Source organism: Patiria miniata, unplaced genomic scaffold (assembly GCF_015706575.1).
Source record: "Patiria miniata isolate m_02_andy unplaced genomic scaffold, ASM1570657v1 HiC_scaffold_7, whole genome shotgun sequence".
Taxonomy (NCBI): domain Eukaryota; kingdom Metazoa; phylum Echinodermata; class Asteroidea; order Valvatida; family Asterinidae; genus Patiria; species Patiria miniata.
The window spans coordinates 38,566,953-38,711,131 of record NW_024037074.1 but is presented as its reverse complement, the minus strand read 5'-3'; the positions used below and the strand labels follow the sequence as shown (position 1 = coordinate 38,711,131).

At 39.1% G+C, this 144,179-nt stretch overlaps 7 protein-coding genes across 12 annotated transcripts in view; 4 read left to right on the top strand and 3 right to left on the bottom strand.

Moving 5' to 3' along the window:
* Window positions 1–22,905, top strand: part of LOC119745468 (NAD-dependent protein deacetylase sirtuin-2-like) — a 27,434-nt gene extending 4,529 nt beyond the window's left edge. Inside the window, exons 2-14 of one of the 4 annotated variants that reach the window (XM_038221829.1) lie at window positions 9,214–9,351; window positions 10,095–10,136; window positions 11,016–11,122; window positions 12,146–12,271; window positions 12,622–12,751; window positions 13,871–13,986; window positions 15,597–15,673; window positions 16,182–16,233; window positions 16,728–16,795; window positions 17,282–17,348; window positions 19,212–19,711; window positions 19,760–20,826; window positions 21,826–22,905. In XM_038221829.1, the coding sequence (XP_038077757.1) occupies window positions 9,214–9,351; window positions 10,095–10,136; window positions 11,016–11,122; window positions 12,146–12,271; window positions 12,622–12,751; window positions 13,871–13,986; window positions 15,597–15,673; window positions 16,182–16,233; window positions 16,728–16,795; window positions 17,282–17,348; window positions 19,212–19,277 (989 nt within the window). In that variant the 3' untranslated portion in view covers window positions 19,278–19,711; window positions 19,760–20,826; window positions 21,826–22,905. Of the gene's footprint in view, window positions 1–9,213; window positions 9,352–10,094; window positions 10,137–11,015; window positions 11,123–12,145; window positions 12,272–12,621; window positions 12,752–13,870; window positions 13,987–15,596; window positions 15,674–16,181; window positions 16,234–16,727; window positions 16,796–17,281; window positions 17,349–19,211; window positions 20,827–21,825 lie in introns of all 4 variants that reach the window. The other 3 variants (XM_038221830.1, XM_038221831.1, XM_038221828.1) reach the window with 3 other exon arrangements.
* On the bottom strand, window positions 577–6,768 carry LOC119745470. Its single transcript, XM_038221832.1, has 2 exons — window positions 6,573–6,768; window positions 577–1,987 (listed from the first exon to the last, which is right to left on the bottom strand). The coding sequence occupies exon 2, from the start codon at window positions 1,984–1,986 to the stop codon at window positions 1,063–1,065; it is 924 nt and encodes a 307-aa protein (XP_038077760.1). The 5' UTR covers window position 1,987; window positions 6,573–6,768; the 3' UTR covers window positions 577–1,062.
* Window positions 22,906–23,283: 378 nt separating the features above from the next.
* Window positions 23,284–42,385, top strand: LOC119746113 (NAD-dependent protein deacetylase sirtuin-2-like). Of its 2 annotated transcripts, XM_038222907.1 has the most exons (12): window positions 23,288–23,559; window positions 26,346–26,492; window positions 27,119–27,160; window positions 27,894–28,000; window positions 28,566–28,691; window positions 34,929–35,058; window positions 36,982–37,097; window positions 37,774–37,850; window positions 39,057–39,108; window positions 40,387–40,454; window positions 41,131–41,197; window positions 41,433–42,385. In XM_038222907.1, the coding sequence occupies exons 1-12, from the start codon at window positions 23,544–23,546 to the stop codon at window positions 41,493–41,495; spliced, it is 1,011 nt and encodes a 336-aa protein (XP_038078835.1). In that variant the 5' UTR covers window positions 23,288–23,543; the 3' UTR covers window positions 41,496–42,385. The 2 variants fall into 2 exon arrangements, with proteins under 2 accessions (XP_038078836.1, XP_038078835.1); XM_038222908.1 differs by lacking the exon at window positions 40,387–40,454 and having other exon boundaries at window positions 23,284–23,559.
* Window positions 42,386–45,570: 3,185 nt separating this feature from the next.
* LOC119746089 (zinc transporter 9-like) lies at window positions 45,571–65,171 on the bottom strand. Its single transcript, XM_038222879.1, has 15 exons — window positions 64,983–65,171; window positions 63,260–63,532; window positions 61,748–61,853; window positions 61,319–61,420; window positions 60,448–60,530; window positions 59,595–59,656; window positions 58,906–58,961; window positions 57,030–57,188; window positions 55,809–55,984; window positions 53,852–53,923; window positions 52,583–52,741; window positions 51,237–51,351; window positions 50,153–50,282; window positions 47,794–47,907; window positions 45,571–46,067 (listed from the first exon to the last, which is right to left on the bottom strand). The coding sequence occupies exons 1-15, from the start codon at window positions 65,053–65,055 to the stop codon at window positions 46,023–46,025; spliced, it is 1,725 nt and encodes a 574-aa protein (XP_038078807.1). The 5' UTR covers window positions 65,056–65,171; the 3' UTR covers window positions 45,571–46,022.
* Window positions 65,172–68,652: 3,481 nt separating this feature from the next.
* On the top strand, window positions 68,653–122,684 carry LOC119745302 (protein jagged-1b-like). The gene is made up of 25 exons (XM_038221568.1): window positions 68,653–69,464; window positions 78,163–78,513; window positions 81,373–81,427; window positions 89,011–89,265; window positions 90,171–90,231; window positions 92,822–92,952; window positions 95,059–95,178; window positions 96,415–96,528; window positions 97,318–97,431; window positions 98,114–98,227; window positions 99,793–99,839; window positions 102,610–102,783; window positions 103,376–103,526; window positions 103,981–104,145; window positions 108,689–108,802; window positions 111,690–111,803; window positions 112,616–112,729; window positions 115,543–115,659; window positions 116,339–116,452; window positions 117,414–117,527; window positions 117,740–117,855; window positions 119,411–119,701; window positions 120,448–120,591; window positions 121,088–121,247; window positions 121,638–122,684. Exons 1-25 carry the CDS (start codon window positions 69,396–69,398, stop codon window positions 122,099–122,101), a joined length of 3,783 nt encoding a protein of 1,260 aa, XP_038077496.1. The 5' UTR covers window positions 68,653–69,395; the 3' UTR covers window positions 122,102–122,684.
* An 8,313-nt stretch (window positions 122,685–130,997) lies between these two features.
* LOC119745614 (leucine repeat adapter protein 25-like) lies at window positions 130,998–135,257 on the bottom strand. Of its 2 annotated transcripts, none has more exons than XM_038222100.1 (4): window positions 134,894–135,253; window positions 132,913–133,318; window positions 131,829–132,042; window positions 130,998–131,496 (listed from the first exon to the last, which is right to left on the bottom strand). In XM_038222100.1, exons 2-3 carry the CDS (start codon window positions 133,303–133,305, stop codon window positions 131,851–131,853), a joined length of 585 nt encoding a protein of 194 aa, XP_038078028.1. In that variant the 5' UTR covers window positions 133,306–133,318; window positions 134,894–135,253; the 3' UTR covers window positions 130,998–131,496; window positions 131,829–131,850. The 2 variants fall into 2 exon arrangements, with proteins under 2 accessions (XP_038078028.1, XP_038078029.1); XM_038222101.1 differs by lacking the exon at window positions 130,998–131,496 and having other exon boundaries at window positions 131,764–132,042; window positions 134,894–135,035; window positions 135,154–135,257.
* Window positions 135,258–135,328: 71 nt separating this feature from the next.
* Window positions 135,329–142,461, top strand: LOC119745615 (protein cornichon homolog 1-like). The gene is made up of 5 exons (XM_038222103.1): window positions 135,329–135,502; window positions 136,984–137,052; window positions 137,472–137,584; window positions 140,665–140,808; window positions 141,974–142,461. The coding sequence occupies exons 1-5, from the start codon at window positions 135,422–135,424 to the stop codon at window positions 142,002–142,004; spliced, it is 438 nt and encodes a 145-aa protein (XP_038078031.1). The 5' UTR covers window positions 135,329–135,421; the 3' UTR covers window positions 142,005–142,461.
* The last annotated feature ends 1,718 nt before the right edge of the window (window positions 142,462–144,179 follow it).

The window sequence follows — 144,179 nt, the reverse complement described above, 5'->3', positions numbered from 1 at the left end:
GGCTATGTGCAAGTGTCAATATGCGTATCTAAATTGATATATAATACAATGGATTGAATTTCTAAATGTAATTGTCCAGGTTGCAACAATAAGGTCTATATTGTAAAAGTACAGAATATAAAATACTTTATTCTATAAAAAAAATTATAATAAAATGCTGTACAGTAACTTGAAATGGACACGTCATAATTGGAAGAGGAAAAATATAAAATCAAATAAAAAATTACTTGAGAATGCCACAATTGCAGTACTCTTCATTTTACTTGTATGACAGCCTACATGTAATATATGTGATGCGATCCAGCTAAATGATTCGTTTGTCGACCCTGGTCGAGTGTTTTTTTTTTACAGATTTGAAAAGAGCAAAATGTCAGCATTACTGCTGTGAAACTGAAACCGCATGCTGATACCATCTTTAGTTAAAAAATTATGGAAGTCGGAACGGCAAAAGATGTAATAAAGTGATGTGATGAAGTGGCCCTATTTTGGCCTGAATCTCCAAATGAAAGTTCCTGACAAACGACTCATTTAGCTTGATCACATAACAAACATCCGTCTTTGGGAGACACGGACCAGCAGGTTAATGAGCTCGGTAAGACGAACCTGTTGCATAGGTTGTATTTCCAGAAGGTGGAGATAGGCATGGTCTTTGTCTCGCGGGTGGAGTTTCCCCACGTTGCATAGTTGTGTAACTTGAAGTGTAATCAACATGTAGCACATGCCAAGCTGAAATTGGTACTTGCCTCACGTGCGTGCCAGTCTGTTGAGGCACTGAAGGGTGAGAATAGCCTGCTGACTGAGGGAAAGCATTGATTCTATGGATGACTGGAGACGTCGGCACACGTAATTTGTTGGCATAGAAGTCTGGTGATGGAGAAGGAGTTGCGAGTTTCGTTTTGCAGGAAATAATTTGTACCTTAGGCTGGGATGAGCTGCTGGGACGATTGTCGAAGTTGCCCGGTGATGTAAACCAGACTCAATACGGTCAACCGATGAACTGAAATGTTGCGTTGGGATTTGGGTGGGTCGGTCCTGGGAAATGGTTCCTGGTTGACTAGCTGGCTAAACCGCCGACTTTTCATAAAGCTGAATCAAGACATCGCAGCTTTTCAATGGATTGTAATCTAGATCATCACGGTATTTGGCCAAAGTGCTGGAATATTGTCCAATAGATAAGGTGACTGTGTCTCGGAATTCATGCACCTTATGCAGTCCATCAACCTGAGATGCAAAGTCTTGCTCGAACTTTGTGTCGCTAACGTGTTGATTGTCAATGTACAGCACAAAGCAGCCCGGCTTTATGTCACGGAGAATCGATCGAAGGAGATCGCCACTGCCTCGGTCGTTTCGGAAGAAAGCAGACACTGCGGAGAAGAACTTCGACAAGGTTAGCATGTCAGCCTGTTTGATGAATTGACGAGTGGAAACAGTTAGGTCCTTATCTCTGACAACGTCGCATTTTTCGTATTTCACTGAAAAATCCTCGGGAATACACAATTGGTATATCTTGTCCCAAGTGTCTTTCCAGTTAGGGTACAGATCCAAGACCCGACATTCCAGACTACTTGGGAAGATTTCTTTCTTACGAAGGAAGGTAGTCAAGCCAACCAGGTCTGACCCGGGCCCGCCACCGATGCTGCAAACCTTCAAGATTTCCTTCTTGTTGCGCCAACTCCTTAAGGATTTTGATGTTTCCTGAAGCGAGAAGGACACGAGATGGCAGTGTTGCATCAAGTACAGGAAGACGTAGGCACAGCGGTTTGCTGGCACATTCCAGTTGCAACAAGACTGGCTAGAGGTGTTTGAAAGCCCCACTGTGTACCCCTTGGAGATCTTTCTCAATGCCTTCTTAACCGTTTCAATCTTGGTTAACGTGGAGCCGCCGATCTGATCCATGAGATCATCCAAGACATCTGTCAGTACACTATGATAGAAGTCTTCGGGTTCCATTTGATCAAAGACATTCATCAAAGGCTCCATGGTCATTCTGTGAAGTGATAAATTAGAATTTGAAAGGCCCATGCAATGTAATTTTTTTAATGCAGTCCTTAAAAATGCCCCTTTGTGTCCCATTTAACCTTATAAGGTGTTGGGCCTTAAGCCCAACACCTATTGTTTTTGTAAAAGTTCACTATTTTTAGGTGTTGGGCCTGAGCCCAACACCTATTGTTATTGTAAGAATTTACTATTTTTTATTTTTTTTTATTTCTCCAAGACACATTCGTTTCCAGAACCGTTTGTCAAAATGAAAACATATATGAACTTCAATTGTCAATACATGAATGCACAACCCACTGAAGATGTGCTTTTTTGCAATTACGTCATTATGACATCATGATGGGTCACGTGACGTCACTTCAAAAAATAATACATTTAATCTTTGAAAATCAATATAAAATCAACCGTGAGAGACCGGAACTTGAATTTTGCGGGAATCGACATGATAATACATGCTCTTCAATTAATCTTGTGTGCGTAAAATCACATGACCCTTCCTTCCGGTCGAAACCGGAAGTGCCTAATAATTCAAAAGTGGAAAAAGATATGAACTTGCTTTCAACGATGTTAGCCTGTGGGTGGGTTGATCTTTCAAAAAAAATTATCGGTGACGCCATCAAGTGTTCGAGCGCCCTCTAGTGGCAGGTTAAAAAATGTCCAAAACGCATTTTCAGTTGATGTCTGTGGCGAAATTTGCGGTAATCGCTTCAAAATTAATAAACATAATGACCTTAATGCAGACAAGACCTGTGCGCGAAAAAAAAATGATTACGTCATCAGACCGGAAGTTACAATGAAAAGACCTCTTTTCCTTTGAAAATTGCTAAAAAATCAACCGTCACAGATATAATCCAGTTTTGTGCTTCAAATGGCACTTAAATGATGGGTCTAAAACTTTCCAAGGTTTCGTTACAATAAATTTACTAGAAGATGCCCTGCAGCCCCCTTGAAGTTTGAAGTTAAACACGCCTACGCATTGAAACGCTCATTTAATGCCACGTCCATTGTGTGTACAGCAAATGGGGATCATTGCGTACAAAGGGAAAATCCCGAAAAATAGTGTGCTGCGATTGCGTAAAAGGAAACTTCCCCTTATATGATACTCAACCATTGGGCTGGCAAAAGCGCCCAATTGGGCGCTTTTTTAAATTGGGCGCTTTTTTTCTACAAACATGCGCATTGGGGTTAAGAGGGTATGGCGAGCAATATCTTGAATTGCGCCAATGGTGTGCGACCTTTACTTTAAGAGATATGAGCTATTTGGTGGGTTTTTGTTACAATTGTACTAGATAAGTTTACAGTACAGCACCATACGTGCGTGCAGATCCTCTGTATAATTACTCCACGCGCTATTTTTTAACTCTCAACCCTCAACATCAACATCAACAATCAACATCAACATCAACAATCAACATCAACAATCAACATCAACAATCAACAATCAACATTAACATCAACAATCAACATCAACAATCAACATCATCAATCAACAATCAACATTAACATCAACAATCAACATCAATAATCAACAGCAACATCAACAATCAACATCAGCAATCAACATTAGCATCAACAATCAACAATCAACATCAACAATCAACGATCAACACCAACAATCAACAACAAAAATCAACATCGACAACCCACATCAACAATCATCAACAATCAACTTCAATAATCGTTAATCAACAACACCTATCAACTGTCAACAATCAACAATCGACATGAACAACCACCGTCAAATTCAATCAACAATCAACATCATCAATCAACAATCAACATAAACAACCAACAATCAACATATCATCAATCAACAATCAACATAAACAACCAACAATCAACATCAACAATCAACATTAACAATCAACAACAACAATCAACATCAAACAATGTGAAAAAGCCAAACCTCTAGCCCAACACCGTGTGTTTGTCCTCAAACTCTAGTTTTTTTTTTTATTCTCCAAGACACAATGCTTCTCCGGAACTGTTTGGAAAAATGGAAACATATATGAACTTCATTTGTCAATACATGAATGCACAATCCACTGAAGATGTGCTTTTTTGTAATTACGTCATTATGACGTCATCACGGGTCACGTGACATCACTTGAAAGTTTAATAAATTTAATCTTTGAAATTCCATATAAAATCAACCATGACAGACCGGAACTTGAATTTTGCGGGAATCGACATGATAATACATGCCCTTCATTTTACCTTGTGCGCGTAAAATCACGTGACCCTTCCTTCCGGTCGAAACCGGAAGTGCCTAAAAATTTGAAAGTGGAAGAAGATATGAACTTGCTTTCAACGATAAAATGTTAGAGCGCCCTCTAGCGGCAGGTTAAAAAACGTCAAAAATGCATTTTCACTTGATGTCTGTGGCGAAATTTGCGGTAATCGCTTCAGAATTAGTGTGCATGATGACCTTAATGCAGACGAGACCTCTGCGCGAAAAAAAAAATGATTACGTCATCAGACCGAAAGTTACAATAAAAAGACTTTTAAACCTTCAAAAATTGCTAAAAAATCACCCGTGATAGATAGAATCAAGACTTGGCTATAAATAGCACAGTTAACATAGCTCTTGAACTTTTTGGTAATAACGTCACAATGACGTCATCAAGTATCATATTACAAGCAATCAAAGATTTCTAGATTTAATCTTTGAAAATCAATATAAAATCAACTGCTACAGATTTCATTTTGTTTTGTATGGCAATCGATAAAATATTGCAGGGTCTTCATTTTCGGTATTAAGAGCAAAATCATGTGACCCTTCCTTCCGGTCGAAACCGGAAGTGCCTTATTATTTGAAATGTGCAGAAGATGCAAACTTGCTTTCAACGATGTGAGTGTCTGCCTAGGCAATACTGTACAAATATTTTACAGTTGACGTCATCAAATGTTAGAGCGCCCTCTGGCGGCATGTTGAAAAAGTCAAACATGGATTTAAACATGCATTTTGAGTTGATGTGTGTGGCAAAACTTGCGGTAATCCATGGCCCAAAACCGTGTGGTTGTTCCTACAACCTCTAGTTTTCAATTTTTTTTTGCCATTTTCAAGGGTATTTTGGTGCCATTTTGGTTTTTAATGCTACTGCAAATGTCCATATTCATGAGCAAAAATATGATGTCATTCCAGGCAGAAACCTCAATGTTACAACTAGTTTCAGCAAAAAATTTGCCAGAATTTGGCTATTTCGTTGTCCAAAACATTGTTTTTAACAATGATTCGTTGTGTCAGTACTAGCTCTACTGAGTCGAGCGTTGAATTACGGGTACCCCTCCATACAAATGCTCCACCGATTCGCCATACTTTGGTAGCACCATCAGTAGCATAGTCACAAACCCACGCGAGGACAAAAAGACCCCCAAAAAACGGTAAAGAGATTTCAAATGAGAGACAGTTATCCTGGATTGATCTATACATTCTTGACATTCCATGAGACCCCTTATATTGTTCCCAAACAGCGAACATTTTGGAAAAAAACAGCAAAATAGTCTGAAAACTTACAGTTCAATGTGTTTGCATGGAGGCTCAGTTCTTGAATTAGCTTGTCAATGACGTGACGTCACCGTCGTTGCTAGATCGCGAAGAAAAACAAGTCGCGCTTTATCAACGACTGTTTCGTGTAATGATACGTGCTCCGATCCGCGCCGTACGACAGTCGTTGATAAAGCGCGACTTGTTTTTCTTCGCGATCGAGCAACGACGGTGACGTCACGTCAGACGCCCTCATTGACAAGCTAATTCAAGAACTGAGCCTCCATGCAAACACATTGAACTGTAAGTTTTCAAACTATTTTGCTGTTTTTTTTCCAAAATGTTCGCTGTTTGGGAACAATATAAGGGGTCTCATGGAATGTCAAGAATGTATAGATCAATCCAGGATAACTGTCTCTCTCATTTGTAATCTCTTTACCGTTTTTTGGGGGTCTTTTTGTCCTCGCGTGGGTTTGTGACTTTGCTACTGTGATGGTGCTACCAAAGTATGGCGAATCGGTGGAGCGTTTGTATGGAGGGGTACCCATAATTCAACGCTCCACTCAGTAGAGCTATGTCAGTACATGGCAGTAAAGCCAATGAGCAAACTTTTCTCACCAATGTTTTTTTTTTAATTTCTGGGTTCTTCAACAGAAAACACCTAAAATGAAAATTGTCTTCCTGCACTGACATCACAGCAACAGCATCCTCAGTTGTCTGGAAAAGCATGGACATTTTTTCAAAATTATATAAAGAGGAGCATTTTCAATAAAATTAACCAAACAGGAATGTCACTCAAATAGTTTTCTTACATTGAAGAGGATTAGAAAGTTGCACGAAATATGTGGGGCCTACCCGATGTTCCCCGATACCTGCATGTATGTTCATCAAGGGTTAGGGCATGGGTTAGGGTTAGGGTTAGGGTTAGGGATGGGGAACATAGGTATTGGGGAACACAGGTATATGCACCCAAATATGTTCCTAAGAAATGTTCACTTCATGGGCTCTTTAAGTACAAAACTTGACTTACCCTGCAGTGTAACACCCCATGCTAAATTTGAGAGATTAAGAGATTTATTCAACTCACCTGAAAAGTTGCACACTCTTTTTGAAATAACTTGACCAACTTTGGAATACAACATATAAACTATACTGCTTTCCAGCAGTTTCTCTAGTACCGGTACTTTTAGAAGACCACACTTTTCAGTAAAGTTTGGTATATGTGACAACTTCAGTTATTTCTCACTGCACGTTATTTCTCACTGCAGTCATTTCTCAAGCGGGGAAATCCCAAGAATAATACCACAAATGCATGTACCTGTACGGTGGCCTCGTAAAGCCAGCATTTCTCATTGGGAAATAACATTTGCCTTTCAACTCTTTTTGTATGTGCAGTATTTTGATAAGGCCAGAAAAAAAACTGCTGCTTCCGATTACATGGCATTTGAAAATAGGGTAGATAGGTAGGTTGGGCATTTTTTTTTTATTTGGGGGGGGGGGGCATTTTTGTGTGTGTACGATCATATGGAGGCATCTGCATGTATAGTCATGGAGAAAAGGTAGAAATGGATATCTTTTGGGTAATTCCCTCATTTTTTCCCAAAAAACAAAAAAGAAACCGGGTAGTGCTGTCAAAAATAGGATAGGTAGGTTACTGGGAGCAGAACTATAATTTTCTTTGGGGGGGGGGGGGCCTTACAGTAACTGACAAAGCATTACATTGTGTCATGTACATGTAAGCACACAAACTACGGTAGCCGTGTCGACCGATCACACAGGTGGAATTTCATCGAGGGAAAAATATAGAGATTTACGCTTGTTGAAATACATGTACAAATGCAGGGTGAGCGTGCAGACAATTACATCATTGGACATTGCCTGGTTAGGTTGTGAATATTGCATGTCGAAAAAAAAAAAAAAAGATCACACAGTTCAGTCTTTCCAGTGGAACCATAATTTGTTTGAATTTGAAAGAAACAGCTAGTGCCTATTGGGGTGTCATGTTTAATCATTTTGTGTATACATTTTGTGTATACATTTTGTGTATACATTTTGTGTATGCATGCATGTATTTCTGGGTTGACTGCTTCATTAGTTAAAATGTGCAAAATGTATACTGATTAAGTTTATAGAGAGGATGCGTACTTTATCATGAAGTGAACAGTATGAAAAACAGTGTTGGCCGAGCAAAGGCTTTGACCCTCAAGGCCAAGGCTTAGACCCTCAAGGCCAAGGCCAATGCCAAGGCCCTTTTATAAAATGACCACTAATATAGAACTAATTATAGTCACATGACACATCATCACGAATCACTTATTAAGAAGAACAACTTGTCTTTAATTGCAATCAAAATGCTCACATATAATGTTTTATGACTGCATTGTATCTATTAAAGTATAAGTTCAGGTCTTCATGAATATATGGTTCTACATAACTAAAACAAAATAATGATTAACTTCTATATTGACGCACAATTCTCCCGAGCGTAACAAAAGGGGGATCCAAGAAACTGATTTGGGGAATTTTTATTTGCTGGGCCAACATGGTCAGAAATATTAGCATTATACCTAATAAACAGATACATGCAAATCTTTAGCACTTATCAGGGAGATATATATATACAACCAATCAGATTGATCATCAGTTAGAAAAAAAGTAGCTCACTAAAACTTTGTGTGGCTTTACTTATAAAGTGTACAGAAAATTATTGCAGCAAATGTACTACAATGGTAACAAAATGTGCAGCTATAAAAGTGAAATCTGTTTCCCTCCTCATCATGGTAACATTATTAAAATGGTAACAGCAACATTTCAGACAGATTTATCTGGAAAATGCAAAAATCTATGGGCCTTGAAGAGCCTTGACTCAAAATTGCAAGGCACTAATCCCTCAAGGCCAAGGCCAAGGCTTTTGCCCTCAAGCCTCGAGGCCAAGGCCAAGGCCCTAAAGTCAAGCCTTAAGGGAGCCTTAAGGCCAAGGCCCAGCATCAAGGCACTACATCACTGAATTGAAAAATATCGAAATTATAATTTCAGTCTGATGACATCATGATTCTGAAACCTTGCAATGTCATTTGCGGTTGTCCAAAGATTATCTTTTGGCAATTTGGTAAAATTTGGAATACCTGATGACATCATGATGACATCCCCCACTTTTTTTCACATCTTTAGACTAGAGTTTAAGTTCATACCAGGTTTTATCGTCATCCCATAAACTGTTTGAAAGAAATTTGGGTTGGTTTTGAATTGAGGCTCATGTCTATATTTTGAATCAAACTTCTAAAGTTGACCTTCCAGAAGCCGCAGAAGTGTACATGGTTGACCATTTTAGTTGACAAAAGTGACCAACATCTTTCATTTATAATTCCTGAACAAACAAATCAATGATGTTTGTACTTTTTAATCAGATGGATCATTAATTGGTGAATTGTTTTGTCATATACGCCGTGTAAGCTGCTTGACCTTTACTTCCGGGTACGGGAAGGTCAAAATTAGATGAATTCAAAATATAGACATGAGTCTCAAATAAAACCAAACAGAAATTTCTTCCAAATGGTTTACGGGATGATGAAAAAACTTTGCGTTTGTAACTCAACAAACGCGAGTCTTTAGTTTCATTTTTAATTTTGTGGCCACCCTACCCTTGCCAGCCATGCCCATGGGATAGGTGATTTTGTTAAATAATAATTGCCTTTTGATAAACAGATCAATTCTTTGAAACTTTGCAGTGTCTGATCTCGATGAGTTAACGCAACGGTTCTCAAGTCAGTCTTCAGCTGAGAAGTTTGAGGCCGCGGACACCCCTCAACAGGTCCTGGATGAAATCAGCTTGGAGGGCGTGGCCAGATACATCCAAAGTGGCAACTGTGAGTGGAATTCACATATTTTGAAGTCTCATTGTTGTTTTTTTTCTTAAACCCGCGCTTATGACCATTTCCAATTACCCGAAAAAGTAGTCCGTTTAACCTAACTCCCTAGGCCTTTTTGCTAGGATGTAGCCTCAATCCTGCAAAATCCTCCAATCAGCCTCATGGAAAACTAGCATATAGACTCAATCCTGCAAATTCCTCCGTTGTTTCTTGAGTATGGTCCATGGAGGGGTGACCACTGCCTGAATCCTGCAAAATCCTCCGGCTATGACTGTCAATAGGCTGAGGCAGAGGCAGTGACATCCTGGAGCAATGCGGAGGATGTCAAGTATAATCAAGGACTAAATTTATGCACGGCTGAGCATAAACAACACAAGGTCCGGCCCAAGACCTTGACACAGTGCGTACTCCGAAATCAGCAACGCACTTTGGCCATGTAATCTCAATCCTGCAAATTCCTCCAATTTGCAAAAAGGATTTTGGAGGATTCAGGGCGGCTAGGGTTAACTTAACGACAGAAACAGAGAGTTTATACCTCTGGTTCTTTTCAGAACCATTCTCTTGGTTGAGAAATTATTCGAACATGGTGTTTCCGCAAACCTTTCATTATTTAGTATCTCCACCATGCAAAGCCTCAAATCTTACTGGACGGAAACCTTGCTTGAAGTAAAGACAGGACTGGTAATAAAAAAAATCTGAAATGGTTTTGATTTTTTGTTCTTTTGTGGATTGATTTTCAGGCAAAAATGTAATTTTTATGACAGGAGCTGGGATCTCAACATGTAAGTTGTTTTAATTATAGATGTTTATTTGTAGAGTATTTGTATTCTCGTTATTGCGTCACTCGGACTAGCGTACATACTGCAGAATCAGTCCCTTCCGTCCCCCACAAGGGCTTTGGCCCCTGCCCAAAAAACCCTAAAATGTACCTTTGTAGACCATCTTCTTTTTTAATCTTCATATTGCGATTTTAACAATGTTTTGGTGCAGTTTTTTTTTTGGTTGAAATAATTAATTTTCATATTCATGAACAAAACTGTGATGTCTTTCAAGGGGCAATTCCACGGTTACTGACGTTACATTTTTGATGTACTTTTGAGTTTCCTTGGGCTGTAATTACCTTACTGACAAGGATTAATAACTGTTATCCCCATGGTAGATAGAGTAGACCTAGACCTACCTAAGCACCAAAGATGACATCCAGAAAAATGTGTTATGTATGATAAACAAGACGCACAAAATCGGTTACTCACGTTTACGCAAATGTAACGTGAGTAACCGTGGAATTACCCCAAGGCAGAAACTTCAGTGTTACATCTGCTTCAGCTTGAAAATTCCCCAGAATTTGTTTTTTTTTGCTGTGATCACCTTTCTGCATGGACGATTCATTGCTGTTTTAGTAAATGACAGTTAAACAATGAGAGAACTTTATCCACAAATGTTTTCAATGAGCAAAATGTTGTGTTTCCAATTTGAAGAGACAAACTGCCAAAAGTGACATCCCAGCAACAGCGCCCTCAGTTGCCAAGAAAAGCACATATACCCGTTAAAATACATTTCAGGTGTGAGTCTTAACAACTTTGGATATCTGTCGTTGCCTGTCATGTTTTAGTTTTTCACAAAATATTTGTTTGATCGTTTAGGTTTTGTCTTTTCCTCAGCTGCAGGACTTCCAGATTTCAGGACCAAAACCACCGGCCTGTATGATCAACTGGAGGAGTATGAGCTTCCTAACCCTCAGCGCATGTTTGAGATCAGATACTTCATGGTAAGGAGCAGTAAATCAAACAAGCTCGATTGGACATATCTCGGAGGCTGCGGGTCAACGAATTCGTGTTCATGCATAAGTCACGTGATTGTGACATGTAATTTCTGGAAGGAGTAGTGTGTTGAGTAAAAAAAAATCAGGTTTTTTGACCCCAGTGACCCCATGATGACCTTTGACCCTGTTTGGTCATGTGACATGTTGGGGCTGGGCTACTGATACTTTTGATAAAGTTTGGTTGAAATCGGTCAAAATATGTAGGAGCAATAGACCATGTCAACGTTTGTTAGTAATTAACGGACTAATAATGGAGAGACATGATGATTTAGTGAGCTGCTCTCCCGCAGCTAAAAACCTTTCAGTTGATTCAACATGGAATTTCCCCTATTTTAAAAAGAAAAAAATATTTGCAAGTGATTGGCAATGTTTAAAAGAGCAGATGTTGGAACCCCTGAGAGATTTCGTGAGGATTTTTACAAAACTTCAAATGCTCCTTACTCTGTCTTGTTGGTTTCCCCATTCAGAAATTAGCTTTTTATTAAAAATAGCAACAATTTTTAAAATCATAACATATAGCAATGAAATGTCCTTTGGCCTCCTCTGAATTTGTGGTCAAGAACCATACCTGATATACAAAGAAAATCAATGTGTTTAACTAACGGTTGGTTGAGCATCTTGTTGGATGGAGTGGGGTAGCCTCAAGCAAAGATGTACTCAAGTCAAAAGAAATCCTAAAAAGTCATTCACAATTACCATCGCAAATCTAGTCATGTCTTGTGATGAACTGTCCGAATGAAGTATAACAAAGGCATTCTTTTGCCATTTTACATTCCTGTTATTTGTGACATTTTGTGCCTTTGGTTTGACCTATGATTCACTTCTTTACAACCAACCCTCAAGCAAGCAGTAATTCTTTTTTTTGCACAAGAAGAGTTCCTGTAGTTTCTTTCTTTCCTTAGTTTCTTGTGTGCTTTGCAGACAGATTTCTGTTCACTCTGTTAGAAGCTGTCTCATTTTTTGTCGCAGGAAAGACCGGAGCCTTTCTTCAAGCTAGTCAAGTCGCTCTATCCGGGAGATTACAAGCCAACACCGTGCCATTACTTCATCCGACTCATGAGCGAAAAGAACGTTGTGCTCAGGAATTACACGCAGGTAACTTACAGAAAAGATAATTCAAATGAATTATAGTAAGGTCCGTTCATCAGTCCAAACCCCCCCCCCCCCCACAGATTTGTCCTATGAAAAAATATAGGTAGATTAATGGCAGCCATTTTGAAAATTTTGAAAAGTGCTTGTTTTTCTACCTATACTTTTACAAAGATCTGTGATGGCCGTATAGCCAAATATCTAGACATACTCTGACTGTGTGCGAAATGCCATGCTTGTATCATCAAAGGCACGATTCCCCAAATATTTCCCCTATCTGCACCACTAAAAATACCCAAGAGGATTAAAGTTAAAGAAATATTCAAGATTGCTCTTTTCCTTTAATTTTCATGCAGAATATTGACACACTGGACAAGATAGCTGGAATGAAAGATGAGTTGATAGTGGAAGCTCACGGAGGATTCAGCACAGCTCACTGCATCGGGAAGGAATGTTACACAGAGTATGGCCAAAAGTGGGTCAGAGGTGAGTCAAAGGTCAAAGGACACAAAGGAAAAGACTTGACGGCAACCTTCTTCCCATGGTGACGAGCAGTATGCTCCCACTACCTGCTCTCTCACACTGGTATTGGATCATTTGGGTGTTCTAAAATCTTGTACAGTGCAAATTAGGAATAGTCTGGTGCCCGGCTGGGCTTTTAAGAGTAGAGTACATCATTGCAGCTATCCAAAAAGTAAAATGTAAAAAAGTAAAAAAATTCAAAAATGACAAACGATGTTAAGTTTTTGGAGAGCGATATCAAAGAGTCGAGTCAAAGTACCGTGCTTCTCGAGTACGAGTTCTGTGAGTCTGGGCATTCTCGAGAACTTTTTGGAATACCCTTACTAGCATTGGAGTACAAGTACATGTATTCTCAAAAAGTACTCGGATTGTACTTAAGTACAACCAAACAACTCCTTTTATAAAATCGACATACAGATCCTTGTCATTTGATTGGTGGAATTCACATCACGTGACATTCGTTATTGCTCCCATTCACGCCGAGGCTCAAAAAGTCCCATTCGCCCATGGGCAATGGGAAATACTATTGAACAGTCAGGATCATTTTTGTTCCATGACGCGGTATTCATGTGTGCAAATGCATGCTGGTGTGCGCATTCAGCGTTGTGCGTAGCGCGTATAGTTCCAAAGAGCCAGCGCTACAGCGTTGGGTTCAAACATTTTCATGCAGGGGTGGTTTGGAAGAGAGAAATACATTTTTCCACCAATTTCGTATTGAAATAAAAGTTCATATATATCAAATGACAAGGATCTATATTATGCCAGTTATGTAAAACAAATATTGAGTAGCTTTAAATTGTGAAATGGAATATTATCGCTGGACTTCTCCAGTTCACTCGGCTTCACCTCGTGAAATGGAAAAGTCCAGATTTTACCTTGCGATAATATTCCTCCCATTCCACGCTGAGCCACTCAATATTTGTATACTAATTGTGGTAAATGGATTTGGTAAATGGATTTGTCTATAAAAAAAATTAGGTTACTGTCATATCAACAGTCTGTGGCTGACGTTATGTGGCTCAACAGTTTAATGGCAAAGACTGAACATTGAAGGATTTTAAAATATTTCTCTTCCAATTTCAGATGAAATTTTTGCAGACAGGATCCCAAAGTGCAACAACTGTGGAGCTATCATCAAGCCAGACTGTGCATTCTTTGGCGAAGACATGCCCAAGGGGTTTGACAAGCTAGTGGAGGAGGTACCGTGAGATTGTTTCTCAAAATCAATTTGTCCGGTTGTTTGAAATTGATGCATTGTGATTCGTCAGTTGGTAGAAGTACTGGAATTTTTCCAAACACGATTATTGTACCCCTATCCTCGGCACCCTTAAATGTGGTAGGTTTTGGAGCTTGAGGGCAGTGTTGTAGTACTCGTACTCGTTACTCGTACTCTAGTACTACTCAAGTACTTTTTTAGAGTACTCTTATTCATACTCGAATATCAAAGTACTCATACTCGAAATGGCAGTACTGGTACTCCGGCAGCAAAGTACTTGTACTTGACATGTCAAAATTGTACTCAATCATCAAAATACTCGTACTAGAATAGCAGTACTCGGAAAAAAAAACGGTGTAGCTTGAATTATCACAGCCTCATTTCATTATTGATACTTTCAGTTGGAAGTGGTTGAGCGGCTTGCAGAGAAAACAACGTTTCCTATTTTTTTTTTCTTTGTGCACGTCCGAACAAACACGTCTAACAGCTAGCCATCAGTGGATCTGTATATTAGTCTGACTGGGCCTTGGCTGATTACGCACAATGAACCATTTGCTGTATGGCCATATTCGGAAATAGAAGTACTTGTACTCATAATACAAGTACGTACAAGTACTTGTATTACAAGTACTAGTACAAGTACTCGTACTTGGAGACCTGTACTTGTACTCAGGTACTCTTACTCGTACTCGGCAGTACTCGGTACTCGGAACAAAGTACTCGACTACAACACTGCATAAGGGAAGGTTCCATGTGTACAAAATACCTTCCCAAAATATTCCAAAATCCACAACACATATGGAACATGTACATTCATTGTGGTCCAACCAGTGGTGAGAAAAAAAAATCCAGATTTTTTAATATTAAGTGTGAATTCCACTATTCAATGTGGATTTTTTAAAACCGGATATTTGAAACCAACCCTTTAAAGAAATGGGGCCTTTCTTTTTTTGTGACACAAGCTTTTTTTGTGTCACCACATTCACTCAGTGGTCTTCTCGGTTCATGAATAGCCTGCCCATTCGACTTCCCATAAACTATTCCCAATCATTGGGAGGGCATTGTATGCTGCACCTCACTTGTCACTTTTTGTAAGCCTGACTGTGATCTGAGAGGGAGCTTTTGGTAATAACCGTTATTTGGTTTTAAAAAAAATATATAACTGGATTTGAATTATCTGATTTCTCTCACCACTTGTTCCAACATTCTGTGTGCTCTATGGATGTCATTCCCTATGTAGAATAAAAGTGGTCAGGACTTCCCTTTTAAATTCTTCAAAGTCATACGAAAGGTTTTATGGGGTTTCAAATGATCAGGGAACATAGGAGTTCAGGAAAAGATGAGCAGTTTCCCTTCGTTTGTCTTTTTTCACTTACATAACATAATTGTTCCCATTTAGTTTTTTCCAACACATATTTTTTCCTTTTTGGAGTACAGCACAGATATTATAATAAAGTAATGACATTGATGTCATTTATATTGTAGATGTAAATTTAATGTCTTAAAATTTTGTTCAGTTCTTTGGGTATTTCACGTATGAAAGGCACTATATAATTTTCATACATAATACGTTTTTTGTTTTTTTATTGGCAGGATTTCCCTAAATGTGACCTTCTGATTGTTTCTGGGACCTCATTAATGGTTCAACCGTTTGCAGCAATGATCAATAAGTAAGTTGGATGGAGACACTTCTTAGCTGTCCAGCCCATTTTCAAAGCTCTGCTTGTCATGAAATTCTATGCGGGGCAATGAATCACCTTTCTATAACAATGCTCACTAGTACTGGTACAGAAAGTCTGTGCTAAACCCTGTAAGCACTAAATCTTTAGTTTTAGGCTTTTAAAAAAAATTACTTGGATTATGGATCCGACATTGAAAAAAAAAGGAAATTGAAATATATAAAAAAAAATATTTAAAAAAAAAAAAAAAAAAAAAAAAAAAAATCGCTTTTGAAAAATTCCACATTTCAAGGCAAAAAAAAAAAAAAAATTTGAGATGTAAATTCAAAATAAGGTTCAAAATTATGAAATGGCTTCATCAGTTACGGGCGAAACCCGTTACTGAATTTATGCGAACATTTTATCAAAAATAAAGTGACCACTGGTCTAAAGTGAATTCCTGGTTGGTTGATTTACTGCTCTTGACTGTTGATTTTTGTGGTATTTCACTGTCTCACAGAGTACCAGCTACCACCCCGAGACTTTTGATCAACTACGAATTGAGCGGCAAGGTAGGCACACGATTTAAAAATCATGATTAAAGTCTGACATGTGTGCACAAAAGTCTGACATGTGCGCGAGTGCACACATACTGAAATTTGTATTCTTGTGGAGACATTTCTTTGTTCTCAGTAGTAAAGTTTTCGAGTTTGAAAGTGAAGTTTCAAAATGCTCTTATTTTAAACAGAATTAATTTCCTTGGCTGAAATTTGGACTTAATATCCCTTTTCTAAAAACTCTTCCATTTGCGACAGATCAACCCACCTTGGAAATTCCTAGTTTTTTAGTAAAATCCATATATCTATTTCGTGAAAATCTTGTGGAGACGTATTCATCCATAGAAATTGCCCTTTGGAGATGTATACAATCTTTTGTTCCCTATTGCGTGCACGTCTCCAGAGGGCACGGTGTATCAGATCATATGACGTGTGCAGTTTGAACATAGCATTGGAGAGGCTCACGTATTGTTGCCCATTAGTCTTGAAAGTTTGTGTTTGTTTTTCAGATTGACCCTTTGATGAAATTCATGGGTACGAGTGTTGGCTTCAACTTTGATTATGCAGATAATTACAGGTAATTCAAAGACATGGGTTGTTACAGAAATAAATAATAAAGAGCTTAGAGCGCTTGATCAATGCAATTCTTCTCTTTTCACCCAAACTGGAAATGGTCACAGTGATAACTTAGCAAACGTGAATGTTTGGTTGTTAGGCCAAAAAAAAAAATTCTCGGTCTCTGGTCAAACCAAAGTTCCGAAATTGATGCGGCAACACGTTTTATTTTTTTTTTTTTGATTTTTTTTTCAAGCTTGGATTGTACAGACAAGGTGGGGTACTATTTTGCATTTTTTTGGTGTCCTCATGTACATTGGTGTCCTCCATAATGGCAGCGAATGTCACAAAGTTGCATTGGTTTCACTTTCACACCTGGTATGAACTGTCAGGAAAGGTGTTTGTTACGAAGTCTGCATGCTGAGAAATGGATGTCTGCAGAGGATAAATAAAAAAAAACCTGAATGCTGAAACACTTAATTTGGTTTTTAAATTGTTTTTATTTCAGAGATGTGTTTTATCTGGGGTCTTGTGACGATGGTTTCTACAAACTAGCTGAACTTCTGGGATGGAAGGTAAATTTACTTTCTTTAACTTTTTTCATCTGCCAGTCGCTGAAAAAAAGCGAAACCTGTATTAATACATATCACCTGTGACTCAACAGGCGAAGACGTACGCGGGCGAGGCGAAGCCTCGTCTTTATTTATTAAGAAGTATTTAAGCTGCCACTCCTTCAGCATTCAGATGTTTGTATCCTCCACACTTCTCTAGTTATGAGGTTCTTGATGAATCATTTTTGTTTTGTTTTAATTTAAAAGTATCCAAATCCTTAGAAAATTGGTGATAATTTTAAAGTGAACAATTTAAAAGTTTAATTGTTAGTGTCAGTTGAATGCAAAATGGCACAAATATTTGCCAAAACTAGAATGGGCTTTCCCAGTCACCTTAGACCCAAAGGTCTCATTTTAGGACATTGTTATCAAATGACTCGGTCAGTTATTTAGCCAGTGACCCAGTCAGGGAGTGACACGGTCAGTCATAGGGGAGTCAGTCAGTGACTCACTCAGTCATAACTCAGTCAGTCAGTGACTCACTCAGTCATAACTCAGTCAGTCAGTGACTCACTCAGTCATAACTCAGTCAGTCAGTGACTCACTCAGTCATAACTCAGTCAGTCAGTGACTCACTCAGTCATAACTCAGTCAGTCAGTGACTCACTCAGTCATAACTCAGTCAGTCAGTGACTCACTCAGTCATAACTCAGTCAGTCAGTGACTCACTCACAGTCATAACTCAGTCAGTCAGTGACTCACTCAGTCATAACTCAGTCAGTCAGTGACTCACTCAGTCATAACTCAGTCAGTCAGTGACTCACTCAGTCATAACTCAGTCAGTCAGTGACTCACTCAGTCATAACTCAGTCAGTCAGTGACTCACTCAGTCATAACTCAGTCAGTCAGTGACTCATTCAGTCATAACTCATTTAGTCAGTGACTCATTCAGTCATAACTCAGTCAGTCAGTGACTCACTCAGTCATAACTCAGTCAGTCAGTGACTCACTCAGTCATAACTCAGTTAGTCAGTGACTCACTCAGTCATAACTCAGTCAGTCAGTGACTCACTCAGTCATAACTCAGTCAGTCAGTGACTCACTCAGTCATAACTCAGTCAGTCAGTGACTCACTCAGTCATAACTCAGTCAGTCAGTGACTCACTCAGTCATAACTCAGTCAGTCAGTGACTCACTCAGTCATAACTCAGTCAGTCAGTGACTCATTCAGTCATAACTCAGTCAGTCAGTGACTCACTCAGTCATAACTCAGTCAGTCAGTGACTCACTCAGTCATAACTCAGTCAGTCAGTGACTCACTCACAGTCATAACTCAGTCAGTCAGTGACTCACTCAGTCATAACTCAGTCAGTCAGTGACTCACTCAGTCATAACTCAGTCAGTCAGTGACTCACTCAGTCATAACTCAGTTAGTCAGTGACTCACTCAGTCATTGACTCAGTCAGTCAGTGACTCACTCAGTCAGGGGAGAGGGGGAGTCAGTGGGGGGGGGGGGGGGGGAGTCAGTCAGTCGGGGAGTCAGTCAGTGACTCCATGACTCAAAGACTCAGTCAGAGGACAGTATAGATGCCCTTCAGGTCCAGCAGTAACTGAATGAAGCAGCGAAAAATTGAGTGTTCAGATGCAGTTGCAGATTGATGTAATATAAAGTAAAAGAGGTTTTGCCTCGCCCATTTCTTGGGGTAACTAGCCATGCTCTTTGCCTGCCTTGCGAACTATCGCTGCTGTGCGGGTGATCAACTCATGAATGATTTTTACTTGTGTACAACTCGTGAACACAAATACACATATGCACATTAATTTCACCTTTTGCATTTTTGTTTTATTATAGCGGTGATATTTGACTCTGAGTTTATCTTTCCACAGGATGAACTGGTGCAACTTATCAAGACAGAACACCAAAAACTAGATGCTGCAGCCAGTAGTAACTGAAAAGAAAATGCACTCAACTAAGAACGGAGACGGAGTGACTACCATACAAGTGTATTTAATTAATACAAGTATATTATTTTGCACTGTGAATTTCAATTAATATACCTGTATTATTTTGTACCAGTGTATGCGGTTTTCAAAACGGGTCTACATGTATTCATAATGATATGGATGATTGATATGGGTGATATTTTTAAATTCCATGAAAATTGCCCCAAACTAAATCTCTTGTACTTAAATATTAAAGTCTTCCACCCGCCTCCCCCAAACAAAACAAACTTCCAAGTGGCCTCCATAAATATGTACATGTATTCAGTTGATATATGAATGATACGGGTGATTGAATGTCGACTTGGAGAAGACGAACAAAATATGAATATCTGAAATATATATTCCCCCAAATTGTAACACATAATATGGATTTTATATATTTTGTCTTTGTACAGTTCAAAAACTCCTCCCAAATTGCTAAAATAAAATAGATCTCATAATACAGGGAGCAGCTTGTCTGCCTTTTAGGTGAAAAAAATAACCACCAAGCAAAGAAGAAAAATCTGAAAAAGTAGATCTAATAAATACATCGAGACCAACAGTAACTTTACAGATCTTACAGAAAAATCATGATATATATTTGAAATTTACAAATGGTACAAGAGTTGCAATAAGTAAGACGTACTGTAAGCCATTTTATTTCCTCATTCCCATAATTTGAAGTAATTATGACGATGAGATTAGTGCTTTTCAGTTTTTCAAATATTATTGATAATAAGGCAGCTTTACCTTCTCATTTGTTGAGAGACCCTCGGGTCCTCGATTGTTATCTCAGGTAAATGTTTGTTCTAGGTCCTCACTCGTAAACACGAAAACTGAGGACCTGCACTTGGGTCCTCGATTGTTATCTCAGGTAAACGTTTGTTCTATGTCCTTACTCTTAAACACGAAAACTGAGGACCTGCACTCGGGTCCTTGATTGTTATCTCAGGTAAACGTAATTTGTTCTAGGTCCTCACTCGTAAACACGAAAACTGAGAACCTGCACTCGGGTCCTCAATTGTTATCTCAGGTAAACGTAATTTGTTCTAGGTCCTCACTCTTAAACACGAAAACTGAGGACCCGCACTCGGGTCCTCAATTGTTATCTCAGGTAAACGTAATTTGTTCTAGGTCCTCACTCTTAAACACGAAAACTGAGGACCCGCACTCGGGTCCTCAATTGTTATCTCAGGTAAACGTAATTTGTTCTAGGTCCTCACTCTTAAACACGAAAACTGAGGACCCGCACTCGGGTCCTCGATTGTTATCTCAGGTAAACGTAATTTGTTCTAGGTCCTCACTCGTAAACACGAAAACTGAGGACCCGCACTCGGGTCCTCGATTGTTATCTCAGGTAAACGTAATTTGTTCTAGGTCCTCACTCGTAAACACGAAAACTGAGGACCTGCACTCGGGTCCTCAATTGTTATCTCAGGTAAACGTAATTTGTTCTAGGTCCTCACTCGTAAACACGAAAACTGAGGACCTGCACTCGGGTCCTCGATTGTTATCTCAGGTAAACGTAATTTGTTTTAGGTCCTCACTCGCTAACACGAAAACTGAGGACCTGCACTCGGGTCCTCGATTGTTATCTCAGGTAAACGTAATTTGTTTTAGGTCCTCACTCGTAAACACGAAAACTGAGGACCTGCACTCGGGTCCTCAATTGTTATCTCAGGTTAACGTAATTTGTTCTAGGTCCTTACTCTTAAACACGAAAACTGAGGACCTGCACTCGGGTCCTCGATTGTTATCTCAGGTAAACGTAATTTGTTCTAGGTCCTCACTCGTAAACACGAAAACTGAGGACCTGCACTCGGGTCCTCAATTGTTATCTCAGGTAAACGTAATTTGTTCTAGGTCCTCACTCGTAAACACGAAAACTGAGGACCTGCACTCGGGTCCTCGATTGTTATCTTGGTTAACCTTTGTTCTATGTCCTTACTCTTAAACACGAAAACTGAGGACTTGCATGCGGGTCCTCGATTGTTATCTTGGGTAAACTTTTGTTCTATCTTCATTTGGAGCAAGGAGTTTTTCGTTAAATTGTAGCTAGGTACATTTCCAGGTAGGTATAGTGCTTAATTTATAAGGCGAAATTTATCCATTCACGTCCCAAATTGAAAATTCATGTTCGTCAGTTCAGTGGTTTAAAACAAGTACTGTATATGTCCCAAATTTAGCCGCTGGTTTCCTTGTTGAGTTCTCTGCAGATTCGGATTAATTAAAGTAAATGAATTTACTTTGATAATTAGAATGATGGATTGGATGAATGAATGGGAGGTTTGAGGTACCATGTGGATGATCCGCTCTTAATGATGGAATTTTACTTGACTTTATAATTACATTTGATTGTTTGGAACATTATTATCAAAGATTGCTTTTAGATGAAGTTAAGAAAGTTCGATCTCCCCAAAATTGTCATATCTGTTAAATTTGAAGTTAGGATTAGGCCTAAGTGTCTTAGTCTGACCATGGTCTGACATTGCACTCGGGTCCTCAATTGTTATCTCAGGTAAACGTAATTTGTTCTAGGTCCTCACTCGTAAACACGAAAACTGAGGACCTGCACTCGGGTCCTCGATTGTTATCTCAGGTAAACGTAATTTGTTCTAAGTCCTCACTCGTAAACACGAAAACTGAGGACCTGCACTCGGGTCCTCAATTGTTATCTCAGGTAAACGTAATTTGTTCTAGGTCCTTACTCTTAAACACGAAAACTGAGGACCTGCACTCGGGTCCTTGATTGTTATCTCAGGTAAACATAATTTGTTCTAGGTCTTCACTCGTAAACACGAAAACTGAGGACCTGCACTCGGGTCCTCGATTGTTATCTCAGGTAAACGTAATTTGTTCTAGGTCCTCACTCGTAAACACGAAAACTGAGGACCTGCACTCGGGTCCTCGATTGTTATCTTGGTAAACGTAATTTGTTCTATGTCCTTACTCTTAAACACGAAAACTGAGGACTAGCATGCGGGTCCTCGATTGTTATCTTGGGTAAACTTTTGTTCTATCTTCATTTGGAGCAAGGAGTTTTTCGTTAAATTGTAGCTAGGTACATTTCCAGGTAGGTATAGTGCTTAATTTATAAGGCGAAATTTATCCATTCACGTCCCAAATTGAAAATTCATGTTCGTCAGTTCAGTGGTTTAAAACAAGTACTATATATGTCCCAAATTTAGCCGCTGGTTTCCTTGTTGAGTTCTCTGCAGATTCGGATTAATTAAAGTAAATGAATTTACTTTGATAATTAGAATGATGGATTGGATGAATGAATGGGAGGTTTGAGGTACCATGTGGATGATCCGCTCTTAATGATGGAATTTTACTTGACTTTATAATTACATTTGATTGTTTGGAACATTATTATCAAAGATTGCTTTTAGATGAAGTTAAGAAAGTTCGATCTCCCCAAAACTGTCATATCTGTTAAATTTGAAGTTAGGATTAGGCCTAAGTGTCTTAGTCTGACCATGGTCTGACATTGCCTGATCAGATTGGTATATAATATAACAACAATTCTTTATTTTTCATTCTTGGTGTTATTTATAATAGCCATCAATAAACAGCTTCACAATATTCATTACTGTAACGATGCTTTATTCCGCTTTAATAGCGTTTTACATTCAATGAAGATAGAATTTTGAAATGCATCTAGCAAAATTCTGCGATTTTCATCTACGTCCTAGCTATGCATGCGAATGCATCTAGCAAAATTCTGCGATTTTCATCTACGCCCTAGCTACAATCCCGGCCAAAATGGTTGAGACACTTGGAAATAACCTTAGCCTTTCACGGTCACCCACTCCCCCGCTCCCCCGGTCAATGTTGTTCTCTCCAGCTGATGGAGCACACACCGCGCAATGAGAGACAACATTGACAGGGGGCCGGGGGAGGGGGGCCCAGCGAGAGGCTTGGCCAGGATTGTAGCTATGCATGCGAACGCACGACGTGGTATTAACAGCATGCATGTTAATGCCCGTTATCATATCACGCGTCCCTGGAGCTTAGACCAGTCCTTTATCCTTGTGTGTCCAGACGACAAAGCGAAACAAACAAGGCCTTTGGCCAACGTATGCCCATTGAACAGTCTGTGTCCAGTTCTATTGTCATACCAAATACTCAGACCATAATCATTTTCAATCGAATTGAGCGTAGCCCGCGTTCCGTCGCAATATCGCAAACCTAGTATATGTGGGCCGGACCGCCTTCCCTACATCATAGCCAGCTATGAGCGAGACAATTGGTAAGGCAGTAAAATAATAACTTATGGGCCTACAGTTCATTTGGACGTGAATGCGCGGGTAGGTCACTAAAAATAGTCTTCAGTGTCTAGTTTAGAGTGATTTTAGTTCATCGTTCATGTTTTTGTGTGCGTGTGTACATGTACATGCACAGAGGCGGCAATTGCAGGCCTAGCAGCCCAAGGCTATAGCCTATAATTTTATGTGGACCGAGAGTAGGGGAGGTTAATCCTATGTATTTTCTAACAGGGTCCATGACGTAATGGCTTTTTAAGGAAGCAACTCTTGAAGTGTACATTTGCTTTAAAGTTGGTGCTCATGGTTGATGGTTTTGTGCTTCGTGTTCCCTAACGTGGCGCACTTCGACGTTTACCCCGACTTTCCACATCGGTGTTGCCGAACTGCTTTGTTGACAAACTTTAAATCCATTCAGTGAAATACCTTATTAATGCTTGCTATTTTACCTCTGTGAACAATTTCGGTGTCATGAAATGTATGCTATTTTACCTCTGTGAACAATTTCGGTGTCATGAAATTTAATCCAAAATTCAAAAACGGGGAAAGATTTCCATATACGAAGTTCACTAATTTTCCTCTGTATTGACTAACAATTAAGCCCCCAGATAGCAATTTCATGTCATCAAAGTCAATTTGAGCAGTGAGAAAATACAAGCATTTTCTTAAAAAACACTTAGAATTTTTCAGTCCAATCTCATAGGGTTTGTACACAGGGTGTTGAGTGAACTTCGTATATGGAAATCTTTCCAAAAACGGTGGCGCCCGGAAATTGAGCACATATCGGCTGACGGTGTTCCCGAACGTGGCGCACTAGTTGAATAAATCTCGGAAAATTTCCAAATTAACATTTAAGAATTTCTGTAAAGTTGATAAATTCTGATAAACCATTATTATCTCTACTTTACATACCCCACTTTGTCAGAAAATTATTTTTTCATTTTTGGGGGACATTTTCAAAGGGTTCACTGTGCACTTCGAAACAAAATCGGAAAATCACGCCGAAATAAATGCTGCTTCTAAATTTGTAACGGGTAGATACACTCGATAGAACTTGATGAAATTTCACCTTTTGTGAAATTTCAGTTAAAACATTTGCTCTAGGTAGGCGATCGGGTCCAGGCGAAAATCAAAGTGCGCCACGTTAGGGGCCGCGCCACGTTAGGGTACATCAACAAAAACACTCATGAGCAAAACTTGAAAACGGTGATGTGGCAGAAACCATCTGCTTCAGCATATCATAATTAAGGGGTTACTTGTGTTAATTTTTTTTTTCTCAGTGGTTCGTTCAACTTCGTTGTTGTTTCAACAGTAAAACAATGAGAAAATTGTATGCACAAATCTTTTCAATAAGCAGAATATTGGGTTTACAAGTTGAGAGAAAACCTGAAGAGTGTGTTCTTCAAGTGACATCAAAATTCACAACATGCAACAGCGCCCTCAGTTGTCAGGAAAAGGCATGAAACATTTTAAATGTTTTTAAAATAGTGCACATTGCTGCTTCTTCTTTTTTAACCAAAAAGGGATATCTCATAGTTGTTTTTTTTTTATACATTTGAGAGGAATGGATATATGTGTGTATTTGCTACAAATATGCTCCAGTTTAAAATTCATGTCATGGACTAGTTCTTTAAAAGGTTTCCAAGTTCTCAAATTTCCTGGTTTTTTTTTCTCAAAACACTTTGTATTAATGGCTGAGAATTATCATCGGTCAAGATTTAAATATTAGAAAGAAAACTGGGATGCTGTGCAATCTTTCCTTTATAGCTTTAAAAATTATGGCAAATTTAGAATGAAAGGTATAATCTCATTTGGGGGCGTGGCAAAAGTTCAAAAATTGGTGTCAATATTTTGTTAAAGTATGAGTAGCCTGATCTATCAGTTTTTAATTTAACTACGGAGGAAAAAAAAACAAATGAAAAATTGCACAAACTGAAAAATGATTAAATGGCCTTTTGTGTCCACAACAACTAACCTTTTATTTGGGTTTTCTGAAATGTATTTCTGCAAATACAATCATGATTTTGGGGGTTTTGAGTTTTGGTATACAATAACTCTGGTATACTCAAGTGCCTAGACAATTAACAATTTGTAAATATATTCGATGTTCCTCTAAAATATATTAATAACCAAGTCGTTTTATTGGTTGTCATGGTAACCATATGCGGCATAACTGCAAGGGGCGTTTGGGAGGCATTTGTGAGGACTGGGAGGGGGAACTTCCAGGTTATCATTTTCTGGAGGGACCATCACTAAGTGGGGTTGGTAGAAGTCAAAAACAAAACAGGTCTTCTTGTTCTCAAAATTTGAAGTGGGGCTAGGGGCGGACCGGCTCCTGCCAAGAGTGGGGTGATCTCGAACACACCCTTGTGCCTCTTGGCAAAAATAGTAATGTCATTGGTCATTTCACAAAATTGACTGTCGGAGAAAAGTGACAACTCAATGTCATTCCAGCGAAACACCTTGAAATATATTTATACACATTACTTCTCTCTTTGGAATCTTAAAATAGAACTTCTACATTTTTTTAAGGGGGGGCCAAATTAAGAAGTTTTAAAATGCAAGAATGATTTTGGGGGTAATTTTTTATTCATCCATTAAAGTGGTATTAAGAATGTACAAAATCTCATATTTATTAGAATAATGTGATATTATTAAAGATGACAGAGAAAAAGCGTCAAGATTTCACATTTTACAAAGGAGCATGCCCCCAGCAACTGTACTTCCCTACCCCCCCCCCCCCGGATGATCATCAATTTAACAATTTGTACAGTGTCAGACGATCTGGAGGAGTTGACTCAACAACTGTTGGATCATCACAATGCCAAGTCCTCAACCCAGAAGGAAGGAGAGAAACCCCAACAACTTCTTGACGAAGTCAGCTTTGAGGGTGTGGCCAGGTACATCAAGAGTGGCAGATGTGAGTAGACAGCAAATATCTGAGGTCATCTCTCTCGAAAAAAAAACCCCACACACACACAAAACCCAGACACATCAGGGCAACTGGTTTAAATGTTTTGTTTTTAAGTATTGTTTCACGTATGGATCTTTACTACGAGGGTTATAATTTTGGAACTGAACTTTCCATGGCAAACTTTCACCCTATTTGAAGTTTATGATGTGACAAAGATGGATACACAAATTACCTGATGGGCTTTGTAAAATTGTTATACTTCTACTACAAATTGTCGAAAATCATCTTTAGAGGCAAACTTTTTATCTGACACATTTACAGTGAATTTTAAACCTAAATTATTTAAAATTACACAACCTGAAGAAAAAAAGAGTCAGTCTGGATTATTTTTATGAACATGTCACACATCTTCAATTGGTCAGAAAAATATTTTTAAAAAGAGGGGTGGGGATAAACACAGTTCTACACATTCACATTCAGTTTTTTTCATCAATGCATCAATTTATATCTCCATTTTTTTTGGGGGGGGGGGGGGTGGGGGATTCTCATAAAGTGGGTTTTGGCAAATCCCCCTTGCTCAAGAAAGTTTCATCTTGCATCCAATATTTATACACACTGAATTTTGTTTTCAGGTAAAAATATCATTGTGATGAGTGGTGCAGGAATCTCTACATGTAAGTGATTTGGGTTTGCTTTTTGTAGTTGTACTTGGTCCTATTTTCTTCAGATATGAATCTATCCAACCAGATATTGATATTCATTGCAGAAAACCACTAGGATTTGGGCTTCTTTGATTTATTTATTATTTGACTATATATTTTTATTTTAAATCTTTCTGATAATGGCTCCGTCATACTCCTATTTATGCTCCCTCATTCTATATTTGGTTCTTTTTTATTATTTTTTATTTTTTGCAACAATGGTCATTAGTCCTTTTGGAAGTAATGTTAGTCCTGAAAAGGACTATTTGGTTAACTTTTTAGATGTTTACTGTGCTGCTCTGTCTCTGCCCTAATTGGTAGCCTTTTTCACAAATGCAAGTTTCGGGCCGAGTTCTTATTGCGGCAGTCAAAATATCAGTTGCCGTGGACAAAATGAAAAAGCGGGACTTGTATTCAATTGGCCATAACTCAATAAATGTGTACCCAATTGAAAAAGATTTTTCCAGTGTTGAAAAGCTAATGAAATATACTCTCTAAATGTGTATCGATATTTGCGATGTATTCTTTTAAAAAGCTGTGAACAAGAGGGGGCTTTGAGGCTGGGTTTTTTTCTTCGGAGACACCCTTTATAACTGGCAGAGGTGGCACAATGCTTGAGCACTCATTCCTCTTCGACCACTAGAATTTTCATATTTCACAAGCACCGTTAAGAACGCGTGCACCTATTAATCTTGTCAACATGCAGCTGCAGGTCTCCCGGACTTTAGGAGCAAAAACACTGGTCTCTACAATTCGCTGCAGAAATACAACCTCGCCAGCCCGCATCTGATGTTTGAGATCCGTTACTTCAAGGTAAGGAGGCCCCTCAAACAATTTTTAAAACTCTAAAGAAGGCTTATTGTTTTGTGCTTTTTACATACATGGCAATTACTTTTGAGCGAGAAGTAAGGGTCAGCGTTGGTCTCAATTTTAGGTAGCCACGAGGAAGTCCTATTCCATGGTCACGCACTGGAGTCAACTCTGTGCTAAGAGCCATACGAGTGTGAGCACAAAAAGTTGGTTGGGCGCGAAAAGATCCGCTATGGCCCGAGCAAACTGGTTCCCAGTCTGTACATTATCGATATACTGATTGTTGGGTGGGAAACAGCCAACCCTGCGCAAACCAAATTATTGTCCGACAGCCAATAAAGTGAAATTGTAAAGTAATATTTCAGTAACTAAACATGGGCCAATCTTTTGGGGGGTCAATGTAATATAGGATTTGTAAAAAAAATCAAAAGACAATGTGAGAAACAAATTGCATTAAAGAAATTGCTATTTTAATAGAATTACCAAAAAAAACTGACAACTTGGATACAAGCAAATTACAAAGATTACTTAACTTAACTACAAATGAAAAAGTTGTGTGTATTCCTAGGAGAGACCGGAGCCTTTCTGTACTCTAGCGAAGGCGCTGTACCCTGGTGTGTTCAAACCTACGCCCTGTCATTACTTCATCCGTCTACTCGGCGAAAAGAATCTACTCCTAAGAGACTACACCCAAGTAAGTGACCCAGAAAATGAGAATATTTCAAACATGTATAATTTTTCCATGAGGACCATTTTTGTTCCTTTCTTTCAATGCTTTTAAAATAATCCCAAAAAACTACAACTTGACTGTATTCACTTTATACATGTACAGGGTCAGTTAAAAAAAAGTCCCTTTAGATTAGTTCTTGTCTCCCACAAAAACGGGAAAAGCTACCTGCAGGGTTAATTTCCAGCTAGCAATCGGTCTGGGTATTGACCACATTCAGTACAATTTTTACTGATATTCAGCAATGCATGAATAAGATATAGTGAGGTACATTAGTAACAAAAATGCTAAGGATCGTTACACAGTGGACAAAAGCACCATTTTTTCACCAAAGCATCTCCATGGTATACCTTTTCGAAAAAAAGACGGACGCAAAAAATTGGATGATGGAAAGGGCATGTATGACGTCATGATGACGTCATCAGCTAATTAAAAAAAAATTAAATTAATAATAATCTTCAGAACTGCAAGCATCTCAACAACAAATTTGGTATCAAATTAAAGGGGACAACAAGATCTTTCATTTGAGTGGTATGTCATTGGGATGGAATATAGTTGAGGGTGATTTTGTGGCTCAAAAAAACCTTTTTTTGTCAAAAGACCTGTTTTTTCGGCTAAAATCATGGATTTTGGGTAGTCACTTTGACACCTTGTTTTAACATGCAAAAAGTATGTGGTATTGTGAGATGTTGTTTTTAAATTAGAGAGAAAGGCTCAAATTCTATGCCAAAAGAGTTTTTGTAATTGATTATTAGTATCTTAAATGTTTAAACTTTTTCCAAAGATAAGCGGAAAAGTGAGGTACCTTAGTGATAAAATCGTGACACGGGTGGACAAAAGCACCATTTTCACACCAAAGCATCTCCATTGTTTACCTTTTCGAAAACAAGGTAGGATACAAAAATTGGATGATGGGAAGGGCCATTTATTACATCATTATGACGTCATCGGCTAATTATTACACACTTATACATTAAAATTGAGATATTAGTTAGGAATAAGCCATGGATCGTTTTTTTACATTTAATATACGTTTCTGAGGTCAAGGAAATCAGTGCAGTTGCCAATTTTGTTCTTAATTCTTAAAAGATTTAAATACAAATAGTTTGATAAAATGAGGGATGTTTTCTCATTTAATGTATTAAATTAAACATGTATGTACATGTACATTTGACCCTCGCTCCTATCCCCTGTTGTGATCAATGATTCGTTAAAATGCAATGTCTTACGTCATGATTATCTCATAAATGTTACCTCAGGAATGATGCCACGAGGCATTATTTTCCACAAAAGTTTCTACTGTCCCTTCGGCTCCGTATTCTACATCAACTGGCAATGCATTTATTGCCCTAAACCCTTCAACATTAGCCAGGAATTGAGCATATACTTCTCCGGCGTTACAATTTAAACCTTTTTGTGGACAACGTAGTTTTTCTGGTGTAGTTTGCATGCAGATAATGCAAGCAGTCCAATCCATGATGACTGTCCTGAAATACGATAGTAACAGTTCACATAAGCAATAAAAAGGTAGAATGTTCAAACCAATTATACGTTCCAATGTTGCAAAATAATACGTTTTGTGGAAGTTTGTAAACTTGCGAAGGTATATTTTACGCAAGATGTATTATATCTACAATTTCTACAAAGACTTCTGTTCATTTTTACCAAAATCTCTAATAATTAATAAACAAGACTACAGATGATCGCTTTTTTAAAGATTATGTATTTGCACGATCTCAGTCGCAATCCAGCTTTGTGGAAACAAGAAAGGATAAACTACTCACACAGTGGACCTTCAGAGATGCTCTGCTCGTGTCACACAGAAGATGATGTCTGATGGATACTTCAATAGGATACACGGTCCATCAACGACAAGGATGGTGCATTTAATCGATAAACACACTTGTGCTTGTGCATCATGGATAATTGTTTTGTCTTTTTCACGTCCCAAACTAAAAACCTTTACAAACTGCAGGCCATGACTTGCTGCACTGGTATTGTGTTTGTAATGGTTACAGCCCGATAGTACGAAGGTTCTCTAGTCCGAAGGGTCATTAGTCCAAAGGTTCGTTAGTCCGAAGGTTCACTGGTCCAAAGGTTCGTTAGTCCGAAGGTTCAATAGTCCAAATGATCGTTAGACCGAAGGTTCGATAGTCCGAAGGTCCCATTAGTCCGAAAATAGAATACGGTTAATTAATCCGAAGGTTCGATAGTCCGAATAGACGATAGGGTTCGATAGTCCGAATCGGGTCCGATAGTCCGAATTGAGAATAAGGTTCGATTGTCCGAATGGGCAATACGGTTCGTCAGTATGACTCTTCGGACTATCGGACCTTACTGTTGATTCGTACTATCGGACCTTATTGTCGATTCGGACTATCGGACCTTACTGTCGATTCGGACCATCGGACCATCATAGAGTCTGTTCGGACTATCGAACCTTATTGTCAATTCGGACTATCGAACCTTCGGACTATTGAACCTTATTTTCAAGCCCGCTGGAACAAACTTTTGCCAGGGGGTGCTGGAATTCCTAAAGGACGGACACAATTAATGCGAACGCGGAGCGCAAAGCCCTTACGGCGTAGCTTAAAGGGCCCCTAAAAGTTTTGGAATATGGATGCTCTGTGGTGCAATATGAGGCGATTCCTAGCCACTTTCATATGACTTTTTTAGCAAACGTTTTTTTGAGATTATAAAGACAATTTATTTCACTTTTTTGTTTAGAATATACTGTTGCTCTTATAACGTTTCTACTGTACTGAAAAGTCGAAAACCCTTTATTTTTTTCTCCATTCTTTGTTCCATTTAATTCTGGACAAAGAATTGTATCATTATGCATGACATCGCATGTAAATATTATTGTTGCTAGGCTGCTTTCTTACATTTAGTAAACTCCGTCGTGTATGTTTTGTTTTATTTTCCGAGCCCTTACGGCGTGGGGCCACAGGGCCAGGGTCCTGCTTTAAGGCCCCTGAAAATGTTGGATTCTGGATGCACTGTGATGAAATATACTGAAGTATATACTTAAACTTATAAAACCCGAAAGGGTGTTTTTTGGTTCAAGTTAAAACAAAATGGTTTCACTGGAAGCGGGTGAATTTCTGTTCATAAAAATATTCACATAGGCCTAAACGATGTAGCTCTTGATATATTTGCAGTGTTGTTTGTTTGTTACAGGGAATGGCAAATATAAAAGACTAACAGACCAAATGCATCTTTATGTTTATGATCGGTAGGTGGCAAGTTTGGGGCTAGGCAAGGATTTATCGGTCTACTGAGTTTTTATGAGAAAAAAAACTTGCAAAGGGTAACACATGAATAGCTTTTTTATTAAAACGAAACTACACTGGAACTAGTTTCAATGGAAGCCCGTCCCACTCCTATTAGGTTGGGATGTGTGTGAACCTTGATATTTGTTAATGTTGAGTACAGAATGCTAGCAACGTCAATGAAACTTTTAAATGAAAAGAAAAACCTTCAGGGGAAAGGTATGAACTTTGCCCCTATTGAAAGATCGAATGAAAAAAATCGTGGCAAGCATAATCAACTTTGCCACCATTGTCATTGCCGAGGTTATTTTTGTAGAAAATACCTCCTCCTGATATTTTACAGTGTTACTTTGTGCTAGACCTTCGAAGCGCCGCGCTTAGCCGCGGCAAAACTAGAAACGAACAAAACGAAGGAGATATTTTTAGAGCAAGCATAATGTATAGCGTAGCGGCGCAATTTCAACGTCGTAGAACACTGCTGGCTGGAACACATTTTTGCCCGGGATTAGGGGGTGCTGAAGCATATTTCAGCACCCCAATCCAAAAAGTTGGGGTTGCTGCAGCACCCACAGCACCCCCCGTTCCCGCGGGCTTGTTATTTTCGTTTTGGACTATTGAACCTTCGGACTGATTAACCTTATTCTAAATTCGGACTATCGAACCTTCGGAAAAATAAACCTTCAGACTGATGAACCTTCGGATTAATGAACCTTCGGACTATTGTATCAAATGTTCGGCTTAACGAACCTTATTTCATTTTCGGACTAACGAACCCCCCTTATGGAAATGTTGTGCATTTGAACTATCGAACCTTCGGACTAAAGAACCTTCGGACTATTGGACCTTCGGACTATCGGGCGGCCCCCGTTTGTAATACATTGTTAAAAGACGTACCATCACCATTTCCGGCCAATCTGTTAATCTATTTCAGGTAACCACGTTCCTTTCTGTCTGGCTCCTAACCCATACCTCATTACCCGTAATATACAACACATATAAGAATGTTACGTCTTCCAGCTATAGTAAATGGTCAAAACAAATGGATGTGGTAAAGACCAAATTCAAGGAGCCGCACAATTTCACACAATTTATTTCCTGCGTGACAAATACCGTCATTGTAGCACTTTTGTCCATAATCAGAAATGCTTAGATTTTTCAAGAAAATTTGAAAATAGTGACGTCACTGCAACAGCAAATCAGCTTATTGTTACTTAAATGTCACTGATTATATCACTCTTCAATTCCCTGACCCTCAAAATGTCAAATTAATTACTTGGAATCTCATCACAACGCTTCACGACCTTATTTTCTACAATTAATTACTGTACGAGCTCGGTAGTATATTGTGACGTCATTATTACGTCATAAAGTACCCTTCCTGTCATCTGATTTTTTGCATCCTACCCTATTTTTGATCGTAACACATTGGCAAAGCTTTGGTGAAAAAAATGGTGCTTTTAAATACCATGTAACGATCCTTAGCATTTTTGTTACTAATGTAGCTCGCTATAAGATGCCTCACTTTTCCGCTTATCTCTGGAACAAGTTTAAACATATTTATGATACTAATAATCAATTACAAAAACTCTTTTGGCATAGAATTTGAATTATTCTCTCGAACTTAAAAACAACATATCACAATACCACATACTGTTTGCATGTTTAAACAAAGTGTCAATGTGACTACCCAAAATCCATGATTTTAGCCTAAAAAAAACCATGTCTTTTGACCAAAAAAAGGTTTTATTGACCCACAAAATCACCCTTAACTATATTCCATCCCCATGACATACCACTCAAATGAAAGAGCTTGCTGTCCCCTTTAATTTGATACCACATTTGTTGCTGTAATGCTTGTAGTTCTGAAGATTATTATCAATTTATATTTTTTTCATGTAATAATTAGCTGATGACGTCATAATGACGTCATACATGCCCTTCCCATCATCCAATTTTTTGCGTCCGTCTTTTTTTTCTCGAAAAGGTATACCATGGAGATGCTTTGGTGAAAAAATTGTGCTTTTGTCCACTGTGTCACGATTTTTTCACTAAGGTACCTCACTAATACAGGATTTTCTTTGTGACTACCCAGGAACACTGCCAACACAATGTTCAGAATAGGCCTCTTGTTATCAACAAAATGGCAACAATTGGCCAAGGAAATAAGTAACAATAGAACAGGATATGAATGAAATGGAATTACATTTATTGAACTTGAATCTGAATTACCGATAAGGTTCCCATATTCACTTGCCTGCTGCTCGACCATCCAATTGTCTGCCATTCAGAGCAATGACCGAGTGTTGGCTGAAAAATAACAGTTTTTGTGGGAGGCAAGAATTAATCCGAAGGGACATTTTTTTTTACTCACCCCATACATCAATTTTACATTGTACAAAGTAATTGAGCGGAATTAGATTGCTCCTTTCCAAATCTGGTAAGGGTCATCACTTGCTTTGTTCACCCTAATTAGTGAGGTGTTTTGTTTTGGCAAACATATCAATGAAAATAATGCCAATGGCTTTATAGAGCTAAATGTAAAGCTGAATTGTAAAACCAATTTTTTTTTTTATTAAATGTCATTCTGTTCCAAAAGTTGTAAACAATTTTTTTCACTCAAAAAATAGCATAAGTTATAGTGTGTTTTTTTCGTATTTTATTTTGTTGTTGTTGTTGGTTTTGTTGGGGGGGGGGGACACAGAATGACATTAGGATGTGCAAAATGCTGATACACTTACTGTTTTTGAACAATTTAACCTAATCCCATGATTTATGTCAACTTAAAATTGAAATTTTGTTTACCCTTTCTTAAGAGGCCTAGCATTTAATAGTACTGTGCAAACATTAACTCCATAGTATAAAAGTGGCCTATAGAACCAAACAATTCTGATAACAATCTTTTTATAACAGTATTTTTATTTGCACTTAACAGAATGTTGACACGCTGGACGTGATTGCCGGAGTTCCGGAGGAATTGCTGGTGGAAATTCACGGCAGCTTCAGCACTGCACACTGCATCGACAAAAGTTGTCACAAGGAGCATTCTTCAAAGTGGGTCAAAGGTCAGTGAATAGCAATGGTCTATAAAAACAACAATGTGGTGCTTATAATTATTACCGTTTTCATGCCGTTGGCTTGACCACGTTGTACCTGCTTCCTTCGACAACACCTTTAATTTAATCTTTTCAATACAAATATCCATTTTGTGAAAGTCACTATCTAACTCGAATGTAAATGTACCCTTAGGCCAAAAAAAAAAGTCTCCGGTTTCTGGTATGCGCGCGCGTCGCCGTAGCCATGCGCGTCGGCAAAATGAAAAAGTTTTTTTTCAATACAAGATGATGTCTCAAAACCGCCAAACTCACTGGTTTGACTGGAATCCTGCTGCTGCACAATTTTAACGTGTTTTTAGATGGGTTTATGATCGAGAATAAGCTTTATGTGGCCTCTCTGGACTCATTTGCAGTCATCAGCCGACATTTGATGCCAAAAAAAAAAAAAAAAACAGGTAAAAAAAAAAAAAAAAGCCGCGTCGCCGCACCACTTTTTGGGCAAGCTCCATACCAGAAACCGGAGACTTTTTTTTTAAGGAGACACGTTTTGTCAGTGGTGTAGCTAGGAATTTTTTAGTGGGGGGGGGGGGGGTGCACGGGGGGGGGGTGCCCGGGGGGGGGGTGCCCGGGGGGTGCCGGGGGGGGGGGGTGCACGGGGGGGTGGTGCACGGGGGGGATCAGAATATCGTGGGGGCAACATATCGCAAACGTCCTCAGTACTGCAGTTTTTTTCCAGTTGGGCCCCATAATGCCTCGCTATATCCATTGACATAAGAAATTGTAAACAGTAAGCCTTTGGCTAACTGAAAAAAAATACAACTTACAAAAACCCTTTTTGGTTGGGGAAGGAAAAGGGGCATTATCAGTATTTTGGTGGGGGGCACAGAAACTTTGTGGGGGGGGGGGGGGGGGGAAACGTGCCTCTCAGGCCCCCCCCCCCAGCTGGTTTCGTCAGAAGATATACCTTAGGGAGACAATTTAGATAAAGGAGACATTTCAATATCTCCCTAATGTCACAACTCCTATTCAGAGGCAAAATGTTATCATCGCATATAGGCTGGATCGATCGCTCACAGTCCAAAACAAATGTACCCAAATTCATGGGGGTACAGGGTAAAGTAAAATGGGGGTTAGGTGACGGTTATGAAAGTTTGAAAAATTTCGACCACAATTCTATGGGAATGTCTCCCTGGTTACACACCTGTGTTCAGACACCCGTATGTTCCAACACTCCAATGTTCCGACTGCACATATTCCTATCCCTAACCCTAACCCTTACCATAACCCTAACCCTTACCGGGAGTAACACAATTTATGTGGGGGTTGTACATAGGTTCCATTTTCAGTAATAATGAAAACATGGACAATTTAAAGATGATGTGTACATGGTGAGTAAAAAAAAACCCCAAATGTTGGGACTATTGTTGTAATGAAGTTCTGTGCTTAGCACTTTCAAGATCTAAAAAAAAAAGGAAAGCCCAATTAATAAGCTTTCTTTTAATACAAGAATCATTCAAATCACTTATGAACTTTTCAAGTTACGGAATTGTAAACACAACCACCGTTTTAAGTTCTGTCCACGGATCACAAAAAAGGTGTGCGTTCTTTCAGCAAAACGAAAACAATTCACACACCTCCCAAATAGGATTTGTTATCGTTTTGCTGGAAGAGCACTCAACTTTTTTGTGATCTGTGGGCAGAAAAACGGCGGTTGTGTTTATAATTCTGTAACTTGAAAAGTACATGAGTGATTTGAATGATTCTTGTACTAAAAAAAAGCTTATGAATTGGGCTTTCATATCCTAGATTTTGAAAGTGCTACATGCAGAACTTCACTAAAACAATAGTCCCGACATTTTTTTTTTTTTTTTTACTCACCCTGTATTTAGTTTGGTTGGTATGATTTGGTTTTGTCTTTTTTTTCTCCTTCAGATGAAATTTTTGCTGATAGGATCCCAAAGTGTGATGACTGTGGGGCACTTATCAAGCCTGACATTAGTTTCTTTGGTGAAGTGCCAGTGAAAAAATGGCACGATACACCAAAAGAGGTGGGATACACTTAAACCCTGGGTAGATCATTAGTGAAAGGCATCTTTTAACCAGTTCGAGGATGTCGGAGGATAGTACGCACTGGCTGTTTTTGTACGCAGGCATGGCTGATGGGTTAAGACGTCACGATTACCTCGACTTGCCTTCGGGTGACGTCTAAACACGCTAATCCCTCGTGTCTTTTGTACACACACAAAGTCCTTGGAATCTGTGGAGTCGGACCGTGTGTTGATCTTGAATTGGCTGTTGTGCACGGCCTATTGTTGTACAATTTACGCTCCAGTGCACACCCAGAGTTTTGAAACATAATGTTTCTTCAAGAAATATCGTACAAATACTGTTGAAATGACTCTTTTGAATCAGTATTTGTGGCGTTTGGCTGTTTATCAGAAGTTGGCTGAACAATTTTGCCTTTTGCGAAACAAACGCAAAAATAATCCTGGCGCGAAGTGGTTATAAGTGGAAAAAAGAAGGAAAAAAAAACAATTAAAGAAGGTGTTCATCTTCAATTTTATTGACATTTGCTTTTTTAGAACTAGATTCCAATTCTAAGGCTTTCAAGTATTCCAACTTTTCCTAGTTTTTTTTTTGACCTTGCTCCAACTTTTTTTTTCTTGAAATTCCTACTTTTTCTGAGAGATAATTTCATGATTTTTTCTTTTTTATAACGGACAGGATTTCCCAAAATGTGATTTGCTGATCGTCATGGGAACAACTTTGATTGTGCAGCCATTTACATCACTAATAAACACGTAAGAACATCCCCCCCCCATGGCCCCCACAATAAAACAAAAATCAAAATATTCAAAGGTATCATAGATCATTTGTAATTTGTGCATTTGTTGGATTTGTTGGCAACAAAGAAAACAATATTCTAGGATCTCGATTTCAATTCAAAAGTTGACGAGTCATGTTTGGAATTGCGCCTGGAATCAGCATCTGGGACACGTTCTCATTCAGCTGATAAATAATAGCAATGAATAATAGCAACTGCGCACCGGTGTGCATCACGTCAATGCTTGCGCGCATCCGTTCATGTATTCACCCATTAATAAACTAACTACTAATGGAAATATCCAAATATGCGTCACTTGTCGCATCTTTGGAAATTGCCCTCTTTTATTGTTTTCTTCAAAATGACAGCATGTCAGAAGTAAATTTCACAGGGAGTTTTGTGCCATTACTATCTTTAAACCAAGTATGCTTATTTCAACAACAATTTCGTCAGTTACTTTTTGGAAAGCTGCAAATGATGTACGCTATCTGTAATATAAAATGTTTAAAATGGACAGCTTCAAGTTGCCCAGCTACTTCTGGTTTTCTTGGTTACACCTTTGCATTCTAAGGTCAGATACAAATTGAAATGGAATAAAATATTAGTTGTTCATCAGTCCTGCTTATATGTTATTTTACAGCACAGACGAATCCTTCAACTATAGACGAATCCGGGAGGCCCCCTTTAATGGCGATAGTATTGTTCTAGCTATTGTACAGAGCAACTGTTCAATGACCCTTATCCTTAGCAATAGCTAGCCCAATGCGTTCGCCATTGGAGGGGGCCTCCATGAAAGTGTATCGAGATGAGTCTGTAGGTGTTTGACTGAGATTTGTTATTAACACAATTCAGTCATTACTCATCTATCTATATCTTTCTGGTAATGAAACCAAGGATTCCTCAAAAGCACCCTAGGCGAGGTGGGAGAAAAACCCCAGAAGAATATTCTGGGGAAAACCCTCGATGGGGAAAGTAACCACTGTGCCAACCTGACTCGTCTCACGTGCATCAGCAATTAAAATGAACTGTTACATTCCTTTATCATTGGACATACAAGGGGATTTGACTTTTGATTGACGTGATTTGACATATGATTAGCGTGATTATTGGATTACAAGTCTGGGTTTGTCTGGGCCAAATCAGAGGAATAATGCAGTGCTCACATTACATAACAATTCCTCAGAGTTCCAGCGACAACTCCACGTCTTCTGATCAACTACGAGATGAGTGGCAAGGTAAGCCAAACCTTTCCAGTATATTTTCATTGCTTCCCATATAAGGTCTTTCATTGAAATCAAAAACGATTCATGGATCAGTAGTGTAATTTGCCGAACAAAATTAGAAGCCATTTTTTGTGGTGGTGCCATTTTGCCTGCATGCCGTACGTGTTCTTAAAGAAGATGCGCGCACGTATTTTGGTAGCCCTATAGGTCATAGGAGCCATATATATTATCTGAGCGTGGTGCCGCCACAGAAAAAGGCTGTCGTCGAATTGGTCTACAGACTGTTCTGAAATTAACCTATCGCGGCAGAATCATGTCAGTGCAACTTGTGAAATATTGTCCAATTACAAGATATACAAATGGACACAGAACGCACAATATCTGAGACAAACAAAATTTAACGTACAACTTTCCATGGGGTTGTCTAAGGGGCGTGGCTAACTCGCAAACAGCGATAGTTCAATTGGCTATAAGCTCCGCCCACCTTTGATTTGTTTACATTTCTCACAGTGCACTTGACTAAGATTGACTGAGTTACTGTGGTAAAAACTAATGGACCTTACTCACGAGGTAGCCATTTTTGTTGTGTTCCCTGAATACCTTTCATAAATTATTAACTGTTGAATGGAATGGCGCCAGACTATTTATGCAGCCTTATTGAACTTTCATTTTTTCTTTAAATCTGGCTTAAAACATTAGGATTGTTTAATTACGAAGCTTAAATTATTCATTTTTAAAGAGACTTGAATTATTTAGTAATGTACTTGCTTTCATTTCTCTTCGCAAGTTCCAAAAATGAAGATTTTACCTCATTTTCAATTCAACACGGCCGACTCGTGAATAAGGCCCATTGGTCAATGCTCACTGCCATCAGATTACAAAAGAGCCCAACTGAAAAAAGGGAAGCAACGCAATTTTCTCAAAGTGCCACTTCAAGTTGGGCTTCTTTTTGTCACACAAGGGGGTATTGGTTAAGGACCTGCCCACCGTACTGCAATAGCAGTAGACTTGATTTCAAGACTGGCGATCGGTCAAGTTTTAGGCATTCAACACCTTGCTGATGATGTGCATGTAATGCATGCCAGGGTTCACTTGTGATTCATGTGTGATTGTTGACTCCATCCAGCAGATAATAATCATACAGAAAAGCACCAAAAAATGGAAATCACCAGAAACACTGAGAGGCCAAAAAAATGACCATTTGATGTCTACCTCAAGAATGGTATTCAGTGAAGTCCAAGGCTTAATTATGGATGCGTATATGTATGTCTTGTCTTTATCTTCTTTCAGTGTGATCCTTTGATGAAATTCTCAGGCCAGCCTACAGGATTTAACTTTGGTTATGAAGATAACTACAGGTAAGTAACTATAAATTGTAATTAAAATGTCTGACTTTTACAAGAAAACTCTAGCCACACAGTTCAATTGAAAGAGGTTTTGTTGTCGCATAGTTGCTAAAATTGGAAGGGGTGATCGCATCATTGGTTTTAGATGAACCTCAAAATTTCTATCATTCATTGAATAATCGTAATAATAGTAAATATTTGGGAGGCTAATCATCCTTACTGGCAGCAGAGAAGCTGAATTGCGAAGGACGAGGCTACAACGTGGTCGAGCCACTGGCATGTAAAGGCCTCTTTGGCAGCCAGCCACATCGACCCATATATGACCACGGAGCACAGCCCAAGATCAAAAGTTTTTGATTTTTCCGGGGGGAGGAAAACCGAAGGGCCTGGAGAAAAACCCTCGTGGCACAGGAGAGAACCAATGCACAAGTCTACTCTTACATGGCATGTATGGTCCGCAACCGAGATTCGAACCAGGGCCACAGTGGTGAGAGGCGAGTGCTTTACCCACAAGCCACCCATGCACAAGCCACCAAATTTCTGAGAGAAGTGGTAGTTCACACAGTAACCCCTGATGACGATAAAAAAATTCTTTTGGCAAGGTATGATTGGTTCTGGGAAGAAACTCACTCCAAAGTATCATTGTATTGATTGTTATCTACCATGACTTTTGTTTCTTATATTTCAGAGATGTTGCGTTTCTAGGCACCTGTGATGAAGGATGTTCCAAACTAGCAGACCTCTTAGGGTGGAAGGTATGGAACACCATCAAATTGTGGTGTTTTGCTTTGAGAAAGTCAAGTAAATCACAAGTCCACAGAAGTCAGGTCATTAGTCGATTAAAAGTAAAATCACAATTCGACACGATACAGATCATGAGTGAGGTCATAGGAAAAGAGTGACCAATAGCAAAGAAATGCCACGCAGGAAATTTGAGTTTTGCTGAATTACTTTTAATTACAAATTTACAATTTTTTTTTTCTTTGGTAGGATGAGCTTGAGCAACTTATCAAGACTGAACATGAGAAGTTGGATGCTGAAAAAGGTTCTTGATAAAGAGGAAAAAACTGCAGCTTTGTATCACTAGTGTTTATTTTCAAATTCTCAACGGTATTTGAGACAGGGTATCTGCTGGACGAACTCGGGTTTAAAATCAACACAAGATCCCAAGCGACACGCGAACAACAAATGTGACCCATCACCATAAAATGAGCGTCACGTCAGACTTTTTAAGAATTGAAATATTATGACTTCTGGATTCTGCAGAGCGAGAGCTTTCTAATGGTGTATAATATTTCGGGGTACTGAGTTCACTAACGGAAATGCAGACTAAATTTAAGTTGTGAAAGTAATCTTTGAGAAAATGGCATTTAAAATCCCCAAGTTGTGTTGCAGTGAATAAAACAGGATGAAAATAGGTTTTAAAGACAGAACAAAAAAAATGGTAAAAGGAGAACAGGACTTACAAATTGAGGTTCACTGAAAACCAAAAAAACTATCACCCCGTCAAATTTTGGCTTTTCCCGATCGTGCTGCAAAATTGAAATTTCCGCCTCCATGCTAATTTCGGGATGATAGGTCTGCAATGATTGTTTGTTTTCCTGCTGAGTGAAGACTTCACATGGGGAAAATGGCTAATCAAAAAGTATTGCTAAGCCAAAATATCGAGTATTTAAGCAATCATCACTGAATAACTGTCCTATGCAGTGTATATCAGAAAACGTTTTTTTTGTCCATTACTAATTTTTAAGTATTCTTTATTTTTTTTTAAAATGTGTCGGCTTATTAACAGATAATCTTCAGTTGCGGGGTAAAATAACACTTTCGGGTTTATGTTTTTAGTATTTTCATTTCAAAAAAGCATGGTTTCCATGACAACATAAATACTTTATATTAACATTTAGACGGCTTCAAAAACAGTATTAACATTGTCAATTCTGGGAAATATATAAGACAAAAACATTGCTTTACATTTCAAATTTGTATTAGATACAACATTTATTAACATGCATGAAACAAAAGAAACTTTATATACATTCAGTATTCAAGAAGCAGATTGTTAACAACCTGTGGGAAAGACCTATATATAATTGGGTCGTTCTATAAAATTGGGGTCAACTTTTTCCTGTCCCTGTTACATCTGACATCTATGATTTTGTAACTGCTAGAACCCTACCAAACGCAGCAACATGAAACACTTGACTAGTGTAGCAAGATCCATCAGGTCAAAAGTCTCAAGGCCAAACTGCCTCAGAGTCTGTGGTCACCGAATGCAGCAGGATACAACTGTGGCATTGGTCAATGGGATTAGCTCTCATTGTCTCAGAAGAGGCCGTTTATGCACTGGTGTTGATAGCTGAATGCATCAAAGTGCACCAGACTTTTCCCCTGATGCACTGTGTTGCGTCTGGCAGGGTTAGGATTTTAATGTATTCTTCCTCCAAGAGTGATTATGTGAAGCAAGCGACTTACCCAACAAATAAAACTTAGTTCGAAGTCTTTTTTAATGACGCTTGAATGGCAAATTACCAAGGTCAGTTGTAACACGAACAGGAAAAAGGCCACATTTTGGACCCGAAAATTATTTTAAACCCTTTAACATTTTAGCTGGAGACCGGCTTCCCGAACCTTCCAAAATCTAACATTATGTATGAATCTAGTGGCTCATTTTTTGAATATTTATTTTCAGAGGAGTATCAAGCACCCATGTACATAAATAGAGACTGACCTCTACATTCTAAATCCTACCATAGCAACCAAACCATGATGGATTTTGAAGGATTTGAGAGGGTTGGAATTGATGTATTCCCATCTGTTAAGAAATTTGCATATTTGAGGTTGGTATAATGTATGTATACGCATGCACATCAAGCATGTTAAATGCAAAGAAAGAATTTATGGGCAATTAAAGAAAGAATTTGTGGCCCCCCAAAAAAGTCTCCGGTTTCTGGTATGGAGCTTGCCCAAAAAGTGGTGCGGCGACGCAGCTTTATTTTTTTTTTTTTTACCAATTTTTTTTGCTTCAAATTTCAGCTGATGACTGCAAATGGTGCCCAACTAAACTTAGTGCAAATATATGGGAATCCAGAGAGGCCACATAAAGCTTATTCTCGATCATAACCCCATCTAAAAATATGTTTAAATTGTGCAGCAGCAGGATTCCAGTCAAACCAGTGAGTTTGGCGGTTTTGAGACATCTTTTATTGAAAAAGAAACCTTTTTCATTTTGCCGACGCGCATGGCTACGGCAACGTGCGCGCATACCAGAAACCGGAGACTTTTTTTTTTTGGCCTATAGGACTCCAGTTGACTCAAGTGCAGCCTAAGCTCATTGGGGGTTGTATTTTTAAGTACAATTTGCTCATATGTTTAATAAAGGTAATCTGAAACTGAAGTTAATCCTAAATTACTTGATGTATTCTAATAAGAATTTTGGTCCCTAAAAAAATTAATGATCATGTATTTTTTTTTATACAAACAAGCGAACAATCATCATGGTTTTTAATTTGTTTTTTGTTTTATATTGGTGGTATTTCAAAGGAGTCTTCTGAGTTTTAAATAAGGCTGTCCTGAATTCACCGAATATTCGATTATCACTGAATATTCAAATAGTTTTTTGCCAGTTTAAATATTCACAGTAGTACACACACGACTGTGGTGTTATTTTAATTGTAAAGTTGTAGTGCTTTATTGTCAAAGTGGTTCATTTTTTCCATCCTTTTAGCAGGCTACAGCCCTTGACAAATAAAAAAACTGCAAAAAACTCTGGCAGTCCATGATATTGATCACCACATATAAATTTTAACCGGTGTGCTTTGCGTGCAAGTTTGGACTGATGTAGCACCACAGAGCTATAGTAAATTACTAGAGCACTAACTCGATGTACAAAGTAATGCCTGATGGGCGCATCCATGTTTGAGCACAAACCTATGGAAAACTCGAAATTTTGTACGGCTTTTGTACGGCTATTTGCATATCTGCATTTTTAATTCCATACCAGTGCGTCATCGAATCCGATACGCCCAAAACCGAAACACACAAACAGCAAATGAGCGTGTCATTTTGCTCTACGCAAACAGCGCAACATGTGCACATCCCTCCGCTGCAGATGCTTTTCGCTGTGATGCTTTTGACCGTCATGACACACTTAAGTTTTTTGCGCATCTTCTACTTGCGCGTTGCATTTAGAGTACACTTTTAAAATTCAATCCATCTATTTTGATTGTGTTCTACAAACACGCACATAAATTCAAAATTGTGTGCCCAGAGCGGCTTCAAAGCGTCTCCGCGCGCAAGAATGAAGAGTTAGCGCTCTAGTAAATTTAATATACATGTAACTCTACGTGTGTCACGCAGTTGCAGCAGGCGAATATTCGGTGAAACACAATTTTGAAAATATAAATATGAACTTCTTTGAAAAGGGACAGCATTAGTTTTAAACGGCTTGGATAACCGACCAAAAATTTTTTTGTCTTTGCAAAATAAAATGGTTTAAAGGTTAATTCATACGTGTACTTTGCATGAAAACATTCCCTGTAAAGTTTGAAGATTGATTGATTGATTGCTAGGACATCATAAATTTATGTTCACATTAACTTTTGTGCAAGGTACATGCCATCTTTAGCACGTTAAGGTTGTTCCCCTTGCTATTTTAGAGTGTCATCCCAAAAAGATGGATTCCTTTTCTACATTGCTATTTTCCTAGCAATACTCACAAAATTTACCTGTGAATGAGACATTGACTAAAAGAAAATCAACTGTTGATTTTCTTAAGATAAACATTATTGGGTCACTGCTTGGCGATATTTACCTCATTAAATTAGCAAGATTACATTTTGTGTTGAGTTAGTCTTAAGTACTTTGGAAAATGTCCAGTGCCTAACACCCCTCCCCACCAACCCCCACCCCCACCCCATCAAAAAAATCTGACTAGCTTTATGGCATAATGCCCAGCACACAGGTTACTTGGACAGATATCTAGTGTTTTACTCGGACGAGACATCATTGGAAATTATATTACATACACTGTCAGAATGCAATGGTGTGCACTTTAATGCATGCTGATTTATTTTTTAAAAATATGCACGGACTGGAAATTTCTCTAATACACTTGGAAGCATTACAAGAGTTGACATTTTCCCTCAAAGTTTTATTCAAATCGTTCATGCAAAAATCTCATCATACTCAATTGATGCGCATGTAGCCTTGAGGAATTTAATTTGCTCTGTGAAACACTGAAATTAGTGCTTATGACAACAATTCCTTGGTTACAGAAATTCTGTGCTAACCTTGTAAGCACAGAATTCTCAGTTATGGGATATACACATGCGCACCAGCCAAAATTCCTCACTATTCCATCGAATACGCCAACTCTCGGCACAGAATTTGCGCAGAATAGAATTTCGGTTAACAATAACCAGTGCCATGAATTTGGGCCCTGTTTACTTAATACACACATCTGCAATGTACATTTTACACTCACTGTACTGGTCAATGGTCCCATACCGGACACCGGTCCTTGCGTTCATGTATTGCACGTCGGTGAGATTATTTCAGAATGCCATCCCTGTTAACGACCACTCACAAGATCTCGAGATCCACGTGCCGCACGTCTGGGTTCAATTTCTGTACAAATGAAGAAATTGATAGTTTCACAAATCAGAAACAAACCTAACAAAACTTTGATTTTTTAACTGACTGTGTATTTAAACAAGAACACATATACTCGTTCCGTAGTTGTGGAGACTACACACGAGTTGTCCCATGGTACTATGGGGACCAAAGACGCTAAGGGGACAGCAGAAAGTCCCCATAACTTGGTCCTAATTACCCTAACAATAAGAAAACTTCCCCATAACGCGATGACGGCTTGACCTCATTCACCGACCGTAGTGTCATATTAATGGCGATTACTACAAAGCCAACATTGGCATATGTTTCTGTCTTTAATATAAAAGAACGCCACATTTATTTGCCATTAACAGAGTTCTTGCACCTTTAGGACAATAAAATTCCGTGACTTTTACATGACTTTTCCATTACCAAATCATGAAAATCCATGACCTGGTTCATCAAAATGCAGATCAAATATGTCAAACTTGTTCCGTGCAAAGTGCTTACGAGAAACAGAAAAACAACAAAGCAAAGCAGTAATGTCTTTCAAAATCAAAATAATAGTATCAGTGAGATTTGTCACATTTTGTCGGGTATAAAAATAAGATTTCCGACGATAAATCACAAATATAATAATTCACAAACTTTCGTGACTTTCCCATGACTTTGTAATTTTTACGAATTCCAATGACTTTTCCAGGCCTAGAAATTGAAAATAAAATTCCAAAAACTTTTCCAGGTTTTTTCCCCCCCAGGCCGCAGAAACCCTGCATTAATGTGAATAAAAAAAAAAAAAGTTGAAGAAAGTTGGGCCCGCACCAATTTTTGGCCTAATATTGCCAATCTTTTATACTAGTACAGATGATGCTTTTATAAAACCACTAAGAGGGCCTGACGTATTGATCCTATCAGGATCTTCATTTAAGGAAAAAAATGCAAAGACCCTTCTTGGATCAAAACACCAGGCCTTCTTTTGTTTCAGTTCAATCCAGTCAGTAAGCAGTTGCAGCAGTTTTGTTCACTTTTTCATTAAAAGAAATTGTATATTAACAAGACCTGTTAAAGTTACAGTCCATCATTTGCAGCTATCCAAAAAGTAACTGACATAATTATTGTTGAAAAACATACTTGGTGTGAAGATAGTAATGGGACTAAACTCCCAGTGAAATTATTCTATCTGGCAAGCTGTCATTTTGAAGGAATCAACGAAAGAAGGCTTTAAAGACACACCGTTGAAAATGTCCGTTAGTAGTTCTTTTTTTTTTTATTCGGCGAAGCGCACAAGCGTTGGCACGATGCACTCTCGGTTGCTATTATTCGTCGGATCGGTACGCGACATCGCGTAGCTGCAATCAGCTCAGTGACAACGTGTCTGAGACGCTGAATTCAGGCCCAATTCAAAACATGATTCAGCAACTTTTGATTTGAAATCGAGATCCTAGAATGCTGTTTTTCTCGGAATATACAGCTGAAACTTCATCAGGTTAGTTGTTCAGCACCCTTCTTTAGATTTTGAGCACGTTTGTTGCTTCAAACGAACAAAATGCACGAATTACAAATGATGGACTGTACCTTTAAACTATCTAATCTGACTAATTAGTAGTCAAGTGAATTTCTTGTGGTACTACTGAGAGACTTGGCAATACATTTCTGCATATCAATCTCTGAATCTACGACAGTGGTTGATTCTTAAATATTGATTTTTTTCTGGCCGATAAAAGAGTCAATGAAATGTTACCTTGATTTCCTTCTCAATCCTGTCCACCTCTGCCCCGAGTTTGTCGATAATCCTCTCTCCGTGCTTCAGCATGAATCCCTCGATCTCCTCCATGGTTGTGTATGTCTGTAACTCCTGTTAATCACAAATATGCCACACCCATTTTTACTCGACAAAGGTGGATGTTTGGAGGTTTAACAGCTGCATTGAATACAATGCCAAAGGTCAAGCCTTGCCAAGGCGGCCCGTCTTTCAACTCAACCCTACAGAGGGCACATCCGAGTTGCGGAGTAATCTGGCCTCTAGATCATGTGTCCCTGAGCAAGACACCTAACACTGAGAGCTTCTTACTCACCACCCAGGGTCAAATATTGCTGTGGCTGATAAGCCTCTAAGCATTTTTGTTCTGCTCCATGAATTTGGTGCCAGGAGTACAGTTTTAATTTTGGAGGGGGCAGGGGGGCACAAGCATTTTATTGGGGCACCAAGGGTGGATCCAGAACAAAATTTTCAATTTTTCCAAATTTTCAGGGGTCCAAGCGGCCTGCCAGCTGTTGTGCTCTTGTATGGCTTTATGATCGAGGATAGATACACAAAGGGACAACAAAAGATCTTTTCAGTCCTCGAGCGTTGGGTCTGTTGGTGAAAATGGTCTTCGATTGTGCGGTTATGTGCTTAGTCTATGGGAGAGTGTTATATTACAGGGACAAAGGGAAACACAAAGCATTGTCCTCGAGAGCACAGAAATTCACGACAGTATGTGGGCGTTTGTTTATGGTGTAAATCGAGGACACACACGTGCAACATCATCGATGAATCGAGGTCAGAAACCACATCGAGGACTCCTCGGTTAGGAAACGTGTACAAAACAAATGAGAGCTGTTGCAAAACAGTTAGAGTATAAACAAAGGAAAAGGGAAGAGGAACACAGGCCTTGAATTTGGGAATTTTTAGGGCAAGGCCACTTTGGCCTTGAATGGAGCAAAATTATAGAGGGCACCAAGGCCAGTTGGGAGGGCACCAAGGCCAAACTAATATCTGCAGAAGGGGCACAGAGGCCGGCTAAAATAAAATGCGAATTTATATCGGCGATCATGTAGTTTATGGCCCCTCTTTAGTTTCGATCAAATTTGAGTCAAAGGTGTTTTTATCATTCAAAAAATTACCTTTTCAACCTAAAGCAGACTTCTCTCAGCTTATATGGCACCTGTTTTGTAATTTTGAACACTTTTTGGGATAGAAATTACGTTTTTTGTAAGCGGTTTTATGGTTGGTGACGTGCGATCGCCATCTCTATTTTCGTGTTGCGTTTTTTCGTTGTCGTTTTCCCTCCAAATTCCCCTTAAAAATTCGAAACCCTTCCCTCTATCTATAACCTACCTGCATGTTCTTAATGTGGCTTAAAAGTTGATTTTGTTCTCTTGGGGAATCGGGCCCATGATTAATACACGATCGCCATTTACAATGTCCGCTTTTGACAATCGGAATTCGGAACACCATGTGCACGCGTGTTTTTACTATGCCCCGAGCTCGTTTGCCTCGTACATGAACATCAATGTGTTCTGTATGTACCGCGCATGCAAGCACTGAGAAAAAGAAAGTCTGTTGACTGCAGGTAAGATCTGCCGTACTTACTCCTGCTGGTATGTGTGTGTACGAATACAGACATATATTTTTACGGGGGGGGTGTCGCTACTTGAAGTATCGGCACATACAGGAACTGGAGATTCAGTTGTCAGTGTACGTGTGTGTACATCATGTACATTGTACATACAGTGGGGAATCGCCGGCGTTTGGCCGGCCGGCCACGGCCGTACTGCGCGCGTGTGATTGATTCGGCGAGATATTAAGACAACTGATCGGGCTGGCATGGCATCGAAATACATTGTCAATGTGTGGAAAAACAACTGGAATCAAGGATTGTAGTGGTTTTAATAGGCTGATAGATGTTTTTGCAAAAAGGGCACGACGGCCAAGGTAATTATGGGGCAAGGCAAAACTGGCCGTGAAGACAGGGATTTTTTGTGGGGCACCTCGGCCAGTAAGAAGGCAACGACGGCACTGGCCGTCGTGGCCGTCGTTCAATTCAAGCCCTGGGAACAATAGAAAATCCTTGATTTACACCATAAACAAACGAGGGTGAGTATGCGTACACATCGGCAATCGTGGACTAGGGACAAAAGGGTTAGGGCACAAACAAAGGGTCCACGATTGACTGATAGTCCATGATTGAAATTCATTGCAGCAATGAGCTTAACACTCTACCACAACTAAGACAGCCACAGAACGAATTCTACACTTCCAAACTGTCCAGCCAGTTGCAACAAATGGGAGACATCAAGTTTTTAAAAACTTTTTTTCGTGTGGTCATTTTCCTAACCTTGAGTAGGCTTTCCAGGTCCTGTCCGTCCAGGTAGGAACGGGTCACCTCCTTGCCGTCAAAGTCTAACTCCGCCTTGAACCGGATCGTGCCCACGCCCATGTCGGTGGCTTTCACATCATACACGCCCCTGTTGAGGAAATGAAGTTAAAATGAGGGGGCCAATTTCTCTGAATTGCTAAGCATAGATGTGTGCTAAGGAAATACACATCTGCTTAGCGGTGAACAGGTACCAGCTAAAATTCTGCGCATTGTGCATTGCTCTTGACTGGTACTCAGCTGAGCCCAATTTCACAATATTGCTTACGGTTAATAAAGAATCTTTGCTGGTTGCATGCTTATGTTGCTAGTTAGAAATTTTGGCTCATGGCCAGGGCCCAATTTTATGGCTCTGCTTACCGTTAGCCAAAAATCCCTGCTTACTGAAGCAGAAAATCCCGTGCTTAGGGTAAACGTATGTCAGGGGTTGGCAAGGAATTTTGCCTTATGCACATGCATGCATCCCATAACTGAAGATTCCGTTCCTACAGGGTTTCGTTTGGTTTGGTTTATTTGGCACTCACTCAAAAATACAAAAGAGTAGGGATACACGGAGACACATTTAAACATTTTAAGGCAGAAATTTTTCTGCTAGCATTGTTAGCACAGAACGGTGATTGTAAGCGCGGAATTACGTGGTTAGCAGAGCCATGATAGTAGGCATAGACTTACGGGGTTAGCGCAGTATTTTTATGCAAATGCTGTAAACACAAAACTGCAATCATACGCGCAGAATTCTGTGATTAGTAGAATCATGAAATTGGGCCCCGATTGTTGTCAGCACATAATCATAGAAAGCAAGAGACCAATCACTGGACATCCAAATTTTCAAGTGCTAATGCTGTGTATGCATGTAACTGTTTCTTTCTGTTTTTAAATCCTTTGTCCATCTTAATATTCTGAGCAGCATGGAACCATTTGATTGGCGAATCTGAGCTCACATTTTTATGAAGCTTGCTGCCTTGTCAGCCCATCTACCCCTTTGGTGATGTCACATGTGGCTATTGTTCACATTACATAACAAAACAACAAAAGAAACACTGACCTGACCATGACGTCATTTTCCAGCAGACTGCTTATCTTCAGTAATTCAGTCTCTGGTATGGATCGGCCCAGCAGAGCCTCCGTGTTACTGTAGATCAGGAACACAGACACGAAACCTGTGGTTTGAAAAAAAGAAAAGGTGAATATGTAGTTAAGTAAATGGTACTACAGATAACACGTGATTGGAAAAAAGGCAAATAATAGAGAAATGATACCAATAATGCCACACGCCATTGGTAAAATCAAGATTTTTCAAAGGGGGGGGGGTGTAAGCTAAGATGTTAAGTCCGGGATTTTTCAAGACATTTGATAGTGTTGTAGTTGAGTCCTTTACACATCCATTACAAGTCTAGTTATGAGTAAGTACAAGTCCATTGAAAAGTTTGGTCACAAGCAACAGGGGATGAACTAGTGGTTGGGTTAAAATCCGGATATTTTAACATTCAGCTTGAATTCCACTATTCAGTTTTCATTTTGGAAACTGGATACTCGAAAACAACCTTAAAAACCTGAGCCTTCCATTTTGTGTGACACAGGCTAAGGAAAACAACTAGAACATCCACCAGTTTGTTCCATGGTCTCTGACTGTAACTGCATTCACTTGCTAGTGGTCTTCTTGCTATATGAATGGCCTACCCATTCGTCCAATCAGAGAGTTCCCACCCATTTTTACAACATTACAGCTCTGCAGTGATTTTCGTAAAGAGCCAGTGGTCATTGAATCCCACGAACTATACTCCATCATCGTGGAAGGCAACATTCACTCGCGGCAACATGCGGCACCTCACTCGTCACTTTTTGTTGGCATGACTGTGAGCTGAATGGGAAGTTCCGATGAAATCGGATTAACGTTATTCTGTTTGAAACAAAAAAGTAGGATAAGGCCAAAAAAAATAGTAATCGGTCTCTGGTCAGACCGAAGTTCCGGAATTGTTGCGGCGACGTGTTTTTTGGTTTTTTTGGTGGCGTTTTTTTTTTTCCAAGCTCAAATTGTACAGAACAGGTGGGTACTACTTCGCTTTTGTGTGTCCTTATTATACATTGGTGTCCTCCATAATTTGCCTTGGTGCCCTTTATCATTTGCCTTGGTGCAATTTCCCCATTCCTTGGTGCTCCTTGGTACAATAATTTGAGGAGGTGCGGCAATAGAGGGCACTATTGTAGCTTCCGAGTTAATTTGAAGAAAAGAAAAAAGCTTGACGCGCATGATTAAAATCGATGCGCGCGCTGACCAGAGACCGAGTAGTTTTCTTTTTGGCCTAACCGGATTTTGAAATCTCCAATTTCTCAATTCACTAAGATGAATAATGACATTGGAATGCCTTTTTCAGTCTATTTCTGACCAACCTAAGATAGATCCAATCGCTAGAGAGCCCAGCGAGTCATACATGGGGTTGCCTGTCCATGACGTCAGCCCCATACAGCCAGCCGCTACAAGCACTCCTAAGACTGCCGCCGCATCCTCCAATAAGACCACGTTGATGCTTGGGTCTCGACTACGTAATACTGAGAGGAAAAAGACAGTCATGCTGTTAAAGGCATTTAGGATCATTTGCATTTACCCCACAAGTAACCTACCAAATTATTACCAAAAAGCTTACTTAATTAACTTAAAGATTGTACTGGTACAAAGCACGGTACACCCCATGAAGTTATTCCATTCGGCATGCTGTCAGTTTTGAAGAAATCAAATACTGTAGGTGATTACCAATGATCAGGGCCCAATTTTATAGCACTGCTTAATGGTAAGCAGAAAAGTTGTGCTTACTATAGCAAAAAATCATGCTGCTGCTTAAGCACAATTTCATGCTAACAGATGCGTGGGCATGGAGATTTCTATTGTTACGTCACTGATTTAAGCAAAGTTTTCTTCTGAGGTAAAGCCTGCTTTTGCTGTGCTTACTGCTTAACAGTCCCTATGAAATAGATGGAGGCTCTGTAAGCACAAAGTCGGCTGTTAAGCAGCGCTATGAAATAAGGCCCTGTCAATTGACTGATTTTTGGAATGAAAGGTGCTACTGACCAAATCGTGTTTCATGATCAAAAGGTTGTCTATCATTTTCACAGTTTTCAGGAAGAGTGCAATACCCACTGAGCTGAAACTTCAACAGGTTAGGTTTTGAACACTCCTCTTTAGATTTTGAGTTGTGTTATTATTGGAAACAAACAAAATGCTTGAAAAACAAATGATACTTTATGTACTTAATATTGACAAAATAAACAAGTAACCCCTCAATTGTGAATAGGAGAATAAGATGGGCCAACAAAAATTCTCTTTAACATATTCACTTTTTTTCTCTGAACAACTTTCCAATTTATAGTTTTATTTAAATGGAAAAAAGCTACTTTCTTTCCCCCTTCTATTTTGGACATTTTCAACCCTCTGAAAATACCCCTGAATTCTTGCTGGGTCACAATTAATTCAAATTTTGTAAAGTAAGTATTCAATTTTTGATGTATACTGATTTTTCTTTTAATGAAGTACATTTACGAAGGAACTTTAGAAGGGTCAGCCCTGTCTATCTTAGGTGAAACATTAATACAGTGAATACGCTTTAAAAAACAGAAATCACTTTGGTTTGGCCTGGGTGAATCCACTCAATAATCAGTTCTCACCGTATTCAGTGAAGCTTTGTTGCTTTTCCTTGGCTCCCTTCTTGATGGCATTGTAAGCAATGGAAAGAGTGGCTGAAACAAAAAACATAAAAAACACACAGTTATTGAGACTTTTCCATATTTGTAATAAATCCCCAAAATTCACTACTCAATGCTTAAGTCTGAGTTCTATATGTCTTACATACAAATCCACAAACGTACTTGCTCCGGGGCTGGAGGGACTACACATTGGTTGTAAAAAACCTAGAGTGGACACTCTAATGTCCCCACAACTTGGTCCAATCTTTGTAACCGAAAACTTCCCAACAACGTGGTCCTGGCCAGGGTATAAATTCTTTGTGTTCATTCATTGGTTACCTCCTATTATGGCTACGGCACTGCACAAGCTACGGACTCTGTGCACAAGTACTCAAGGGTTATAAAGAGAAAGTTCAGGGAGACCACTGTGAGAGACAATAGGCCTTATTCACGGGTCAGCTATATTAAATTGAAAGCGAGGTAAAATCCTCATTTTTGGAAATTGCAAATAGAAATGAAAGCAATAAAATAAAGTTAATTACAAATTAATACCAGTCTGCTCTGATGAATAATTTAAAATTTGTGATGAAAAATACCCTAATGTTTTAAGCCACATTGGAAAAGAAAGAAAGTGAGGCTTGGAACACATAAATAGTCTGGCACCATCCCATTCAACAATTTACAATTAGTAAAATACATTTAGGGAACACGACCAAATATAAGGTGTATCGGAGCATCACTAGCAGCATCTGGCATTTACGCGAAGATGCAACTGCCACTGTTTTGTGCACATTCACAATAAACTTAAGTCATACGTACTTGAAGCCATACGCGCCCACTGGAGCGCTCGGAAGTGGTAAAAAGCACTATCCACTGTGCACGGAGTTAATTTTTCCATAAGTTAACTCAAGCTTGCACTCAGATTGTTGAGCAAGAGAACGTTATTGTTTTCACCATCTAGAAAATGTGTCACTCCTTTTTTCCATACTCTCATTTTTTTTATTTCACGATATAAGCAAATACTCACATTTGAAAAACACCCACTTCTGTCCTTAAATGACTTGATATTTCCACCTGATAGTTTGAGACCCTCATTTCTTAGTACTTTTCTTGACTTATTCTCTAGCTGTACTGGACGGTCGATCACAAGTCAAATCACAAGTCAGGTCAAACGTCAAATCCCAAGTCAAATTACAAGTCAAATCACAATTCCAATCACACGTCAAATCGCAAGTCAATCACAAGTAATTCACATGTCAATCACAAGTCAAACACAAGTCAAACACGAGTCAAACACAAGTCAAATCACAATTCAAAAGTCAAATCACAAGTCAAAAGTCAAATCACAAGTCAAATCACAAGTCAATCACAAGTCAATCACAAGTCAAATCACAAGTCAAATCACAAGTCAAACCACAAGTCAATCACAAGTCAATCACAAGTCAATCACAAGTCAATCACAAGTCAATCACAAGTCAATCACAAGTAATTCACAAGTCAATTCACAAGGTAATCACAAGTCAAATCACAAGTCAAATCACAAGTCAATCACAAGTCAATCACAAGTCAATCACAAGTCAATCACAAGTCAATCACAAGGTAATCACAAGTCAATCACAAGTCAATCACAAGTCAAATCACAAGTCAAATCACAAGTCAAATCACAAGTCAAATCACAAGTCAAATCACAAGTCAATCACAAGTCAATCACAAGTCAAATCACAAGTCAATTCACAGGCCTAGTCCCAATTATCACGAAATGAACAAAGACAAAGGAATGCCTTTGTTGCAGTCCCATTTGAACATCCTGTGAACCGACTTCAGACTGGAGGATTCAAGATTGACTTCAGTGACTTGAATTAATTTGCATTGACTTGTGAGTTATGATGATTGTAACATCTTGATTATAACTTTGAGACGGACGTAAAGATCAACACACCTCCCTCTGTGAGGAGCGCACCAGCGAGAATACAGTACGACCACAGCAGCGATTCCATTGGCTCGGGATGAATCAATCCCATGATGCCGTGGTAGCAGGACAACCCGGCGCCGATGCAAAAGATGGCCACTCCACTGATGAGGGAAGACACGTAGCGAATAGTGGTGAACCCGTACCTGCAGGGAAGGTCAAGGGCAAACAAAGTATGTGTTCAAACATGACTGAAGAGAGTTTGAGGTCAGGATTTGTTATTTTTAGTTAAAAAATTTCAAATATCATTTTGTCATATCGAATTTTCAATTTGAAAAAAAAATGATATGGACGATAATATCGAATAATCAAGTAATATTGATGTTGGGCACGATTGGTGTGCGCGATTGGTCAATCAAGCTGCGCTACCGGACAATCGTGCTGCCACTGGTTGATCGCGCAACCATCAGTCAATCACCTTTTCTTTCCAATTCACACCACTGGAGGATTGTCTTGGAAAGGGAAGTTAAGTCTGATATTTCTACAGGATTGACAAATCACGCAAGTAAATTTCTGTGCAATCGAAAGATAGCGTAGATCCACCGATTGCGCCCAACATTGATATATCGATGAAGCCTCTAACAAAGTACCTTCTAATTGTTCAAAATTTGCAAATATCAAAAAATGAAATGATCAAATTATCACGAAATATCTTATTGGATTGTTACGGAATAACAGTCCAAAGCATCCTGTAAAATTGTGGCTTCTGGTGTGCTGACATTTTCAAAAAAACTTGTATTTTTCCAATGCTGGTCGGCCGACCAGCGTTGGAGAAAACTGTTTTTTTTTTTTCCCAAAAAAACTGCTCCTAATTTTTCATATTTAGTTATCCCGCATTTTCTTTGCAATTGTTTACACACCTGTGAAATGGTACAAGCCTGCTATACTGATTCTCTGACCTTACAATTCCCCAAAGGCTATAAATTGCTCCGTTTAATCTTAAGTGGGGTCAGGGAACCAGACTACAAGAACATGGTTGGTTTTCTTGGTTTTCAAGCATTTCCGAACCCAAAACGTGAAGCAAGTCAGTTTAACAATATTTGCTACAACATACTAATCCTCCAAATCCATTCATTTCTGAAAATTGCAGCAAAAGCAAATGTTGTGCATTCCCTTTAATGCAAAGAGTTCATACAAGTAGGTTCATTTCATAGATCCATGCGCTCTGTTTCAAGTACCACCAAGTCTTACGGATGATCAGGGGATGGTCCCTTGATGGACTGCCTGATGCCCAAGGCCAGGATGACCTGGTTGCACACATCGGCAGCCGAGTGGATGGCCTCTGAGAACATGCTGGAGGAACCGCTGTACATCCAGGCTACCAGCTTGAACAAGAAGTTGGCTGCATTACTGGAAACAGAACAAACCGGACGGTTGGGGGATGAATTAAAAAAAAGAGCAACTCAGAAATGTTGAGGGATTATTCATCTCTCACTTTTCATATGAAGTTATTCATTGTTCAGTAGATTTAAAGTGGTTTTGCGTCGTGAGTATCTTCTTTGGCAGACACCAGCATTTTAGAGTATTTAAAGTGGTTTTGTGTCATGAGTATCTTGGCAGACACCAGGATTTTATAGTATTCATGATTTTTTATTATATTTCCTAATTTCATTTCTCATCTACATAATTCTCCCTCCCCTTATCTCCCTCATGGTCAAGCTTTTTAATGTATTTCTGTGCATTATTTATACAAGATTGGATTGTTTTTCTTAATTAATTTATTATTTGAAGTGTATTTTATGATTTTTTTTTTACATGGAAAGCGCATTTGAACACACCTGTTTTAATCATGGAATTTGCGCAATATAAATAAATATATTATTATTATAATAATCAAGCTTAGCACTGACAGTCTTGCTTTGGGTGCTTTCTTGGAATTTGACTTTACACCATGTTTTGTTAGTGCCTTTAGTGATGTCTAATAGACAAAGACATAATGAAGGCATGCAACTGGGAATTTAGAAAAATTAAGGAAATTCCAAACCACACAAGACTTTGTACAGTGCTTTTCAATTTGTAATGGCATTCATGAGAAGTCAAAATTGAGGAATCAGCGGATCCGAGGAAAATTTGCATGCCTGATAATGACGTCCGGCTTTGTTTACAAGTGAGAATTTCTATGGGAGCCAGGCGGGGACGCCAGCCTTTCGTCTCCACCTGCTCCCATAGGAAAGCACACATGTAAACAAAGCGTGATGTCATTATGTATTAGGTCTATTGTTGTGATATAACTTGATTTCACAGCATGTGTGACCGTTAAAAATGTATGCTGTTTTGTATCTCTTTAGACATTTTGTCCATGTTCTCTCTCCCAACAAGAAACCAAGGTTTTTTTTAATGATTTAATGATTGGTTATCATTTCTATTTTGGAATTGCTTTTTTTAAAAGCTAGTATTTGTGTAAATTGTAAATCAATCATTACACGTGAGTGGTACTTTTTTTTAAAGGGAAAATACAACATTTGCAAACATCAAAAAATAAAACTACCAAATCATTTTGAAATACTTTGCTGGACTGTTAGTGAATGACAGTGTAAAGCATCCTGTAAAATCATGGCACCTGGTATACTGTCATTTTCAAGAAAAGTGGTATTTTTGTATCAATTTCCAACGCTGGTCGGCCGACCAGCGTTGGAAAAAACTGGGTTTTTTTTCAAATACTGGCCCCAATTGACCATTGCACTTGTTTGCAATTGATTACACACCTATGAACGGGTACAAGCCAGCTAGACTGGTTCCCTGACCTTACAATTCCCCAATTTATGTTAACTGCTCTGTTTCTTCTTATATGGAGTCAGGGAACCAGACTACAGGAAAATGATTGTTTTTCTTGGTTTTTATAGCATTTTCGAACCCAAAACCTCAAAAAAGTCAGTGTAACTATATTTGCTATATATTTCCAACCCCCCAATTCCATCCATTTCTGAAAAATACAGCAAAAGCAAATGATGTATATTCCCTTTAACAAGACTTCTTGGAATAAATCAAATTCCACTCGTATACCTGGCAGTTACCCGATGTTCGGGACTGACCATTTCTGAAATGAGCAAACAACGGCTGGACTCACATGATGATAGCCGACATGACAACCTTGCCTGCTCCTTCAAAAAAACTCGGCTTTGGCTGAAGAAAAGCAAACAGAGAAAGAGGAAATATAGCTATTTTCATTAAACCCTGACCCTGCCAGATGCAACACAGTGCAAAAGGTAGTAAAAGTCGGTGGGACATTGCTGCACTTAGGCCAAAAAAAATAATAGTTCTGCTTCCGGTTTCCCTACCTACCCTATTCTGACAGCCCCTACCCTAATTTTTTTATTGGAAAAATGAGGAAAAAAAACACCCAAAACCATCACTTTATACCTTTTATCCTTGACTACACGCAGACGCCTCCATATGATCGTACACAAAAAAAAATGGCAAAAAAAACAATTTCCTACCTACCTACCCTATTTTCGAATGTCATGTAATTGGAAGCAGAACTCTTTTTTTTTTTTTTTGCCTTAGCCATCAACACCAGTGCGAATTCTGAGACAATGGGAGCTAGTCAAGACATAAGTTACGCACTATTTTGTGAAATCGGCTGCTGGACTTGAAATGTTGACAGCTGGTCAGCGGTTAATGTTCAGTTTATGCAGTTTAGGGCATTATAAATACTCGGAGACTGGGTCAAAGAGTCAGTCAGTCATTCAGTCAGTGACTCAGTCAGGGCAAAATGAAGCAAGAAAGACTCTAACTCATTGGTGAGGTACCACTCACCGGTTTAGCTTCGCCAAAGTATGAGTCAAACTCCTTCATTGCTCTCTTCAGCAGGAAAACATCTGACAATATAAACATTTATAAATAAAAAATCATTCTAATGCTAATTCCAATTTCACTGCATTGAGCAATTTTCATGCAAATTAAAAAGAAACTTCAGTTCACATAAAAGTAGGAGAACATCAAACAGAATACATTGGGCTGTCAAAACTGTTGACATTGGGCTGTCAAAACTGTTGACATTGGGCTGTCAAAACTTTTGACATTGGGCCGTCAAAACTTTTGACATTGGGCCGACAAAACTTTTGACATTGGGCTGTCAAAACTTTTGACATTGGGCTGTCAAAACTTTTGACATTGGGATGTCAAAACTTTTATAAAGTTTGTCCTTAATTCATGTCAAGAATTTTTCTTAAATTTCATCGGTACCGGCCAGGATTTTGCATAGTAAAGTCAAGTCTCTTGCAAGCCAATATGGCGTATCAGGCCAGCGATTATCTCCAGGTTTCAGTGGATATGAAACAACTGAGAGTATTTCTATTCCCCCTGGATGGGATGCTGGTCCATCGCAGGTTACTCCCCAACTAATGCTAATGCTGGTACCCATTTATACTCCTGGGTGGAGAGAGGCAAGAAGGGGTGAAGTGGCTTGCCCAAGGACACAACATATTGCCAGCAGCTGGATTCGAACCCCTGACCCTCTGATCATGAGTGACGAACCCTAAACACTAAGCTGCACTCCCTCTGAGTATGTATGAACACTGTTTATCCCAAAAGGAGAATCTTCGGATCTTTTAGTGCGAATGCACAATTGGATAAGTGAAGTGGCTTATCGCCTGGCATCTACACTCACGTTCCTTGTAGATGTCTTCCCTCTGTTTTCTTCTCTTCTTTTCCAACTCCAAGGCCTCTTTACTTCCCCAAACCTCAATTGCTCTGATGGCCAAAAAGACACAAAGTGAAGATTGGACTGGTACCAAATACCATGTGAAACTATTCCGCCTAAAATGGTATCAATGGTGTCAACTGTGCCCATAAGCACAGATTTTTAAGTGCATTTAATAGCAACATAATCCAGTTAAAATCCCCCAAAATTGGGCACATACGTTTCTTTTGTTTTCTCAAAATGTATACTATCCACTGAGCTTAAAGTTCAACAAGTTAGTTGTTATGCACCCTTCTTAAGATTTTGGGCTATTTTGTTGTTTTAAACAAACAAAATGCACAAAGAGTATTTGTAAGTTTCCATACATGTACCTTTAACAATCAGTAATGCATACATGGGAATTTGGAGAAAAAAAACAAGGAAATTATAATACACACAAGACTTAGTACACTGTTTTTCAATTTGTAATGGCATTCATGAGATGTACAAAAATGAAGAAATCAGCGGATCAGTTGCATGTCTGAGCCATCTCCACTCAAACCTATGCTAGCCGACTACAGTTGGGCTAGTCTAGTAAACTATTTAGGAACAGCCTAATGAGGTCTGTCGCATTACTGCTCACAAAAACCAACAGAGCTAGGGAGCCAGGACCAAGGTGACATTTTGACCATCGTAGGACCAGAGATGATGGCAGGTTGTTTAGTAAACAAGCCTACACGTAAGTTATGTCTGACACAATTCCACCACTAGTTGACCAACGTCTATATTGTCCAACATGTTGGGACCCCGCTGTCGCATCTCTTATTTCTTACAATAATCTCACAGACTGTGGACTCACTTTGCCTCAACGTCTGATCTGAGAAACACCATCATCGCTTCTGAGTTGCCTTCTTGCTCATAGGGACTCCGCCTCGTCGTCTTGCGCAGCTGCTCTAGATCACTGATTAGAAAAAATATATAAATAAAAAACAAACTAAGAATGGAATGCATGGTTCAACGACGAAGACCTTAGACTGTCTTCTGTAGTCTTCCTCTTGTTTTAAGGGTTGGCAACATCTTTCAAGCATAATCCAGACCTATAGTTATGCATGGCTGAGCAAAAACAACTCAAGGTTTGACCCAAGACTTTGACAAAGTGCATTCTATGAAATCAGTAACGCACTTTTGCCACGTAACCTCAATCCTCCAAACTCCTCCACTCTGGCAAAGAGGATTTTGAAGGATTCAGGGCGGTTAGGGTTAAAGACAGTACAGTACTTGAACTAACCTTGACTTTAGTAAGTATTCGCTCATAGCTCGTACTGCCGTGATGGTGATGTTGTCTGTGTATTTCTTGCTGTAATCAATTCTTCTTCTCTTGTCTTTGTAGGAGACTTTTAAGGGGAAAAGAACGAGAAAAGTACTGAATGTGACTGCTGGAGTCGATTTCACGAAACTCATCTTATCTTACGACTCATCTTTGGACTTAAGACAAGTACCGATTCTAAGATCGAACCCAGCTAAGACGCGTCCTAAGACCAATTTCACTAAACGCATCTTTAAGCAAGACGCACCAACATTACCAATTTGTTTGTTTTTACCGCTCGGGGAAAAAAAGTCGTTGAAACGAAATACGCAAAACCAATTGCCCACTCGTATGCATAGATAACGAACTTTCGGCAGAAAAAAAGTTTTCTACTCATTAAATTTCACACGTAAAGAAGGTCTTCACAAGTTACGATGGTCATTAACCCTACCCGAACTCAACCCATCAAAGTTCAACAGCAGGTTTTGTTTAAATCTGTTGGGATAGGTACAGTACCCCTAAACTGATGGTCGTTTACACTGGGTTTGGCATACCTCCAGAAACTAAGTCCAACAGTGAGTGTGTACAATTTCCCATGTGGGTGTTGGAATTTGCCAGAATGGGTATGGTTCCTAGTAAATTACGCTGGGGAGTTAGGGTTAATACACTTATGGGTAAACATCTTGCTCACCAGTTCATCACTCTATTTCGAGGACCAAAGCAGGCCCTACATTTTATTATTAAAGCTGACTAGGTGCTTGCGTATAATTTAATTTTGTAAATAATTAATTTTTTTGCAAAACTATACCACATGTCAGAAATCTTTTCAAATCTGTTTTCTTCCTCGAAACTAAGGCTCTAGGCCGACACTCGTCTTAAACGAGAAGAAATTGCAATGATGTCCATAGACGATCATATAGGGCTTGTTCAATGACGGCCATCTCTGTAGGAGAACTGCAACTGCGTATTTTACGCAATCAAGCACGCATTACGCAGTGTTGAAAATGTTCCAAACACGGGCACTTGTTGTTTGAAATCTGTTCGAAATACGATGCAGCCATTGCACGTTGTGCAAGTTGACGCTCAAAATGCCGATGCACGTGGATGGTCTGTAGGAAATGACGTCATTTGAACGAGACCTAGATACAAATTAACACACTATTCATGAGATAAGAGGCTAAGACCGATCTTAAGTTAAGACAAGTTCAGCCAAACGGCTTCGCCCCAGGTGCTACATTTGTATGTGCCCCTCGTGTGTTAGAAACGCCATATCACACATCGGAGCATTAAAACAAAAATGGTTAAACATGTGACAGAGTGGCTTCATACTAAAAAGTAGATAAACTAAGTTACCATTCTTGGGTCTGTAACTTTTCGTGGGTTTTGCCGAGTAACAAACACTGAATATTCATTTCAAATAAGAATCATGCATATAATCGTCTTTTTTTTTTTCATTAAAAAAAAAAAATTTGTGCAGAAAAAAATCTGATTTACCTGTTTTAGTTTCAGTTGGCAACTTTGTACTTCTGGCCTGGGCCACATTGTTTTCGTCTTCTTTCTTTACATTCTCTGTCCCTTGTGTTGTCTGCTGTGGGGTCTGCTCTGCTGTCTGTTCACCTTTGTCACCATCCTTACCCTGTTTGTCACCGTCTTTATGAGTGCACATTGCTCGGAGTCCCCACCATGTCAGAAGCGGTGAAGTGTTCGCTCGCGAAAACCTCAAGTGATTCCGACTTGTTTTAAAGTTTGACGCAAAAATGGGCTTACCTTAATAAGAATATAATAGGAAAAAAAAACAGAATCTTAAACTGAAGATCAAATGAAACGTAAAATTTTTAACTCAGATGTCTAAAGGGACATTATGTCCACTCACCCTCTTTATATCGATATAAAAGAAGTCCCACCTTTTTCAGACGTCTATTTTTTGTGTAATTTCCAGGTTTGTTTGCACACGTTAGCGTATCTAAATTCCAACATCGAAAAGATCACACGCGTGCTGGATCGTCAGTCACGTAGACTTGAGTCAAGGCACACGTGGTATCCTGGACACGGAAAAAGACCACATGAGTGCAGTGGTGGCACACGCAGCCAAAGAGCTCCGCCACTCGCATGGTCTTTTTTTGTGTCCGGGTTGCAATGTGCGATCCGGATGATCCATCAGCACGCGCGTGATCTTTTCGATGTTGGAATTTACATAAGCAAACATGTGCAAACGAACCTGGAAATAACACTATCGCTATAATAAAGAGGGCGAGTGTGCTTCTAAAGCGTAAATAAACTACAAATATAGTTTAAATGTGAAAATCAAAATTTGTCAAGGAAAAAATTCCACACTGGATCACCACTTACCTGCGGCCAAACACATCAATTTTCACCTCACCTTATGATTTCACTGTTTCCTGAATGGCGCAGCCTGCACATATCGCATAGCCGTGTATGCGATATGTGCAGGCTACGCCGTTCAGGAAACAGTCGCCGGTGTACGCGTGCACACACGATATGCCCGACTGTGAATGCGGGTGCATCACTTGACCGGCGCGCCGTACGTCATCAGTTTGACCTCACAATTTGAATGAATCGTACGCAACAACAACATTCAAGATGGCAGTTACCGGCACGACAGCTTGGCGAGGCTCGGTTTCCGAATTGAAGGTGAAATTTCTCTTTTCTTCTCTAAGGTATGTGAACCTAACCACCACCATTTGTATTTCCAATTCCCACTGAAGCCTACAGGGCCGAGGGCGCATAAGGCAGTTTGAAGACTGTTTTTGTGGTGAAATCTGACGATTTTGATTGGGGGTACGAGTGAAAATGGTCAAAACACGTTAATGGTACCCATATACGGCCATGAACCTAGGACTCTACTATCGCCCGACCATCTCCAAATGTTAAAAAAAGCGATCCGTAGAGTCCTACTCGGACTAATTTCAAACAATGCATAAATGATTCTAGCTTGAGTAAAAACTCCAGATGACATGCTCCATATTCATTCACATGTAACGCTGGAGGCATAATCTGTTCTTTAGAATGTGGTAGCAAGAGACCCTAACAAAATGGCCTCTCAAAAATTGTTCATTTTCACCTCTAATATCCCACCCCAGAGTTCATTTACATACCTCATACATTCAGCTTACTCAAGCTAAAAATGATTCAATGCCTAAACACAAATTCAACCACAAAATCAAATTGCAATGCCACTCACTTTTCTCAAACTTACCATTGTATCTATGGAAAGCTGGTTGAAAAACCAACTGCCTAGCTATTCGGATGATAGCTGGTGAAAATGACATACTGAACCGGCAAATTTACCAGTACTTTTTAAGTGTTTTTGTGTCATCAGGACACAGTTTCGGCACACCAGCACTTTTTCATGTCTTTGGTTTGCTTTGGTATAAATGAAGGGCGCCACCAAGTGTTTTCTTAAGGAAAATTCTAGGCGCTTTTTACGGCGGAGCTTTCCAAAAAGCGATAGGAATCCCCCCACCCCCTTTAAAGACATGTATTTTTTTGTTTATCAAACCACAACGACTTATCGACAACAGACATGAGTGGCACTCCACCCCGCTTTCCTCATGTTGCAGTTGATAGCAAGTCGATTTTACACTTCTGTTTAAAAAATTAAGAGTCTACAATAAATAAAATAACACCAAAAAGTAGGATTTTTCATCAAGAATCCCTCTCCCCCAACAAAAATAAACACATAAAAACAAACAAGATCCAAACAAAAGAGATGCAAGCCATTTAAGTAATTTTACTGACTTTTTGACCAGAAGATAAGCTCATTTGATAGTCCCCTTCCTAGATTTTTTTTTTTTTTTTTTTACAAATGCTGATATGATCACGACCAGCAAAGTTTTCTGGTCCATAAAAAAAAGAAATTCTGAAAAGTGGTTAATTCTTTTCTCTCAAAAGTGTTAAAAGCGGAAAGTGAGGGTATCATATTGGCAGGGGCGGCACAACCGGGGGGGGGGGGGGAGCTAGGGGCCGGGGGGGGGGGGGGGGCTGGGGGGGGCACTTGCCCCCCCCCCCATTTTCCCAGGCCAACAAAAGTGCCCCTCTCGCGGTTATTTACTGTGCCCCCAGCCCTCGAGATGAAAACCAGGGTGACCGTTTTAGCCGATTTTCGGCTGACTTTGACGTATTTTTTATTAAAAAAACGAGTTTGAAAGAAAATTTGACAGAATGGATTTTTTTGGCAGATTTCTGGCAGAATTCTGCAAAGATGGATATTTGACAGAAAAACATAGCAATTTGAAAACAAGGTACATTTGTTAAACAAAGCTTCGATCTTTTCGAACAAACCCTTGCATCATCAAAGGACAGGTCACAGTCTGTAGGCGCTGAGGTTCACTGGGAACCGCTGACTTTGTTGTGACGCAACCCGGCCCATTTTGCCTGAAATATACGCAATTTATAACATCTTTATCTGACTCAGTGGCGTCACCAGACTTTTCAGTCTGGGGGGCACAGGGGGGGGGGGGCACCAGCATTTGATGGGGGGCACTTAGGTGGATACGGATCGCCGTCCTGGGGGAGGGGTTTAAGGGGAGGGGGTGCCCCCCTCCCCTTTGGAAAATTTTCGCATACGGAGGATGGGCTAGATGCAAAATGGTGCCACATTTGATGCTAAATTCGATCTGAAGATATCTCCAGAAATTGCTATTTAACCAACTCAGATGATGGGAGTTGAATATAACAAAATATATATATATTTTTTTACCAACCCAAATCTCAGATGGGGGGGGGGGCACTCGGGGGGGCACTAGGTTTTCCGGGGGGGGGGGGCACGTGCCCCCCCTGGCCCCCCCTTGGCGACGCCACTGATCTGACTATAACTTAATGTAATTTGAACCTCAATAAAGGCAATACTACAACATTTGCATGTGATTTTAATTGTTTATAGTGTATATCGAGTAATTCTGGGGAATTTGGCAGATTTTTGATGAATCTGACAGATTTTTGAATTGCATTGAGCAGAATTTTGCCATGACCTTACGGTCACCCTGATGAAAACAAAAGTCCCCCTCAAAACGCACACTTATGAAAGCATAATGAGCGCGCTGGAAATACAATTGTCTCCTCTCTTGTAATGGAAAACTGCCCCTCAAAACATATAAAGTGCCCCTCTCGCATTAACAAGATACCGGTAACACCTTCTCCAGATGGAAAACTACCCCTCAAAGCACAAATACCCCTCTCGCAATAATGAAATTGTGCCCCTATCGAGATGAAAAATTGGCCATCAAAAACAATAGTGCATCTCACGATAATTTCTCGAGATGGTATATTGCCCTCGAAAGCACGAGTTATTAGTGCCCCGCTCGCAACATTAAACTTGTGCCCCTCTCGTGGAAAACTGGCCTTTAAAAGTAATAGTGCTCCTCCTCACGCGAATAAAATGGTCACTGAGCTGGCAATCAAAAGCAAAATGCCCCTCTCGCGAAAAGAAAAAGTGGTCTCTCTACATAACTAGTCAATTTCATAGGCGGACTCTGAAAGGTTACTGCAGGGGCGGCGGTAGTGTGGTGTGCTGAAGGCCCAAGGGCCCAAGGGCGGATCGAAGGGGGGCAACGGGGCCACTCTCCCCCCACCCCCCCCCCCCCCCCACCCCCCCCCCCAAAAAACCACGAACCCAAATTGCTCTTTTTTTCAGTGACGTCCCAAAAAAGGCAGCGACTATACACCACCATCTTTTCACCAATATTGGTTAAAGTGGTCAGAATTTAAATCGCCTCAGATCATATAGAAAAGATCGCGCCACAGAGCATCTAAAACTCATTCCCCCCCCCCGGGCCCTTAAGCGGGCCGGGCCCCGAACCCCACGCCGTGAATTTGTGGACCCACTTTTTGGGACCACATTTGTGGGTCCCCCCCCCCAATGTAAAAATGTACTCTGGATCCACCATTGCGGAGGCCGAAAGGCTCTCACTTTCACACCGACGGAAGGTGCCCCTTTTTTCGGATAAGTGCCCCTTTTTGGTATTTCCCCCCCCCCCCCCCCCCCCCCCCCAGATTGAAAAGCGTTCCGCCGCGCCCCTGCATACTGCCACTTTTTTGTGAGATGCTAGCGATTTCTTTTTATCAATCAATCCGATGAAGACGCAGGTAATTGCATAATACAACATTTTCCCGTACTCGGAAAGTCACCTTCTCATCATTGAAACCGGGCAGGGCCGGCACTTGACTTGGGTATCACTGCTGAAACCATTTTGTGAGATGCTACACCGCTTTCCTTTCCTCAATCAACCCGGATGAAGTCGCATATTATTTCGTTACAACACTAGGGCACACTAGGGACCACGCTCCCCCCCCCCCAGCCCAGTTTGGGAAGACAAAAAAAGCTGTTTTATTCTTAAATCCTACAAAGTGAATGTAGAAAATGAGTTATGCCATCACTGAATGAATCATGTCATATCTATAGCAGGCCTATACTGTATAAAAGGTGAAATTATTATATCGCAGCTTCCTGGGGAGCACACAACTCGATGCAGCCATAAGTCGGCGCAAAACATCTAAAAGATCAACCATAACATTCTCTGCCCTCGTGTGGTGGAGAGAAGCATTGGACAGGAGATGCGTAAAGAACATTGGAGGTTTGAAAAATGTAAATTATGTGAGAGGAACTATTACGAGGACTACATCCAGGGTATTCCAGGGATATGCTATTCTTTGATAAATTACATTCCTATAGGCGATAACAATACAACCTAACAGGTGTTAAAGAGAACACAGTGTGCGCCCCGAATTGAATTCAATAAGTTGGCACTAGGTTTTGTCAAGCGATTGTGGTGTCGAGAGAAAAAAAAAGTATTCTGGGAGTAGAGTCTCAAAAGTGCAAGAAGATGCAAATGCATCAGCTATTTTGGGGGTGGGGAGCTCAGAGGGGAAGTAATGAATAAGATATATATACGAAAAATACATCGATCTGACCATGGCCAGAATTGGATTTACTAGTGTAGTGACTTTACTTCAGCAAAGTCAATTCTGAAGCTTGAAAATCGCCGGCCGGCGGGGCCCCGGCCCATCAGATATCTATAGACTACACACCGGCTTCAACAAAAGGCCCGTTCATTTTTTTGACATAGCGCCACCAATTATTTTACACATCACCGCATGTGTCATGTGTGTACTGTGTTATCGTCCCCATCCCATTCACACAATGTGTGCAAACCTGTCAATCGCGACGTTGAACGTATTACCGCACGCACGCGTACCGGTACCGTACCGTACACTGCATGTATTGCATGCTCACATCACATGGAACAAGTTTATGAACCTGTCATTCATGATTTAGATCTAATTTAGATGCTATTGCTAGGAGAAACTAAGTTCAGTCTTTAGTTTTTAAGGAGAGACTCGTCTTCAGCGTGTTACTTTGGAATATCCCCAGCACTGCAGCACTCTCGGATTTCTTTACTCAACATTTTGTGAAAGTTATGGGCCTCGGAAGTTGGGCCCCAAGTTGACTCCGCAAACCGACCAAGCAGCCAAGCGTGGGACGGGAAGACTGGGAATCTTAACCGGTTGCCGCCCCGTCGATGTCTTGCTCAGGTGCGGCGGTCGTCCAGCATGATCTCGTAGATTTGGCCAGGGCATGTACTAAGCATCGGCCGCGGTATGCTGGCGAGGCATGGTTGGCTTTCGACGTAGAGGTTTGTTTCTGCTGGTAGTCGTTGGACTACTGCTTGCGTTCAATCAGGTACGTATCCGGTAAATAAAACAAATGTAAACACTATGATAAGTATGAATAAAACATTTTTTTTAACCGGCTGTTTTGAGGTCAGCGATGGTGGAATTTTAAACTGGCAACTTTACTACGGAATTATCTGGGAAAATGTAAAAATTAAATGAAATTAAGTTGAACTTTTCAAATGAATGGTGTGACTCTGAGCATGATGAAATTAGGTATCATATTAAAATAATGACTTGGTACATCAATCATCAATAAATTGTTTATTTCTCAAGCAGCATGGTGTGAATTGGCAAATTGCCAATATTTGTTTGTAGAATCATGGAGATACAGGCATTTGTTAGGATTATATTTTGTGTAGTAATATTATATTATTTGCAAATTTACCAAGTGTTTTTAACCATTACCTTCTAATTCTTCTATGAATCAAATAAATCTTAGGTTTAAAACCTTATTAATATTACTGACCCCGGCCCAGAGATTGTAAAATTGATCGTCAAAGAAATGTGGCTCGGGTCTTTCAACTACAGAATGTGTCCTTCATCATAGTGAAGGTTTGTTCAAGGTACTACAGTGTACATAAAACTACTAGCATTTCCTGTAGAACCAGTAGAACCTACGAGGTAAGTGTACTATAAATTGGAGAGAAAAGACCAGCATACACATTGTGTAAAACAGCGTATACCAGCACGTGTACATTAATTTATTCTGGTACAATAAATACCATGCTAGTACAATAAATACCATGCTAGTAGTAGTACAATAAATACCATGCTAGTACCGGTAGTAGTACGATAAATACCATGCTAGTATTCAAAAGGTGTACGCGGTAATTATGCACACAAAAAATAACGCCAAATTATATGCCTTTCAGTTTTTTTAAGAAGTGTTTTCGAAATTTCTGTCCATTGAGTACACATTCTCATAATTTCAGAATAATATAGTGTTGTCTTTCTGTTTTCAAATAAAATTTCAGATTAAAACATTTTTATTCCATTTGTTTTTTAGTTAGACCTGCCATACAAACAAAAGGAAACGATAAATCAGGAATGTGTAATTGTTTTTTTTTTTAACAAAGTCTACTTGTATTTCAACAAAGTATTAAAATTGTAAAAGTTGACAAACTCCATGTATTTCAGATGAGATGTCTACTGAAAATTCCAACAGAATAAGATCATTCTTAAATTTGATAATTTTGCTTACAGATCTCATCATATTAAATTGTAAAAGTTGACAAACTCCACGTATTTCAGATGAGATGTCTACTGAAAATTCCAATGGAATAAGATCATTCTTAAATTTGATAATTTTGCTTACAGATCTCATCATAACACAATTTAGTTCTCATACAGACACATGATGAACTCAGTATTGGGAATTTGGACTTGCATTCCATAGCACATTATGAGCCCCAAGAGAGCGAAGAATGGGTTTAAGGAATTTGTTTTAGAAGAGTTGATGGAAAAAAATGCACTAATGCCTGAAATTGCTCAGAAAGGGAGTCTTGTCTTAAGCGCCCATGGGACTCGGGTATATCAGGAATGCCCCAAATGAAACTGCAAGTAAACCCTGAAAGAAATTGTAAAGGATACCGGTACCTTCTTGTTTGGAAGATAAAAACGATAACAATTGTGTAGAGCTTTCAAAGTGAAACTCTGACTTTGAATAATGCAGACTTGTTCAGACTAGTTCAGTGTAGGCCTACATTGAAAACACACAACTGGAAACGAAACCTAAAATTTGTTTTGGTGAGTTCATTTGAAAATTTGAATGCCAAACTTGTTGCCCGTTTTTGTTTAAAAATTGCTATCACCATAAATTTGATAATGCTCTTTTTTTTTCTGTGCTGGCACAGACTATGAGTATGAATTCACTACAACTCTTTTGGAATTTTGCCAGTCATATATTACGTACAGGTTAATACAGTACTTATAAATGGCACTGTTCCAAAATCAAAAATGTAAAAAGGAAATTATCATTTTTCAAGTAAACAGTCAGTTGGAAGAGCAGAGCAAAAGAGAAACAAGGACAGGCAATGGGAACTTGGCAGTTTCTGAGTTCCCACAATAGAAAATGCAGTTGGGAAAAAAAAGTGCACTCGCTTCATAGATTATCAACAGGAAGCAATTGAACTAATGACAATACTCGATCCTGAAGTTGCATCACCGTAACTTTACTATTCAGAAACCATTTCCACAAGCGTTAAAGCGAAACAAGTTATCTTGCGTGTAGTACATGCAGTGTGTGCATGTATAGTGATAATTGTTTTTTTCAATTCAATCTCGTACTTTAAAGGTAATTGGCAAACATCAAAATTATTATGAATTACAATTACCAAATTATTATGAAATACCTTACTTGACTGTAAGTGAATAATAGTCTCAAGCATCCTGTGAAATCGTTGCACCTGGTGTGCTGTCATTTTCAAGAAAAGCAGAATTTTTGTATCAATTACCAACGATGGTCGTCCGACCATCGTTGGGAAAACAACTGACTTTTTCAAATACTACTCCCAATTTACCAAATTTAGTCTACATTTTGTTTGCAATCAGTTACACATCCGTGAACGGGTGCAAGGCAGCTAGTGTGGTTCCCCGACCTGACAATTCCCCGACGTCTATAAATTGCTCCGTTTCGTCAGAAGTAGGGTCAGGGAACCAGACTACAAGAACAGCATTAGTTTTTGTTCTTGGCTTTTCCAGCATCTATTAACACAAAACATTCAGTGTAACATATTTGATATATAATGCTAACCACCAAATCCATCCATTTCTGAAAATTACAGCCGAAAAGCAAATGATGTCCCTTTAACATTCATGTAGGCCTATCTTTTAATTTATGCTGTAGGAGTACAGACAAGTACAAAAAATCAAAAACTGCGACAAGATTTGTTTTGTACATAGGCTCTTTTCAGGATTTTGTATGCACCTGTGATCATGCCCTTCTGGGCGTGCAACTTTTCCTCAGATCAGCTGATTTCCTCTTTTTTTTTCACTTCACACTTTATACTATTAAAAATTTAAAAACACTGTATTAAGTCTGGTAAAGCTTGGAATTTTGTCTATTCGTGGGGTTGCTTCCCAGTTGCATGCCTGTCTCCCCATTGCATGTTCTTGAAAACTAATCTGAATTCATGGATGATCCAAAATAAAAAAAAAGAACTTTTGTCTTTTGGGGGGTTTGCTTCCCAGCTGCATGCCTGTCTCCCCATTACATGTACATGTACTTGAAAACTACATGTAAGGCCAAAAAAAAAAAAATTTTTGCTTCCCGTTACCCTACCTACCCTATTTTGACAGCCCCTACCCTAATTTTTTGGGGAAAAATGAGAAAAAAACCCAGAAAACCATCAATTGCTACCTTTTACCCTTGACTACACGCAGACACCTCCATACGATGGTATAAAAAAAAAAAAAAATGCCCATAAAAAAAAAAAATCCCTACCTACCTACCCTATTTTCAAATGCCATGTAATCGGAAGCAGAACTATTTGTTTGTTTGGCCTAATCTGAATTCACGATTGATCCAAAATAAAGAAAAGAACTTGGAGGACAAGAAAAACACACGGATGAAAATTCTGATGTCTGTTAACTTCCAAAAGTCTTGTTCCAAATTCATATCATTTCAATAAAAGGCCATTAAATTTGCACACTACACTGAAGACGAAACTTGTTTTGGTTTTTAGGATTAATTAATACAGACTACAGTGCCTTCTGAAACCAACTTATTTTCCCAACGCCTTAACTCCGGGTGCCACTTTTTACTTGGTCTTGCCAAATGACTCAAATAAATCCCTGTTTATTACTCAATTGCGACTTAAAAGGTCAGAAGTTGAAGCAACAACCCAGTTTCCCACACCACCGAAACCCGAATCCATAAAGAAGTGGGAGGGAAGGTCATCGATACCCAACTAGTAAAGAAAACAAAAGGCAAATAAAAAAAATACAAATTCAGATCCAATTGTTTAAAGGCATTTAAAGAATGAACAAAACATGTAACTAAAACCAGAGAAGGGAGTTTTTATAAAAAATCCTTGAAAGGGAGGGTTCTTTAGCCTAAAGTCAGCACTATCAGTCAACAAGTCAACCCAGGTCTATGAATAGACACCTACGGAGGGGTCCAGGTATGCGCGTTTGTAGTCCGGGATTACCCGCAGTAAAGGACACCCATTGTGCTGATCGAGTGAAGAGGATCGTCAAGAGTTTTCCCACGGTCTGGCCCACAGTGCGTCACACTGTGAACAAACAACAATAGAGTCTATGACACCTCATCGTTACACAATACATGGATACCTGTTGTGTAGTCTGTACTTAGTGACTCCTGATTACCTGTTGGCAAGTTGGGGGGAACCAGGGGGCCCAGTGATTTGCTGGATAGGGGGGGGGGGGGATTAGTTACTGACAGAGACAGGCTAACATTCTGGGGACATGTTAACAGGTTACTGATATGCCCTATCTGCATGGGCTTGTAATAATAGCCTTACACTACAGTAAATTAATTTGATAATCTGTGTAAACTTCCCATAATACAGGTTGGGGTCTTACAAGTTTAGGATCCGTTTCACCACATGTTGGACTTCCATAAATATAAAAAAGGCTTTTGAAATTGATTGTTTTTGTTTTCATATATCCGGTATATTGAACAATAATTTTCTATATCCTTATCAACAGATAACATTGTTGTTAAAAATGTAATGTGTGTCACAACTACAAGTACACACCATCAGAAAAGAACAATGCTGTGAGTTTTAAATTTAGCATGATGTGTATTATGATGATTTTTTTTGCAAGCACTTGAATTTTAGGCCAAAAAAAAAAAAATATTCGGTCTCTGGTCAGACCAAAGTTCCGGAATTGACGCGGCCACTTGGCTTTTTTTTTTTGGCTGTTTTTTTTTTCCTTCAAGCTTGGATTGTACAGACAAGGTGGGTACTATTTTGCTTTTTTGGTGTCCTCATGTACATTGGTGTCCTCCATAATTTGCCTTGGTGCTTTCGATCATTTGCCTTGGTGCAATTTCCCATTCCTTGGTGCTCTTTGGTAAAAAAAAAATGAGGAGGTGCGGAAATAGAGGGCGCTGTTGGAGCTACCGCGGAACATTTTGGAAAAAAAAAGATCGACGCGCATGATTAAAATCGACGCGCGCGCTGACCAGAGACCGACTTATTATTTTTTTGGGCCTTAGTTTAAATTTTTTTTGCCTATTTATATTTTTTGTTTGTTGGATTAAAAGGAGCACCTGATATATCAACATACATTAAATTTTCTATGAAAATGAAAGTGTTAGTCATTTGTGTCTTCTCTCAACCTAATAGTTTTCTTTGTTTTGCCCTTCATGTCTTATGCTGTTCAAGAACTTGTGAGGAACCTGACTTAAGGAACCTTGTGAATTTTTTTTTTTTTTCAGTCTGACTGAATTTCTTGGCTGTAGCTTGAAACAAAAGGCTATTGAAGCGGCCAAAGTTACTTCCCATGTGGACAAGTGTGTTTATGCTAGTCATAGCCAAAACTTGTAATTTGGACCAGGCCTTTAAAAAAAAGGCTTGAGTTGGGGCTCGAAGTCAAACTCACAATACCACAAGCATCGAGCTGACAGGTACAATGTACTTTGGATGGGCCGGCCATTTTTTCCTTAGAACTTCTTTAATTGTTTCTTTGAGTGTGTTCCCTGTGGGCAGTAACCTGCCAATACTAGAACTGCCTTCTCTGCGTACCTCTTCTACTTCACTGAAGACCAACAATCATCGGCAAGGAATTGTCTTTTTTTTTATTTGTCTGAACTGAAGACCCTGAGGGTTGGAAACAGTGATTCAGGAGCAGTTCCCACGCTCTGAAAGACTTGACTGGAGAAGTTGACAGAAAGTGATCTTGTAAAGGAGATGGCTATTATGTCAGAGATGCACACCAGCACCTCGGAATGCTTAGAATTACAGTAAATCGTAAATAAATGTTAACCCGGGATAGGGACTTTCTTCCTCACATTTTTTTCTCATGCAAGGCAATTCAGTTTCATTTAATACACAAACATGCGATGTTTTTTCATGGTGGTTTCTTATAGTTATACCTTTCCCATCTTGTGAAATAATTGCTCATGTGAGTTCACATCAAATCTGGAGTCTTACTACATATTCTACCATTTTTGTTACTTGTGTGAAAGTATTGTCTCATGTGCGAATCCAGATTTGTCTCACAATTTGTGAGAATTGTTTCAACTTCTTGTTACGTGAAAAAAAAAAAAAATCTCTTGCATACATGTACACATTATATTACCATGCGGAATCTGAAACATTTATACTGGCTGACAATTGAACAATTGAGCGTAAAAAGAATTAATTAATTGGTTTTCTGTTTTCCTACAATTAAATGTCACTGAATTCTAATTTCATGCTCACGTTAGTATATATTATTAAAACCCTCATTTTGTTTGATCAGTCACAGACAGTCAAAATTCAATCCTCTTCCCCTGCCATACCCATTACACACTCTAGTCACCAGCAGTCAGATCATATTTCAATAGGCACTGAGACTAGTCAAATTCCATCAACAGACAAAAGCAGGCAACCGGTTGGCACAGCCGGCTTTAATCTCCTACAGTCCTACTGTCAAAGCATAGCTGTATCAGGTTTCATAACAACCACAATCAGTCAATCCTGCTTTATGAAGGCAGGGAGCACTCAACTGTTAAAAACAGTCACTTGATTTATTTTGACTGCTGGGCTGGCCTTGTTCAGATTTGCCAGCCAGAGAGGGCTGGACAATTTTAAAAGCAAGGTACATATATGTATACATATGTACATGTACGTGTACATGTATGTTTATCACAACATACATGTACGTGCGAACACAGTGGTCATTTCACTGGATTCACAATTCCCAAATTTCTAAAGACACTGTTGTGACTGGCTAAGATGTCATTTCCTCAGGCAGTTAAGACCTTTTAAAGGAAGGAATCTTTAGGCTCTTGAGATGGTGGAACAGGGTAATCACGGACCGATAATGGACAAAGAGAGGGGTAGACGAAAATAATAAGCCCACTTCTTTGTGGAAGCTCAAAAAGTTCATTTTGTATGGGAGTTGTTGACTAGTGAGAGGTTCTCAATCTCAAGTGATGACAAATGGGAGGTGGTTGGGCACTAAAAAAACCGGGAATTAAAAGGTTTTGAATGTGTTCTGAGATTTAAAAAAAAAACCTGATCTCTGCAGGACAATTTTAACAATAGTGGTCCTTGGCTAATTAACCTTAATCTTCCCAAATCCTCCTAAATCCTCCCTGCAAACTGGAGGATTTGCAGGATTTTGCAGGATTGAGGCTATATGGCAAAAATGTGTGGCTCAATGTATTTTGGAGGATGCACTGTGTCAGGGTCTTTCTACAAGACGTTTCTTGTACTTAAACTCTGAAGGAGCGTCATGCGACTTACGGTAGCTCTCCTTTTCTCAATCCTGCAAAATGCTTTGAAACCTTCTGGTGAATTTTGATGGATTTTGTAGGGTTAGCTCTGCTAAATCTATCAAACTCCACACCCCTGTTTAGTGTTTTGGAGGATTTTGGTGGATTCAGGATACCTCCATATTGAACAAATTGGGGGATTTTGATCAGGCATCCAATTCTAGGTCAAATGTAATTGATTATCACAGCCAATAACAGGTATTCTACACGTGTGCACGATGGATTCTGCACTCCGAAAGCTAGTAACTTAACTGTTTGATGGGATTCAACAAGGCATCTTGTTGAAAGAAAAAACTTTCATATGGTGTTCAGTTACTGTTTTGCTCAGGAACATGGATTGATGCTAATCAGCTACCTGGTTGGTCCTCCAGAACTGTTATCCAGCAATAATTAAGGAGGATCGATATTTAGCTTTATTGGCTGAGGCTATAGATCCATATGTGCTTGTTTTTCTGTGTGCTTATTTGCCTTATTATAATGAGTCTGATTATGTTTGTATTAATTAAGTCAGGATGGATATGTTATGTATGTAGACAGTTGTCTGTTGTTAATACAAACTTGCTTAATACATATTCTAAAGCATTGGTCCTGATCGTGCAATTATGTGCACAATCATGGCCCCGGGGCTCCTCTTAATTACACAATTCTGATGTAACAAACATTGTGGCTAGGTCCGGCAGAGTATGTACCGAAGCAAGTATTCCTTCAGCAGTTTTCCTCAATAAGATCTGAAATAATCAAAAGATGTAAAAAAAAAAATTATGAAAGGTCGCTTAAATTCAGTTTTTCTACTGCCCATGGACCTTCTTACTTTTAATTGTTAACCCTCCTGCTATTTAAGCAGTCAGATAGTCAAAAATCTCTACTTCCCCTGCAATACTTTTAACAAAGGCTAGTCACCAGCAGTTACATGTAGATCATATGTCAAGCAAGCGCTGTGTCTAGTCAAACTGGGTCAACAGACAAAGCAGGCAAGTTGTGGCCACAGCTGTTTTATCACTCACTCAGAGTCAAAGCCTAGCTGTATCAAGTTACTTAAGCAGTCCCAGGCAGTCAATCCTGTTTTTTTGCGCGCTGGGAATTCTTAAGGGTTAAAAACATTCACTTGATTGATTTTGACTGCAAGGACAACATGGCACAAAATGTAATTTGCATAGGATATCAATCAAGATCAAAGTATCCCAAATGTTTGCCAAATCTTATAATTGAGTCAACCGTTCAATTCCGTTCACACGTTCTCATTTTTTTTATCTCTCAGGTGCAGCTTTGTCAGGCCTCGGGATATATGGAAGTTGGCATCCTGTCCATCGAGAACGATTCAGGGGAACTTGCCAACGGGGACTGCTGCGATGGGCCCCGCCTTTCGGAGGAGGAGGACTCCTCCGGCGTCTGCTTGGATCCTTGCGACACATTCTTCGAGGGATGCTTGAGGCAGTATCAGTCCCGGGCCACCCCGGAGGGACCCTGTACATTTGGCAGTGGCGAGACGCCGGTGCTCGGAAACAATTCCTTTCGCATTCCGTCAGATGAGGATGTCGCGGAGGGCAGTGGCTCGCAGAGTAGGCAAGATGCCGCGACAATGATATTTCCCTTTGAATTTGGATGGGTGGTAAGTCTCCTCTTGCGCATTGTGTAGTGTGGGTGGTAACATTGGAAAAGCATTCGTGCATGAGCAGTCATAGCTTTTTAAGAATGCTGAGGTTTTGATACAAAATGCAACACGTTATTTTGAAATTGGAATACGAGTCTGTTTGTGTACAAGATCTGGTAGGGAACAATAGGGGACAAAGATTGTATACGCCTCCACAGAGCAATTTCTATAGGTGAATACGTCTCCGAAAGGTTATCACGAAATAGACCTATACAAGTATATGGATTTTACTCAAAAACTAGGAATTTCCAAGGTGTGTTGATCCGTCACAAATTGAAGTATTTTATGTAAGGGATATTCAGTCAGAATTTCAGCCCAGGAAATTAATTCTGGTTAAAATAGGAGCATTTTGAAAGTACACTTTCAAACTTGAAAACTTTAGAACACGAGAACAAGGAAATGACTCCACAAAGATACAAATTTCAGTATGGGTGTTCACGCATGTGTACTTAACTTTCCCACATCAGTGGAACACATTTCAACTCGTCAAAGTTTAATGATGTCAAAATCGCTTCACATTTGCGGTCACTTAAAGATGGAACCAGCCTCAACTGACATTTCCAACTTGTGATTTCCATCACAATAACAAAGAAAGACAAAAAGAAGAAAAGAAAAAAGAGAAATAACTTGTAAAATTATGCTAATTTGAAACATTTTTTCCCTATTCGCAATATCCGCTTAATTAAACAAAACAAGATATTAATTTAAATTTGATTTTTTTATTTTATATTTTTCTGTTGTCACGCCAGTCTCCCAGCAACTTGGTGGATTTTCATACTGTAAACCTGATACAAATTATCCTCTATACATTGTGTCAGAGTGCATGTATCTGTAGTAATTTTTTATTCCTCCATTTCCAGTCCACAATCATTTGTTGTGTATAAAGCCTGCATCCCGACAGGTCATTTGCGAGTTGTAAAAGTTAATTGACTGGAACATTTGTGAATTGGCGATGCAGCATGCAGCCTTAACTTCTGTGTACAGACTTACGTACATTTGAACATAAAAAGGCTGTTCCCAGAAATGTCCAGGTATGCAGTAAACACAGCAGACCAAATGTCTGCACTGTATGAACAGTGCTCAAACTAGCATTATGAGATACCGGTAATTACATGTAAATGCCTGTTTTGTATTTGTTGAATTGAATTTTTGTTTTCAAAGTTACGTAGAAGTCGGGTCCTTGCACTATGGGTGGATGAATAGAGATGAACAGAAAAGAGATCGGTACCTTGATCTAATTTGGTTGCCATCTTGGCATGGTTTCCTGAATACAACAGTGTGTTTTTGTGTGTGAAATGTGCAGGCAACAGGTACCAGACTGCTTAGAGCTACACCGCAGAGTCCATTAGGTTGTCATACATGAACCTCTGAAATAATTTATGTTACTTGAACAGTTTCTCCATGCACCAATGAAAATTTCTGAATTTTATACCGTGGTAAAATAATTGTCATTGGTCACTCTTTACAATTATTCTTGTACAGTTGTGTATTACGATGTTCTAAAAAAGGACAAGTTCCTGCAGCATTCAAAAAGTTGACCAAGACATTTTAAAAACTGTGAACCCTGTTCAGTGGTGCTGGACAAAAGGTTAATCAGCTGGTGAACCACCATGTTACAGAGGTGAAGAACAACTGCCTACGACAGAAACTTGTCCTTTATAGAACGCGATTCTGTCTCCCCAAATTGGCTTCAAAATGACTTTCTTCTGCCGTTCTCTGTATGCTATACAGTCTTTACATGGAGATCCGGGCCCAATTTCATGGCTCTGCTAACCACAGAATTCCGTGCTTACGATCACCATTTTGTGCTAACCCTGCTAGCAGAAACATTCTGTGCTAACCCGGGAAGCACAGAATCCTTAGACGGCTTGCGTATACGCATACATCCAGTAAGTTACTGGATGTATGCGTATACGCAAGCCAAAATTCCTTAAATCTTGTGAAACATGCTTACCGTAAGCTCAGAATTTTCTGCTACAGTAAGCATGGATTTTTCGCTTAAAGGGAATATACATCATTTGCTTTTGCTGTAATTTTCAGAAATGGATGGAATTGGGGGGTTGAAATATAAAGCAAATATAGTTACACTAACTTTTTGGAGGTTTTGGGTTCGAAAATGCTATAAAAACCAAGAAAAACGATCATTTTCCTGTAGTCTGGTTCCTGACTCCATATAAGAAGAAACAGAGCAGTTTACATACATTTGGGAATTGTAAGGTCAGGGAACCAGTCTAGCTGGCTCGTACCCGTTCATAGGTTTGTAATCGATTGCAAACAAGTGCAATGGTCAATTGGGGCCAGTATTTGAAAAAAAAGCCAGTTGTTTCCAACGCTGATCGGCCGATCAGCGTTGGAAATTGATAAAAAAATACCACTTTTCTTGAAAATGACAGTATACCAGGTGCCATAATTTTACAGGATGCTTTAGACTGTCATTTACCAACATCCTATTAAGGTATTTCGCAAAAACTTGGTAGTTTTATTTTTCGATGTTTGCAAATGTTGTATATTCCCTTTAACAGTAAGCAGAGCCATGAAATTGGGCCCAGTGGTCCAACAGAGGTTTTGGACAATGTGGAAGGCCAATGTGGAAGGCCAATGAGGAGCATTGAGCATGCACAGTACACTGTAACCGGTACACAGGCATGGTACCACCTCAGCTCCCATAATGGTTCCTAAATTGTAGTAACCCATTGAGTCAACACACTAAGTCATCATTTCTTCTTTTCTTGTTGGGGCAAGTAATCAAGCTGCATTACATCAACTACACGACCAATCTAAATTGTTTCTTTCCTTTGTTGTCCGACTTGTTTGCAGCAAACATTTACGTTGATCATATCGGCCTTGGACAAAGATGACCAAGAATGCATAGGTAAGTACAGATAATCAGTTAGGGGACAGATTCCGGGGGAAGATACTTTGTTGATAGTTGAGATGTAGTCAGGTTTGTGTATTTGCACAGAGCGGATGGGAAAATGTGAGGTAGCCGTTTCTCACCATTGGGGATGTGATGAAATCTGTGTTTGGTGGAAATGTTGAGATGGAGTGGCTTGACTTAGTAAACCCTAAAGTATCAGAGACGTAGCAAGGTCATTTTTATGTTGGGGGGGGGGGTAAAAAAGTGAGTGGAAAGGGCACTCGAACATCCGTGCTGATCATGTAGACAGCTATTTTTCTCCGGACACTTGGCCTCAGTAAAATCAAAGGCGGGAGGGTGCTGGTGCCGGTACCATCTTCTAATGGGGGCGCTGTTTAAAATGGACGGTCATGCACATGCACACTATCGGACAGTGGATGCTGCTTTTCAGGGCGACACAATTGCCAACGGTTGTGCCCAATTTAAAAAAGGGCACTCGTAAAAGGCCCCTGGTAAAAAAAAGTCACTTGTTTAAAAAAAAAAGTCGCTGTTTAAAAAAAAGAAAGAAGCCACTTGTTTAAAAACAAAAAGGGCACTCTTTACAAATATTGAGGGGGGGGGGTGGTAAACGCTGAATGGAAAAGGTCAATCTTTACAAAATATTGGGAGGGTAAATACCCCCCTTACCCCCCCCTTCCCCCCCCCCCTCCTTGCTGGCTACGCCTCTGAGCATACAGATTCATTACCAAGTAGAAGAAAATCGCTAGTGAACACAATTCATTGGGTCAATTGTTATAAGCTGTTCAGAAGAATTGTGACAAGGCATTCCTTGTCAATAAACCGATCCAAGTTATGTCTATTTTAATACATTGTTCCCCTATAAGGTTCACTTAAGGTCCGTGAATTTTGAAATTCAGCAATAATTAAAGGTCTGTTTTCTTGTATCATAAGTATTAAAAGCTTCTTTTTTTTGACACTGTAAAATAGATATACTGCCAGGCATGCACGACTAGACTGCTAACAAAAACTGTCCCGCTGAAATTAAAAAAAAATAATACAAGTGGGACTACTCTGACCCATTTCCAAATTGGAGCACTAAATTAAAAAAACACATAGTGTTCATTTACCCTCAGAACACACACAGACATGTCATTTAGGTTCTGTGGTTACACGGAAGTCCCAGGACAACCGCAAACTACCACAATTGAAAAACAAAAAGTGATTCCCCTAGCTACCGTGAAATGCCAGTGGTTTGAAAGGGGAAAAAAAACGCATGGCTGAAAACTACATTCCCATGCTTCTAAGACAGCTGTTAACACCGCAGCAACTAGCTGGCCGATTCCCACCATTCGCTCCACCCTATTATTTACGAGTGTTGGGGGGGGGGGGGTTCGGGTTCTCATTTGCTTGGGTATCAGAAACAAAAGGCACAAGGACCAGTCTTGTTCTCTCCCCAAAACCAAGCCGGGAGCGGGGAATTGGAGTGCACTTGTCCGGCTTTGAACAGGTTCAAATTTCAGACTTGTACAATCGCAAATGTTGGGCTTCGATTTACGAGTGGCCGTCTTTTGTATGTATAAAAGGATTATTGTTTTACTTTTGCATGCAATGGCTTGATCTCTGTATCAAAAAAAATTTGGAACATAGTACTGTATTGTACTGTAATTGAAGACTTTGGAATGTCTAATACCGAACGGCTGGTTAATCTTTTTTTCTTTCTTCTGCGCTGGGAAAATGATCCAAAGTAACATTTTCCTATAAATCAAGTGGCTGACATCCATGTGAATGTGATTCTCTGCTGAGATAAGAAGATTGAATTCCTACAAATGTAGTATGAGATGGAATTTGTGTCCAAGAGATCCCTTTGCCAACGTATTTTGTAAATGCTGTATGCAGTCTGAGGGCTTGTCCGAGCGCTTGTGAGAAACAAATTCACAAGCTTACTTTGGTGGGACTCGAACCCACAACCTCCTGCTTACTGCTGCAGACATCTGACCACTTGTCAATTAAGATAGTTTAACAAGAAAGAAAGAAACGACAAAATTAAACATAAAGCCACAAATTAAACCACAAAAAAATCCACCAAAAAACTTTCAAATGAGATCTTAAAAAATGAATGACATAAAGGATGATCATCATTTTGGTGGAATTTCTTTTGGAAAACCCTGCACTTATTTCTGAATATGAAAACAAGTATGAACACATTGTAACGTAAACAAACTTGGTTATTTGCATCTTTTCAAATATCCTCTTGTGAGCTACACACACCAATGAAAATGCTTGGTTCCCTAAACAAACTTTGAATAGGCCAATCAGGGAAAGGACCCCACATTGTATTCTGGCAGAAAACCACATAAAAGATTGTTTGTATGTATCTTCAAAAGTGGTATAAAAAGGTTGTTTGTGGCTGCAGGCAGTATGGCCTCCTTGCGGAACAAGTGAAGGTGCTTTTTGTACTGGGGGGGGGGGGGGGAACACACCGCATGCACATACTAGTTTGTGCGCATATGGCGCGAAGTACGCGCAACTGAATCTATTCTGCATATGTACGCAAAGCCACAGCGTCTTTGCGTGATCATCGGGCGTTGCTGGCAATGTGTTCAAATGTCTCCCTGTGGTCTCCCTTTCATAACGTTGAGGGGTTACAAATGTACTTGTGCACGGAGCCCATAGTACACAGTTTTAGCCATCTTAATCGGGCCCAATCTCGCTGTATTTTTCACCAAAACATGCATAAATTTAACAAGTGTAAGTTCCAGATTCATGGCAGCCAAGGTGGAGCGGGCTGCGGGCACAGTGTGACAAGAAATGAGTATAAAGTACAAGCAGTAAAGAACCTTCAGCAATGAATGATATAAATCATAATCCTTAGTGTGAAAAATCATTCCCTGTGATCGATTGCTACATGAAATGGCTACCAATTACCCAATACAAGAGTTGAGCAATTTGTTACTTTAGGGAGCAGTCAGACGCTTTTTTCCTCGTCTGGGTCAATCGAGCGAGACCGAACATTGAACAAGGCAATCATTCAACACACAAGCTGTAGCTCCCATTCGTTTTCTGACAAACACATTGCAATCTTTGGATGTCACACCTCGTTGCCACTCGGTTTTCAAAATCATTCGGGCGCGACCGCCCTCAGCACATTTGAGGTGTGAAGTTTAGAATGAACCAATCTAAATGGGTGTGCCTATGAGCCTGAGGGCAAGAAATAGTAAAAAAGTAGTGACTCGTTTCTGTTTCTTGTGCACATTAAAGGTTAGAGCAGATCATTTTGCAAGTATCCAAAAAAGTGACTGACCAAATATTTGTTAAAAACATTCCAGTTTTAAAGATTTTTCAGTCAAATTTTTCTTTCTGGCATGCTGCAGTTGTTTTGAAGAAAGCGATAAAAGAAGGCCATTTCCAAAGTTGCATCATTTTTGGAAATTTCCGTTCATTTCAGTACATTTGGTTTGTAATTCGGCGAATCCGTGAATGGCTGCTTGCAAGCATTGACACGACGCACATGGGCGCGCGGTTGCTGTTATTCATCAGTTCAGTGCGTGACATCGCGTAGCTGCAGTCGGTTGAATGAGAACGTGTCCCAGACGCTGATATTCAGGTGCAATTCCAAACATGACTTGGCAACTTGTGAATTGAAATCGAGTTACTAGAAAATTTTTTTCTTGGAATATACAGCATTCACTGAGCTAACACTTCATCAGGTTAGTTGTTAAGCACTCATCTTTAGATTTTGAGCACTTTTGCTGCTTCAAAAAAAAAAAATGCACAATGACAAATGATCTACCCTACATCTACCTTTAATTTCAGGAACCTCGCAGCTTTTTTTGTTGTGAAATGTTGGCCTATCTCTTGTCAACCAAATTTGCTTCGTGATTTTAATAGCAAGACGAAGTGCAAAGTTAAATGAATAACAAGCCAGCGAATTTAGTAAAACAAGCCTTTTTATTTTTATTGTGAAGCTGAATTTAGTGATGTTTGTGCAAATCCTGTCCAAGAAACCTGATATTTTTCTGTAGAGGCCTAAATAATCAGTCTGTTTAAACTTATGATACATAATGAACAGTTCTGTGTTTGTACCGCAGGAATTTGTGGTGGCAACTACAGTTACATGTTTGTCATGCACGAGAAAAGCTGTTCAATACATTGATCAAAATGTTTGTTTAAATCTCACAATTGAAAGTCTCATTCCCCTTGCTATTTTTGAGTTCCATCTCCCCCTCAAAAAGTCCTTTTGAAATTGTTTTTTTTCTAGCAATACAAGAGTTATTCACTGGTGAATGAGACATCAGCCCCCGTTTAGTTATTGAATTACACGTACATTTCTTTACAAATTTCTAATAACCTGTGGCTGACAGTAATTGCATTCTCAAGGCATAGGCTGGTTCCCGCCCCTCAATCAGTATCGGACCCGGAGCCAGTCCGCTCGCAAGGCAGATCTGTTTGTGACCCAGAGGGTTTCAGACACCCAAAGCAGAAAAAAAGGGAGTTTTTTGTGGTTGGAATAAAACAAACAAATGGAAAAATATAATTGTGCCCTTCAGACTTGCTGAAGCTCAGCACAAGGAAAGCAACTTGAACATTTATTCATAAATATCTAATACAGTTTACCCATTCCTATTGGTCGAGTGCCCCTCATGTGGCCGGTTTTAAACGGTTGATTAAGACCGGCTGGCTGGTCTTAGCCTCAACTTTTTCCTGATGTCGCATGAAATTTGGACTCCTATGAAATCCAGTGCCAATACCGTTTGATTGGTTGAACATTCACAAACCTCACGTAGGCATGCGCATTACTACCAGTGAGTCAGTATTTCATAAATTTCACACTAAATTCACACTACACCGGCACAGCTGCATTCTCTGAGCTAAATCACGCAGTACGCGCAATGCGCACGGCAATCTCCATACAACGAGTTGTTTACAACTTTCGGAGAGGGCCATACCACATCAAGCTGGAGGTTTTTTTTCGAAAAACATGAAGTAAAATTGATGGAGAAAAAAATCGGTGGAAATTTATAATTTTTATTGATTTGTTTTGACCTTCGGCTCAGGTCATTATCAGTTTCCGGGCTCTTCCGGTCTTCAACATCAAGCACACATTTTTTCCCCCTTAAAATGGCTAACTCAAATATTTTTTTTTGATTGAGGGAAACTTGCAAAGAGAAATGAAAATGTTCAAATTTTTTTTAAAACTGGTGACATGATATCTGTCAGAGTTAGAATCTGATGATGAAATAGTGGACTCCTGAAATCATAACAGTATCCCAAAAATAAAGTCAACAAAATTCCACAATTGTGTTGCTGAATCTTTTGAATAGCGGTTGCATTTTCCACACCTGTGTCCCAGCCATGTCTCCATGTTTGCCAACCTCTCTACCCATAGTCCCCCCCCCCCCCTCTCGAGAGCACTCGACCAAGGAGGCCATCCATTGTGGTCGCATTTGAACAAATTTGATCAGATCTTCTGTTGGAGATGACCCCGTTTGTTAGCTCAGGCTGGCCTGTATTTGCCCTCTCTGTTTACAGATTTGCACAAGGCACTCGTGGGAAACAACCTCCCTCCACTGAAAAGTAAATTGAATATTTGGGTAATCTGACAAAGTGACAAGATAGATAAGCTGGAAACATAGTTTGAGCTAAATTGAATTGAATTCGATACCGACGATCTTCTGAAAATTTGCTCTGATTCTTTTTGAGAGTTTATCTACTGAATTTTATTTTTTTCTTCTTCAAATAAACCACATTTTTATCGTCAAACGGCTCCTTCAAGTCAAAAGTACATGTACATAACTTCTTTATCAGAGTTTTTATATTTTTAATCTTTTGTGTGTACAAATACTCAAAAACGACTACATGTGTCACGGCAGAAGCGTGTTTCTCACTTTTCATACCATTAAGTGGTGGTTAGATCGGAATTAATGGTCTGTTCTGTCATGCTCCGCATGTATTAATCTGCTCAGGGTTTTGCAAAAGGGACACTAACTGAAGTCCAAGTGCTAAAAATCGATTGTTAAAATGCCTGAAATGTTGAAGATGAAAAGTACGGTACAGAGGTGCTTCAAATGTATCACTTACCGGTATGTATCATGTATGTTGCGTTATTTCATTTTGAAAAAAAACTTTGCAAGTGAACTACCTACTCTTCATCAACAGCTTAAAGTTTTGCACTTGTTGTAAATATTTATGAGTAGAAATTGAACCCTTTGAACAGTTTCTCTTGGATCATAAGTCTTTTTGAATTGACGCAATTTTTTCCTATACCCTAAAACAGGGCAAAACCTTTGTAAAAGCTTTCGACTGAACTTTTTCGCACATCGTTTTGTGTAATTCTGCATGTAATTCTACAATTGTCCCGTTTCAAGTAATGTGTACTCCACATCAAAAAGTTACTGTATCGGATGAAATGCTCTTTACCCATTGTAACAGCTTGTTACTGTAGCCACGGGGGCTGATATGATATCAAATGCAGTCGTCGGGCCGTGCACATGTGTGTGCTCAGCACAGCATTGTTTGAAGTGTTTGAAAATTACGGCAACAATGCGACTGCGTGACTTCTTTTCCCTCCTCAACAAATTTCAGGTTAGACCGCAACCCCTAGGCAGCCGCGTCTATTGTTACCTTTTGTTATCGCATTGGCGGATTACCATGTCCTCAGGTTACCTTCAGCGTGGTAGAAAAAAAACCCAACCTTTTGTCCAAGTTGACCTTGATATTGGGCCGAGTCTCTCCGCTGTCAATAAAATTTGCCAGGCAACCGGGGACGGCCGAAAACTTGTGGAGCAGAGAGCGTATTTATCGATCACTTGTGAATAATAGATACTTTGGATGGAATTAGCAAGGTGGACATGAATAGGGGGGGTGATATGGAGAGGGCGATTGTTGGGTGAACTGTAAGGCACTTCTGAATTATGCTAATGATAAGCTTGTGCCTACATTTGTATGCTTCATCAGATAATACCGTTGGATTGAATAAAGTGGCCTGTTTTTTTGATGATTAACAGTTGTTCATTGGTACTTGATATTTGTCATCTGGAACTTCATATAAATGTTTGCAATATGTTACTTGTACATGTATGTCGTGTTTTCATTCCTATACGAAAAACCGATTCAAAAATATTGAGATAAAATTTTAAATGGATGGCAAAATAGCAAATGGACATGTATAAAACACGTAACTAAATTTGTGGATTTAGTGTATGGTGGATACTTAACTGAAGTATGATTTGGTTGATTTTGGATCATTAAGGGAAGTTCTTAACACAAATTCTTGAGGCAGTTATAATTAATTTAATGCCTTGTTTTTCCTTGTTAGTGGCTTGGTTTTTCCTTGTTAATGCCTTTTTTCCCTATTTTAATGCCTTGTTTTTTTCTGGTTAATGACTTGTTTTTCCTTGCCTTTTTTCCTTGCTGATGCCTTGATTTTTCCCTGTTCTAATGCCTTGATTTTCCTTGCTAATGCCTTGGTTTTTCCTTGGTAATGCCTTGATTTTACCCTGCTAAACCTTGAGTATTCCTTGCTAATGCCTCTGTTTTTCCTTGCTAATGCTTCCATTTTTCCTTGCTAATGCCTTGTTTTCCTCCCCTGTCATGCCCAGGTTCCAGCTGCTTGATAGAGCGTGCCTTCCATTCCGGCATCATTGCCCCGGGCCCCTCGTGGACCACGCTGCGACACAACGGTGCTAACGCCAGGTTTTTGTACAGAATTCGGGTCCTGTGCGACCTCAACTATTACGACACCACGTGTGTCAAGTTTTGTCGGTCCCGGGACGACACTTTCGGACATTACTCCTGCGATGCCAACGGAGATAAAGTGTGCCACGAAGGGTGGACGGGTGAAAATTGCCAAACAGGTAAGTCGCTACGAATATTGAACAATATACTTTCCAGTACGTATTTTAGACTCTACAAATGCACACGCATGTTTTGCACATACGTTTTTTGTTGCTTCGCTTGGCTTTTTTAAAATTTTATATTTTTAAGTCAACCATCAAAAGGGTGCAGATCATTAAATAAATTGCCATAGACCCCAATGATAAATGCCCTCACTTCAAAAAATTATTTAAAGAATATTCACAACTCTCCAAGGTGTTTGAGAAACACATCAAATTGAAGTTTATTTCATCATCTTTCACTTTCTGTTTAATCGTTTTTGTTGGCGGTTCTAGATTTTGTCAATACCTTTGTTCAAGGGGCGCTAGGCAGAAGCCATAAACCTATATGCCATGTACAGTAGCTAGGGATCACGCCCAAAGTCACGATGCTATCAACATGAGCAAACGGGGACTAAACTAAATTCACCGAAACCCAACAACAGCAGTATTTTGGTAGATGGTACAGGTGACTATTGACCTATCGCCGTTTGCGAGTTACCCACGCCCCTAGACAACCCTATGGAGTTTTTGTAAACTACGTTTTGTTTGTCTCAGATTTTGCGTGTTCCGCGTCCACTTATATATCATGTAATTGGACAATATTTCACAAGCTGCGTTGACGTGATTCTACCGCGATTCTACCGCGATTCTACTGTGATTCTACTGCAATTCTACCGCAATTCTACAGCGATAGGACAATTACTTATCATTGGTCTTTATGTCCAAATCTGTCTAAGAACGAAGGATATACCAGTTCCATTGGTTTTCTGCACATTTTTGTATATTGGTGAATTTGGGACACTTTCCAGCGATATCACCGAGGAAGTTCGGAATTCATGAGAGAATCAAGTTCAATACATTTGTGGATCCTTTTGAACCCACAGCCATTTGTAAGCAAGGATGCGACTCCATCCATGGATATTGCAGCCAGCCGGGAGAATGCCTGTAAGTTGAAACAATTTGCGTCATTTTCCAAATCTCCACATTTCATTTCGATCACCTTTTAAACTTGTTTAGACCTAAAAGGTCAGCCAATGATCCAGTCTTTGCACCTATCTCACTGATTGACTGACTCACTGACTGACTGACTCCCTCCCCGCCACCTGTGAATTACACTAGCTTGTAGACTGGTGAAGAGAGCCTGGCAGTGCTATTGTATAGGATTACCCCGTAACATCAGTGAAATGGCTAAATCCGGCCCCTTGTGTAGACCAGATGCATGAAAAGACTTCCAGTAAATAACTTTTCTAAATCAATTGAACAGAATTTGATGCACTTGGGACCAGCTGTTGTAGGTTGGCCTTACCGGATACCTTGTTTTTCCTGATAATTCTTTACTTCAAGCCAGTGTTTGTCCTAAAGAATGTTGGTTCTCTTTGTGGTTTTAAATCTTTAAAAAAAATCAAGACAATCATTTTGATATATATGTGACCTGTCATCACAAATTGAGCTTAAAATTGGAATTTTTAAGAATTAAGGTATTTATATATCTGGATTCTGCCGAAAAAAGCTTTCAAATGGTATACAACATGAAGGGGTGCTGGGTTCAATAATGGGAATATAGACCACCAACTTACTTAAAATTGTAAAACTGATTCTTGAGAAAATGGCATTCAAAAATCCTGCAGTTGTGTCACAGTGAATGAACAGCCAACATATAATAGACAGGATACAACAGGTTTTCAAAGGTGTTTGACAATTGACAGAACAAAAAAATGTGGAGAAAGGTTTGAAAACCAAATATCGACCACCCCTTCAAATTTTGACTTTTCCCCACTGTACTGCGAAATGACAATCTCCGACTTTTAGCTCATTTCGTGGTGAGAGGTAACACAATGCACATCCACTTTGTACATTGAATATGTTGAAGTCCTAGTACACTATGATTGAATTACACTTTTATCATTTTTTATTTTTTTTTTTAAAATTCCACGCCGTCATATTTGATCTCTGAACATCCCCTGATGTTATTTTGTTTACCTCGTAGTGATATTCAAATGAACAGTGTCCCTCCATGTCAGTTGAACCGATGAAACAACTAAACGGTGATGTCACACATTTGAACAATGTGTGCCCAGCTGTGGTATACGTGTTGGTGTAAAAACTAGTCAAATAATTACATTCAATTGGGTGCAATGTCCGAAGGGTTAATTTTTTTCACACATGGTGCAGGTACCGGTAGGGTACCGGCCGCTGAGTCCAGTGATTTTGTGTGGGGCATAGTTAATGTGATTGGTCATTACCCTTAGTTAAAGGTAATATATACAATATTTGCAAACATCGAAAAACAAATCTACCAAATTATGATGAAATACCTTACTTGACTTTAAGTGAATAATAGTCTCAAGCATCCTGTGAAATCATAGAACCTGGTGTTCTGTCATTTGCAAGAAAAGTGGAATTTTGTATCAATTTCCAACTATGGTCGACTGCCCCCAAATTTAGTCAGTCCACATTTTGTTTGCAATGGGTAACACATCTGTGAATGGGTGCAAGCTACATGTAGTAGTCTGGTTCCCTGACCTGACAATTCCCCGATGTCTTTAAATTGCTCCGTTTCGTCTGAAGTAGGGTCAGGGAACCAGACCACAAGAACAGCATTTTTTCTTGATTTTTCCCAGCATCTATAAGCACAAACTTTAAACAGGTCATGTAACACTATTTGCTATAAAAATACTAACCCCCACATCCATCCAGTTCTGAAAATTACAGCAAAAGCAAATGTTGTCTATATATTGCCTTTAATATCATAGTGCACCCTTGTAAGCCATGTGATATCAAATTTTGTCCAGTACACTTATTCTATGTGGCCAATTTATTTCATTTTAACAATCCTGCATGAAAGGGGTGTGTTAATTCAAAGTATGAAGAAATAATTGTTCGATCGTGATCGACATGTGTGATCAAACCTGTATGCCTGTGGCAATTGATTGCTAGACCACGATGCATTCTGGGAAATCGGCCAATGAGAGATCGGTTAAATAGTCGGAACACTTTTCACTTTGGGTGTTCAAATCCTCGGACGGCTCTTCACTTTATAAAAAGTAACAATCAGCCACGGCGCACCTTAATATTGAAATCCACATTCAGAAACCTGATTTACTATTTATTTATTACAAACCATATTATTTATTTATTTGAGAACAGAGAACAGAATCATGACAAGTGTGTACACAGCACTTCCAGGACCCTTCAGAAAGAACACAGTGTGCAATTGTTCGGAACTCGTTTCCCAACCGCAAGATAAACACTAAGAGAAATGGGAACAATCAGAATGTAGTGATTGCTCCATTAAATCAAAACCAACCTCAAGGAAACTTTGAAGTGAACTTTCCGTTTTCTCCTTCTCTGGTGAGAAATATCTCGGACACGCAAACCCAAAAGACTCTTGTGCACAGTGTATGTGTGAGTATATATACAGGACACGCGTGTTCCCCTGACAGGCATGGGGAGCTTCTCATTTAAGAACTTAATCCCACCAATAAGTTGAAACTCGTCAATTTTAAATCCCCCTCTTCAATTTATACGGGGACAGGTGTCGGTACGGCTGGCAAGGGGAGCTATGTGACCACTGCTCACCCTTCCCGGGCTGCGTCCATGGCAGCTGCAACTCCCCCTGGCAATGTAACTGCCAGCAGGAGTGGGGAGGGATCCTGTGCGACCAAGGTATGTATGTACTTCAGGAAATGAAAGGAAAAATAAAATTCATATAAATCCCAAAGGGATAGTTGATTCAATAAATTTGGTGGAAATTTTGTTGGCATAAATTGTGTGGCACATAAACTGTGATACAATGCACAGCGGGGGCGGACCAAGCTTTCAGGAAAGGGGGGGGAGCTGGAGTAAAGGCGCCCTGCTAGGGGGTCTGGGGGCATGCCCCCCTCCCCCCCCCCCATTTTTCTTCTTTAATCTATGATCTGGCACTGTAGATGAGGTTTTTAGGAGGTCAAATCCCACTAGACACAATTTTCTTTAGTTAACCATAATTTTTTTAAGTTTTGAGATCGAAATGTTAGAAATGTTTTGCATGTCTTTCCAGGGAAGTTGCATCTCCAGTAAATTGGCAGAATTATGCAGGATCCATGACCCTGAGTCGAGTTTCCTACCCTGTTCTCAAACAGTGGAGAGTTTAAGTTACATTTTTTTTTGCCAATTTTATTCGCAACACGCACAGGAGGCTTCACCTTCCCATTTGTTTACGCGGAACAAAACTGAAGCAGGCATTTCATAAAATCCTTGTATGCCAACCTTGTTATTAAAAACGTTGAAAACAATTTCTGTTTAATGAGATTATCTTCTCAAGCCTATTCGATTGTGACAGTAACTAATTATTTGACCTCTGATAACATTTTCATTATCAGTCTTTAACATTTTGAATGCGTGAGAAAAGGAAGAGGTTTTTCTTCTCGTTACGAAGAAATGCTAAAATCACTCGTTTGATGTTGCATTCAAGAAGCCAGCATTTGTAGGTGTATTGCCAATGCATTTATCATTTGTCAATGACAAAACGCCGGCTTTTAGGCAGCGTACACATTCTTGCAAAAAAATCAACTTAACCTATCTAATGCTTTCCACTTTAAAGTGTAATTCCAGTCGAATGAAACCTAGACCTTTTTTTGTTACAAGTTAACTCTGGCCGTTGTGTGGTACACATTGATAACCTGAATCGTTTTCCCTGTGCAGAAGAGTTGTAACCCAGTTTTACTGAAACTCGACATATCCCCCAGGGTTTCTGGCAAAAGGCCAAACATCCGGTGGTGTTTTTTTTTTTACAAATCTTTTCCTTTTCTTTGTAAGAACACAGCAAGTCAATCATTGAACACCTATGACATGCATATGTACCTCAGAGATAGGAACTGACACGCATTCACACATCCTTAATTGTGAGTGGTCAAATCGGTTGAAATAGTACTTGACAACAAATTGTATTGTTTTCAATTTCACTTTATCGCACTGGCACACAAACTCCAGTTGTCTAAGGAAAAGGGCAAAACTGTGATGTCTGATATGAAACTGTATGTATCTATCCATTAAACTACCAAGGTACCAAACACTTTCAACTTTATCCTACCACTTTGCTCTCTCTTCTTAATTCTAGCTTATTTTAGGTAATATTTCAACCCAGTTTAAAGCTATAGTCCATCATTTGTAATTTGTGCATTTTGTTCGTTTAAAGCAACAAAAGAGCTCAATATCTGAAGAAGGATGCTGAACAACCAATCTGATGAAGTTTCAGCTCAGCTTCAGCTGCATTTTTCAAGAAAAACAACATTCTAGGATCTCGATTTCAAATCAAAAGTTGCTGAATCATGTTTTGAATTGGGCCTGAATCCAGCGTCCGAGACACGTTCTCACTAGCCGATTGCAGCTACATGATGTCACGCACCGATCCGACGAATTATAGCAACCGCGCGCGCATATGCATCGTGCCAAGGCTTGCGCGCGCTTCGCGGAATAACAAAATGAACTACTAATTTGAATTTCCTACGGTGCTTCTTAAGAAGCACCGTTGGAAAGGCCTTCTTTCGTTGATTTCTTCAAAATAACATCTTGCCAGAAAGAATAATTTCACAGGGAGTTTAGTCCCCTTACTATCTTTCAACCAAGTTTTTTTTTTCAACAATAATTATGCCAGCTACTTTTTGGATAGCTGCAAATGATGGGCTCTAGCTTTAAGCGAGCTGGAATGATTCTTATTCAGTCTCACCTTCTTGAGGGACAATTGTCAACCGTTGTTGAGGTTCGGTTTTCCCCTGTCCTTCCATTTTGCAGATTTTAATTACTGCGGGAGACGCAAGCCCTGCCTGAACGATGGAGTGTGCACGAACAGCGGGCCCAATGAGTTCACCTGTCAGTGCCAGCCCGGGTTCCATGGGCCGACCTGTGAAGAAGGTGAGGCGTGAGGAATAGGAAGGAACACCTGGAAATGGAATGGGAATGGAAAATGGGAAATAATGGGATAGGGAAAGTGGAAGGAATGTGAAAGAGAAATGGAAAAAATGGAATGGGAAGAAGAAATGAGAATGGAATGGGAATGGGTTATGGATATGGAAAATGGGAATGGGTAATGGAATGGGAACAGAAATTGGAATGGGATGGGAAGAAAAAGGTGGGAAATGGAATAGGAAGGAGAAACATGGAATGGGAATGGGTTATGGAAATGGAAAATGGGAATGGGTTATGGAATGGGAACAGATATTGGAATTAGACGGTAAGGAAAAACGGGAAATGGCAAAGGAAGGAGAAATGGGAAGTGCAATGGGAATGGGTTATGGATATGGAAAATGGGCAATGGGGATGGGTAATGGAATGGGAAGGAGATATTGGAATGGGATGGGAAGGGAAAAAGAAATGGAAATTGCATAGGAAGGAGAAAAATGGAATTGGAATGGAGTCTGAAAGCTGTAGGGAAATTGAGTAAAAAGTTAAGTTAATAGTACACTTTTTATTTGAAAAAAAAAAAATTCCAAAGGCAGAAGATTATGTAATGGAAATTGCAAATTTAATTTAAGAAGGATTCTCTAAAAAGTAAAATGTTAATGTTGAAATAGCACATCTTATGGAAATAATGGAATTCTTCAAAGGACCTGAAAAACATGAAATAATGAATAAAACATAAATAGTACGTTGAATGTTACAGGAACAGTTGTCCTCTTAAGAAGTAGGATAAATGGTGCACTGTGTTAGAAAATACATTTTGTACATGTTTAGACCTTCATGGAAGTCACATTCTTGTAAGTGTCATTTAAAAACACTTCTCTTTGGAAGCGTCAATGAGATTAAAATCACAAGGCAGAAGAAGTATATAACAAAGTAGTATAAAACAAAGCAGTATTTCAAGAAGAATACACAATGTGCTTGTAATGTGGTCCTGGATAGCATCAGCATGTTTTTCTTCACAAAAAACAGAATATGTGCTCCAGAAATTTCTCTAATGTTAATCAATAATTTGAATGCGGCAGTAAAAATATTCAATGTCAAATAAACCTAAAAAGCTGATAAGCTGAGACTTGTTTGTCAAATAAAGACAACGAACAATGTTTTTGTAAAATTTGAGAGGGTGAATGCGTCATCATCTCCGACTTAGTGAGGAGGGATATATATTGTGTCATTGATTACTTTATACAGCGGAGCATCCGTGTGAGAACCAACCATGTGCTAACGGCGGGACCTGTCTGGTGATTGGTCAGGGATTCCATTGTATGTGCACTAGGGGATGGAAAGGAGATACATGCGAAGAGAGTAAGTCCAAATACCTCAGCTCCTGAGCACAAAGTATTTTATTGTTGTTTATTATGATTAGTATGGTTTTAAAAATTTGGTTAATTTTAAATGTGTTTCTGGGAAAGAGGAGAACAAATTTCTACTATGCGACAAGTTCTGTTAAAACAAACTTTTCTGGGCAGCTGGCTATAAAAAGTTCTTACAATATTTTTAAATTGATAGGTTTTCCCCATTTATTTATTTATTTATTTTATGATCTATTTATTAGATAATTTCTCTGTCAAAATACAAGACCATTAAAGTAGATGACAGTTTTAAAAATTCATTACATGAAAGTTACAAGTCACTTCAAAGGAAAAGATAAGGAAAAAACTACAAAGGTTAAGATACAGAAAACTAAAATACCAAAAAAAACCCCAGTACTATTCCTATGATTGCTCAATTCAAGAACCTTCCTTGGTAGACTTATGTTGTCGAAAGTTGGTGAATTTTAGTGACTTTGTCTTAGAGACAGCACGGACAGATGACATTTCTTGAACTGACACACCTCAAATAATACATTTTTATGCATTTTGACAACTTATTTTAGTCAGCACAGTAGGTTTGGTGCTGTCCACAAAGCTTGTGGAAAATACATAAATGTTTTCTTGTGGGACCTGAACCCCGGGGGAACCTTCCTAGTATTGCATATATCGTAACCTCATCATGAGCAGATCAAGAGAAAAATTGAAGGTTCAGTTGCTACTTAATTTGTCTGAAAAAAAAAATTTGAAGAAAATGGAGTCTCCTCTTTTTGATGTATTCTAGACCTAGATGACTGCATCTCTCAGCCATGTCAGAATGCAGGAGAATGTATCGATGGAGTCAACAGCTTCAGCTGCTTGTGCACACCTCAGTGGGAGGGTCCCGTCTGCCAGTTTGGTACGTTTAGAGATGTCTGCTCAGAACTTTCTTAAACAATCTCTCTTAAACATTGTTGACCTCAAAACAAGATGTAGATTATTTGGGTTTTAAACTTTTTCTAGTTTTATAATTGAGTTGTAATTCCTGGACTGAACAAGACAGCCTAGTTAACAACTTTTTTTAATGGATAAATTGGTTTGTACCGTAATATTTTTTTGTACGAATGAATTTTCCTTGGTTGAACTGACCATTGATCAGAGTTGTAGAATTGTAATTTGCTGTCAAACTCAAATTGTTATAGTTGGCAGAAAAGTCTTCGTCTACATCAAATGTACAACAAACAAAGGATAAAAGTATAAATGTTAAAAGATGCAGTTAAATATAAAGCTTAAATTATGAGTAACCATTAGAAGCATGATTAGATACTGACAGCTTTTGTGTTCAAAAGGAATTTGATACTGTCAAATGTTCCATAAATTGACCTATCGCCGTTTGTGGGAATTTACATGTTAAATATTGTTCGTCTCAGATTTTGCCCATTCCGCGTCCATTTGTATATCATGCATTTGGACAATATTTCACAAGCTGTATTGACGCGATTCTACTGCGATAGGTTAATTGTACAAGTATTAAATGAAAATAATGTGATTATAATAAAATAACTTGACTTTGGGTAAACCTTTGTGGTGTTGTTCCACAGATGCCAATGAGTGCATGGGTCGGCCCTGCATGCATGCCTTTGCCTGCAGGAACAGGATAGGAGACTACCTGTGTGACTGCCAGCCTGGATGGACGGGGAGAAACTGCGATGTCAGTAAGTAGTGCTCAACATCTTGGGTTTGGTTGGGTTTAGTTGCAACATTTTTTACAGGATTGTTGCATTTTGTGGAACCACACTCTTGCGAAGGTCGTACATAGTCACTGCTCCTTGACTACGTGTAGTAGGGTTCCCAAAATACTTTTAAACTTCGACCTGTAGAACACTTTAAACGTATAAGATAATTTGCCTTTCATGGTTTTTGTTCGTTTTTAATAATAACACCACTCAAAATCCAAAGAAGACTTTTCAAAACCTAACCTGTTGAAGGTTCAGCTCAGTGGATATTACACTTTTTAAGAAAACAATGAAAAAAAAACATGCACAACTTTCGATCACAAAACATGATTCCGTCGATAGCACTCTTTTTTTCCAAATATCAGTCAATTGATGGATTGTTGGAAACTACCTACATGTATGCCTTGATTTCTTCTAAAATATGCAAACTTTCATTCTAATTCGTCATTTAAAGGGCTACCTTACTTTTCCATTTGATTCTAAATGACAGCAAGCCAGACAGAATAAATTCACAGGGTGTTTAGTACCAGTATGATCTTTAATCCACGTAAGCTTGTTGATAATGATTCTGTAGGTTACTTTTGGGATAAATGCAGATGGTCCTAGATGCCTTTAAACATTGGCGCAAGTGTGGTGCCGCCTCAGTAAATGGTTTCTTATTTTGGTTGAAAGAAGTGAAAGAAGGTTTCTGCCCACTTTGATATTGCGTTTTGCCTTGCACTGGGTTTGTGAACCACTACCAGTAGAGTACTCTTTCCACAAGGGTCATTCTATAAATGAAGGGTCCAAAGTGTGCACTGGCCTAACTTGTATTAACACTGTATGTGTAGTGCTTTCTGAGATCTTAAAGGAAACAAATTCACAAGCTTACTTGAGTTGGACTCGAACCCATAACCAAAGTTAAGTTGGGTTTGTGAACCACTACCAGTAGAGTACTCTTTCCACAAAGGTCATTCTATAAATGAAGGGTCCAAAGTGTGCACCGGCCTAACTTGTATTAACACTGTATGTCTAGTGCTTTCTGAGATCTTAAAGAAACAAATTCACAAGCTTACTTGAGTTAGACTCGAACCCATAACCAAAGTTAAGTTGAGTTTGAGAACCACTACCAGTAGTGTACTCGTTCCATTAGGGTCATTCTATAAATGAAGGGTCCAAAGTGTGACGTTTTTCCTGTCCCTGTTACCTTGGTACTTTGTAATTTGTCATTCAGGGATCATTAAGAACGACTTCATTTTTATTTGTTGGGTAGGTATTTTGCTATTCATAATCACTCATGGAGGACGACTGCATTAAGGAGTTAGAATTAGATGTCAGATGTAACAGGGACAGGGACAAAAAAAGTGGATCCCAAATTTATAGAACGAGCCATTATTGTCATATTCCTGTCTTGACCTAGTTTCTGGTAAACTTGTCACTGGCCCTTGTCAAACGCTTACAATAATTAAACCACACTAAATGCCATACCACCTGAATTTCCACTCGGTTTCGATGTTAATTAAATCTTTCCCTAATAATTTTCCCCGTTTTTTTTTTATCCGCAGATGTGAATGATTGCGTGGGTCACTGCATAAACGGAGCAACCTGCCTGGTAAGAAATTGAGTCATAAATTTGAATAACACAAAACAACATCAACAGCAGGAAAAAATGCACATTTGATGCTGATGAAATATGTATCCTATGCAAGAAGTATTCTCCTATGGCAGATTTGTAGCTTGCATTTGATAGGGATATCAAAATTTACTGTGTTTCTAAATTGATTGCTTTGTTCTTAAAGGGACACTGCGTCCTGGAACAACCAAACTGGGCTACAAAACATGCTTTGAATGAAATGATGTTAATCGGAAAAAAACATTTAAAAGTAGGATATAAACATCCACGCAACTATCCTTTAAAAACTGGGCGTTTTAGTGTTATTCCTGTATTATGCGTGAGAGAACGACTTTCGGGGTCCACTTTTGCTGTTTGGGTGCTATTTGTGATTTCATCCGTAAAGTGTTCACCTTTTGCGGACGTGTAGGAAACCATATTTTGTGCATTGGTGATTGGTCACTGCTGTTTGCGAGCACGGTGCTGAAAGACACACACAACGTGTATATATTGTGCATTGACTGAGAACGACGGGAAAAGTGTACTCGTACTCCGTTGTGTCCAATGTAAACAACCGGGTTTTTCCATCTTTTCTCAGGAACAGTACGACATTAGGTTAGTTTCCTTTCAACAAGCTATTTAAAATTAGACAAGTAAACAATCCAAAAGGTGACATTTTCTGGGATTTCAGGTCCTAGTGCCCCTTTTTATTGGGTCATTCCATAAATTTTGAGTCCAATTTTGTGTGTCCCTGTTAAATCTGACATGTATAAGATTGTGTAATTCAGGACCCATTCTTCAATGCCTTCTATCTCCAAGAGTGATTATGTCAAGCAAAGTACCTGCCAAAAATAAAAATAGTGTGAAGTCAATTGTAATGATTCCGGTACTTGCATGGCAAATTACACAGATCAGGTGTAACTGGAACCCCAAAAATGTCACACTTTTGGACCCAAAATGTATGGAATGACCCAATTACAAGAAAAATATTTTAATTGAAAATGGGGTATTCCTGGAAACTCCTAAGGCTTAAACAAAAGACTCATTTCATAAAAACAAAGATATTGTGTACATAAAGACACATGGAAATTCTGGGCATGGAGCTATTTGTTTTGATTGTTTATCAGAGTAATATATTTAACAATCATACAGCATTAAAAACCCCAGTGGAGAAAATAATAAAATTATTTCGGGAGGGCTTACGTGTAGGTGCTTCAAATCTGTCCTATTTCCCTTGTTACAAAAGATATCCTGAGACTTTGCACGGCTTCGATAGTCCCTGTTTTGTCCCACAACATTTATGTGTTGGTTAGAAGAGTCTGTAAATAATAAAACTGAGTCCAGCATTTGTGTATTAGCAGTTGGTGATATCAGTAGCACAGGCTGTGTCAGAATATTGGCTATGGCTGCCATGCAGTAACACACATGTCTATGGGAAGTGGCTGCAGCGGCTTCCATAGGAGCATGTGTAATTGCAAGTCCTAGCCGTGTAATTGTGCTGCGTCCATAGAGCAAAAGAAGACAAGTTAGTTTGCAGCATAAGATCTTTTTCTACGGCAAGTCAGCGGGAGTTTAAAAGACCACGTGCACAAACCAATGCGCATGCAGGTCATGTTGTTTCTCCTATGTATTCAACACACTGCACAGTTGGAATGTTATGGCAATTACAGTTTTATGTTCGTTTGCACAACGCGGTCATCTGTGCGGGAGCACAGTGCTCTACATGTATATGTCAATCCTCTACCAGCAGCTATTTCATCATCTCCTATATTTGGCCTTGGGATTCATAATATGCAAAGTAGAATACATTGTTGTCATTGGAAATTTAAAGTACTGAAGATGAATAACTGAAAAAGGATTACAGCTGTTATTTCAAATACACGCTGCATATTTTTAGCGTTTATAAAGATCGGTTTTTATTATTTTGTTTGGTTGATACTTCATTAAGTTTTACTGGTAGGGTCAAATTGAGTATTATGGCCATTTTTCTGTTATTTATAGTTTCTTTTTTAATTCTGAGCTTGCGAACATTCACATTAATGTGCATTCTTTTGCAGAGGGTGGAAAAAAACATGAAAAATAAATTTACAAAATAAACAAGCGCAACCAATTTTGAACTGTCGCATGCAAATTTTAAATCGTTTCCGTAACTTAGAATGCACTATTTTGTGATAGTTGTTTTTGAACAAAATGTGGTAAAAGTTAGAAAATATCTGATGTCTGACTATAATTTTATCCTGTTCTGCAGTTTTCACAGATAAACCTTTTTCTGTTATGAAATAAAATTCAGTTTTTCCAAGTAAATTACAAAGTGAAACTGACTAGGTGCATTATAATGGGGAACCGCCATAGTGGGCTGGATAGCTCAGTTGGTAGCGTGCTGGAACGGCAGTCCGAAGGTTGGAGGTTCAAACCCCGCTCCGGTCAATTTCTTTGTCCAACTTAAATAAAAATTCGATACAATTCAGTTTACCAATGGAAAATACATGTACATAGTTAATGGCAAATAACTGGTATATACTGATAAGCACAGCTTGAGCTCAGTGGCACGATATCTGCTATAAATTAATACCCCTTAAATTGGTCCTTTATGAAATTACGACAATTACAAATGATCCTATATGCCATTAAATATGTTACCGCTTTAATCTGTTTGATAGTAAGTTTTGTTGTTGTTGACGTTTCGATCCTAGTAACCTCCATCAACTCTTTCTGTTAAACATGTTGTCAGAACCCTTTTTTCATACCTTTGCGTTTCTGTTGTTGTCAGGATTTGGTGAATTCCTTCTCCTGTGTCTGTCTGCCGGGATTCACCGGCATCGAATGCGAAATCAACATTGACGAGTGCGGCAGCAGCCCTTGCGAGCATGGTGGAGAATGCATCGACCAGGTCGCCGGTTACCAGTGTAAATGTGCACCAGGATACTCAGGGACTAACTGTCAGGTGGGTTTGATTTTTCAAGAAAAAAAAAATGAACCCAAGTTCATGAATTGAAGGTCAAATGTGTGGATGAAAGGTCTAGTACCTGAATCAAAGGCATAGGATCATTTGCTTTTCATGTATTTTGTTCGTTTCCAACAATAAAACCTCACAAATGCCAGAGAAGAATGTTCACAGCCTGTTGAAGTTTCAGCTCGGTGGATATTGCACTTTTCCAGAAAACGGTTGAAAACAGTGCACAACCTTTTGATCAGGAAACACGATTTTGTTTATGTAACTCTTGACTTCCAAAAATCAGTCAATTGACGGATCGTTGGAAATCACCTACATTTCTTGATTTCTCCTAAATGACAGCAAGCCAGACCGAATTATTGTTGATAATAATTTGGTAGGTAACTTTTGGGATAAACGCAAAATATCCTGTATTGTCTATAACTGCCAAGTAAATGAATTGAAGGTAAATTTAATAATGTAAAGGCCAAGTAATGTACATGAATTTAATTTTAATACTGACAATGATTCTGTCAACCAGTCCCCCCCCCCCCCTGTGGTCAATTTTGTTTATTGGTCTGTTTAAAAATTGCCTCATTTTCAGATTGACGTTGACCTGTGCGACCCCAATCCCTGTCGCCATGACTCCCAGTGCTTCAACCTGCTCGGAGACTACTACTGCGCTTGTCCGGACGGATACCAGGGAAAAAACTGTTCCCAGCCCAAGCAGATTTGCCACGGACCACAATGCCAAGGTATTGTTTAAATAAAGATTAATTGTTTCAATTTGTGTGACTTTGTTTCCGTGCCAACATTAGGATCACATGCTTTTTGTTTGTGTTGTGTGGCATTGTTCTGTTGCATGTGTTGTACTTGGCATAAACCCAAGTTTTATTAATTACTTAAAAGTCTGTATATGATACCACTCAAAATGGAAGCAAGCTTTCATTTCAATTTTGTTTATACATTTTTGAAAAATGTCAAGCTCAAGTTGGAATATGAAAAACCAATTTCAAAGTGGTATGACAGCTCTGCTGCAGAAATTCCGCTCTAAACCCTTGGTTCAGGTTGTCCGCATGTGTACAAGTCAAACTTTCTAGAGATTTGTTGTGGATAGAAAACAGAGGCATAAAATTGGGCTGTATTTTTTACACATGACCAGATTTCTAGTTTAGTTTTTAGTTTTTTGGTTTATTTTGTTCTTCACAGTCGTGGATAGTTGTACAGTAGTTCTACCGGCCAATGAGAGAGAGGGTGGCATCTCAGTGGTTCCGTCGAGTGTCTGCGGGCCTCATGGAACCTGCCTGAGTCAGGGAGCGGACCGCTTTGCTTGCATCTGTGACCCTGGCTACATGGGCATCTACTGTCACGAAAGTAAGCAAATTCCTCATTTTTTTTTTACTCGCTTTACTCACCTACTTTAAATGTGCATTCCTTATGCTATTTTAGTTTCATCCCGGGCCATGTTTAGTTATTGAATTTTACTTTTCAAATTTGAATTATTGATAAATTTGTTAAGACCCATTCCACCCATTAAAAGTATATATTAATGTATTCTTGAAATAAATTCTTGATTGTTAGATTTATTTAGATGTCATGGGCCTATACAAAACCCTAATAAACAAAATGATAAATAGTGGAAGTTTTTTCCTAATTTCAAAACGCCTTTAAATTTTAAGTGACACTGTGTTATGGATAAACCTTGGTTGAATTCATACCTTCATGTAGACACTGCAGATGTACTGTATTGTTGTCTGTTGTTTTTTTCAAATCTGAAAATTTGAACACAAAAATGCATTTTTTACTTTATAAGACTGAGCATATATTTAATTTTTTTTTAACCCTAACCTCACCTAAAGCTACAAAATACTACTACTAGTAAACTGTAGTATGAAATACTTCACCATATAAGTGTGCACAACACTCAAAGGATTCTGTAGTACTCAGTTCTTTATCCCAAAGTGCCAGTTATGGCTAGGACATTATTCAGATTTATTCATTATTTTCAGTTTATGGAAAACATCAGAAGTGTATTTTTTTTTACAATCATTTTTTAAATGCAAGGGCTGCAGGCACTACCTTTCCAGACAAAACTTGGTCTGCAGTGATAAAAAAAAAAGTTTAAATAAACAACCCAAAAAAATAAACAGTCTAATAATAAATAAATACAAAATGTTAAGAAGTTAGAGTAGTGAAGATATTGCAATTTAATACAGAATGAATGTCCAAAAATGATGTCTTGCTTCATCCATTGTACACTCAGTACTGATCAGTATTCCTCACAACTTCCTCAAAACCACAATTTAATTGACGAAATGTCATATGAAAAGTCGACTAATGTATCCACACAAGTATGTCTCCATTGTGGTCGTCAATATTTGTGTGTCACACAAACGTGTATGAAGAAACAAAAGAATCATCCACCAACAATGAAAACATCTGGTCAAGATAGACTATAAAGGACAATATGGTTGGCTGTGTTAATATCAATCAACAGCTGTCAATTCTGTACTGCAGTCAGCAATGTCCAGTCATGTTTTAATTACAAATCCCAATTGTTTGGCTTTCTGAAGAATTAATATCCATTATGTATGGGTCATTTTTTATTAAGTCTGGTAATGTACATCATAATTGGCTTAAGCCATCTTGTGTAATAATGACCCTTGTGTAATAAAATGTTGAGCACTCAATGTATAGTATTTTTTTCTTTCTTCATTTTTATGAATGAATGTTTGACCTGATAGTTTTATTTGATCTGCTCATAGTACTGTACTCTTGAAATATGAAACGAAAACAGTGACTCCCCAGAAACAAATTTACGACAAAAACACCCCCCCCCAGAAAAATAAAAATAAATACAGCTTTTAGTTGAAAGTAGCAGTTTACTTGGCATTTAATTGATAATCGTTCATATGCAAGGAAACAAAGCATGTAGCACAGAGGTACAGTTAAAAGACATGCTTTGAAAACATGGGGTCTCTTTCCTAAATTTAAAAAAATAACTTGTATTTGTGTAATTCAGCACTACTAATCAACCACTGTGGTAAAGTTTATGTGTTTCATTGTGGATCATAGTTGTGGTTTAATGTAGAGTTTTCTTTAAAAAATAAAACCCAGAAATGTGAAACAGTCAATGAAATAGTTTTGAATTCACTAAAGGAAATAGTATTGAAAAGAAGGAATAAGAAATATTTGACATGTTCTTAATATTTTGGGGAAAACTGCGCCAAAAAAAGTGGCTTAGTGTATTTGACTAATCAGTACCATCTCAACTCTTGTTGGGCATGTTTAAGGAATTCAGATTATTAGATTTGTTCTTGGAGTTTTTGGGGAAATGCACCCAAAAAGTGTTTCACTATACAGTGTGAGTAAAAGAAACCGAAACCCAAATGGTAGGACCAAGTTTTGAATGAAGTTTTGCCTGTAGCACTTTCATAATCTAGGATATGAAAGCCCAGTCATTAAGCTTGTTTTAGTACAAGAATCATTCAAATCACTCATGTACTTTTCAAGTTACGGAATTTTGAACACAACACCGTTTTAAAGTTCTGTCCACGGATGACAAAAAAAAGTAAGTGTTCTTTCAGCAAAACGAAAACAATTCTCATAGGGATGGATGTGAATTGTTTCTGTTTTGCTGAAAGAACGTTCACCTTTTTTGTGATCCGTGGACAGAATTTTAAAACAGTGTTTGTGTTCAAAATTCCATAACTTGAAAAGTACATGAGTGATTTCAATGATTCTTGTACTAAAACAAGTTTAATGGCTGGGCTTTCATATCCTAGATTTTGAAAGTGCTACAGGCAAAACTTCATTCAAAACATTGGTCCTGCCGTTTGGGTGTTTTTTGTTTGTTTTTTACTCACCCTGTATATATGACTAACTATTTCTAAACCCTGTCTGGCATATTTAAGGAGTATAGAATATTTGATTTGTTCTTGGAATTTTGGGGGAAAAATACACCAAAAAAAAAAGGGGTTTCAGTTTATATATGACTAATCCATACCATTAAAACCCTGTCTGGCATATTTGTTGAACGATTCATCGACGCCATGAATAAAAAAGTAGGAGAAAACATACATCAGTCGATAATTGGACTCGAGTGCAGTTCTGGAGTCAGGCGAGGCCAGATAAAGTTCAAAAACGTGTGGCCGATTACAAAATGCATACCGGGAGCTGAACAAATGCACCAAAAGCTGTAATTAATAATGAAGCTTCGTACCGTTGGGTCTTAGGCCCCGGCTTTGCCCGTTTGGGTTTTGAATAGTAATGTGGGAACCTGCACAGGTGGTGGTGTATTGTCTCAGACCACTGAATGGCGTGTGGAGTTGCCAAGGTATTTTTTTCTTTGTCTGAGTGGAATGAGTGGTGTACATGATATGCAGTAATTGGCATGATGACAGGGAATTTGAATTTGAAGGTTAGGTGCGATGCTGCTCGTTACAGATCCAAATTGAATAAGGTGTCTGCTGTTGTTGTGTTTTTGTTTGTATTTTTTTCTTGAGGATGAATTGATTAACCTTATTTGATGGTGATGTCATGGTATTAGGTCAAATTAAGGTCAGAGGTACTTCAAGACTTGATTAAAGGCAATGTGGTGCCTACTCAGGCTGCGCCATTAGGGATATAATTTTTCTCTTTTTGGGGTTTCTTTTCAATTTAAGGGTACCTCACTTTAAGCATCAAGGAAGTGAAAATTTGATAAACAAATGAATCGAATTTCTTTTTAAATTGGTGTGAAATCTGATTTTTATGCATTGCATATAATATCTAAGTTTTAAAGATTCTCTAACATGGGACTGTCCCTCAAACATCTCTGGAAAAATTATAAAATTAATTGGACCTTTTGGAACAGTTCCTGTACAACTTAAAGGGAAAACACAACATTTGCAAACATCAAAAAATAAAACTACCAAATCATTTTGAAATACCTTGCTGGACTGTTAGTGAATGACAGTGTAAAGCATCCTGTAAAATCATGGCACCTGGTATACTGTCATTTTTAAGAAAAGTGGTATTTTTGTATCTATTTCCAACGCTGATCGGCCGATCAGCGTTGGAAACAACTGGCTTTTTTTTTAAAAAACTGGCCCCAATTGACCATCGCACTTGTTTGCAATCGATTACAAACCTATGAACGGGTACGAGCCAGCTAGACTGGTTCCCTGACCTTACAATTCCCCAATGTATGTAAACTGCTCTGTTTCTTCTTTTATGGAGTCAGGGAACCAGACTACAGGAAAATGGTCGTTTTTCTTGGTTTTTATAGCATTTTCGAACCCCAAACCTCAAAAAAGTCAGTGTAACTATATTTGCCTTATATTTCCAACCCCCCAATTCCATCCATTTCTGAAAATTTCAGCAAAAGCAAACGATGTATATTCCCTTTAAAGGCATGAAATTAATTACAGTATTATAGTCACTGTTGGTTGATTGAAGAAATTACAATATAAACAACATGTTACTGCCAGAGCTGATTGTTTTATTTTTGTAATTGTTTTACTTTTGTTTCTGTTGCATAAACTATGAATAAAAAATACTCCTTAAAATGAAAGCTCATATTAAAATGAAAGCTCAAGTGTTCATAGTTAAGTCCATCACAAGTCCACAAGTAACAGGAATGAACGGTGACAAAGGAATGCTTTTGTAACAGTTCATTTGAATGGCTTGGAACTCGACTTGAGACTGAAGGACTAGTGATGGACTTACAAGGACTTGCGATGGGTTAATACATCACTGCAGATGGGTGTCTCCTGTTTCAAAAATATTGGCCTAAACCATAGTTGTACATGTAGATGAACGTTTTGTACGCCGGGTTTTGTTGTTGTGAATTCCAGTAACTTGTGTCTGATGCTTTTTCCTCCCAAACTTTCTCAGTATTCACTTATTTGTTGTTTTCCTTGTTTTTTCCTGTCAGATATCAACGACTGCGAGAGCGATCCCTGTCAGAATGAAGGCGTATGCGTGGACGGCCTGGACTCATTCAGATGTATCTGTGCCGAGGGATGGGAGGGCACCATATGCCAACACAGTCAGTATATATACTTCTCAACCTTCGACCTTTGATTACATTTATATTGTGATTTGCATGTAATTTGCATATGACCTTTGTACCATTGATCTAAAGTTCCATAATTTGCATACGAAGCATGTGGGTGCAAGGAATTATAGTGTGATTTTCCTTTATGCGTTTTAGCCCAGATTCTGAATCGTTGGTGTTTTTTTTTATCAAATGCTAAAGTTAGTCCAAATTCCTGTTGTTGCACTTCTTTGTACAGTAGTTATTGAAATGAAGAGCTGTTGAAACAAGATACTGTCACTTTGGAATTTAAAGAGAAGTTAGTCATCTGAACCACAGCTTTGCTGTGAAATTTTCATAGAACTGTGACTTGTGAGATGCAAGATGGCATGATGAAGTGTGCAAACTATTTCATTGTCAGAAAGATAAACTCTTCATTCGAGCAAAGACTTATTTGTGAAGACAACAAGGTATATCACCAAAGTCCCAAACACAAGGCAAATGGCTACTCAAGGTGTGGGCTGCAAATTAAAAAGAACTGAAAAGAACCATGGAAGACATCTTTTCACATTCCTTTGGAATTGTGAAGGTTTATAGGTAGAAGGGGAAGATAGCGAGTTCCAGAGATAGAGAGGAAGTTTGAGGGACAAAAAAAACTTAATGGATATTTGGCAGCTTTCCCCAAACAGCAATTCCATAAATCCACAAAATTTTCTCAAAAGCCTACTTGTTGCCAAGTCCTGAGACTAATTGTAAAGACACATATTTCCCTTAGTTTTCCATATCCATAAGAAAGAGCAAAGGCCTACTCAACTTTATATTTTCATGATTTGATTATTTGAAGGCTTCTATGGGTTATAATCCCAATCAATCTCCATTTTGGAAGAATTGTTTAAGAGATTAAAACTCGAAGGTTGCTCTGAGAACTTCAAAACTCAGTTTGTTGGGTTGGGCCACATATTATCCATGCTCTTATGCGAAATAAATCCCTAGAATAAATCTCTATCTGCTAAAGTTAGTGAAGAAAACTGAATATTTGAACAGAAAATTACAAACACAAAAGACATTTTGTACTCTGTTTGTTCTTCGAGAGGCATTGTTTTTCATTTTGAACATCACATCAAGATTTGAAATCGTGTAAAAAAAAAAATTACTTTGAGAACACTCAAATATTAAAATTTGGAACTTATTTGATCCGTTATCTGCCGTGAATGGCTTTTTTCCCATTCAAGTTGTCTCATTGCGCCGGTCATACATGCTAGGTGCTGGTACATTTTGTTTTGGAAAATTGATTTCTTTGGGGTGCCATGCCCAGAAGTATGGACAGTATATCTTTAATATTGATCATTTGAAAGTATTTCAAAGTAATTCCAATCCTCTGAACCAACCTGACCTTTTTCCCCCACAAACTGTTTGTTTCCTCCACTTTCTAATCTCTTAAAAAAACCCTGAATTACTGCGTATTTAAACTTTGGCTCTGGTCATAAACTTGGCCAGAGTTTTTTTCCCAGAGTTTTTTCCCCATCATTTTTTTCTTCATCACCAATAAATCTTCAGCAGATTCAAGTTTCCTAAAAGCTGCCAACTCCTCACTCAGTCAATGCCCTCAAGAATTCCTTAATTTGGGTCCCACGACTCCCCACACCACTGTTTATCGGTTTTACAGGGTTTTGTTACTGGATACATTAGTTGATTCAGCGCTGAAATCCCTCGCCATCATTGCCGTCAAAAAATGTCCCAAGAAAGTAGCTATAACTCCGAAATTGGGTCGAGAGTGGACATTTCTGTCCCTAAAGGATACCTAAAGATTTGTGTCTTTCAATGGAGACCAATTTTTTTGTCGACTGAATCTCGGTCTGCCTTTGAAATGTTAGGCTTTGGTCCGTCATCATAGGGGTTGGTTTACTATGTTGATAAATAGGAAGTCGGGAACTATCGGGCCACGGTCCAAGTTTTGTTGATCTTGTCACAGTTTGGTTTTTTGTTTATTCAGAATTGCCCAAGGAAGGTTTGAAACAAATTTTTTTATGAAAGATTTTCAGAAGTGGAGGATATTGTTGTTTTTTTATTTTGGCTTGGCATAGCCTTTGTTAACCAATTTGCAGCCTGCACAATGATAAGACCAAATACAGTTTTTAAAGAGGTGCTTAAAAATAGCACAGGTGCTAATTGAATGTGCACCCTGACAAATTTACATCAAATGGAAAACATGCATACAGGCCAAGACGGCAACAATTATGAGCAAACTGATGTCCTACAAACAGACTAATTATTATTTCACCCAGCATGAAATGGAAGTAGCAAAAACATTTCTAAATGTGCTCTTCAGAGTCAGCTGCATTGATTTGTGGGTGGCCCAGTGTTGTAGTCGAATCCATCACAAGTCCAGCACAAGTGCAGTCACAATACGATCACAAGTCCAGTCACAAGTCAATCACAAGTCCAGTCACAAGTCAATCACAAGTCCATCTACAAGTCCATCACAAGTTCAGTCACAAGTCAATCACAAGTCCAGTCACAAGTCAATCACAAGTACAGCCGCAAGTAAATTGCAATTCCATCACATGTCCATCCACAAGTCCAGTCACAAGTAATAGAGGAATAACAAAGGAATGCCTTTGTCCCAGTTCATTTGAACAGCCCCTGAGTTGACTTAGTACTGGAGGACTTATAATAGATTCAACAACAACACTAGTGTGATGTGGTTTCCCCTTTTTTCATTTCAATTTATAAAGATTTGTTTTTCCATTTCAATTATAAAGTTGGATTTGAAGCCCGCCACCTAGAGATCAGGTTCAAAACGCTGCTCTTGTCATTTGCTTTGTTCAACTGTATGATCATTTATGCATTTACTCATTTTTTCTTTGGGAATTATTTGATTTTTGTTCCATTTCTGTAGACGTGGATGACTGCGGGCCGTCACCGTGCAGGAACAACGCAACGTGTGTAGACATGCACGCTGACTTTGCCTGCCAGTGCCCCCACGGATGGAAAGGCAAGACATGCAACTCACGTAAGTTCATCTCTCAGATATGTGGGCCTTTTTGCTTTCTTGGTTCTTTGCAAGTAAATGTGAAATTCTCTCCGCTGTAAGTAATTCAAACTTGTCACAAGATGCCAAAGAAACTTCCAAGGTTTGAGAAACAGTTTGTGAATGGGGATTGTTTATTTTACAATCGCAGGCAAGTTTGCATTTGCATGCTTTCACATGACAAAGTTATAATTTTCCAGTATCCATTGAGACAAGTGTGAATCAGCCGTAACTGTTACTCAAACCATTGCTTCAGAATTTATGGAAACTATATATTCCATGTTTGCTCCCTTTGAAACAGCAAAAGAATTCCCCTGTAATATTGAGTAAAAGACTTTGAAAATTGTCAAGAATTTTTTTTTATGTAACAAGATAAACAAATCAGGAAAACATGTCTCATTCAGTAGTTATATCCAGTAAAAAAAAATATTAGTTTTTAACATTTTGTTAAGGATTTGGAGTTGGAGGTTTTGTTGTGTTCAGGTTGGTTCTTAATCAACGTAATCAAAGCGAGGCTGGAAGGAAAAATAGTCTGGTTCCTTTTCGCACTAAAAAACATCATTCAGTACTCTTATTGGATACAGGGAACATGACTGGAATGGTTGCAGCATGATAAAGGTCTATAGCAAGAACTTGGAGTTTGATTTGAAATTAGGATCAGAGAAAACTTTTTCCTAAATCAACATTTCTATGAATTTAAGGTGTGAAATCAAGAAATTTGTAGACCTTATGCAAAAGACTTTTAAATTTTTGCTTGTTTGTAATGAATCTTTTTATTTCCTCGGTTATCATAGGAGACAATCAGTGCGATGTCAACACATGTCTCAACGGTGGTACGTGCTACGACTTAGGCCACTCCTTCACCTGTGTCTGCGCCAATGGCTGGGAAGGAAACTCCTGCCAACTCTGTAAGTTGACCAATCAGATTTGAGGAGGCTAAATGCCGAGACCCAGGATGTCTTTGGATGATACCTGCAGAATCAGATGCAGTGTTCCCTCTTCCCCCCCCCCCCAAAAAAGAAGAAGATAAAGATCATTAGTGTTTAGAGTCTTTTATTTTTTTGATTCTTCAAATTTAGACTATTGTGTTCTGGATTATTTACAACATTGTTGTTGCTCTGCATTTCGTTTTCACGAAAAAAAATTGTACATATCTCAAAACACCCTGTCAGCCCACTGACAGCTACACATGTCACTTGTAACTTTATATTCCATCTGACTTATTGATGGGCTTGACATCCCTTGGATTCCCAAACTTTCAGTTCTAACCCACAAGACTTCTTAACTATGAAGCATTCCCCAAATACCAGTTTTATACACCTTGAACCATTACCAGGTGCTCACCCTGCCCTCTCTCCATGGTTCAATTTCACCAGACCCATTTGCGCTACATCACTTACCTGGTTAAAAAAGCAGGAGAAATTAAAGGCCCTACCTCTAGACGTCTGGTTGTCCTGTAAAAATTCTGCAGTCAATTCAGACAACTTTAAGTCTGGCAAAGACTCCATTGTTTTGTGTTCTTGAAGGCAGAAAATAACAATTTGAGCATACTAGGTGGGGGGGGGGACAAAAAACAAACAAACAAACAAACAAACAAACAAACACACAAACAAACAACAGGAAAAAAAAGCTAACACCCCCCTCCAAACAAAAGAAAAGTTTCAAAAATCTCTTCAGTTTCGTCACAAATTCCAAATAAACCATTGTTAGTTGTATCTTTTCTCAAATGTTAGTTTACATCAGGATATCCCATCTTTCCAGTTTCCCCAGTATTTTCCCACAGAGCTCACGTTAAACCCTTTCCACTCCTTGTCTTGTGTCTGATCCAATATTTTGACAACAAACTTCCCCTGAGCAAAACAAATGCAATCAATTGTACATTGTGACCTTAGCCAACCAAGAGCTACCATCCAAACACCGCCCATTGTGGGAAGTGTGAGGCCTAACCACCAACAGTTAACAGTTAATCCACTTAGTGAGGATAATCTGGGATTAGACATCACCTGGATCAATATACAGTTGAAAGGGATTATCTGTTAAGCTGTGATTAAATACACACAGCTTAGAGAACAGAATTGGAAGGTATTGGCAGATTATCTTGAGTGGACTGGAGTGTTTCTTCAAGTAATTGATCGTTATAAAGCTGGATCAATGAGTTGATTACATTTATACCCATTTGAGGATTAGATGCAGTCACTGGAAAGTAATTTTGAAAGTGTGATCAATATTTAAGTTGATATGTTTAGTCAATTCAACACGGTTAGATTGAGTTTAACTTTATTTGCCTTAATATTGCATGGTACTTTACTCACTATTACCAATTCGGTTCTGTATTTTTTTTTTTTTGGGGGGGTGTACTTAAAGGGAGGGTAGATCATTTGTGCTCAAAATCTAAAGACGGGTGCTTAACAACTAACCTGATGAAGTTTTATTAGCTCTGTGAATGCTGTATATTCCAAGAAAACAATATTCTAAGATCTCGATTTCAATTCAAAAGTTGCCTGGTCATGTTTTGAATTGCGCCCAAAATCAGCATCTGGAATACGTTCTCATTCAGCAGATTGCAGCTATGCGATGCCATGCACTAAACCAACAAATAAAGGCAACTGGACACGCATGTGCATCGCGTCAATGTTTGCGCGCACCCATTCAGGGATTTTCGCCAAATTACAAACCAACTACTAACAGAAATTTCCAAAAATGCATCACTTGACTCATCTTTGGAAATGGCCTTCTTTTATTGTTTTCTTCCAAATGACAGCATGGCAAACAGAATAATATCACCGGGAGTTTAGTGCCATTATTATCTTTAAACCAAGTATGCTGTTCAACAAACATTTTGTCACTTACTTTTTGGATAGCTGCAAATGAACTACTCTAGCTTTAAAGAAAGTGGACGGATATCTTTCCAACTTCTTGCATAAAAGAGTGTCAGGAAACCTACTTGTACATAGTCAAGCATTGACACACTTTGTAACAGTAGAAGGAAAAGCAGTAGTTCCTAGGTTGTGTGAGAGCACACTATCACTGTTTATATAACTGACATAAAGATCCTTGTCATTTGATTGGTGGAACTCGCATCACGTGACATTCATTATTGCTCCCATTCACGCCGGGGCTCAAAAAGTGCCATTCGCCCATGGTGAATTGGGTTTACTATTCAACAGTTAGGATCATCCTTGTTCCATGTGCAAATGCATGCTGGTGTGCGCGTTGAGCGTTGCGCATAGCGCATAGCGCGTATTGTTCCCAAGAGCCAGTAGCTATAGAGTTTGGTTCAAACATAATTGGTGGTTTAGAAGAGAGAAATACATTTCCCCCCAATTTTGTATTGAAATGGAAGTTCATTTCAACTGTAAGTCAAATGACAAGGATCTATATGCATAAAACAAATATTGAGTGGCTTTGAGAAGTCCAGATTTACCTTGCGATAATATTCCTCCCATTCCACTCTGAGCCACTCAATATTTGTATAACATTCACTGAGGCCCCCTTCAATGGCGAAAGCATTGTCCCAGCTATTGTACAAAGCAACTACCCCGTGATGGATTATCTGAACAATAGCTAGCACAATGCTTTCGCCATTAAAGGGGGTCTCTGTGAGACTTGCAAGCTGTTTTTCCGTTCTGTTGAAACGCTTCCCTAACTTACGTTCTGTGTTTCAGAGTTGGCATAGTTGGCAAAAAATTACCCATCCATTCTCATTTGCATATTACCCTAGCGACCAGTAACCGGTGCGGTGCCAACCAGTGCCATAATGGAGCCACGTGTATTCCTAGCGGGGATTCCTTCATCTGTGTCTGCCGGGAAGGATTTGAAGGCCGGCTCTGTGAAAAGAGTGAGTATTTCACCGATTTTTAAAAACATTTCTCCAAAGCAGACATATTTAGGCTAATGTATGTTTGCCCCCCCCCCCAAAAAAACCCAAAAAATTGGTACATAATGTTAGCTGTGAAAATTTTGTGAATTTATAAACTGTACTTCTGCTTCAAAGGACCTAAGTTTGTACAAAGATTTGAGAGTAAATACATGTAACGCTTCAAATAGTCTGCCATTGTCACGTGGGGTATCCAGACTTCACGTGCAGAACATGTAAATCTTACTAGAAAATTGATTCCTTGATTGGACGCGTCAAGACAGGATAAGCCAAGTTCACATTTGGTTCATTCGATAAATTCAGGGTTCACTCTTTTCCTGTCCCTGTTACATCTGACATCTATAATTTTGTAATTCTAGATGCACTCCTGAATGAAATCTTCCTCCAAGAGTTATTATTTGAACCAGACGACCTAACTAACAAATGAAAATTAGTTTGACTTCATTCTTAATGATACTTGAATGGCAAATTTTAAAAAGTTGAGAGGTAATGGGGACAGGGAAAAAGATGTCACACTTTGGACACAAAATTTATAGAATGACCCATGACGTCAGTACAAGTCTGTGGACTTCCAGGTCGACAAGAATTTGAGTTAATTATTTTGACACAAAAACGTTTGGGTGATTTTTCTTTGTTGCAGACACTGATGACTGTAACCGTAACCCCTGCTTCAATGGAGGGCGCTGCATTGATGGTATCAACTGGTTCCTGTGCCAGTGTGCTGACGGCTTCACTGGACCTGACTGCCGTATAAGTAAGTCAATAAGGCCACATTTCAAATTACTTGGCTACTTGCAATAACACATGCACCTATGGAAGTGGCTAAAGCTATTTCCCATAGGCACATGTGTCACTGTGAGCCGTAGTCAAGTGAGCCTCACGCGCGGCTTTACTCATGTTGGTATGCCTAGTCCAGCTAAACAGACTTCTTATGTTGAAATTTGTATTTGATTCCTGATCATGTCCACCTCAAAACTCCTTATAGGGTCCAGTGCCTCAACAGAGGCTTGATTTCATATGGACTGATTTGGTCAGTTTTACTCGGTCAGCTCTGGAATTTGCTGAAAAGAGATATGTTTTAAAGCCAAATTTATTTGTGAAGTATGTGGCATGTGGATTGTTTTACATCTGCAGGTTTCTAACTCAACGGATTCATGTGCTTTTTGGCATTTTCTTCTTTGATGTAGTTGAACAAAATTGGACCCCGACTATGGGAGTAGAAATATCCAAATTGGCTAGCTGCCTTAAATCTCAGACTCTTCCCTGATTTGTCCCTACACATTCCCATCATCCCTTCTGATGTTGTGATGTCTGTAGTTGTAGCCGAGTCTGATGTACTTAGTAAAACAGCTTCAGTCACAACTCAGGTGAAGCGTCGGAGGAGGAGCATAGATATGTCTTTGTCGGAGTTCATTTGAATATCATGTGACTTGACTTGAGACTTGGTGACTTGTGATTGACTCATGATTAACTTGTGATGACTTGTGATAGACTTATGATCACCTTGTGATGACTTGTGATGAATTGTGACGACTTGTGGTTGACTTATGATCACCTTGCGATGACATGTGATTGACTTGTGATGACTTGTGACCACCATGTGATAAGCTAAAGCTTATGATCATTTGTGATAAGCTTACGATCCTTGTGATTGACTTGTGATGACTTGATGACAACTGTCTCATAGTGACCTTTGTTTTCGTCCTCCTTTACAGACTTGAATGAGTGTGCATCTAACCCCTGTGCTTACGGCAGTACCTGCGTCGATGGCATAGGATCCTATACCTGCGTATGCCCGCCTGGCCGTAGTGGTGCAACCTGCTCAGCAGGTAAAGATACGCCTCAGTTGTGCGCTGATTAGAAATCGACAATGAGGGTTTGTTTCCTTTGGGGAATGGTGGACACAGTAAAATGGCGCTGTTAGGAGTGAATGAATGTTTTTGTATCAACCAAAGTTGACCAATTCCAGATAGCGGCCTCCTATTGTGTCCAAAAAGGCTAATTAATTACCCTTTCTTACATTGATCTCGTCTTTCCTCAGTGATTGGCATGGTGCCAACCTGTGTGGTTGACAGACGGGTCTACAGCCAGGGAGAATCATGGAAGGAAGACTGCAACACGTGCCACTGTGAGCAGGGCTTGGTCCAATGCAGCAAGGTATGTCAAAAGTCAATATAAGGCTGTGTCTAAATGACTTGACTACGGCTTGCAATTTACACATGCGGCTACAGCAACTTCCCATAGATATGTGTGTGGCTGTCAGTTGTAGCCAAGTAATTAGGACATGACCTTACCATAAAAAAAAAACACAAAGGGAAACCTGGCTGGGTTTCCTTATATCAGCTTAAAGGGCCCATACAATGTAATTTTTTTGATGCTATCCTTGAAATTGCACCTTTGTGTCCCATTTAACCTGATATGAAATTTTTGTTTTGCCATTTTAAAGGGTATTTTGGTGCCTTTTTGTTTTTTATGTTAATGCAAATTTCCATATAAATTCTGGACAGAAACCTCAATGTTACAGCTATTCCCACACGAAAAGTTGGTAGAATTTTCGATATTTTGCTATCATAACACTTCTTTTGTTTGGTGATTCGTTGTGTCAGTACATGGCAGTAAGCCAATGAACTTTTCTCACAAATGTTTCCAATGAGCAAATTTTGGGTTCACAATGTGAACAGAAAACCCCTCAAATGAACAGTGTCTTCCTGAAATGACATCAAAGCAGCAGTGCCCTCAGTTGTCCTGAAAAGCATGGAATTTTTAAAAAATGTTTTAAGAAGCACACTTTTCAATAAAATTAACCAAAAAGGAATGTCAAATAGTTTGCATACATTTCAGAAGAGTAGAAAAGTTGCACAAAATGTGTTTCTAAAGAAAGGTTCATCGCATGGACCCTTTAAGGTTGAACAAAGAAACTGACTGGCAGAGCTGTAATTGAGTCAGTCACCAGTCATCACGAGTCAATCACAAGTTCATCACAAGTCTACCAGTCCCCATTCAACTCACAAGCTATTCAAATGAACTTTGACGAAGGCATTTCTTTGTCATTGTTCATCTCTTGGTACTACTGACCTGAATTGTGAATTGACTTGCGATTAACTTGTGATGGACTTGTGATTGACTGGATTGCTACACTTTCACATGGAGCAGGATTTGTGCGTGCGACCGCTGGAATGCCATTCCAGCCTCGATACACTGAGCTCCACAGCCTTATACAGCCTCAGCTTTCCAGAAATTCATGTACTCAGTCTCCTGCATGTGTCCCCTGAATGTGGCAGTGTGTGTTTGTCAGACTGTTGTAGTCTGTTCCATCACAAGTCCATCACAAATCTTCCAGTCTCAAGTCAAGTCATAAGCTTCTCCAATGAACTCTGACAAAGACATTCCTTTGTTGTTGTTCATCCCTGGTTAATTGTGAACGGATTTGTGAATGGACTTGTGATTTACTTGGGACCGGACTTGTGATGGACTTATAATGAACGTGACTTCAACATTGAATTGTCAGCTTCCTGGCACTTGCTCCAATCAGAATAAGTTTGCAGATACACCGTAATGTAAAATGCTATAGGAAGCTCTCCAACAACACTGGGTTTGCAGTGCTTATGAAACTACCTTGATGACGGGCAAAACCCAATAGTAGAATTGACTTTCCCATGATGCAAAATTCCACAATGCAAGATATTTATTGGCATACTTACTCGATGACCAGGTGTGGTGCGGACCGCAAACGTGCACAGAGATGGCGACCTACGAGCAGTACACCAACGAGACCACCGTCACGACCCAGCTGGCCTGCGGCCCCGACGAATCCTGCCAACTGCTAGACTCCAGCGACTGCCTGACCCCTCCCTGCCAGCCCTGGGGGCGATGTGTCACCGGTGAGGGCGGGGAGGGTGCCACGGATCCTAGCCTGCCTGGCCAGGATGTGGGGAGTGTCTGCCAGGGTGACGGCAGCTGTGCCAGCTTCACACTGACATTCCAGACGGCGAAACTACCAGCTGTAAGTTGGTCGTAAATTAAAAATTGTGTTTATAGAACCAAAGCCAAGGCCACTCAAAGGTGTGGGCTATAACCAGAAAGAACGGAATAAGAATGGAAGAAGTCACAGTGACAGAAGATATCTGTACCCATTTCGTTTGAATTGTGAAAGATTATAGGTAGAAAGGGGAAGCAAGATTCAGGTCGGGAGTTCCAACGAGAGGCAGTGCTATGGAAAAAAACTTGACAAATATCTCGTAGTGCTAGCCTTATGAACTATAACATTCAGTGGGTGTAACTAGGTGGCAAAGTGAATAGAGTCTACGAAAGTGTGAGAGAGTGGGTAATAGAGCACGAGATTATAAATCTAGGCTGGCTCAGTGTAGCTGGACCAGAAAATCTCAGTTTAGTGTATTTTTTCTACTGGGTAAGTCAGTCAACTGTTCAATCAGTCAGTGACTCAGTCAGTCAGAGGACTGGCCCTGTTGGTCCAGCAAATGAATTAAATGTTGTATTCATATAAGCAGGATGGCATTCTAGAACAAGTTTTATCAAGAACCATGGTAAACCATACTATCAACACAGTACATAGTGGTCTACAAGATAATCCTCACTTGTCCACACTTCTTTGTGCCCTCAACTCAATTGTCCATTATCAGGACCTATGATGTGCAACCAACATTAAAACAAATGATAAATAATACGAAATAAAATGTTTATTTTTAAATCCACGAGATGAAGAAACCATTGGCTCATTTTTATATTCAGGGTGTGTCCGTGGAGCACGTTTGTCGCCACCTACGTCAGATCGCCGGTCTGCAAGCCCACTTTAGACAACACGCTGTGAGGCTGATGTGCAGCGCTGTCGCTGCAGCAGATAAACCAGGCCACTATGATGTATATGTCTCACTGGTAAGCAGTGCCTTGAAAGCTTGTAATGCCTAGGACCGCCGGACACCGACAGTCTGTAACGAGCGAATCACAGTACAGTGCCATTAAAGTTGCGTTCCCCGTGCTGTTTTCGAGTTTCATCCTGAAAAATAAATTCCTTTTCTAAATTGCTGCTTTTCTAGCAATACAAAAGTTCTTCACTTTTGAGTGAAACATCGACCGAAAAAGTCGGCCCATGTTTAGTTATTGATATTATTACTTTACAATTCTGTTCTCACGTGGTAGGCTGGTTCCTGCCCCACAACGAACTGGGAGCCAGTCTGTGCCAGAAACAAAAAATGTTGTTTTTTTAAAGGGTTGCAGACGTCCAAGAAAAGAAAAAAAACGTGTTTTGTTGAAGAGCACGGTGAACGCAACTTCCAAGGATAGAACATTTTCACAGTAAATTGCATAACGGAACATGAACCGGCTTTTTAGAATTCTGTGCAACTGACATGGTCTTGTCCCTTGACTCCAGTGGGTGGAAACATCAGGAGTAGGCAGTGGCCTGGCGGAGGAGATCGCGGATGCTCTCATAGACCACCTCAGGCAACCGAGTACCAGTAGCTCCATCACGGTGGCTATCACAACGGTCAACAGACACACTAAGGGTACACCGCAAGAGCCTACCAAACAGGGTGAGTCCGGCCAGAGATTTATTTCCAATGCCCCCGTCTTTTCCTAAATACCCAGAGAAAAACTGATACTTTTAAAAAGACTTGCCCAAAATGGCTCAAGACGAGGAATGAGTAGTTTTCTAATTATTAACTTTGTCATAATGGACCCTTCCTGGCTGTTTTCATAAAAGATAATAAACTCAGTGCTGTTTGAGAGTGTGTGAGAAAACAATTTTCAAACTTGGAGGAATTCACAAACTTACTCACGATTGCACGCCCTTGAACAACACATTAAAATTAACTTGGTGGAGGTAAAAACCCAGTACAGAGTTTCCCCGACCCAAAATTCAATTATCTATACATGTGGAGTGACTGTTTTCCTATTTGGTATCTTTCTTCCCCTCCTCTCAGGTCCTGGTGTGATGTGGCTCCTGGGTTGTCTCACCGGTATCGTCCTGGTAGTATTACTGGGCGGTATCCTCCTCTGGGCCCGCTTCCACTACATGACCAAATCCGACGTGGAGCAGGCCCCACCCCAAGCCCCCTCCAGGAATCAGCCCACTGAGGGGAACCCTGCACAGGACTTGCCTACGAACCTCCGAGCCATCACAAACTCTGAACGCAGGGACAACCGCGCCCGGGCCAAGGAGGCCTTAGGGAGCAAAGATCCCCAAGTGACCGTTGCGCTGGTCAAAGAGGATGACCGCGACTCCACGGACGCTGACCATCGGGTCAAGCAGTGGCGTCACAAGGACAAAGCGCGCATCGTCATGGACATCTACAAAGCGGAAACGCAAGAAGCGCAGAGAAACAGACTTGAGATGCACGAAAGAACTAAGAAGAACGCCTCGCATGTGGAGCTGACAGTGTGCTAGCTGTGGCAGGGGAGGCTTAGGTCTGTGAAGCCTAGAATGGAAGAAGTCTGCATGCCAAAATCAGACAGACGTGGTGGACCAATGCCTACAATCTGAAGCCAAGATACGACCAGTGTCTGTTGGCCAAATGCTCAGTCAGTGTTGTGCCTCTTGACAAATCAAGATGGAAAGATTTGAAGTCGGGCGAAGGAATTTGTGATCTGAAAAGATCTGCATCTGTCAAAGAGGGTGTTGGGATGGACTCCGCGCGGGAATGGTAGAGGGTGCTAATTGTCCATTCACAAGAATGGGGGTGAAGTGGCTTGCCCAAGGACACAACCATTTATGATGAACAACGTATGAACGCAACTATACAATTAGGGCCTGTGGCACTCTATGGACTTCGTGAACGAACAGTCGAACAGTAGAGGTACACGCCATGTGCGCGCGCGTACTGGTTGGCGTGAATATTGCACGAAGTAGGCATGATAAATTTTTACTCTGAATGTGCACAAACCGATGTAGTGGGGCAGATAGGGGAAATATTTGGGGGGATGATTCACTTTGATGATTAAACCATGGCATTTGGCACACAGTCAGATTATGTCTTTCTTTTTTCCAAAATTTTCAAAATGGCTGCCACTGCTTGTTATTCTACCTGTATTTTTCAAAGGACAAATCTGCGATGGCTCTAAAGCCAAATATCTTTCTCATGACATACTCTGTGTGCCAAATGCCATGCTTGTATCATCAAAGGCACAATCCCATCACCTATCCGCCGTGCTAATTGCGTCTTTGCTTGAGCGTCAGGCATTGTGAGCAGTGCGTACAAATGTCCCGCCCAGTGGTCTCCCCCAAGTCTCTCAGTGTAACCGTTGAGGGCGTACTTGTGCGTAACCCTTAGGATATTATGGTTCGTGTCTGATCCTTCAAAAAAACTCCCACAGTGACTTCTAGGTGAGCAGAGTTCACATAGCAAGGCGCCACGCTTGTCACGTGACTGATCACATGACTTGTCACATGAACCAAAACGACCAAGTCTGTACTTCTGTGCTCAAAAGTACTAAAAAAAAAACTTTAACAAAAGCAGCTGTATATATTGTACAGTGTAAATGGAGTGTTCTATTCAGATGATATATATGTAAGTTAAGCTTGTTCATATTCTATATCGTTAATTTATCACGACAGAAAAAAACTCATTTGTTTTATTTCTTTTTTATCTTGTGTATAAACTCATTGTTTTTGTTTTTTTAACATGGGACTTAATTTTTTATTTTGTTTTTTTCTTAATGGGAAAAGACATTTGACCCCAGTGCTTTGTTAGAGACTTTGCCCACGTTTAAACGGCCCGATTTAAAAGATATTCTTAGTCTGTTTTATGAAGCAACAACAGATGTTAGTCTTCAAATCTTTTATTATTTTTAAAGTCTACTTTTTAGCATTTTTATAGCGGGCAGTTTAACCCACAAGCCGTGAGATATTTTTTGGGCATTTTGTTTCTTAACAAATTTTTTTTTTAACCGAAAACTATGAGACTTTTCCAGTCTTTTTTGAATCACATGATCTAGATACCCATTTTTATGAAGAAGAAAAAAATGGAGATATTGAAAAAAAGTTAAATTTAATTTTTCAAAACAGAGAGAAAATTAAGAGATATCAACAGAAGAGCAACATTAATTCGTGCTAGATTTACACCGTAAAGCAAAGAAAAAAATATCAACTCATTATTTTTTTACATTTCAGAAATCATTGTTCGAAAATAATTAACTAAAAGTCTATTTTAGAATTTTCAAATCATTCCTAAGTTTTATCGAAGACCGTAAGATTTGGCTTCTTGGACAAATAGTTCCACCGTAAATTTACGTATACTTTTTTATTGTTGGTCACAGACGATGAAAGATTTTTCTTAAATATTAAAAACGATGTATTTGTGTGTGTATGGAAGGATCAAATAGCAGTTCAAAATTTTGAAGAAGAAAACATTTTTGCCCCAAAGTGGAGAAACCTTTGATTTTTGTACGTGATTTTTATACTAATGATCTTCAAATCAAGTTATACATTACACCATTGAATGCATGATTTTGATAGAGAGAAAAAAATAGAGATTACTAAAGATTGATGAAAAAAACACATTTTGAATGGTAAATTAAAACTGTGAAATATCTGTGTTATCGATACCCTGCATTTTACCCCTCCCAAGTAGTTTTTTCCCTTGTTTTTGACATATTTCCCACAATTCATCTGGTAACAGAAAAAATGGAGTACATGTTATACCAGCTAATTAGTGTTATCAGGAATTATATTTAAACAAACTTGAATCGCCGATCCTGATTGGCTTATCCATGTTAACAAGATCGTACTGTCCGCATTTCTCAGAGTGCGTATTCTGCACTTTTCTAAAATATACACGTTTTCCTGCTACACATTGTAGCTTTTCATAGCGTACACGCTGCATCTTTACAGTACATCAAAGTTTGCTTGAAGATTCGTTTTTCCTAACTCACACTCTTGGAATGCAATGAATTCACAAATTTGGACGCCTTTTTGAAGTGTCGCATTTTTGACAGATTCCACCAACTTTTTGGTAATATTTGAGACACCATTTTTAAACAAAAGAATTTGATAGCAATAATTTTTTTTCATACAATTTCTATTTCAGTAAACTTTTACTTAAAATGGATGGACCAAGTCAATGAATGTGTTGTTAATTATATTACCAAGTGTTTTACCTTAAATGTTTCATTCTAGTTTCTCCAAGAGCAACGTAATGAACTGAATACGTTGGAAAGATTTTGTCTAAACACATTAAACATGCTTTCGTTTTTATTTATTTATTTATTTATTACTTGAGAAAAGTCTGATTTAAGATTCTTTGTTTTTTGTGTGTTTCTGTAAAGACTGAGTGTTGTATGAAAAGTAATAAAACTTCCTGTAAACTCCCTCATTTTTTATTAAAAGAATAATTGTATCTTTAAATATCAATTGTACTGAATTTGGAAAGTACTCGGCTATAAAGTGCTCTGGACCAAACGTTTGAGGGGGAAAATGTAAAGTGAATTTTTGGGGGTCTTACTCTTTTTTGTACTTGTGCTGTTAGTAATACACATACATCTTTTCTTGAAGATAATTCTGAAAATATTCACTTAGCGGTAATATACGATTTGAAAAAATATTAACAGATGACTTTTGTATAAACATACATATTTGCAGTGTTTGTGTCATGTTTTCTTGCGTAATGTGACTTTTTACTTTTATACAAGCTACAGCAGCAACTTCACCAATTATCTAGCTTTTTTAACCCTCCCCCCAGAAAAAAAACGTAACATAAATACATTAAAGGGCCCATGTGATTAATTTTGTTAAATGCAATTCATGAAATGTACCATTGTGTTCCATTTAACATCATTTTTAATCTTTATACTGCCTTTTTTAGGGCGTTTTTTGGGGTGTTTTTTGGTGTTTGCGGTAATGCAAAATTCCATATTCATGAGCAAAACCGTGATGTCATTCAAGGCAGAAACTTTAGTGTCACACCTGCTTCAGCAAAAAAAGTCACAAGAATTTTAGGGGTTTGCTAGGTTATATTTCTGCTTTCAGTGGTTCATAGTTGTTTCAATATATGACAGTAAGACAATGAGAAGACTTCATGCAGAAATGTTTTCAATAAGCAGAATTTGGGGTTTCAATTCGAAGAGAAAACCTTGACCTGAAGACTGTTCCTAAGGTGACGTCACAGCAACAGCGCCCTCAATTGTCAGGAAACCCATGAAATATTTTAAATGTTTACAAAAGTACACTTTGCAAAAACTTTTACCAAAAAGGGATGTCTCATAGTTTTATACAATTCTGGAGGAATGGATATTTGCTTCAAATATGCTCCAGTGTAAAATTCATTTTATAAAGCCTCTAACCTCTCAATTTTCCCATAAAAGGGCCACACTAGTACCGGTAATCTTCAAAAGCTTCAAAAGAAATGGTCAGCAGTAAACACCATATCCATATTAAGGCAAATTTACTGCCTCAAAAAGACATCGGCACAAGGATTTTTACATCAACAATAAGAATCACTTTCACAACACTAAAAATCCAGTTCGCCAAAAAGTTTACAAACATGCGTTTGCATTACTTTATTTACCCAAAAACATATTCAAATAAACTTACTAAATACTGAAAACATACCCATACAAAAATCCAATAAATGTGTTAAAATACAAAAAAATTATAATACGGAAAACTACTTGTTTAGCACTAGAGGCAAGAGCAAATGATATGACGACACAATTACAAGAAAAATGTAACTTCTGTTAAGTAAGGAAAATAAAATTGCACAAACATGGAATGACAGCGGAACTACTGTCCCAAATCAGCCACAATAAGGGTTTTGCATGATTTCCATTAGCCTTTTTGAGATATGGCAACCATAATAGGAGGGCGCTCTTTAGTTTGGGTACATACATTTTATTTACCCAGACTAATGGGCGACCTTGTGTGGGACTAAGACTTGAGTCCATTTCGAGTCACAATTTCTGTGACTTGGACTCGACATGAGTCACATTGGCAAAAGACTCGACCATCATGACTTGGACTCTACACTAATGACCTGTGCCTTACCAAAAACTTATCTTTGAAAAAGATAATTTTGATGATCATTTTCTGAAAGTAACATCGAACCAATGATAAAGAACTTTAAGCACACAAACTGTACCACACCACTCTCCAAGTGGTGCTGCAAATAATACCATGTGCCTTTCCCGATTTCCTGCGACAGTGCATCACTTACACAATGGTTACATGTATGTTTGTCCATGTAAATCCATTTCATACAAATGCGACTCGGACGTGGACTAGGACTTGAACGAAATGACTCAGACTCAACCCAAGTGACTCTAGACGCGGACTCGCACTCGACTCAAGTGATCATTATGGCTGCCATATCTCAAGAAGCCTGACTTGATTCAATACTGCAGGGCCCAGACAACATTACAAAACAGTTGCTTGGGGGAGTGACGTCCCAATTGTGTTAAAATATGAACAATATGACACTGGATGCAGCATATTCAGAAAAAAAAAGAGTTCCTGGTAAAAGTACCTTGTGGGCAGAGTTGTAATCAATTCTCAAGTTTGATCACCAGAAACAGGGCTTGAGCAATAGCTGGGGTAGTACTTTGCACTTGAATAGGTTATTACCCAACTTGAGACTGGTTGACTTGTGATTGACTTGTGGTGACTTGTGATTGACTTGTGATGACTTGTGACTGACTTTGTGATTGACTTGTGAGTTGTGATGACTTGTAATTGACTTGTGATGACTTGTGATTGACTTGTTATTGACTTGTTATTGACTTGTGATGACTGGTGATGGACTTGTGGTTGACTTGTGTTGACTTGTGTTGACTTGTGATGGACTTGCGGTTGACTTGTGTTGACTTGTGATGGACTTGTGGTGACTTGTGATGACTTGTGATGACTTGTGATGGACTTGTGTTGACTTGTGATGACTTGTGGTGACTTGTGATGACTTGTGATGACTTGTGATTGACTTATGATTGACTTGTGATTGACTTGTGATGTCTTGTGATGACTTGTGAATGACTTGTGATTGACTTGTGATGACTTGTGATTGACTTATGATGACTTGTGATGACTTGTGATTGACTTGTGATGACTTGTGATTGACTTGTGATGTCTTGTGATGACTTGTGAATGACTTGTGATTGACTTGTGATAACTTGTGATAACTTGTGATTGACTTGTGATCGACTTGTGAATGACTTGTGATGACTTGTGATTGACTTGAGATGACTTGTGATGACTTGTGATTGACTTGTGATGACTTGTGATTGACTTGTGATGACTTGTGACTTAGTTGATTACAACTCTGCTTGAGGTTAGGCTTAGGATTCAATATGAAAAACCATGTACATTTCCGATCAAGAAACTGACATGGTTGTACAAGTAGGACTATAATAAAAGGCTCTGGAAAAAAATAAATCACTGATAATATTTATAAGAAACAGATGGTAATTGTTGATACTTTTCAAATATTCTGCGGTACTCCAATATGAAGAGATTTTCAGAAAACACATCAATCTTGTAGCATAAAAATTCAAGTACAACATATAGCAATACAATCATGATAAAGAACAAAAAACTAAGTGAAACATTAATTGAAATTAAATTTCAGTCGAACAGAGAAGGGAACGGAACGTGTATATAACTTACATACACAGGTGCAATACAAAAACCATGGAATTAAATTAATGCACTCATTCATAACTGCTTCTTACACAGTAACATAAGTTACATTGTAACAAAATTTGTATCATTTCAAAAACAGCCTTTAACAAGTTTGTGCTGGATTTAATAGTACATTATCTGTATCCAATAACATAATATCAAATTATAAATTAAAACCCACTCAAAAAAAAAACACTTAAAAAATATGGATAATTTTCCATTCATTTCCCAAAGCATTTAGAATAAAGCTAATCACCAACTTCTGGGGTGCATTTTGTCAAATACGTTACGTTCCATTCCTGGGTAAAGAAGAACCCTGTAAGTTATAAAAAATTCAATTTGATTAGAGTTCTTCAGGAGATCAACACCTGAACTCAAATTTAAAGCAATTCAGGGAGTGACAAAATATTTTCAACAAAATATTCTCATTTAGCAAAACAATTGAACCACTTACATACAAAGTTTAAACATCAACTTAAAACGACATCACCATAGCATTGTCAAATCTAATTGCACATATACAGCAGTATTAACATAAACAACTGTTAAAATATATACACCAGTTTCATCTCACACTATATGTATTTCTGAAAACGGAGATGAGTGTTCAGAGTAAAGTTTGCCAGCCTTAGTATTTTGAAATGTAGCTTGTATAACTCTAGACATAAAGTTTTTTAAGTCCAGTCATTTAAGAAGGTGCTTGAAGGAGTGTGAACAATGATTTCACATCACTTTGTTTGTTGACCTCAATCTTTAGCAAAAATAGCAGTAAAGCTCCGCCAAAAGAATGTTTTCAAAAATCCAGTCATCGTGGTTAACAGTCACCATGGTAATAAGGTATTACAACCCAAAAGCAGACGTTTTACGGTCACTTTCAGGCAGTATTTAGGTAAACCCCCAAACCAATGAAAAAACAGAATTACAAATATATAGGAATTTTCATTACAAAACCTAATTTTGAAATCTTTTTAAATTTTAGCTCATAATCAAAGCACTGCTTTCACCTTTTGGTATAAATAACTGGGAAAATATGTATCTAGGGGTCTACATACAAAAAATATTACTTATAAAATTGAATTCAATGTACGAGTACATTTTAAACACAAACAGCATGATCTTTGAATAAATATTGCATAAAAAATATAAGAAAACACACCAAGTATCCCTCTCGGGATTACCAACATTTTTACCCACGTATATTTTACATTCAGCACAGATATATAAAAACAATAATACTAAGGTACCAAGAAAAATAAACACGAAAAAAATCGAAACTCTATTGTTTTTGTGAGAAGTACTGGTCAACAGCGCAGAGTACAAATATTGCAAAATGTATGAATTAATACTACATACCCAACACATCTACAATCCATAATCCAGTAGTGTGGTTAGATACATGTAAATACTGGGGAACACACATTTTAGCACTACAATTTAATCCTTGAGATTTAACAAGCATGGCAGCACATATTTTGTACACTCTTCAAATTCTGCACACTGCGCGAACACACACCTGTAACTTTCCTACGAAGATGGCTGTCTATGAGAGGGGCCTGCCTTGTCTTGTTTCAATTTAAGAATTCGAAACACAATATGTTGCAACCAATATACCTTTATTCCCAAACACCATTTTGGGATCCTAACTCTTTGACTTCCTTTTCCATGAAATCCTTGTTTTGTGACTATTATATTCAAAAGTAATTCAATACTGCTTAACAAGCACACACAATAATTTAAGGCCCATCACACTCAAGGGCAAATGCGAACATAAAGCAAAATTTATGTCAAAATTCGCAATGAAATTCACGAGTTGAAATGTGTTCAACTATTGTGAACTTGCATTAATATTATCTGCGGTGACATCACAATTTTGCATTAGCCTTCGTTTTTTTACACCCAATATAAACTAACAGGGTAAATAAGTGAACAAAAAAGAATTCCACCATTACTGTACATGTGCTAAAGTCTTACATGGATAACTCTTGAATTCAATAAAAAGGCAGCAAGTGTGTTTGGCACTTTTGCAAGTTTTCACAAATTTGTTTTAAATGGCTGCAGTTTGCTTTTAGTCTTGAAAGAACCGAAACTGCAAAACTTTCTAAAAAGTTCTATCCAATTTTTTTTTCAAAAGGCCAGATCAAATCTTGCAAACCCACTTGTAAACTTCACTTTGATTCTTAATGCCTTAAAGTTATTAATTTGGAGGGGGTTCTTGGAGAGCTTGGAGACAACCAGCAAGCGTATTTTGAAAAAAGTTTCAGAAAAAAAATCTTTTTAACCCATCCAACTCCACACATTATTTGGGGAGGAACTCCAGTATTTCCATCATTTACACACACATGTTACTGCAGTAAGCTGAGTTAACTACTCCTCTAAACTATTTTTATTTTTAATTAAAAAAACCTTCAATAAATTGCACACAAAGAATTAATATAAGGCAGTTAATAAAACATTCCACACAGAGGCACAATGCACTGTGGCCAAATAAAGTATAACTCAAAAAAGATGTGCAAGGCACACGTAGCAAAATCTTTGTGTAATTTTTTTCACGACAAAGTGCGTCGGTAAAACCTTTCATAACAGCGTTTCAGTCGACTGACCATATAACATTTCCAAATGTCACTCTAACTTCCTAAACAGAAAGATATTCTTTAAATTTAAAGATATTCTTTAAAACCAGAATTGTTCAAAGAAATTTTAGGGTCGCTGATTTTCAAAAATGTCTGTTACCATTTCAGGAAATTGTAAGTTCTGTTTCAACCATAAATCTGTGCAGGAAAATCCGTTTCCCTTTTTATGTGTGTCATATAGTGGATGTTCACTAGAAAAACAAGAACTGAGCCACATTTCTGTCCTTAACAATTGTGCGACAGACTTAACAGAAAAGAAAAACTGCCCAAAGCTGTACAACATGCTTGACGCTAAACAGGCTTACAGAAAATATTTTGAATGGTTTGTATCTCCTTCCATACACAAATCATAGGGTTCCCCCCAAAAAAGCTGAATTGTTACAAAAAGTGAATTCTGTTAATTCCATTCCGTTTTCCAGTGGAGCAGAAAATCATGGCCCTAAAATTTGTGAAAACATGATTTAGTATGTCACTTTTGTGATAAATGCAAATGATCCTATTCCTTTCAAAAATGTGGAACAAAGCAATCAGGCACAACAGTTGGAACAAGGGCGGATCCAGGGGGGGGGGGAAACAACAGGGGCCATTGCCATTCCCCCCCCCCCTCCCCAACCCAAACAAACCAAACATTTTTTTTAAAGTGACATCACAATAAAGGCAGGCACTGCGTACACGATCGTCTTTTCCTTAAAAGAAATTGGTTACCCAGTGGTCAGAAATTGCCTCAGATCACACCAACAGACCATCTGGAATCCAAAAATAAAAAGCTGGCCTCGAACCCCACGCCGTTATTTTTTGGACCCAGTTATTGGGGGACAAACTTTTTTTTTGGACCCCCCCCCAAAAAAAATTGTGTTCTGGATCCGCCCTTGAGTTGGAACAAAAATAACCTGTGAGAGATCTTCAAACCATGGATGTCGGCGACAGCAGGCCAGGGCTGAGTGGGCTCAGTGACTGATCTTCGCTGTCCAGATCCATACTGTCTCGGTCCGACATACAAGACATCGTCTCCACCACTACTTTATATTCCTGTATGGATTCATGCAACGACCACAGCTGACTGAGCAGGGACATGTCCAGTTGTCGCAGTCCAACCTAGGAGCAAAACAACACAAAACTTAAGACTTCCTCAGCTAGACAAAGGTGTTGACATATCTGTCTCACTGCTGTGTGTAAGTAAACACCTCAGTGAACACAGACATTACTAAACTTGCAGAATTGGGTAAATAAAATACAGTGGAAGTAAAGTAACAACACAAAAAAGAGCAATATGTTTGACAAAATAAAAATATTCAAATGCTAATAGCATTTTCCATCGTATCAACAATCTCAAAGCGCTTTACAATTATTCTCCCAGTCATTAGGCCATGCGACCACGCGGCAGCCGATATCAGCGCACATTCGGTCCTCTACCCTCACAGGTACCCATTCATACTCCTGGGTGGAGAGAGGCAATTGTAGTTAAGTATCTTGCCCAAGGACACAAACACCATGTTCCGGGCTGGGTTCGAACCCATGCACCATCGTACATGAGTCAAACACCCTAACCACTGGACCATGGCATTCTACAGGAATTATACGGGCAAGACATTTTTAAGGTCTTACCACTCGACCACCGAGCTTGCAGGATCGGTTGGCTGGTTCGAACCTGATGTACATGTAGCAGCGGGTACCGCAATTAAACTATTCATAAGAATTTTACATCGGGTGATGTAAATCAATATTAGGTTTCAAGTGAAAGAACGAGTCAAGTTGGCCTGATTTTGATTCTCATTTTTTGTACATGTATGCACTTTGGGTCTCAGTATGCAAGAAATACATGAACAGCACCCCCTACATTCAGTTGGAGTCCAGCTCCCCGCCCCTCCCTCCACTGTTCAAATTTTCCCCAGATGCCGGCTCCCCGCCCCCTGCAGAAACAAATTTGATAAGAAATCGTTGCTTCTTTCATCATGAAAATCTCACCATTTCTTTCCTCAGCATAGCAAGAGCCCCGTCAAGGTTCCCCTGAGGAACCGACACCCGTTTGGGTCTCCCTCTCTTTGGGGGTGCCTTCCCCAATCCGATGGCGGCACCCCCGGACGACAAGGAAGACGAAGACGTAGAATTATCCTCCTCCGCAGTCTTGGAGGAGGACAGATTCTCTTGGATCATGTTCTTGTGGGCCTGTATGCGTAGCGTTTCTCGCCACGTCCCACTGTTGGCGTTCAGAAGACTGCTGAGGCTTTTGGGTAATGGGGGCAGGCCCGGGGTGTCCATGGGCCCCGTGGCAAGTTGTCTGTCCCTGGATGGGGACTTGCGGACTCGCATGGTGACGCCGGCTGTGGCACTGGCAGTGGGCGAGACAGCCTTTGCCATGATGTTATCTTATCTGGTAATGGTTGAGAAAGCGAAAGGTGACATGTTACTAGAATCAGTCTTCAAAAGCCAGAGCTACCATGGAGGAACATTTATTTTGTCACTTAAATCATTTAATTACCATGGGACAATATGAACGTGTATAATCACCAAGCATGAGTGATTCATTATCATAAACATCAATCATTAACTTTGATTGTGATTGTCACCAAAATTGTAATCCATTTCACCATCACATCATAACATTTATTTTCATTAGTGTTATTATTTATTCAGCCAACAGTTAAAGAACAAAAGAGCACATGAACATTTCAAAAACTTGTAAGTGATAAAAAATTTAAGCCATTAAAAAAACCCAAAAAACTAGGCAGGGCAAGCCGAATGGTGCCAAAAAAGGATAAGATTGAGGGCAAGGGGAGGGAACATTTTGAAGCTGGCCAGTGCAAACAAAAGTGTACTGAAACCAGTGTTGTAGTCGAGTACATTTCCATGAGTACAAATAAGAGTACGAGTACTTTGCCATGAGTACAAGTATGAGTACGAGTACTTTGCCATGAGTACTACAAATACAAGGCAATTTTGTTCCATGAGTACGAGTACCAACAAAATGTACCGGTACTTAAGTACAAGTAGTCTAGTGTAGGCCCTACGGTTACAAAATCATTGACTGAAAGTAAAACACGGTACCTCATAAAAAAAACCCTGTCTATTCATGTTCACAATGTCAACATAGATTATTTAATATAAATAAGGTCTATTAAATAAACAACTAAACTTGATAACACAAGGAAGTATGCAAAATAATTAAATAAAATTAAATAAATATGACTAAAAAATAACAATCTATGAACTCATGCATCAAAAGTTAGGTTAATGGAAGAAATAATAGACAGAGTGCAGTTCCAGATGCCAGTTGCCATTTCTTTGGTTGTGTACAAAGTCTATGGAGAGTCGAGTGCATTTTCAAAGTAGGCCTATTTTTTTAACAAAATTGGAAATGTTTCTCAGTCCCCCGATTCATGTCTTTTCAACATTTGTGGAATGACTGACCTTCATTGAGATAATATGTGAGGAAAAAAGTGGCGTCAGATTGCAACATTCTTTTCGAAATAATGTATCCTCGATTCCTCCATAATCTGCACAGAGATAGCGTTTTGCATGCGGCACGCGCATGCGTTGCCAAACGCAAATAAAAAAGATGAGTGCGTAGAAATAGAAATAGGGTCTGACGATATAAAATTAGAACTAGAAGAAAGTGATTGAATGATAGAAATAAAGAGGGAACAATAATTTTAAAAGGATAACAATTAACATCTTACAAAAAAAAGGAAAAGGGACGAAAAAACATTTATTAAGAAAAACCATCTCCTTTTTCATTCAAACCACCAGCATCATCTTATCCTACATACCCTCACTTTCATCATAACGTTAGGCCCTACAAGACATACAATTTAAAAAGGCATCTTCCATTCTTTCCAATTCATTTTCACCATCACTCACTCGCTAAAACCATGGAGGAAGAAAAACTGAGGAGAAACATGGGAAAATATCATCAATACAACAATTCTGTTCAAAGAAAGGAACTTACCAAATCCAAAATTAAAGCCCGATCTGCATCACCCTCTTCTTTGTCTCATGTTCTCAGAAAGTCATTGCACAAGAGAGACCAGAATGTTAAGAATGCACGCACAAAAATGTGACGGTCGTCTGCTAACATGCCATGTACAAACCTGTACAAATGATGAGTCAGAAAATTATGAGCTGACTGATCTAACCACAAACATGACCAACAAACTGTACATATATTTGCGGTAATAGGTGAAATATTTCGTGTACTTTTACACTTACATTTCACTGCTTCATCGTTTTTTATTTTAATTAATAAGGAATTTTGCCACAGAATTTATTTAGGTAAACCGTAAAGTCATGAAACTGAAGCAATGCCACACTGAATGATACACGATTGAAGTGATAACTGGTACCCGATAAATATTTTACCAGATGTACGTACGGTCGTCTTCGGATGCTGTGTACCATTGAACTGGCAATCAGCGTTGAGCAAGTCAATCGGCAACCCCTTTTAAGTCGAAAAAGTAATATATTTCGGTTGTAAATCATGGCATTTACATTTGTCGCATTTTGCTACTTACTGGCGATGCTACTAGCAGCCGTACTGATATTTTTCGCGATATTTCACGTGAGTATTTTGCAAGATCCAGCCTAGATATCCGTTGATTGTTTTGGTTTGTATTGCGGCAAAGGGTGGGCGTTTATTTCCGACACAAAGGAAGACGGGGGGAAAGTGGGTGTGGACTGTGGGTTGGTTGGTATGGTATTTTGTAGCCCCAAAAATGTGGCCAATTGGAAAGATTCCCATATCTGGCCATCACTTATTTTTCCCTTAAATGACCTATCAGCCATCAGAAAGTGATAATATGTCCTAAAAAGTCAAAATTCGCAGTGACAAATTTTGAATTTTTACTGAGAAAACACTGACTTTACAAATTAAATTTTTAGACCAGTCCCATAGGGTTTGTGCACAGGGTGAAAAGTGATGGCCAGATATGGGAATCTTTGCGGCCAATTTACTGGACAACCTCCGTAAATAAAGGTGGTACCTGGACCATTTACCCGAAAATACGCTTTAGAATAGAAGCACACTCACATAATTAAAGCAATAGATACGGTAGGCCCTAATTAGTGATTTAGTCTCCCCTGTTTCAGACATGACATCTATATTTCGTGTAATTTCCAGGTTCGTTTGCACACATTTTCGTATCTAAATTCCAACACGAAATTACACAAAAAGTACATGTCTGAAAAAGGGGGGACTAATTTTCTATCCCTATAAAGAGGGTGAGTATGCTTCTAAAAAAAAGCGTAAATAAACTACACATAAACTCTAATTGTGAAAATCTACACTTTCGGGTAGATGTTCCAAGTGTGGCCTTTCTGTACAGAGGATACTGGGCCCTATCATATCAAATTTTCTTTGATCCATTGAAGTCCGAAGTAGCATTAGGTCTGTTTCCCATCTCCTGAATACAAAGTCACAACAACGATGTAAACATGGCGCCAGACGGCAAGCCATGAATACATTGTCTCAGAATAATTATCGACAGAATGAGTCATGTGGTGTTAAGTACCATTACTCTCTTAACTTACTAGGCATACTAGGATGCAATCTCAATCCTGAGAAATCCTGCGACTGACATCACGTAAAAGTTGCATATATAGACTCAGTCCTGCAAACTCCTCCAGTATTTTTTAATGTTTTCCTTGGATGGGTGACCACTGCCTCAATCCTGCAAATTCCTCCATCTATCACTGTCAGTATGCTGAGGCAGAGCCAGTGACATCCTGGAGTAGTGCGGAGGATTTCAAGTATAATCTAGGCCTTAATTTATGCACAGCCCGGCTTAGCATAAACAATACAAGGTCTAGCCCAAGACCTTGACACAGTGCATCCTCCAAAATCAGCCACATGTTGTTGCCATGTAGCCTCAATCCTGCAAACTTCTCAATTTTGCAAAGAGCATTTTGAAGGATTTGGGGAAGGTTAGGCTTAATCCAAGTAAATTTTTTGATAGTAAATTGGAAGGCTACTTTTGGTATAAATGTCAGTGATGGTTCAGACCGATTGAAAATGTTGCTAATTTCTTTTGCTTTGCCTCTCAGATAATTGCATTTGATGAACTGAAGACGGACTACAAGAACCCAATTGATCAGTGCAACAGTCTGAATCCGGTAGGACACATTTCGACATGAATCTTAACCCTAACTCCCCAGCATAAATTACTAGGAACCATACCAATTCAGGCAAATTCCAACACCCACATGGGAAATCGTGCACACACACTGTTGGACTTAGTTTCTGGATGTATGCCAACCCCAGTGTAAAAGACCATCAGTTTAGGGGTACTGTACCTATCCCAACAGATTTAAACAAAACCTGCTGTTGAACTTTGATGGGTTGAGTTTGGTTAGGGTTAATGATAATCACTACTTGTTGCTCATCCCTGTCTGTTTCTGCCCTTGTTTGTTCAATCTTGTTCTAAAAGTGGCTCTCAAAACTTTGTGCAGTACGTCTCCAATCACATAAGTTTACCATCAAACTGGAGATTTCTCTTACATAAACATCATGGCTTTATTTCCCCCTGTGACAGCTTGTGCTACCGGAGTACATTGTCCACATCTTCTACAATGTGTTGTTCCTTGCGGCGTTGCAGTTTGGGACGCTTGTCTTCAACATCCCCCTCATTGCCTACCATATCTACAGGTAAGCTTCAGAAGTGTGTGTGCATGTCTTAGAAAGAGTGTACATCCTTTCGCCAATATTGTGGTTGTGTACAAAGTTTAAAGCTATAGTCCATCATTTGCAGCCATCCGAAAAAGTAACTGTCGTATTGTTGTTGAAAAACATACTTGGTTGAAAGATAGTAAGTGGACTAAACTCCCTGTGAAATTAATCTTTCTGGCAAGCTATCATTTTGAAGTAATCAACGAAAGAAGGCCTTTCCAATGGTGCGTCTTAAGACGCACCGTAGGAAAATTTAAAGTAGTAGTTCGTTTTGTTATTCGGCGCAGCACGCGCAAGCATTGGCACGACGCACAGGCGCGCGCGGTTGCTATAATTCGTCAGATCAGTGCGTAACATCGCGTAAAGCTGCAATTCAAAACAATTCAAAACATGATTCAGCAACTTTTGATTTGAAATTGAGATCCTAGAATGCTGTTTTTCTCGGAATATACAGCTGAAGCTGAGCTGAAACTTCATCAGGTTAGTTGTTCAGTATCCTTCATTAGATTTTGACCACTTTTGTTGCTTCAAACGAACAAAATGCACAAATTACAAATGATGGACTATATCTTTAACGGGAGTGGGAACAATTTTCAGACTGACCAACACATTTGCAATTACGCGGAAAAGTACCTTCCGATTTTAATGCCAGAAGCTTTGCTCATAGTGAAGATAGGATTGGTTTCGAATACCCTGTGAAATTATTCTGGTTGAAATGGTATTGTTTGGAAGAAAACAAACGTTGAAGGTGGTTTTGAAATTGGATGCCATGGGCACACTGTTTTACACTCATTAGCAGAGTCCAGTTACAAGACCCAGAAAATCGTGCATGTTTTCTCTATTTTCTTATAGTAAAAAGTATCCACTGAGCTGAAAGTTGAACAGGTTACTTGTAATGCACCCTACTTAAGATTTTTTAACAATTTTGAAAAAGTGATTCTGATTTTATCCAGTAGTTGTAATGCTGTTTAGAATCAACTCAGAATTTCTCCAGCAAGAAAATGTAAAACTCTCAGAAAATAACACCAGTAAACTGCTTATAGTGACTCATCCTATGAAAAGAACACTGATTATTTAGAAACCAAAAAGTGGTTCCAGATTTTTCCAGAGTTTTACAGGAGATCAAAATTGGTTTGACCTGTGATGTGGTACCTGGAAATTAGAAGTTCTGTAGAGTTTATTTCTTTCCAAAGTTTCTCAATCATTCAGGGATGTGATTTCTCCGGTTTTATCCGGAAATCCGTTTTTTTTGGGCATCAAAAGTCCACCAACGTGAATCGTGTGAATCCGTTGAGAAAATAGGGGGGTAGAATGTGCTAATTAATTATTCATAATGAGTTTTGCTTGCCGAAATATCCGAAATTTACTTACGGACATAAACTTCATTGATCGATATGTATGCCGCACGCACATATTGGACACCCAATGTGAGAACGAAGTTGAAGACCATGCGTTGCCATTAGTGTGTTTATGATTTTTCGCTCGGGGCCGAGGTTGTGGTTATGTAGGTCTAGTTCCTGTGTCGGTACTCGAGATGCACGTGTTGCGCTTGTCAGGTGTGCAGACGAGTGCAGCATGGTACACTGGTACCCTTCGCGTGCTAACAGAATCAATGCTATGATGAAGGACCGGAACCAGTGACTACTGCAAGTACTCACAGGTTCGTTTTCCGTGCGTATAATCGGCCGAAGTTGGATCGTAAAAATAGTAAAAATACCAAACAACCATCGATGGAAAAAGAGGATTTCTGCAAATTAATTCACAGAACGTGATCTTCATTTTCTGTGTATGTATTTTCCATTGAAATGACGAGATTGCAAAACTCGAACCTGTGGAGAAACATCGTAACGTGTTTCTGCAGTCCTGCAGAATTTTCGGCCACTTGGGACGGGCCGCCGGCCGTACACAGTGCAGCAATGCACACTATACTGCGCCGGGCCGGCCGTGTGTACGGCGCGATGTTCGGTCGGCCAGACTGAATGTTTGCGGCGCTAGCGGCCGTGATGTACATGTACGTTAAGCATAATTGTGGAATGACCCACCTCAAATATATAGATTTTTAATTAGGTGAGTCAAGTTTTAATCACTTTTGATGGCTAGTCTTGATAATTTTTGTGGCGCAAATGAGAATAATCCAGGCACAAAATACATGAAATATAAACAATTCCTTGCTTTACTACAAATATAGAAATGGTGAAATATTTTTTTCCAAACAATACTACCGACGCTATTTTGAAAGGCATGTTATCGGAAGCAGAAGTGATTTAAGTTTACAATTTTGATTTTTTTTTTACAAAAATATTACAAGATCTCCTCTGAAATGCTCTAAAATGCACCAGAAAGCTTTTAAAGTTCAAAATTTTTCGGGGCCCTTAAGTGGGCCCCGAACCCACGCCGTGGCTTCGCAGGTTGTTGTATCACAACAAAAATTCCCCTACAGGGTTGAAAAAATTCTTAGGAGAACAGCATGGTTCTCAACTTTGAGTACAGAAAAAACTTTATTAGAACAACATTACATTTAAACAAATAAAGGAAAATTCTTCATAAAATGAAAACAAATTCTGCTTCAGAATTTCAGAGGAAAGTGCCCGGTAATTGCCTCAGATTGCACCACAGAGCATCTAAAATCAAAAATTTTCCGGGGCCCTTAAGCGGGCCCCGGACCCCACGCCGTAATGGCTTCGCACTCGCCGGAGTTTGCACTTCATGCATAAAATTTTCAGGTTTTTTTTGTCACAGACCAATCACATCCCTGATCATTGAACTCATGTTGGAATCATCCCTTCCCCAGACTTGTCAAGCAGTACCCGGAGTCTACTGTCAAGAAACTAAAACCAGCTTCTACACAGAGTTCAGATTCTCACCAAAAAAAAGTCATGATTCAGATTTCAAGATATGGAATTGATTCCATTTGATTCTAGCCCAGGTTTCACCCAAGCCTAGTGGTTAACTCAGAAAATAAAACAATACGTGTCGAGCCAAGATGTTACAAAGTTGTCAAGTCGAAGAGTGGAGAGCAGTTTCTCTTACTTCAGTTACTCCCTTTCTCCCTTATCCAGATATGCCAACCGGCCAGTCATGAGCTCCCCGGGCCTGTATGATCCCACGACGATTATGAACGCCGACGTCCTGTCACGGTGTATGAGGGAAGGGTGGATTAAACTAGCCTTCTATCTCATCTCCTTCTTTTACTATCTTTACAGGTAAGTGATCAATCCTAGAGTAATATATACTGTTGTGGATTGATTCGAATGGTGAAGTAAAAAGTGCCTACCAAGATGATCGAAGGAATGTTTCATTTTCCGTGAGGGAAGTGGAATGTTCCATGGATCACCTCAAGTTGTTACGTTGGTTGCTGTAGTACGTTTTAGAGCAAAGCTGCCATGCCATAGACTTCTTGGCTGTGCATGGTAAAATAGTAAATATAGCACAAATCATGTGACCCGCTCTCAGCCAATCAAGATACAGAATCTGTGGGTGAGGTGTAATAATACTTTTTAGAGCAAAGCTGCCATGCTATAGTCTTGGCTGTGCATGGTAAAATAGTAAAAATAGCGAATATCATGTGACCCGCTCTCAGCCAATCAAGATACAGAATCTGTGGGCGAGGTGTAATAATACTTTTTAGAGCAAAGCTGCCATGCTATAGTCTTCTTGGCTGTGCATAGTAAAATAGTAAGAATAGGGAATACCATGTGACTAACTCTCAGCCAATCAAGAGACAGAATATGTCAGTGAGGTGTAATGATTCACTAAAGTGTCCAAAGAAAGACTTTTAATTCAGCTTTTTCTTATCTAGCACAATTCATGCATCAAGTGTTTTTGAGAATATAAATATGGTACTGCTTTTAATCGAAGTGACAATTTAAGTCTGTCTGTGCTAATTGTGGACTTCTGAATTTGCATTCAGAGCCATGGTTACACATATTGTTGGCATACTCTAGACAACAATAACAACAACAATTTGGTGCAATAATAGCGCTTTATACCAAAGGTCTCAAAGCTCTTCACAATTATTACCCCTGTTCATCAGGCTATGAGACCAGTTTTTTGCAGCAGCTCGAGATCAGCGCATTCTGGTCTCTACCTTCACAGGTACCCATTTATACTCCTGGGTGGAGAGAGGCAATTGTTGTAAAGTGTCTTGCCCAAGAACACAAGCACCATGTTCCCGGTCAGGGTTTGAACCCCGTACCACGGCACACGAGTCGAACACCGTAACCATTGGACCACATAGTTTTTTGATGAACTTTATACAACCCAAACCTGACTTTTCTGTCTTGGAATTCTTCCTTTTGTTGTAATCATGTTTGTTGAACTAAACAAGTTACTAAATATGCATTCCTTGCTTTGTGTTTTTGCCTTCAGCATGATCTACGTGTTGGTTTCATCAACATAAAAAAAAACTACACCAGAAAGGTCAGGAGAGCCAGCTGAATTGAGGGATTGTTTTTCTATTTTAGGTAAAAATAAATAGCTTAATCGGAGTTTGTATCTTTTATTTGTAAGTGTGTGTTTTGTGGAAAAATGCCAAACCATCTTAAGTTGTATTCATTTTGTTTTTCTTGTTGGGTTTCAAAGAAACATCATGATGTGAAAATTTGTATTTTACAGTCTTTCACTGACTAAATAAATAAGAAGATTTTTTTCAAGTGGCATGTTTGTTGTATAAAAAAAAAACATGCGAAGAGTTATCCTTGCTTATCTCAGATCCTGAAAACCCAACAGGAGGGTGGTGTAGACTTTGGCAGGATTGATGAAGGTAGACCCTGTGGGGTTTTATGAATTTAGAACATTTGTATTTTAATACAATAAAAAAAACATTTGTTTTTTGGAAGATTTGGTCTAGGTAGTTACATGTAGATTAGCAGTTTAATTCATTGAAAATGTCAAAAGTCTCAATTAAGTTTTCATATCAAAGGTCAAGTGTCAAACTTCTAAATTAAGTTATCATATCATAGAATGTGTTTCTGAGCAAGTTAACATGGCTCACTCAGAGTGCGTTCGATTACTTCCCCCAGCTTACCCGCGCCTGGGTCCTCGCATAATGACAGGCATGCGCAGTGGAGCTAAATAAACGAACATTTTCGGGTGAAGTTTCGTGCAAGAGCTGGAAACATGGGCGTCGCCAGGATTTTTTTCTAGAAGGAGGCAAAACATATTTTCCAAAAAAATTCCTGTATTTCTCAACATATTCTTGATTTATTAGTTTTAGAGGGGGGCAGGGACATTGTGCCCCTATAGTGTTCTTCCTGTTTTTTTTTTTGGTTGCTTTTTTTTTGGGGGGGGGGGTTGAGTTGCACCCCGCCCTTGCCCCCCTCGCGGAGGCTGCATCCAAATCAATTAACTGTCTAGAGCACGTCCACGCCCAGTGAAAATACGCGGGGACGCGCTGACAATAATTAGTAGCCATAGCTCCTTGCATAGAGCTACATAGGGTTTGTAGCTCTATGCTCCGTGGAAGCCCGTTTTGGACACGGCCTGAGCTGAGGCGCCCGCCGGACGTTGCATGGCCTTATGGGATACTTACCCAAGTAACCGGCTCGGCGAGTCGGTTACTTGGGCCAGGCTCGAGTAAGCGCGAGAAGTCACGTGAGAGGTAAATCGAACGCTGTCGCGCTTGCACGAGTAAGCGCAGTTATCGAACGTACTGCTAGTGAGATTGAGTTGTATCTATATGGTTAAAGTTGCATTCCCAGTGTCTGGCTGCCAATAATTCAAGTAATAATTCAGTAACTAAACATGGGCCACATGGAAAACATTTGTTTCGGTCAAAGTATCATTCAAAGTGAGTAACGTTTGTATTGCTGGGAAAATAGCAATTCAGCAAAGGAATATAATTTTTTTGCAGTATGAACCCCGTAAACAGCACAGGGAATGCAAGTTTAAGGCATTTACCAAGTTAGCGTAAGCAAGTTTTTAGTTACAAGGTGCAAGTACATTGTATTGTTTTAGTGTCAAAGGGGTACCAACCAGTGCATTGTATAGTGCATTTCTGAAATTTCAAAATTTGGCATTTCATTTGAAATGTGCTGAAAGAATTTTGATCGTTAATTTAATATTAACCCTGACCATCCCAAATCCTGCAAAATCATCTTTGCAAAATGGAGGATTTTGCAGGATTGAGGCTATAAAGAATTGAGGCTGATTTTGGAGGATGCACTGTGTCAAGGTCTTAGGCCGGACCTTGTGTTGTTTGTGTTCAGCCGTGCATAAATTTAGGGCTAAATTATACTTGAAATCCTCCGCACTGCTCCAGGATGTCACTGGCTCTGCCTCAACATATTGACAGTTATTGCTTGAGGAATTTGCAGGATTCAGGCAGTGGTCACCCCTCCAAGGACCACAGTCAAGAAATAACGGAGGATTTTGCAGGATTGAGGCTGTATGCAATTTTTACATGGAGGCAATTGGAGGATTTTGCAGGATTGGGGTTGCATCCTAGCAAAAATGCCTAGGGAGTTAGGTTTAATAAGTACCTCAGGGTAAATAGATTCTTGTTGATAATTTACAATCAAAACAGACAGCTTTTAAGTAGTGGTATACAAGCTTCCTATGCATATTATTTTATGTG

Bases quoted from the DNA above. Each gene is read 5' to 3' on its own strand.
- LOC119745470 (XM_038221832.1), bottom strand. From the start codon at position 1,986: ATGACCATGGAGCCTTTGATGAATGTCTTTGATCAAATGGAACCCGAA.
- LOC119746113 (XM_038222907.1), top strand. The intron at 26,493-27,118 runs GTGAGTAGACAG...TTTTGTTTTCAG, and splicing joins GTACATCAAGAGTGGCAGAT to GTAAAAATATCATTGTGATG. The intron at 27,161-27,893 runs GTAAGTGATTTG...GTCAACATGCAG, and splicing joins TGGTGCAGGAATCTCTACAT to CTGCAGGTCTCCCGGACTTT.
- LOC119746089 (XM_038222879.1), bottom strand. From the start codon at position 65,055: ATGTCATTTTCACCAGCTATCATCCGAATAGCTAGGCAGTTGGTTTTT. The intron at 60,531-61,318 runs GTGAGTCCACAG...TTTGGCCATCAG, and splicing joins AGATCAGACGTTGAGGCAAA to AGCAATTGAGGTTTGGGGAA. The intron at 57,189-58,905 runs GTGAGTCCAGCC...TTCTGTTTCCAG, and splicing joins GTCATGTCGGCTATCATCAT to TAATGCAGCCAACTTCTTGT.
- LOC119745302 (XM_038221568.1), top strand. From the start codon at position 69,396: ATGGTTGGCTTTCGACGTAGAGGTTTGTTTCTGCTGGTAGTCGTTGGA. The intron at 90,232-92,821 runs GTAAGTTGAAAC...ATACGGGGACAG, and splicing joins AGCCAGCCGGGAGAATGCCT to GTGTCGGTACGGCTGGCAAG. The intron at 99,840-102,609 runs GTAAGAAATTGA...TGTTGTTGTCAG, and splicing joins TAAACGGAGCAACCTGCCTG to GATTTGGTGAATTCCTTCTC.
- LOC119745614 (XM_038222101.1), bottom strand. From the start codon at position 133,305: ATGGCAAAGGCTGTCTCGCCCACTGCCAGTGCCACAGCCGGCGTCACC. The intron at 132,043-132,912 runs GTGAGATTTTCA...TTTTGCTCCTAG, and splicing joins CTATGCTGAGGAAAGAAATG to GTTGGACTGCGACAACTGGA.
- LOC119745615 (XM_038222103.1), top strand. From the start codon at position 135,422: ATGGCATTTACATTTGTCGCATTTTGCTACTTACTGGCGATGCTACTA. The intron at 135,503-136,983 runs GTGAGTATTTTG...TTTGCCTCTCAG, and splicing joins TATTTTTCGCGATATTTCAC to ATAATTGCATTTGATGAACT. The intron at 137,053-137,471 runs GTAGGACACATT...CCCCTGTGACAG, and splicing joins AGTGCAACAGTCTGAATCCG to CTTGTGCTACCGGAGTACAT.